Consider the following 144,179-nt stretch of genomic DNA (forward strand, 5'->3'; position numbering starts at 1 on the left):
TTATTTATACATTGCATTTTAAATGAGCTGCATAAACACAATACCCCAAACAAGCATACAAATATACATACAGTGTAACAAAAATAACTTTAAATTTGTATCAATATACCAAAATCCATGCCAAAGCAAAATACCTGAGATTAATAGTTGTCTTTTTATCCTATATTCCTGTATTCCCCTAAATGATAACAAACATCAGTAACCCATCAAATAACCAAAGACCACCCACCCCACTTCTTAGGATGTAAGTGTCTTGTTCTCTATTTTGCTTCCTGTTGTCTGTGGGTGAAGACATCTTTAGGTGTCCCTGAGAAAAAAATGAGGTAATGGCCAAGTCCTGGGAAGACCAGCTGTAACCTTTGTTGATATATATCGCCTGTCAAGATTCAGGAGGTCTCCCTTGATCAAACCTGATCCATATTAACCTGGAATGAATCCACAGCCTCTTGTTTCCTGTGGAAACAAAAGCAAAACCACTTCTCCTCCCATATCTCTTAGCAGATGTTGTTTGCTTATCAGTATTCAAAAAAATTCAAAATCAACCCAGAACTATATTGGATACAGACTCCCTGTGTGTTTCCCATATTATGTAGATTTTTTTTTATATTATTTTTACTCTTTCTTTAAATACTTCACTATTATTTCTTAAATGTTTCCTTCTATGACTGTCTATACCCATATTCTTTCTTTCTTAAGCCTATTCACATTGTAGAACCCACTGGAACCTGTTTAGAGGTTTTTGCATTTGGACTTCTTTTACTGCATATCTTTTAGACTTTTTTGACTGCACGAGCAAACTTTAGACTGTTAAGCTACACCTGGATCCTGGCTCAACTGGCTCTGCCTGCTTCTTGGTTCACGAGAGCCAAGCCTAAAGCTAGCAGCCCGGTTGGAGGTGCATGACCTGGAGTTACTTTTGATCTTCCTAATTGTACAAAACCTGGACCTGCACTGCCAGGAGCATTTTTTTTTTTTTTACTTAGCTTGCTGTTTCTATTTAGTGCTGCCAGCTGAACAGCAGTGCCTTTTAATAGAGCTGTGTCTTTTTTTTTTGTCTTTTCTTCTTCTTCTTCTATTTTTTTTTAATTTTCCTTATTTTATTTTTTATTTTATGTGTATTGGTGTTTTGCCTGCATATATATCTGTGTGAAGGTGTCAGATCTTGGAGTTACAAACAGTTGTGGACAGTTGTGAGCTGCCATATGGGTTCTGGGAATTGAACTCAGGACTTCTGGAAGAGCAGTCAATGCTCTTAACTACTGGGCCATCTTTCCAGCCCCTTCTATTTTTTTTTTAATCCAGCTTTCTCGGGCCCTAGGGATATTTGAGCCCCATATTGGGCAGCAAAATGTAGTTTTTGTTTTTCATTTTTTGTTTTTTTTTTTACTCTTTACTCTTTAACTCTTTGTTCTTTGCTCTTTTGGGAGGCCCACCACCCTGCTCCCAAATAAACACATATGGAAGCTTATTCTTCCTTATGAATGCCCAGCCTTAGCTTGGCTTGTTTCTAGCCAGCTTTTCTTAAATTATTCCATCTGAACTTTTACCTTTCTCTGCTTCTGTATATGTTTTCTTTACTTCTTGCTCTGTGGCTTGCTGTGTAGCTGGATGGCTGGTCCCTGGAGTCCTCTTCCTTCCCTTACTCCTTGATCTCTTTCTCTCCCCTGATTTCTCCTCCTATTCATTCCCTCTGCCCACCAGCCTGCCTATCCTTTCTCCTGTCTTGCTATTGGCCATTTAGCTCTTTATTAGACCAATCAAGTGCTTTAGACAGGCAAAGTAACACAGCTTTACAGAGTTAAACAAATGCAACATAAAAGAATGCAACACATCTTTGCATCATTAAACAAATGTTTCACAGCATAAACACATGTGACACGTGTTAAAACATCTACAACAATGTGGGTCACTATACTTCCTTTTCTTGCCCCTTTATGCCTTTTCCCCTTCCCACTTCTTTCCTTAAGTTGATTGAGAAGGCTTAAGTCATTTGGAGTATGTGGCAGACAGTGGGATGCTTATTTTATGTCCATTTTTATCTTCATTCTACTTAATGTATTTTTTTATTTATTCAATTTATTCAAGGTCCAATGCTCCCACCTTAAAATATGCACTTCTCATCTTTTGTATACATAGAAATGTCTGCACAACAGACCAAGGAGGTATAGGCAAAGGATATAGGATGCATTTCCTTGTATGTTTTTGGTTTTTATTTTTATCTTCATTTATTTATTTATTTATTTTTAAGTAGAGTCTCTCTATGTACCCTTTTGCTGTTCTAGAACTGACTATATAGACCAGGCTGGTCTCAAACTCACAGAGATCCATCTGCCTCTGCCTTCCAAGTGCTGGAATTAAAGGTGTGTGCTACCATACCCAGCTGGCTATTTCTATTAATGGAGAGCTTATACGAGTTCATCTGTTCCCTGCCTTCCTGGTTGTTTTTGCTCGGAATAGACACATGACAGCCATAATCATAATGGTCATCTTGTAACCTTGAAGCTGGAACCCATGTATTAATACCAAATTTTCAGCCCTGAAAACACATACACATAAACAACACACACACACACACACACACACACACACACACACACACACGACATTTTTAAGGTGTTTGACCAGAACTACCTGCATGGGCAGACAATGCTGCTTCCGAAAAGCACAGGTTAATGAATGAAAATCTCATTGTCAAGTACTGGATACTTCCTTACAAGCTATTCATCAGGGAGGCCCCAGAGCACCCAAAGAAACATGAATGTCTTAGTTAGGGTTCTATCGCTGCAAGAAAACACAATAATAATAATAATAATAATAATAATAACAATAATAACAATAATAATAATAATAATAATAAAGCAACTTGGTGACGAAAGGGTTATTTCAGCTTGTAACTCTCAGGTCACATGACATTGCTGAGAAAAGTCAGTACAGAACTCAAGGCAGGATCTAATCCAGGGGCCATGGAGGGGTGCTGCTTACTGACTTGCTCCCCATGGCTTGCTCAGCCTGCTTTCTTATAGAATCCAGGACCACTAGCCCAGGGGTGGCTCCACCCACAGTGCCCCCCCACGTTGCCCCATCAATCACTAATTAAGGAATTGCACCACAAGTTTGCACACAGGCCAGTCTGGCCCAGGCATTTTTTTTTCAGGTAAAGTTCTGTAACATGAATTGCTAAATGGTCTTATTAATAAAACCTGGAGTGAGGTATTGGAGTGAAAGCTGAAAGATCAGAGAGCAAGCCAGCCATGTCTTCCGCAGCCCAAGAGAGAACTACTTCCTGTATACTCATGACTATATACCTTTCTGTGCCCTGCCATCTTATTTCCTCTCTCCACCCATACATCACTTTTCTCTTTCTGCCCAGTTCTATTTCTTCCTGTCTGTCTGTACAGACCTCCAGACCTCTGTGGTTAACTAGTGCTGGGATTAAAGATGTGTGCCACCATGCCTGGCTCTGTTTCCAGTGTGGCCTTAAACTCACCGAGATCTGGATGAATCTCTGCCTCCTGAATGCTAGGATTAAAGGAGTGTGCTACCCCTGCCTGACCTCTATGTTTAACATAGTGGCTGGCTTTTTCCTTTGATCCCCAGGCAAGCTTTATTTGTTAGAGCACAAATAAAATATCACTACAAAGTTCCCTCTTTTTAAATCACGATAGCTTGTATAAAGTTGACATAAAATTAGCCAGCACTAAAGGCTATTGTAGTGGGTAGCCATTCCAGCTTTGATCTGGAAGTTCCAACCCCCATTGAGACTTCTGGCAACTGTCGCGCCTACAAGGCGGGGCCAAGGGAGGCACCTGGAGACCCGAGATCTGGATGGGCCAGCGCTCACTCTCTGTTCCAGGACCCTGGATGGTGGAGGTGGGCCAAGCAGAGCTCCAGAGAACACCGCTGGACTGCGATACACCTTCCCTAGACCCCACGACCTACCTATCCCTTAATTTGTAAGTTACGCCATTAAATAAATCTCCTTTTAACTACGTGGAGTGGCCTTAATAATTTCACCAATATCTGGCTCCCAATGTGGGGCAAATTCCAAAGGCCTGGGTGGCTCCCACCCTCAGCCTAGCGGGTACCTAAACCCGCCTGCAAAGTTCCATATAAACAGGGAACGCCTACATGGTTCTTAGCCCCGAGACCAGCGAAAGAGCCACTCCCCCGCTTCCTGAGTGCCGGCTCCGGCTCCTGCCATCTCGACTCCAGCGAGCTGCAGTCAGCCAAGATCACCAGCAGGCCCCGCCTTGTAGGCGTGACAGTTGCCAGAAGTCTCAATGGGGGTTGGAACTTCGAGATCAAAGCTGGAATGGCTACCCACTATAGGCTATTGCCATTGTGTTTGGTTGCCCACCATGACTAGATGGTAAAGACTTACTATTAAAGTCTGTTGACTAAGTATTTGCATTTAAACCTGGTGGTGGTAGTGCATGCCTTTAATCCCAGCACTTGGGAGGCAGAGGTGAGGCCAGCCTGGTCTACAAAGCAAGTTCCAGGAAAGGCACAAAGCTACACAGAGAAACCCTGTCTCGAAAAACCAAAAAAAAAGTATTTGCATTTATATCTGTCTTTTTGTGTTGCTGTCACCTTTGGTCAGAGTAGCTCCTTCCAGTGAGTAGTGGTTAGTGCAGGATATCCTGATTTGTCAAAATGCCAGTGTAAGTGCTTAAGTGACTTCTGAAGCTGACGTGGCTGCTGCACACAGCAACTCACAGCAGCTGTAGTTACCTGCACAGCATCAAGCCAGCCCAAATGCATGAGGCCCCATACTTAATAGAGGAGCTATTGTTAGTTGGTGGCTGCAGAAGGGAGTCACCACCACATGCTCCTTTTCTCACCTTCTTCCCACACTGAAGAACGTTTGGATGGGTCAACTGCAGCAGTTCAGAGTCACAAGGCTTTGCCAGTGTGTGTGTGTGTGTGTGTGTGTGTGTGTGTGTGTGTGTGTGTGTGTGTAGGTAGTAGTCTCAGCTTTTTGCCTTCTCTCTATTCTCACTGTCATGCTCCATTTTAGGCCATTGTCAATCTACTCCTTGGAGCTTCACATATTCTATTTTGGGTCATTGAATCCAGGTTTCCACACTGGTATCATAAAAATAATTTGTTATATCCTCAGGACTGAAACAGCAACAACGATAGCTACCTAAATTAACTAAAGAGGAACCAAAATCTGTGAAGACACTGCAGTGGTTTGAACGAGAACGCCCCCTGTAGGCTCTTGTGTTTGAACACTCGGACCCCAGTTGGTGGTAGTGTTTGGGGAAAGTCAGGAGATGTGACTTTGCCTGGGGAAATTCGTCCCTGGGGGTGGATTTTGAGGTTCCAAAGGCTGGTGTCATTCCCAGTTCTCTTTCTCCTTCTCCACTCTCCTTTCCTCTTCCATCCCCCCACCTCTTCTCTATGTCTGTCTGTCTGTCTCTGTCTGTTTCTCCTTCCTTGTCTCTCTGTCTCTCTCTATTCTTGGTATTTGTCATTCAGGATGTGTGTTTCAGCATCCTGCTCCAGCTTCCATGCTTGCCTGCTACCTCTGTTCTGACATTATGGACACTCACCCTCTGGAAGAGTAAAGCAAAATCAACCCATTCTTCTAGGAGTTGTCTTCGTCAGGGAAAAGTAATTAATATAGCAGGCAACTCTTAAAGGAAAATAACAGTAACAGATGAGAAGTAAGGTTGTAAAGAAATGAGCTGTAGAGTCCAGGGTGTCGATGGGCATGAGACACAGGGCCTTTGCATGATAGGCAAGAACTTTATCAATACCATTGGCCCTTAAACGCATATTGCTCATGGAGAGAAACTAATATGAAGGGACTAATATTCTATAATTAGCACTATATGGCGTCTTGGAAAAGGCAAAGTTATGGAGTCAGTAAAAATGTTTAAATGAATGTGATTAATTTTACATGTAAGATTTAAATTTAAAATAACTTATTTATTATATGTTGTCCAGTATGTTTTTTGCTTGTAGCTGGAAGTATCTTTTTGTACACTTTGTAAAACTAGTAATTGAAGCATATATATGTATGAAAATATATATATGAAAATATATTGAAAGAAAGTATTTTTAAAACCACGTCTAAATAAAAATAAATAACATTAATATCTTTTTACATTGCAATAATTTTTATTTTAACCAACAGTATGATGTTTCTTGTTTACTACTGTACTTTTAGTGTATCAATAATAATGACATTCTAAATTCAGTAGCTTTTAAAGGAGGAAATTTTCTTTACTAACTTAACAAAAATGTGTGAGCTCCCTCTACTGGATCTGTAGTAGCATAACCAAATGTACATTTGTGTGTGTGTGAGTGTGAGTGTGTGTGTGTGTGTGTGTGCACGCACACATGTGTATACAAACAGGCACATGATTCACTTTGCTAATATAAAAGAACAATTTTAATTGTTTTTCATGATCTTATAAATGTTAAATTATTATATATGATATTGGAAACATTAACATTTCAATATAAATGTTGAAGTTTTATTTGAATTATGATTAAAGGATGTGATACTTCCCCCAAAGTAGTATCATATAGGTGTATTTTTCATAGGAAGTTTCTCTCCATGTATTCAATATGTACAAGAGGATTTTAGTTTTTTAATTTATTGTGGCTTTCAAATTTCAGGAAACAGAAAGCCTATATGTTGTATCCATATGTTGGCAGTTCATTGACAAAATACATCAATACATCTATGGAAGCAAAGAGGAATATAAAATATTTGTATAGTTAAACAATGGCTCCTATAACTCTGAGTGTTGTGAATGAAAGTTCATGGAGATATGTTACACCTTATTGAATCTTCCATAATGATGATTAACTGATTAGAACTTCAAGGATCATGGAGAGGTTGGAAATATGCAGGTTTAGAGCCCAATTGCAATTTATCTTGGGCTACCTTAGCCCCTTAGTAGGCATTCCTTCTCTACCTCTTTGTTTGTCCTAATATCATCATGGTGATCAGATGGAACCTTTTAGATTGTACTAACTTAGACTATGAGAGTCAACCAAACCAAAAGCTAAGAATATTATTATTATTATCAGATACCATCTGAGGCCTACAGTGGAGTTCCCTGCTTTACTGCAACTCATCTCACCAGAGATTGGGATTCCATGGTCATTGGTCATTCTCTTACAGCCAAGGTGACAGATAATAAAGATTAACCATCACAGAAAACAAGCAGTTGCCGGAGTTCAGGAAATACTCCCAAACGTGATACCTTTAGGAGGACTGTTGCAGTTCAAATGAAAATGGCCCTATAAACTCATAAGGACTGGCCCTATTGAGAGTGTGGCCTTGTTGGAGTAGGTATGGGCCTATTAAGTATGTCACTGGAGGCAGACTTTGAGGTCTTAGATGCTCAAGCCATGCCCAGTGCAGCATTCTGTTCCTGCTGCCTATAGATCCAGATGTAGAATTCTCAGCTCCTTCTCCAGCACCATGTCTGCCTGCATGCCACCATGCTTCTTGCCATTATGATAATGGACTAAACCCCTGAAACGGTAAGCCGGCCTCATTAAAATGTTTCCTTTGTAAGAGCTGTTGTGGTCATGGTGTCTCTTCACAGCAATAGAAAACCCTAACTGAAACAAAGACCTGCGAGGTCTTGAAAAGAATGCAGGCTATTGTCATTGCTCTTGATTACCAACCATAAGCACATGGTTAGGTCCTATTGCTAAAGACACTACACACTTTAGGTGCAGGACATGGAAAACCCCATTTAAAACCATTTTGGACCTCCTCCTTGCTGGCTAGTTTTCATAGTGTTTGAAAGTACTAGTCGAACTCCTAGGTGATAAAAGTTATCTAGTACAAGAGTTGAATCCTGTATGTTATTAATACCAACTTGTCTGGCAAGATGTGCCCACTTGTAGAATAGTGGCATGGCTGTTATGGGGTAGCAAATTGCTTTCTAACTGGATTTGCGGTCTGCCCCACAGGAAAGAATTCAGGAATGGTAATGTAAACCTGGTCAAAAGCCCCATGCTGAGAAATACATAAGTCCTAAGGTGGGATCAACTATTGTTATTTTGATAAACAGACATATTTTCAAATTATCTTATAAATACTTATGTTTATACCCTTAGACCTAGGCTGCTCTGAGATGCTTCTTTTTTGCAGTGGGCAGCAGTCAAGTGATTCAAGTATTGAGAATACGTGACTGTGAGTGCTCAATCTTTAATGGAATATCTTTATTAACTCCTATCACATCCCCCACTTTGGTCAAACCAAGGCTCAAGGAACTTTACAGAAGAGGAGGCAGAATGAATGTAAGAAGAGCTGAGGTGGACAGGGGTGCTTTGAAATGCCGTCTTCTGGAAATGACATGACTACTGCACTCATAAACTCCCAGCAGCTGTGGTGACCTGCATAAGATCTGCACAAGACCAAGCCAACTAAAGTTTTAGCATGGATGGGGGAGAAGCTCACGAAGCCTTATCTCAAACTGAGGAGCTATTAACAGTTGATAGCTGCTAGAGGAAAAAGAATCATTGTATTGGGGGGGGGGTGGCCACTGGATAGCTCCACATCATGAACATGTATATGGCCATCACTAATTGGACTTGGGTTGTTAAAAAAAAAAATAAGAACAAGCCATGAAGTTTGGAGGGGGTGCATTGGGTGGCATTCACAGGGGGCTAGAGAGAGACAATTAAGGGTGGACATTGTGATGGTTTAAATGAGAATGGTCCCCATAGGCTCATATGTTTGAATGCTTGGTCCCAGTTAGTGGAACTGTTTGGAAAGGACTAGTATGTGTGGCCTCATTGGAGGAGTTGAGTGACTGGGGGTGGGCTTTGAGGTTTCAAAGTCCACACCAGACCCAGTCTCTCAATTTCTGCCTGCAACTTGCTGATCAGATGTGAACTATCAAAAGTCCACACCAGACCCAGTCTCTCAATTTCTGCCTGCAACTTGCTGATCAGATGTGAGCTATCAGTGCCATGCTGGGTTGCCTGACATCTTCACTTCCTGCTGTGGTGTTCATGAACTAACCCTCTGAAACTGTAAGAAAGCCCTCGACTAAATGCTTTCTCTAATAAGAATTGTCTTGGTCATGGTGTCTTTTCACAGCAATAGAACAGCGACGAAGACAAACATGATCATATTTCGTTGTCTACATGCATAAAATTATCAAAGAATAAATTTAAAGCTGGCACTTGGAATTGAGAGTACTCTGGGAACAATAGATGCAGGCAGAAGTTATCTGTGAGCTTCCCTTATGTGCTTAAAAGTGGATCTTTTAAAAGGAACACAACTGTAGTGGATCCTTTCACCAGAGGAACCTGCTAGTGAAAATTAATTTGGGTCACAGAAGAGACTAGAGTTCCTCATGTTGTGGTGACTCTCAACACTAAAATTATTCTCTCTGCTACTGCATAACTGTAATTTTGCTATTGTTGTGAATCATAATGCATATATCTGGATATTGGCTATGCGACCCCTGTGAAAGGGTTGTTTGACCTCCAAAGGGGTCACAACCCACAGAACTGCTGGACTAGAGGTTGGTGCCCTGCAGGCACAGTCACTTATTCTTCTAAAGGTTGTTGAGCAAGAGTTTTTATTACCTGAGTGACCTTTTACTATCTAACAAGACACCTTTTATTCTCCATGATTTTCCTTTTTCATCCTTATGTAACGTGTGCTGCCGCCACCACCAGGATTTCCTCCTGTGATTCAGGATGCTGTGGAAGCTTTAGTCATCTGTAAGTCTGTGGGATGCCTATGCGTACGCACAAAAATCTTGTTTTCCTGCTAATTCATACTATGTTAACCAAAGGATTTTGGAGGTCACAATGTGTTTTAAAGTTAGTGCTTAGCATGGTTCACACTACTTTAACCACATTGTAAGTGCTAAGTGGCCATACATTGTTGGTGGCTATGACAGTAGACAGGGCAGCTTTCAATCCTTATGCTCTCATGAGAGCATTTAATTTGGCCAGTGTACGTTCTCTCACTGTTACTGCTTTCTTCTCTTCATGTTCTGGTCTTCAAAAATAATGGCCTTGAATACCAAAAGCCTTGATTTAGGTTCTACATCATTACCTTCGTAGCAGACAGTTCTGTCCCAAGGCATTACGGAAACCAAGAATAACATGCAGAGGTGGACGGACTTCAAAAGAATATTTAATCATTTCTCCCACTCAAATTAGAAAGGAAGGAAGTGGAACGAGAACACTGGGTAAAAGACACTTTAGTTTTTCAACTGTTTTTGGCTTAAAGCACGGAGGCACTGCACTGTATCTAGTTGTTGAAAAGAGGAAAGAAAGGATGCAATGGAGTTTCTAGAAGCAACTTTGTAGGGATCATGTGTGTGCCAGCCTGAGAATGGCTACTTGTCGTGGGATCCCAAGACAGAAGTTTGTGTTCGGCTTCCCTTGGGGAACAGAACAACTTTTCTTTTTGAGGGGTTCTTCCTCTCCCCCCCCCACCCCCTAAAAACAGGCTCACCATGTAGCTTGGAACTCCTTTTGCAATCAATGGTGACCTCATTTGAGATCCTGGCTATACTTCCCAAGGGCTGAGGTTACAGGCTCAAACCACCATGCAGGGTTGAAGTATTTAAGACATACAATAGGGCTGGGCGGTGGTGACGCACACCTTTAATCCCAGCGCTTGGGAGGCAGAGCCAGGCGGATCTCTGTGAATTCGAGGCCAGCCTGGGCTACCAAGTGAGTTCCAGGAAAGGCGCAAAGCTACACAGAGAAACCCTGTCTCGAAAAACCAAAAAATAAAAAATAAAAAAAATAAAAAAAAAGGCTCAGCAGTTAAGAGTGCCCCCTGCTTTCCAGAGACCCCCAGTTAGGATCCCAGTACCCAACTCAGGCAGCTCACAGCTGCCTGTTAACTTTAGCTCCAGGGAGATCCGATGTCTCTGGTCTCTGTAGGCCCTTGTACCCACATGCACATATCCACAACACATACATAATTTAAAAAATAAATTGGAAAAACATATAATGAGGGCTGGTGAGATGGCTCAGAGGGTAAAGGCACTTGCCTAGCAACGCTGATAATCTGAGTTTGATTTCAAAATCCCACAGTGGAAGGAGAGAACTAATTCTTGAAAGTTATCCTTTCACCTTTACATGTGTGTCACGGCATATGTGCCTACACTGTCACACACAATAATAGTTTAAACATATAGGTAATGGACTGTCAGATGTGATATGGTAGAGGGGTGGACCCCGGGATATGCTTCCTACTCCGAACGACCAGATTCTCTCACAAAGTCCAAGTTTTACTCTCTAGCATTCATTCACTTAGTACACAGTGAGAGCCTACTATGTGTTATGCAAATTTCCCAGCACTAAAGACACAGTAGTCCTCCAGAAGGCCAAGTCTCTGCTCTCAAGGACCTCTTACCCAAGCCTTCTTAGAAGTCTGCTTGTTTCTTGGGTCTCTCTTCCTTAACAAAACATGTAAAAGCCTTTCTTATTATGGAACCTTCAAACATATTTAAAATCTGAAAGAAATATAATCTTTCCTCATCATCCAGTTTCAACAATAATGGATTCATGACCACTCTTGTCTCACTGATATTCTGCTCTTTTTACTTACACTCTTTCAAATGATGTTGACAACACAGACATTGTATCACTTCATTAACCACTGTATTTTCTCCCTTGGTTACTAAGATTTATACTTCTCTGGCATCATTGTAAAAGTTTGTACACTAGACGATTGTGTAATGATTGTGAAATATACGTATGTATGCATCCATGCCCTTTTTACGTTATTGCTACCCACCATAAAGGATAGTAGCTCCATGACACTTCTAAATTAGAGAAGTAGTTATTTAAATGTTCTGTGGGCAGGAAGAGAATGTCCACTGAAGGGCTGATGGATGCCTCTCAATCCTCTTATACTGGAAGCACCATAATCCTGTGAGGGGAAATGACAGCCTGCCTTTTGATTCCAGTTTACATCATCAGCAGGTTGTGAAGCCCTTTCTTTTACATCACTTATGCTTGCCACAGAAAATATTATTTTTCTTTGCTGGCTAGCAGCAGTTAGTCTGGTTAAGAAAATATATTCCCATATGTATATACATATACATATACATGGACATGCACATATACATACACATATATGTGTGCAATGACAGTGAAAAAGAGGCCATGAATTTGAAGGAGAACAGGGAGGAATATATGGGAGGGTGTGTAGGGAAGAAAGGGAAGGGAGAAATATTTCAATTAAATTATAATCTAAAAAATAAAAAAGTGAGAAGGAAAAGAAAAAATACATTCCGTTTAGAAATATGATATTGACATTATTTCTGGGTAAACAAAAACTCTGGTATTATTATACTAAAGAACAGTTTGCCTGTTCTCAGATTGCAGCACTGAGAAGCAGGTGCATGTCTTGACTTTAATTTGCCCTGCGATGTTGAACACTCTTCAATAGTTTCTCACCATAGCCTAGTCCACAGAAATCTTATTTCCCTTTCCAACCTCAAAATGACCCATAGCCATTCTCCTCCTCCACCCAACTTCATATTTTCCTACTTCTTACACCTTTTCAAAGATTTTGGCTCTAGAGCCAGGCAGTGGTGGTGCACATCTTTAATCCCAGCACTTGGGAGGCAGAGGCAGGTGGATCTCTGTGAGTTCAAGACCAGCCTAGTCTAAAGAGCAAGTTCCAGGACAGCCAGGGCTGTTACATAGGGAAACCTTATCTCAAAAAACAAAACAGAAGAAAAAAAAACAAACAAAAAAACCCTCCAAACAAACAAAAAGATCTTGGCTTTTATTTGTATCAGGAACATTCTACACGCTATTATATAAACCTGAAATGTTCTGGTATGAACTTTGTTTCACATGGCTACTTTCTTTTACTAGTTATCTTTCTTAATCATTAAAATTTTCCTATCCTTAAAGAAGCTAGGCATGATCCTTCCTCATCTGTATTGCTATAATGATATACATTTTCTTTTCATGCCTGATGTCTAAATATTTGGAAGATTAAAGATTAAAGATTATTTAGCCAGGTTTAATCTGAAAAAGAAGCACAGAGCAGAGGTATTAGCACAATAGAAATCAAACAACACAGTACTGGTATAGTCACAACAAATAGACCAAAAGAATTGGAAGCCATAACCTCAGTCATGTGTAAATGAGAATATAATGTATGATAAGTAACATTTCCCATCGATGTGGAAATAATAGTCTACTGAGGGGCACAGTAGAGAAAAACTAGTTCAGCTCTAGAGCAAAAAAGAATGCTGACAGCAATTCTCTAGAGAGAATGAAGAGCTGTAAGACAAAATTGAAGAAAATACAGAATATCTTTTGGATCTTGAAATGCAGACCGGGTTTTTTTTTTCTTTTTGTGTGTGTGTGTGTTTGTTTGTTTGTTTGTTTGTTTTCATTTTTTTTCCAAGACAGGGTTTCTTCATGTAACAGTTCTGGTTGTCCTGGAACTCACTCTGTAGACCAGGCTGGCCTCAAACTCAGAGATCTGTCTGTTTGTGCCTCCTGAGTGCTGGGATTAAAGGTGTGTGCCACCACTGCCCATGGAAGACTGAATTTTTTTTTTTTTTTGGTTTTTCGAGACAGGGTTTCTCTGTGTAGCTTTGCGCCTTTCCTGGAATGCACTTGGTAGCCCAGGCTGGCCTCAAACTCACCTGGCTCTGCCTCCCGAGTGCTGAGATTAAAGGAGTGTGCCACCACCGCCCTGCGGAAGACTGAATTTTTAAACAAGGCTCTAAAAGCACCATTGAGAGTGATAAGAAGTGATAAGACTGTATTCACCAACTATGTGAGAAAACTGAAAGAATTAAGAAGTTAAGTCTGCTAACTCCTGGGGAGGGGGTTGGGGAAATGGAAAGACAACACATGACAAAAGAGCATAGAAGGATACAAACCTGTAGAAAAATGTATCATTATTACAACTAGCTGAAACAGTTTCTTACTTCTGTTTCTTTCCTACTTAAAGTGGAGCAAATGTCCTTTAACAATTTTTTTTGTTGTTTCAGATATTATGCTAAGTCAAGAAGCATAAAAGGGAATTAATTTGATGCTCAGCATATTTGAAGACGAGAATGATTAGAAAACTAAATAACAAAATTTAACTTTTATTCTACATCTAGGAACCAAAAGGCTATTAAAAACCATTATCTAGGCTGTCAGCGAGGAAATGGAATGTGAGCAATGAGGAATATTATTCTGTGCAAAAGGAACAACATTAACAGTGACGGGGTCTTGAAAGACCAATATATGTTGGAAAATGTGAAGTCACAAATGCTGGGTTCTAAAATGTCCACGCTGGTGGTTAGTGTTCTCTGAGTAGTACTGGTTACTGCACTAGCCGAACTTCTATCTTTGAAAAGAGGTCTAAAGAAAATGAAGCAATGAAGTGATACAGACTGAAGGAAGGAGAGCATTGAGCAGCGGTGGCTAGCTGCAGGGTGGGACTCCAGTGTACCATGGCAGGGAAGGAACTGCTGTCACTCTCAGTGGGGAAGGAAAGTTTCTGGAAGTATAGGGCTTCATTTTGTTATTCAGAAACACAGCTGATCCTTGTTACACACAGATTCTATTTTCATGAGTTTTCCTCCTCTTTAGAATTTATTTGTAACCCCCAGACCAATCACTGGTGGTGGTTTTGCAGTGGACATTCGTGGCCAAAGGCTGAGTGGTTAAAAATTCAGGTTCAATGATGTGTATGTTCTCAGTGAGGTTGGACAAAGAGACATTGTTAATATTCTGATCTGCCCCTTGAAGTCCCACCCCTTGGCGCCCTGCGTCCTCACATAAAAGCCTCAAAGGAAAAACTCCTCCCCTTCCTCTCTCTCTCTTCCGATCTTCCTCCCATGAGGTGCACACCTTCCAACTCTCTCTCTCTCTTCTTCTTCTTCTTCTTCTTTCTCCTCCTCCTTTTCTCCCCTCCTCTGTCTCTCTCTTTCCTATCTTTCCTTTAATCTCTCGGTTATAATAAATTCTCCATGTGTGTCTGGGTTGTGAATTTCTGGCTGCCGTCGCCTCCGCCATGCCCACATGTTGTGCATCTGCCCAGCATGTTTCCCTGCACACCAGCCCCCCACGCAATAATTCATAACTGACATCCTGCCTCCTTTTTACAGTTCACACAATGGAAACAAAGACCTATTTTGTGATCTATTTGGTGCCATGTTTTATTTTCTTCATTTATGAGCTTTTTGCTGATGATTCCACTGTTTAAAATGCCCCTATACTCCATAAGCAATAATGAGCTACTCTCCATGGTCCCTAAAAAGAAGCCTTTAGGTGGTGTTGCAGCCCTGCGGTGGTGCCACAAGCCTTTAATCTTTAATCTCAGCACTTGGGAGGCAGAGGCAGGCAGTTCTCGGTGAGTTCGAGGCCAGCCTGGTCCATATAGTGAGTTCCAGGACAGCTAGGGCTGTTACACATAGAAACCCTGTCTCGAGAAAACCAAAACAAACAAACAAACAAACAAACAAAAAGGATGTGATGTATTTTACACAGAAAAGTACATGAATTTTATGAGCTTTATTTAAATATGTGTTACAGTGCCAGTGAACAGGAGTTCAATATTGATTAATCAACAATATATAGTGACTTTAAACAGAAACATGATTCTCAGCACTATATTTATAAATTTTATATGTAACCCAAAGTTTACCATTTTAATAATTGTATGTGTACAACTTTATGGCATTAGATATAGTCAAACTGTTCAGCCATCAACACCATCCATCCCGGCACTCTATTATCACTTCAAACCGAAACTCTGTATCACTAAGATGTATTTCCCAAGTTCCCTTTCCTTTGCCTCCCATTCCACCTTTCACTCCTGGCGACCATTCTACATTCTCCCTCCCTTGCTCCTCTAACAACCTCTATAAAGACATATTTATCTTTTCATACCTGGCTTATTTTACTTAGTTAAATCACTTTAATCAATACCTTGGTTATCCATTAGTTTGATTATAATTAAGATACTTTATTTTAGAGCAAACGTCTAGCTTTGTATTGTATAATCTCAGTTAATTCTTTTTTTTTTTTTTTTTGTTTTTCGAGACAGGGTTTCTCTGTGTAGTTTTGTGCCTTTCCTGGAACTCACTTTGTAGACCAGGCTGGCCTCGAACTCACAGAGATCCACCTGGCTCTGCCTCCCGAGTGCTGGGATTAAAGGCGTGCGCCACCACCGCCCGGCTCTCAGTTAATTCTTAAAGGACACTCCACTCCAGCAAATTATAAATTGTTTCATCAAGAATTTTTTAATGGTTCGCCGTGTGTTTAGATCGTGAACTATTTTCATTCCACTTGTAGTCTATGGACTTTAGAGTCTTTGCTAGTTAGTCTCTTATATAATATATATATTATGTATAATATATATTATATAATAGAATCAAACTTGTTGGACCACCCATGATATATAGGATGCTGATTTGCAAGCTCTGCTTTTAGTACATTGTAATTTCTTGGAGAAAGTGTTGAGTCTTTTCTAAATGAAGAGAATTTAAAACGTAACAAAACTGTCTTTAGCTAGGTTGGAAATCATGAAGGTAAACTCCTGTTTGGGGGGCATCCATAGGCCTCTAGACCTTTGTCAAAAGGTCATGCACTTTTGGATAAGGACACTAATCCTCTGGAGGTCTCAGTATTTATCCGTCGTGTGCACAGGACAGCACACACAGAATACTGTACTGGGGAGGTGCTGAGATAGCTAACTAAGGCAGGGTGCACAGCGCAGGACAGCTGCACACTGCCGGGGACAGCTGCACACTGCGGGCCGCCTCCTCAAGGAGCCCTTCCATCTTGCCCGTTCATTCCTGCCGACACGAGCACACAATCCTCCCCGAGGAAAATGTCTGGGAGTCAGTGGCCTTTCCATCCTTGTGAAACCAGACGGCGGCGCTTGCGGTTATTCATTCCGAGGACCGAGGGGTAAAAAGGAGCTGAGGCCTCAGCCCACGCAAACACAAGACACACTCCTGCCTTCGCTCGGCGCACACTCCGCCGAATTTGCGTCTCTTCCCGGCATGCTCCGGGACCCGCCGCGAGACTCCAGTGCACTCTCGCGAGGTTTACCGGCAGCCATCTTCTTGGGGGTGCTGGAAGCCGGGAAGACCCCCCGAACCGTTCCCATTGAGCCGCCCTTCGTTTTCGCTCCCGTCACCTCCGCTCCGCCGCGTTGCCAACAAGCACCTCGTCCCAGGGCTGAGAGGAAGGCCTGGGTCTACGCGCGTTCGGCTGTCCTTCGGGAAGACTCCGCGGGGAGCAGGGCAAGGGGGAGGGCCCGCGTAAACCGTTGCCGCCTCAGCCCGGGGCCGGGGTCCGCAGAGGGGCAGCTCCCGGCAGCAGGGGGGCGCGTGGCCTGCGGCGGCGGCGGCGGCGGCGGCGGCCCCGCCGAGCTGCTCGCCCAGCGCGGCTCGCGGGAACCTGCCACCGGCACCTCCCACCGCGGCCCACGCGGACGGCGCGCGGAGGAGGGGGCGGCGGCGGCGGCGGCGGCGGCGGCGGCGACCTGGGCCAGCGCAGGCGTGTGACCGGCCTCCTCGGGGCCGCGGTGGATGGTCTCTAAGATGATCATTGAAAACTTCGAGGCACTCAAGTCCTGGCTCAGCAAGACCCTCGAGCCCATGTGAGTACCCCGGGGAGCTGTCCTTGCAGGGATGCGGCTGGGGGAGCGGCGGACGCGCCGATCGGTGCAGTTTCCTCCAAGTGCCTGTGGTGGAGGCCCAGAGCGAAAAGCAGGGGTCCTGGGGCTCTTGTTTTCATCCCCTCCCTCCACCTTCGCGTCCAGATGCGACATAGCAAAAGCTGGAACTGTGCTTTATTTTTAATCGTTGAACTGATCTTTGAACCGGTGTCTACTGCTTTTGTTTTCCCGTTACATGTAGAGTGATACCAAACTTCCCCATACACCTGTGTTTGCTGAGGGCCTTCAAATGGGTTTCTTTGCTTTTCGTGAATGCTCGCAATAATATCATCCTGGCCATAGATGATTTTACATTGTTTCTTTAAACGAAATGAATGACTTTTATTAGGGATTAGGGCAGTTCGAGTTTAAACTTCAGGTTTCACTTACAGTCCCTTAAAGAAAGGCCACGTCTTCCATGTGGTGTCTGGTTCATACGCACCTCTCTTAACTGATTGAAGATGTAACAGGTGCTAATGTGCCCAGTGAACCCCCTCTTTTGCACTCACACCCTACTCACTTGGAGAAGGAAAAAAAATCAAGTTTCTCTATATATGGGATATTTAGCAGTTTAAGGAGGAATTCAGTAGTTCGTGCAACCGTTGAAATGTCTTAGGCTGAAAATTTTTAGGAATTTTTTATGGATTTATTCAATGCAAAACATCATAGGTAAATTTCTTTTCGGTATGGTTGATTTACAATAACAAGATGCAGCGGCAGATAATTCACCTATTTAATACATGTATTAAGATTTTACAGTGTGCTGAGGGAAGCTTTGGGACTAGAACTTTAAAATTCCCAGGTTAACAAGATGCAATAAGAATCTATTTCAGCCATGACCAGTTATGGCCATTGAAATAGTAGAGGATCGTGTAAAGGTGGTTAGGGTGGGGGCTGCTGGAGTACTTGTTGGAAGCTGTCTGAGCAGGTAATACTTAACAAAATTAAAGAGGAGAAGGACTCTTCTTTGTGATAGTCTGAGGAAAGAAATGTTTGCAGAATGAAGAGTAGATGGAAAGGCTTGGTAGAAGACATGATCCTTGATTTGTGTAGAGAAGAGAGGAAGACAATGAAGTTAACAAGTAGGCAGGGCCCAAATCCTATGGGAGCTTCAGGTCACGGTGAGGAATTAAGATTTTATTTAACATACACTAGAAAGATGGCTTATTTAAAGCAGACCAGGACTGACTGGACTATCAATATGCCTGTGTTGTGGAGACAGACGAGGAGGAAGAGTGAAATGAAGGGAGGCTGTTTTGAAGGTATTGTAGAAAGAGACTGTATTGGATGATAGTGGAGACAGAACCAAATGCACTTCACAAATAGATCTGATAAAACTTGCTGATAGAGCAGGTGTGGAAGAAAGGGGAAGAAAAATCAAGTATGATGGCCCAAAGTTTGTTTTAACAGCTGGATGGATGATGTAGGAGGCTGGAGTGGGGGTTATAAGGTGACCAGCCCTTGGTCTTAGCAGTTTAGTTGACTGGAATGGGATAGAGAGAAGTTCTATTTCAGAGAGCTGGAGGGGATAGCCTAGTGGTGACATATGCAGTGTGCAGAGCCATAGATGAAATCTTCAGTACCCTCCACCTCCAAATAAACAAAAAAGACCTTTGCTTTCAGTGGATTGGAGAGTAACATGTATAGCAGATGAGAGGGAGGACCCCAGAGCCTGAGGACTAGCGTTGAACTGTGCCACTGCCACTCACCTATAAGTTGTGTAGTATTGGATAAGTTGCTTAACTCAATGTGTGTTTCCATCTTGGAAGAGGGAAAAATAGTGAATATATAATAAAGAAAGTCTTAGAATACTGCCCAGTTTGTAATTAGCACATTTCAGATCAACTTTATTGCATCTCATGGTTTTTCACTAACCTACAACATATATATATATATATATATATATATATATATATATATATATACTTAGTGTGTATGCTTCTAATTTTTTTTTAATTAAAACAACAGCATGCTTATTGTAGCAGCTACTCAGATGTCTGTTACTTTCCATGATTACAATAAACAGTTTCTGCTAGTAGAGTCTACACAGTGGCCCTTTCTAATGTACATTGTTGTACAGTAATTTAGCTCGTATTCTTGTTCTTTTAATTTCCATGTGTTCTCTTTTCTAGGTGATGATCTATGAAAGCTTAATTATTTACCGTCGTGGTTTCTAATGTTTCTTTCTTTCTTTCTTTTTTTAAGATAAGGTTTATCTGTGTAATTTGCTTTGTAGACCAGGCTGGCCATGAACTCAAAGAGATCTGCCTGCCTCTTTCTCCTGAGTGCTGGGATCAAAGGTGTGCACCACCACTGCTGGGCAAATGTCTGTTTGTTTGTTGTTTATTTTGTTTTTTTATGTAAAGAGTTTTTTTGCTTAATGTTGACGTAATTATAAAATACATATTGTTTGAGGAAGTAATATATGAAGGAACATTATGTAGTTTTTAGCTATTCATGACACTTTTTTTTTTTGGTTTTTTGAGACAGGGTTTCTCTGTGTAGCTTTGGAGCCTGTCCTGGAACTCACTCTGTAGCCCAGGCCTACCTCTGCCTCCCGAGTGCTGGGATTAAGGGCTTGCACCACCACCGCCCTGCGACACTTTTTTTTTTTTTTTTTTGACAAATCTGAATTTTGAATGTATTAGTAAATTTTTGAGTACTTACTCTGTACTAATCAGAGTGCAAAATAGTATGTGGCAAGGTATGAAATAGCTGTTTTCATTTGTTAGGGAAGACAGATGCTGAACAAGTAATTATAATACTGTGTGTGGTAAAGAAGTCCAAAGTGTTTTGGAAATACATTAGGTAGATGTCAAGAAAGGCTTCTTTGAAATGGTAACATTAGCTCTCAGCTTGATGAAGAGCAGCTTTCTAGGTTTTGGAGAACAGACTGTATTGAATGTCCTAAAAATGAGTTGGGGGAAAATTGTTTGGAGGAAATGAAGGAAATTGAAAGAGCAGAGGGAGAATAGAAATGGTTAGGGACAGGAGAGGAGCCAGATCACACGGGACTTTGTTGAATCACGTTAATCATTTTGTGGTTATTAAAGCTTTTTTAGGAAGCCTGGGTTAGGGTAGGTGAGTTTGGAGAGTGATGGAGAGTGAGGTATGCTGGGAAGCTTGGCTGCATTTCCAGCCTGAATGACAGATGTGTGCATCTGTTTATTCCATTATAAGTTCTATAGTAGCAGAGTTCTGTTCTTTTTTTCACAAGTCATTGAGAATTTAGATATTAAAATTTCCTCTTGAAGTATTTAGAATTGATGTCTTTTGATTTCAGCCATCTGCTTAGTCAGTTCTCCCTCCACTATTAATGTCTTTTTGGTAATGTGAAATCCTAACCCCCTTCCCCCCAAAATATGATCCTTGTCATGGTGATTGGACCTTAAAGTTATCATATAAAGTAATGGGCTTTATTATGGCGTGTGTGTGTGTGTGTGTGTGTGTGTGTGTGTGTGTGTGTGTTTGTCTTTTTTCTTTGTGTTTATTACTCCCCTCTAACTGGCCTTGACCCCACTCTCTCCATGTTGCATTCTCCTTTTCTCCTCTCAGATAGTCTTCCGGTCAGTGTACATATCATGTGTTCCTTTACCCTCTGTTCTTACCCTCTCCCTGCCTAAGATCTCTCTCACATGCTCACTTGGCCTCTGTCTCTTATACGCACATACACACTTAACACTTAGAGTCTGATGATGAGAGAAAATGAGTAGTCTTTTTCATTCTGAGTCTGGCCTGGTTCACCAAATATAGTGATCATGATTTTATACTTTATGGATGAAAAAAATTCCTCTCTGTAAATGTACCACATTTCTTTATCCATTCATCTGTTGGCTATTTCGCTGGTTCTGTTTCTTAGGTATTCCTAATAGTGAAACAATAAATCTGGATGTACAAATGTCTCTGTGTTATGTTGAGTTAAAGTCCTTCTGGTGTATACCTAAGTGTGGTATAGCTGGGTCATAACCATTAAGCTTTTGAGGCACTTCACACTTTCTTCCATAGGGGCTTTACCAGTTTACATTCCCACCACCACTGTAAATGACTTGTTACCTTACATGGTCACCAGCATTTGTTGCCATTTGTTTTCTTTCTTTCTTATGTATTATATGTATATGGGTGCTCCATTTGCTGTTTGCCTGTATGATAGAAGAGGGGATCAGACAGAAGAAGGCATCATATCCCATTATAGAGGTTGTGAGCCACCACGTGGTTGCGGGAATTGAACTCAACCTCTAGAAGAGCAGCCAGAGCTCTAAACCACGGAACCACCTCTCCAGCCTGCCTCCTTTCCTTTTTTCTTTCCTTTCCCTTTTCCTTTCCTTTCCTTTCTTTTCTTTTCCTTCCCTCCTTTCCCTTTATCCTTTTTTCCTTTCTTTTTTTTCCTTCTCTCTCTCTCTCTCTGTCTGGCGTCCTAGGATTCACATTGTAGACTATGCTGACCTCGAACTGCTGCCTTCTGAGCATTGGGATTAAAGGCATTCACCACCACTGCCTGCCTGTCCTTTGTTTTCTTGATCCTGGCCATTCTGCTTGGGGTGAGCCAGAATCTTGAAGCCAGTAGTCCTTATCAAGTATTTTTCCTACTGCTGTACACTTTGTATTTTGAGACAAAGTCTCTCATTAACTTGGAGCTCCTTGATTTGGCTAGGGTTAGCTAACCAGTGAGCTCTAGGGTCTACCTGTTTACCACCCCAAACCCAAACTCTAATTTTTTTGTTTGTTTGTTTATTGTTTTTTGAGATAGTTTCTCTGTAGTTTTGTTGCCTGTCTCTGTAGACCAGGCTGGCCTTGTGGACCTCATAGATCAGTGTTCTCATGTCTGCCATTCAGTTAGCTTAGGGATCTAGTCAAGTGAGCCTCCCTTTTCTTTACTGATAGAATTGGGGAGAATTGTTTCCTTGTACAGTTAGAAGAGAATGAGACACATCTAAGAGTCTGCTGTCTTCCCTCCTTCCGTCAATACTGCTTGATGAACACACATAGCTTACAGGACTCCTACTGCTCCCACTAACGTTTGCATGCATTGCTGGTGTCTTATTCCCTTTGTTTGAGAGTGTTCTCTCTGTTTTGCAGGTGATGAGACAGTGAGGCACTGAAGTTGAAGTTAAGATACTAGCTCACAGTCAGTTAAATCCAAGCCTTATTTATACTCTAGAGCAGCAGTTTTCAACCTGTGGATCTTGACCCTTTTGGGGGTCGAATGACTCTTTGACAGGTGTCGTTTAAAACTATTGGAAAACAGATATTTACATTATAATTCATAACAGTAGCAAAATTGCAGCTATGAAGTAGCAGTGAAAATAATTTAATGGTTGGGGTCATCACAAATTGAGGAACTGTATTAAAGGGTCATAGCCTTAGGAAGATTGAGAACTGCTTGATTGAGCAGAACATGCACAGCTCCAAAGCCGTGCATGTAGTATGCTACTGCTGCGTGGTAGTGGGGATGATATTTTCTTTCCATTATGGTATACTTTTCTTCTTCTTCTCCTCCTCCTCCTCCTCCTCCGTCTTTTTTCCCCCCTTTTTCCTGAGACAGGGTTTCTCTGTGTAACAGCCCTGGCTGTCCTGGAACTTGATTTGTAGACCAGGTTGGCCTCGAATTCACAGAGATCCACCTGCCTCTGCCTCCTGAGTGCTGGGATTAAAGGCATGTGCCACCACACCTGGCATTACTTTTCTTTTTAAACTATTAGACTATCATTCACCCCTTTGTAACCCCTTTGAAAAGGAACAAGGTTCTGAAAGCATTACATACAGTTTGAGAGATACTCCCTTGGAGTTTTTGTAGTACTTTTTTCTTTGCGTATGTTTGCTATTAATAAGTACTTTTTAAAAAAAACCTCATTAAAATTTATTTTTTTATCTTGAATTATGGAAAAATTGTTATTTTGTGTTTGCACAGTGATCTTTTTAGCCTAAACCTTGATTAGATTTTCTTCTTAGTTTTTCCCCTATTGCTGAGTAGCTTCTTTGGCATAGTAAGTTAGTTTGCACATTAAGGAAGAAAGACTAAGCAAAAATAGCAAAAAAATAGAAAAGTATACCCATACTTTTCTTACAATTGCATTCTTGCTAGTTTCCACTTACTTCCTGTTTTTATGAGCATCTAATTTCTGCAAAGCTAAACTTTCTTTGTGATTCTCTATCACATTGCTTATATTCGCCCCTTTTCTCCAATTTTTAAATAGTAAAAATTCATTGACAGTTTATTCTATGCTGATCATTTTGCCTTTATTGAATGTGAACTGGGTTCTGTTAAAGATGACAAAGTGAATTCTTAGGACTATTTAGTAGTACACCTTACTGGCTGTGAATATACTTTCCTATCTCCTTTTGATAAATGGCTCTCAAGGTCATATTCTATTGCTGCAGTCTGTTGCTTGAAATCTATGTGGTCTTTCGATAAAAATCCCAGAGCCACATATTGGGGTAAATGCTGAGAGATCAGAGGAACAAAGGAACAAGCCACTGCCACGTCCCACCTTGCCAACTCCATGAGTCCTCTGACTGAAATCCTCTGACCTGAAAGGGGCCCAGCCAAAAAGGTATCTCCAGCTGAAAAGAGGCTCTCGGCCAAAAAGCTTTTCAGCTGGAAAGGCCTTTAGCCAAAAGGGCTTTAGTTCCTGCCTCACACCTTATATACCTTTCCTCGCCCAGCTAGATTACTTTCTTCCTAGTGCTGGGATTAAAGGCATGTGCAGCTACTGTCTGGCCTCTGTGTTTAATCTAGTCCTCTGGTCTTCAGGCAAATTTTATTAGGGTATACAATATATCACCACAGCGGTGCTATGTGAATATAGCCATTAAATGATGGTGCCATTTTGATTCTGAAGCTTTGTATGGTGGTGCTTCTTGACTTGAGATCTTTTATATGTATGTGTTGTATGTCAGTACTATAATAGAGATCTGATGTGATCTGTTTTTCCCTTAAACTTATCTGGGATCTATCTAGTTGGGGATTGACTCTTTCCAACATAACTCTTTAATCACTCTTGTATAACTTATGCCATGCATCACATGCTACATACATGTTTAGTAGTTAACTGTTACTTGTTTTAGCATCATTGTTGGAATCTGGCAGGTGAAAACCACCTTTGCCTCTCACAGTTTGTCTTCTTGTTCTAGGTAGCACCTAGAACAATGTGTGTGACATAAACTTCAGTATTAAATGTATTAATTTAAATTTCTTTGTTGACTGAAAATCTGAATGACAAGCTCGTTTGTATAAAATTAAACACCGTGTTACCTTTTAGAGTAGCTGACATGAGCAGCATTAAAAATACATTCTTTGGGTCTATTTCTCTTTTTATTTCAATATTTTAAACATCTATTTGCTTACTTGTGTGTGTGATCAGGCACCGGCACATGGTGGCCGTTAGAAGACAGCCTGTAGCAGTGGATTCTTTACTTCCTTGTGGATTCTGGGGATTGAACTCAGGTCATCCAGCTGGGTGGCAAGCACCTTTAGCTGCCTAGCAATCTTACCAGAACCCTCTTTATTTCATAGTACCTTCAGAATTAGGATTTTTTTTTTCCATTTTGTTTTTTCCTAGCAGGCTGGTCTTATTCTTACCCAAATCTGGAATTTGCCACTATGCTAGGCTAAGATTAGAAGTTTAAAGCTTAAAGTTAGTTAAAATAGTTTAGTAATTTTTTTTTTGGACATAGAGCACTGACGAGTTCAGTTTTACTGAAGAAAATGTTGAGTGTTTCTGTACAAGGCAGCTCTGTTCATGGAGCTACACAAAAGTAATAATTCTAATTATATATTAATTTTGATTAGTGGAAGAGTTAATACTGTGTAATTAATTATTGGCCATGATACTCATGTCCATTACTTATTTTATTTCCTTACCTTGATAAATGCCTCTCAAGACCATATTTTATTCCTGAATCCTATTTGAATTTTCCATTTGAATTTTGAGTTTACTAAATTTAGTGGTTTTTTTTTTTTTGTGTGTGTGTGTGTTTTAGCACTTTGACTGCCTTATGGTACTTCTCAAATAAAATTACTTAACATCCATAAACCACAAGATAGGGAAAGTATTGGGAGCAAAATGGATATATTACCTTATTTGGTGTATACATGTCGAAAATGGCTAAGTCAAGCTTGAACAAATTTCCCAGCTTTCCTTCCTCCTTTCTTTCCAAAGAGAATGAATGAGATGAAGTGGGTGATGATAAACCTTTCTTACCAAATTTATTACCCTCTTACTACCTTATTTTTGTGAGAAAAAAATATTTTTCGTGTATGCCTTAGTGAGGGTTACAGTTGCTGTGATGACACTTTATGATGCAGCACAGCTTGAGAGGAAAGGGTTATCTGGCTTGCACATCCTGTATTACAGTCACAGTTGGGAAGCCAAGGCAGGCACTCCAGCCAGGGGGTCCTGGAGGCAGGAGCTGATGCAGAGGCCGGGGAGGAGTGCTGCTTACTGGATAGCTCCACCTGCTTTCTTGTAGAACCCAGGGCCTCCAGCCCAGGGAAGTCCCCACCTACAAGGGGTTGGGTCCTCCCTCATTAATCACTAATTAAGAAAATACGCTAAGGCTGGCCTGCTTTCACCCAGTTTTGCAGTTGAGGTTCCTTCCTTCAGATGACTAGCTTGTGTCAAGTTAACATAAGACTAGCCAGGACGATGTTCAAATAATCACTTGTATCAAGAAAAAACTTACTCTTAATTTGATTTCTGTTTGTAAACTGTATAGTAAGTTTGAGATTTCCTAGTGCACCTTTCTGAATTATTTTACTCACATATAAGCAATATTTTATAGTTTTCACTGGTGAGGTTTTACCAAAAAAAGGATTTTTTCCATGTCTTATAATTAGCATTTAAAGATTTCATTTTGCATCTGTTATTAGTATTTAGAACTATAATTGATATCTATACATTATTAACCCGTTTTTCTGAAACATTTGGCTTCAGATTTGCTAAGATTGCTTTTTAGTGGGAGGTCTTCAGGCCACTACAGATGTGAACTCAAAGGGGATAGTGGGAACTCAACTCCTTTTCTTCTTTCTTGTTCACTTCTCAGCTGTGAGTAAGCGAGCACTTTGTTTGCCATGTAGTCTCACCTTGATGTGCTAGCCTGCCATAGGACAAAAAGCTGCTTTTGCAGTTGTGTGGGTCCCATCTTAAGATACTCACCTAATCCTAATTACTTCTCAAAGGCCTACCTGGTTCCACCTCATAATACCTCACAGTGAGGATTAATTTCCACTTTAAGTAGAGACACCTAAGCCATAGCAGGTGAATAATATTTAAGAAAAATTAGACAGTTCCTTAAATTTTTTAAGTTAATCACTGTACAGTAAGAATGAGAACTTTCTTGAGTTCTTTAGAATGAAAAGCAAAGTGCTTTTCACATTTTGTCCTTGCACATTCAGTACCTACATAGTTTTTCTACTTTTTAAAATGACCAAAATCCAGTTTACTATCCCATGGTTTATGTCACCATTTTGTTCTTATCTTTAGGTTGTTTTCTATATTTTGTTTATATAAATAATTCTGCAATGGAAATTTTCTCCTATATAGTTTCCATGTGGGTACATATTTTATTAGGAATTGACTAATACTGCTTTTGAAAACTTTATTAAGAAGTAGATACTTGAGCAGGGTGTGGTGGCACATGCCTTTAAAATCCCAGCACTTGGGAGGCAGAGGCAGGTGCATCTCTGAGTTTGAGGCCAGCCTGGTCTACAAATCAAATTCCAGGGCAGCTAGAGCTGTTACACAGAGAAACCCTTTCTTGAAAAACCAAAAAATGAAGATGCTTGAAAGCTGGGCCAGGTACTTTGTTGGCTCTTAAGTATAGCAGTTCAGGTAAACTTATTTTATAATGTTATGCATTTTATCATGGTCAGCAAGTTCTCCTGTCTTCTTATAGCAGTCCGTTTTTGTAAGAAGTGAAAGGTGATAATGTATCAGTATAAATTATATAGCCTGGTTTGAGTTTTTAAAAATTTCTGCATCCTGCCATTCCTGCACTCCCCCTGCTGTTTTCAAGTTAGTTTCTTCAAATATTGCTATGAAAAGTTACTAAATTTTAAGTGGAGTCATTCATTACAAATGAAAAAAAATGGGTGATTAAAAATCTAACAAGCATAAATATGCATTTCAGTAGATAAATTTATGTTCCTTATAACAACTCTTCTAAATGTCATAGCATACATCTTGAGATTTGCTGTGTGTGATTTTTAAAGATTGTAAGTGTGCTGGCCTTGGTGGCTCACATTTTTAATCATAGCAGTCTTGGGGGTGGGTTGTGGTACAGAGGCTTGGCCTGATCAACAGTGAGTTCCAAAATTTGACGTCATGGGGAGTGGCAAGGAGGAGGAAGGGGAGGGAATAGGTGAGGAAGAGACAGGCACAGGCATACACTGCCTGACTGACTGCTATAGTTTGGATCTGGAATGTCTCTGAAGGCTCATGTGAAGGCTTGATTCCGAGAGAAGGAAGATGCTGACCCAGGAGTACATTACTAGTAAATAAAGTAGAAATAACCCCAGACAAGGACCTTAACATCCCAGTTATTTTGGAGTTTATTCTTCTTCTGCTGCTGCTGCTTTGGTTCCTTCTCTTCCTCTTCCTCTTCTTTCTCCTCCCCTCCACTACCACTAGACTGCTTCAAGGAAAGACCAACAATAGAGTTAGTACTGAGTGGGCTAGAATGGATAGAGTATTTAAAAGACAACAAACAGATTTTTTAATCATAACTCGCTTATTCTCTGGCAATTTCTAAATTATTATTATTGTCACTATTATTATTATTATTATTATTTTGGTTTTTTTGAAACAGGGTTTCTTGGTGTAGCCCTGGCCGTCATGGAACTAGTTCTGTAGAGTAGGCTGGCCCCGAAAGCCTTCCCTTGCCTCCAGAGTGCTGGGATTAAAGACATGCACTGCCGCGCTGATAATCCTAAATATTTTTTACTGTACTTGACAATCAAATGCCTTCTTGTAATTTGACTTGTAATTCCAATTTGGCAGGACATCTGTTTTCTTAGAAGAATCTAAAGATTAATATCCTTGAGATTTTTTATTTGAGCTGAAAAATACCTAGAGTTTTTAAGTTAAATTAAAAAACATTACTTTACATATACAGATGCTTTGCCTGCATTTATGTCTTTGCACCATGTGTGTGCATCGGCATTGGAGGTCAGAAGAGGGACCTGGAGTTATAGATTCCTGTGATAGGATGTGGTTACTATGAATCGAACCCTCATCTTCTGGAAGAACAGCAAGTGCTCCTAACTGCTGAGTTATTTCTCTAGCCCTCAAAACAAAACTTTTAATACATCTGTGTGTGTGTGTGTGTGTGTGTGTGTGTGTGTGTGTGTGTGTTTGTGAAAAAAGGACATTATAAAACACAATTATATAGAGCAATTTTAGATACATATAAAAAAATCTGTTTATTTGATTTATAGTGGGTTTGTCTATACATTTGTAATGAACAAATGAAGAAATCACCAGCTGATGGATGAGTGGCAAAGGAATTGTCTTCTAGTGACATTGCTCATTTTCTATTTTACAGTAGTTTTGTAGATTTACATATTATTATATTTTGTTCTTTTTTTTTTAAATAACGTAATTCTTTATTGATTCTTCGGGAATTTCCCATCATGTACCGAAATCCCACTTACCTCCCAGTTCTTCCATATTTGCCCTGACACTAGGCTTCTTGAATGCTAGGCAAACACGCTGCATTCTGAGCTTTACCTCCAGCCCTTGCCTTTATATTTTGGTCTACGGAACCATTTCCCTTGGGATAGTTTTGCCTTTTCTTCTTGACATGACAGGATGCTCCTAGCCTTTTCTCTCTCCTTTTAGTTCCTGAAAAAAATGGATTACCTTAGTTTCTTTTGTAGTGAAGTAGAATGTAAGGAAACTGGTGGTCAATGGGAAACTCTTCTTCATTTGTGAATCTGGATTAAAAACTAATATGCACCTAGATGTTGAGTTTTGCTTTGGGCTTTGTAGTGGTCTAAAGGATTAGGAGGTGTGGCCTTGTTGGAAGGCGTGCATTAATGAGGGTAGGCTTTATATGCTTATTATATGCTTGTTATAGTTACAAGAATTATGATTACAAGAACTGTGATAAGCTTTGGCAGTGGGTGGATTTAGTGAAAACTGTAAAACACTAAATGTAAGTTGAGAAAGACAATAGAAGATAAAAAGTACTTGTGTTTACAGATGAACCATATTATTGCAAAAATAGTACATTACCAAAAGTAATCTACAGATTTAGTCCAATAGCCATCAAAATTCCATTGACATTTCTTGCAGAACTAAAAGAAAAATCCCACAAAATCATTTGGAAGCAAAAAAGATAATGAAAAGTCAGAGCAACCTGAGATAAAGGGGGAAATGGAGGTATAACAATAACTGATTTATAATTATACTCAGAGCCACAGTCAACCAATAGTATTGTACCTACAGAGGTTAGCCTACACAGCTATGGCCATCTTATTCCTAACAAAGGTGTTAAAAAAATTTTTTTTTGGTTAAAAAAATGACACCTTTTCAATGTATGGAAAACTGATTAGCCACATGAATAAACTAGATTCCCCTTTATTATGTGGTATAAAAAATAAGTGAAAAACAAAAAGACCCAATATAAGAGCTGAGACTTAGAAATACTAGAGGAAAACAGGGAAAATATTTCAAGATCTAGTCGTAGGCAACAATTTTCTGAGGACAAGCTCAGAATAACAAGAATTGACGAATTGGGTGACATGAAATCAAAAACCTTCTGTATAGCAAAGGGAACAATAGAGTGAAAAAACAGCCCAGAGGAGGAAAAATTGCTGCCATTTGTATATCTGGTGGGATTAATATACCTAATATATAAAGAACTCAGACCACCAAACACCAGGAGAATAATGTAACACGAATTCTAAAATGGTCTTTTAATAAAAAAGCCCCAGAGCCAGATATTGGGGTAAATGCTGAGAGATCAGAGAGACAAAGGGACAAGTCACTGCTACATCTTACCTCTAGGACTCCTCAGCCTGAAAAGCTCTCTAGCCGAAAGAAACCTCTAATTCCTGTCTCCTCACTCACGCCTTATATACCTTTCTCCATCCTGCTATATTACTTCCGTCTTAGTACTGGGATTAAAGTCCTCTGTGCTTCCCAAGCAAAGGCATGAGATCTCAAGTGCTGGGATTAAAGATGTGTGATTCTGGGGCTGGAGAGATGGCTCAGAGGTTAGGAGCACTGGCTGGCTGCTCTTCCAGAGGTCCTGAGTTCCATTCCCAGCAACCACATGCTGGCTTACAACCATCTGTAATAAGAGCCGGTTCCCTCTTCTGGCTTGCAGGGATACCCACAGGCAGAACACTGTATACATAATAAATAAAAAAAAAAAGTTAATTTTTAGGCTGGGCGGTGGTGGTGTGGGCCTTTAATCCCAGTACTTGGGAGGCAGAGCCAGGTGGGTCTCTGTGAGTTCGAGGCCAACCTGGGCTACAGAGTGAGTTCCAGGAAAGGCGCAAAGCTACACAGAGAAACCCTGTCTCGAAAAACCAAAAAAAAAAAAAAAAAAAAAAAAGAAGAAGAAGAAGAGACGTGTGATTCCCCAGTACTAGGAGTAAAGATATGTGTCACCACTGTCTGGCCTCTATATTTAATCTAGTGGCTTGTTCTGTCCTCTGATCTTCAGGCAAATTTTATTAGGGTGCACAACGTATCACCACAGAATAAGTAATCCAGCCAGTAAATGAGCAAGTGAATTGAATAGTTCATAAAAGAAGTTCAGACTTCCTGATCTACTGAGATCTTAGCAAGCAGCTGCTGCCTGCTTTTGCTGCCACAATGTTGTCTACCACCATACCTTCCCCACCATGGGAGACTGTGTCCAGGAGTCAGAATTAGCATCTGCTTTAAATTGCTTCTTTTCAGAAATTTAGTCACAGGATCAAGGAAATAACTAATGTAGAAAAATCAGTTTCAAGACGTGGGACTGTTGCTGCAAAAAACCTGATCATGTGCTTTGTAAGCCTTATGTACTGGTTTGTTGAAAGAATGCAGAAAAGTTTGGAACTGCAGGCTAGTGAAGCTGCAGAATGCTGTAAGCAGTGCTTGATGGGCCTTTCTGGTTGGGTTCAGATGTTCAGAATGCCAAGAGAAGTGGGCAGTGAAAACTAGGGGGAATTAGGCTAGGGATTTATTGCAGCCTTAAGAGAACCAGCTCTAGGGCCACACACAGGGCTTGCAAAGAATCCACAGCGTCGTGAAGCTAAGACTTTTTATCCGAGGGGTTTTTAGAGAATAGGGAAAAAACTCATATGCATTTTGAAGGTTACTTTCTCTCATGTTGAATTCTCTTTCTTTGTTCTACACAGCTATAATATCTATCAGAAACTTCCATGTTGATATAGGCATTACATTTAAGGTCATATTTTATTTGATAAGAAACGGAGTCATCCTGACAACATACATGTAATAAATCTTAGCTTCCTAATTGGTGGGCTCTAATCTCACAGCTGCAGCTTCAAAGAAAGAACCAGTCATAGTTATCTATTTAGAGAGATGGCTCTGTAAAACTAAACTACTGAGGAGACTAAGAAAAATAAGGAGTTTGTTCATGTATCCTATGTTTCTAAGTATAGTAATAACATTTTAAAATAACATTTTGTGATTAGCAGAAATGCTAGACTTTCTCGGACTCTGTCATAAATGCTTTAGTTGGAGCTCAGGTTTACCTTAAATCTCCTAATATAAGCCTCCTTGGCATTTTCCAAGGCACAATGACATTAAAAGCGTTTTAAATCTTAAAATATTTTTTTCTGTCCTGCGTGTAACTTCTAATTATCTAAAAACATCTAGCCGGGCGGTGGTGGCGCACGCCTTTAATCCCAGCACTCGGGAGGCAGAGCCAGGTGGATCTCTGTGAGTTCGAGGCCAGCCTGGACTACCAAGTGAGTTCCAGGAAAGGCGCAAAGCTACACAGAGAAACCCTGTCTCAAAAAAAAACTGGAAAAAAAAAAAAAAAGCAAGCCTGTGAAAGTATCTGGTAAAAGGAAGGAGACTAGAAAGTATATCGAGGGAGGGAAATGCAGTGAATATGATCAGATTATATATACATTATGCATATGTGAAAATGTCACTGAAATCTACAATTAATATATCTAAAAATGGATTTTGATGGTTATGTAAAGAGTCTGTATAAATGTTTTATAGTCTTATTTTGCAATGCAGGTGCTTCATAATTTTTAATAGCCTTTATTGTAAGTGAATTAATTATATGCAAATATTTCTGCTTTATTTATTAGAATGAAGCAGTATAATAATGAAGAAATAATAATTAAATTTCATATTCCATGTATTATGTCTTTTGCAATGAAATTTGTTTTTTCTTTGTTTGGTTGCTTTTTTTTTTTTTTTTTTTTTTTGGAGACAAGAGTTTCTTGGCTGTCCTGGAACTTGCTCTGTAGACCAGGCTGGCCTCAGACTCACAGAGAGTGTTGGGATTAAGGCGTGGGTCAACCACCCAGTTTAAAATTGCAGTTTTTGAAGGAGTAATCCTAAGTATACAATATAGAATTATGACTTGGATGCAAATTAGGTATTTTCATGAACATAAAAATAAAAAATTGCTGGCCAGTGGTGGCACACGCCTTTAATCCCAGCACTCGGGAGGCAGAGGCAGCAGGCCTTTGTGAGTTTGAGGCCAGCCTGGGCTACAGAGTGAGTTCCAGGAAAGTCGCAAAGCTACACAGAGAAACCCTGTCTTGATAAACCCCCCCCCCCAAAAAAAAATTGGTCAGAACAGATGTGGGTTTATATCTGTGTTCTAAAGCTATTGAGATAATATATTTAAATTTTAATTCCTACCCCAGGTAACCTCCAGCTCCTCTCTGAAGATTATTGAAAATGGAAGCTTGGATTAAATTCCATCAGTTATCTTCCACTGAAATTTTAAAAAGTTCGGAATAATTGAACAGGACAAATATCTGTAACTGGAGTATTCCTGTGTCCACCTAGCTCCTGTAGCTGCTCAGGCCCAACCAAACATACAGAGACTTACATTATTTACAAATAATGTAAATAACTAATGTTACAAACTGTATGACCTAATGGCTCAGGATTCTTGCTAGCTGTTCTTATATCTTTTTTTCGAGACAGGGTTTCTCTGTGTAGCTTTGCGCCTTTCCTGGAACTCACTTGGTAGTCCAGGCTGGCCTCGAACTCACAGAGATCCGCCTGGCTCTTCCTCCCGAGTGCTGGGATTAAAGGCGTGCGCCACCACCGCCCGGCTTGTTCTTATATCTTAAGTTAACCCATTTCTATTAATCTGTAAGTTGCCACGTGGCTTGTGGCTTACTGCTTGCTATCTTTACATCTTGCTTCTCATCACGTCTCTCTGCCTCAGCCTTCCACCTCCCAGAATTCTCCTCTCTCCTTGTCCCGCCTACACTATCCTTCCTGCCTGGCTACTGGCCATCAGCGTTTTATTTATCAATCAATCATAGCAACATATATTCACAGCATACAGGACATCCCGCAGCAAATATCTTTTTTAAAAATACTGTAGTGGAAGCTGGGTGATGGTGGCGCATGCCTTTCATCCAACAGCTCTCTGAGTTTGAGGCCAGCCTGGTCTACAGCGTGAGTTCCAGGACAGCCAGGGAGAAACTATAGTGGAATGCCAGTGTTTTCTGTACTGTCATTACAATTTTGACATTAAGTTAAAATACAAATATGATAAGCATGCTAGACAATTGCTTGCAGCTTTTTTTTTAGGCTCAGTCTGATTCTAGTTTAAATTATTATTAAGTCAGAAGTGATGAATTGATCAGATAGACGAGGCCGGGTCTGTCCCGGCCGCTGATTGCTGAGGCGAGAAAAGAAAAAAAAAATTATTATTAAGTCAGTTTAATTATTTTCAAGAATTTTATTGACTTTCTCCATTTCTTTTAATTTTGTCATTTAATTTGTACAATTTCCTCCTTATCTAGAAGAGACTAATGCTCTTAATAGCTACTCCTATGATTTCTTTTTACATTATTCAAAATGTTTCTCTTGTGTGTGTATGTACATGGGCATGTTTGCCTTTGTGTGCATGTGGCAGTCAGAAGACCACTTGTTGGATTACCTTTATGCACTGAACCCTCTCACTGCCCCATTCCTGTGCTCCCAGGGGTAGGAAGCTGGACCTTTACAACTCCACAAGGTTTAAAACTAAAAATGTATTCTTACTAGTTGTATTAAGGTTTATTAGGATATTTGTGAAGTTTTAGTCTTAGGCTTTTAAGTAATTTTGTGAATGACTATTAATCTGGATAATTTGTCAAAAGTCACTGAAGCTGTTAATCTGGTGGGAAATTCAGATGTTTTATGTTCATTTTGCTCCTTTTTGCTGGAATCTTTCTTTGGTGTCAACTCTTCTCCCACCTTGGGTTCTTTGTGTTGAGTTCTGCTTGCCTGGGCTGCCCTTTTTCCAGTCATGAAGTGCGTGCGCTTGCAGTCACTGCTGATCCTTGTAAGAATTCAGCCACCGAGTAGGTGATAGGAAGCCATCTTGTTACCTCTGGAAGAATGTCCAGTGCTCTTAACCACTGAGTCATTTCTGTAGTCCAAAGTACATTTTGAAAAGAAATTTTCATGAAATTTCTAATGTACCATTAAAATCCCCCCCCCATTTTGATTATAACTAACTTCAAGTGTTGGTTAAAAATGGAAGTAGAATTATGAGAAAAATTGATTTCTAGTTACTGAGTAACAAGTTACCCGGGCACTTAGCAACAAAGCAGGCATTTATGATCTTGAAGCTTTTATATGGCGGGTCAGTTGATATTTCTATTTCTCGTGGGATTGTGGTCAGATTGTTGGAAACAAAATTTGGGTTCTCTTTGGACTTCAGAATCTGCTTCAAGGCTTATTTACATGTACTGTTTGCAAGACTCGGCAGTTCCCTGCTAGCCATTGCCTTGCATCCTCATTTCATTGTCCTGGCATAGTCTCCATGATACTGCTTGAGTGCTCTTGGACGTTGAATATGATTAAAAAGGTGACAGAGACAAAGCAAGGGAGATGCCACAATACCATTTTCACCCCAGCCCAGAAGAAAGACCTGCCATAACGCCTGCCATACTCAGTTCATCAGCAGGCCTTCACACTGATGTATTACTCAAGTGGGGAGAGAATTCGGTGGTAACTCTTTGAAGGGAGGAATGAAGAACTGGTGGATGTTATTTTAAAATTACCACAATGGTATAGACTGAGAAGTCTTACATTCCTTATAGTACAGGTAATAAATGTTTTTGTTCTTATATGAGTGTGTACACATTGCATGTGGAGGCTGTAGGTCTATGTTGATGGTCTCACTCCACCTTACTTTTTATTTTATTTTATTTTTATTTTTTGAGACAGGATCTCTCCCTAAACCTGGAGCTCATTGATTTAGTTAGTTAGGTTGGCTAGCTGGCCACAGCTACAGGAGTCTGCCTGTGCCTGTGCCTACAGTGCTGGAGTTCTAAATATGCCACAGCAACATTTTGTTTTGTTTTTATTTATGTATTTTTATGTGAGTGCTAGATATCTGAACTCGGGTCTTCATGTTTGTGCAGCAGGCACTTTGTGGACTGAGCCATCTCCCTAACGTTTGTGTTTTTATTTTGTTCTGTTTTGAGATAGGGGTCTCTCTATGCAGTCTTGTCTGTCCTGGAACTTGCTATGTAGTCTAGGCTGACCTTGAATGCAGAGATCCACCTGCCTTTGCCTCCTGAGCGCTGTGATCAAAGGTACGCAATGCCATCTTTTGTTACTTTGATCCCTTACTATCATATATATTTAAAAGTTACTGTTAAATTTCTGTATCATCAGTATCTTTAAGGAAAATCTTTTTTATTTACATTGTTGGTATGAATTAAGTAGTTGTTTTTGTGCTAAGCCTTCACTTTAAATTTAAGCTAGGTATCTGTTTCTGAGTTAGGATTTCATTGAATGGATATTAGAAGGATCCTGAAAGCAAAGGCATGGGTGTGGGAATTTGGGGAATTTAGAGGCTTTGTGAAATAGTGGTATTTGAAAAATAAACTGGGAAGGGTAGAGTGCAGAATGTGAACTGAACTGGGTTGCAACTAAGGCTGTTGAGAGGTTAAAAAAAAGCTGTGGTGGAGTTTTACAGAAAACAATATGGAAAGTGGATAGAAGTTTGTGGTTGTAACACTAGGCATTTAGAGAAATGACGAGTTGATTATCTGGTTTCTGGGCATTTCATTGTAAAGGGGGAGTCCTCTACAGTGGTTAGAAGTGTGAACTTTAGAGTAGACTATTTTAGTTTTAAATAATGGCTCATTTACTTACTTGTTTACCAGTCTTAGGAAACCTGCTCAGCTCCCCCCACCCCCAGGTTTTTCAGTAAAGTGAGAGCCTTCCATGTATGTAATAGTAGAGCTAGCCTAGTTTATGGAACAGAATGAATTCAGTAAAGGTAGCTATTGCTATTATTTTGTTGTTTAATTTGTAACGTGATTCTTAGTTAAATAACACATTTTATTTAGTTTAAGAATTCCTTGCTTTTTTGAATTGGATAAATATGATTCAGGCATCAGAAAATTCCTTTCTGACCTGGTCTCTCCTTTACTTGGAACCTGCTAAGGCTTCCCTCACACAAGTAACCATAATTATTAGTTTATACTTATGCATATATATTATTTATCTGTAACAATCCATGTATATAACCTCTTTCTTTGTGAATGGTAGCATATTGTTTACACTTTTCTTTCTTCCTCTTTTTTTTTTTTTTTTGTTTTGTTTTTTGAGACAAGGTTTCTCTGTGTAGTTTTTGGTGCCTGTCCTGGAACTTGCTCTGTAGACCAGGTTAGCCCCCAACTCACAAGAGATCCGCCTGCCTCTGCCTCCCAAGTGCTGGGATTAAAGGTGCGCCACCACAGCCCAACTGTTTACACTTTTCTATACCTTACTTTTAATATTTAAAACGTTGCTTTTTCTAAGTCTATTCTTTTTGGTATTTTGTTGCTTGTCATTTCCATATGTGAATTGAAGTAATTAATGTTTCCAGTTCTTTTTAAATGGCCATTCCTTCCCAACCTCCTGCCTCTGTTACATAGTTGGTCTTAATTATGGAAACTTAGTGCTAGAGGAACTTATCTTTTTGCTTTAACTCTTCAGTTCTCAACTTGTGGGTCATGATCCCTCTGGAGGTTGAAGGTTGGAAAACACAAATATTTACATTACGATTTATAACAGTGGCAAAGTTACAGTTGTGAAGTAGCAACAAAATAATTTTATGGTTGGGGAACAACATGAGGAACTGCATTAAAGGGTTACGACATTAGGAAGATTGAGAACCACTGTTTTAATTATTGAACTTTTAGTCCTATTTTTCTTGACTCTTCATTCTGAAGATTGTGTTTTTATACAGTGGTATTACTCTTTCCTAACAAGAATTTTGTGTTGTAACACGACTCAGGTTTTTTTTTCTAATGCTAGTAATTGTCTGTAGTGGGTTCATGTTTTTAGTTTCATATTTAATGTGATATTTTTTTAATCTAACTTACTTAAAAAAAGATTTATTTATTTATCACGTGTACAGTGTTCTGCCTGCATGTGTGACTGCAGGCCAGAAGAGGGCACCAGATGTCATTATAGATGGCTGTGAGCCTCCATGTGGTTGCTGGGAACCAAACTCAGGACGTCTGGAAGAACAGCCAGTGCTCTTACCTCTGAGCCATCTCTCTAGCTCCCCCCTCCCCCAACTTAGTTTTTAAAGATAGTTACCAAATGGAATACCACTGGTGCATAAATTCCTTTCCTTGTTTACTTGAATGCTATTTTTATAAAAGTCTAAATTCCTAATGCATTTGATTCAATTTCTAGACTTCCTTTTTTGTAGTTTTACATATTGTCAGGGGTGATTTATTTATTTGTGTGTGTGTGTGTTTTATGTGCAGAGTGTTTTGTCTACATTTGTGTATATGTGTGTGTACCACACCTTGGAGATCAGAAGAGGGTATTCGATCCTCTTGAGTGGAGTTATAGATGGTTTTGAGCCTCCGTGTGAATTCTGGGAACTGAACTGGGGATTGCAAGAGCAAGTTCTCTTAACCACTAATCCATCTCTCCAGCTCCAATGACATGCTTTTAAGAAATTATGTTTTTAAGGCTGGGCGCACACCTTTAATCCCAGCACTCGGGAGGCAGAGCCAGGCGGAACTCTGTGAGTTTGAGGCCAGCCTGGTCTACAGAGTGAGATCCAGGACAGGCACCAAAACTACATGGAGAAACCCTGTTTTGAAAAACAAAAAAAAAACCAAAACAAAACAAAAAAAAGTTATGTTTTCAAGAAGTGATGCAGCATATAAAATATATTAACATAAGGAAAATATTCATTCAGGGCCTTTCATGAGCCTAGTGTTTTTACATATATTAACTCAACTATATGTCATATTTTGTGAGTTTTAACTTAGTTATAGACGTGAAGTCATTTATGGCTAAGTTTCTTTCAGCATTATTATTATTATTTTTTTTCTTTAGCTGTGATGCCGATCCATCAGCCCTAGCAAAATATGTTTTAGCTCTGGTAAAGAAAGACAAAAGTGAGAAGGAATTAAAGGCATTATGCATTGATCAGCTCGATGTATTTCTTCAGAAAGGTAATACCTTTGGTTTTAAAATACTATTTGAGTAAGTTATTTAAAATAATATTATGTACATAATAGTAAAGGAATTTAGCCCCTGATTGTGTTAGCTGTAACAGTGTTGAATACACATAAGACTGTTTTTATATTTATGGTTTCTTTCCTCAATATCTTTTATACTTACTTTGTTACATAGATTAACATATTAAGAAAACAACTTCCTATTTTAGACAATACTAAAGAAACTTCTTGAAATATTTAGAGCATGTTTTTCTACTTTGTTGTACTTTTCCCAAATCTAGATAATGGCTAGTTTTGGGGTCTATGTATTGGATGTGCTACATGTCAAAGAATAGTCATGGATGGGAGCAGCTGGCCAAGAGGCTTTTGTCATTCTAGTCTTGAAACTTGAATGAATCATTGTCAGGGAACTTGTACCGATATACACTGCTTAGAAAGCTATTGGTCAGGATGTTAAGAAACTTGATGTGTAGAACTGGGGAATTAAAGTCTTAATAAATATCTTTTGTTCTGTGAATTTTTTGGTTTTATTTCTAGAGACACAAATATTTGTGGAAAAACTTTTTGATGCTGTGAACACAAAGAGTTATCTACCTCCTCCAGAGCAGCCATCGTCAGGAAGCCTGAAGGTAGACTTTCTTCAGCACCAAGAAAAAGATATAAAAAAAGAAGAGGTGAGAATTCATTGTATTGTGTTGGTTCCTTAAGTTCACAGAAGGAATAATCAGTTGAGTTTTCTTTTCTGCATTTTTGTATTGAGTGTCCTAAATACCTGTTCCTAAGTTCAGGGACTTCTCCAGGAGTATTTAGTGAACTTAGAATTTAGTTGTAATCATGGCTGTCGTTTAGTTAATGCAAAAGAATTAAAAGTTAGCAAAGAAAAACAGTTTGAGAGGAAGTTGGTGGAAAACAAGTGTGAGCATCTGCACTCTGGGGTCACATGGAATGTGCTTAATTCCCCTAGACACGAGTTGTAGCAGCAGCATGTATTGTAAGGAAGAAGTCAGAGACTTACTGCTCACTCTTTTGAATTAAAAAAAATTATTCTGTTTATGGGTATTTTGCCTGGGTGTTTGTGTACCCTGTGTGTTCCTAGTGAGTATAAACCAAAAGAGGGTCTCAGAGTGCCTAGAACTGGAGGTGTAGATGGTTGTGAGCCACCATGTAGGTGCTGGAAGTTGAACCCAAGTCCTCTGGAAGAACAGCAATGCTCAGTTTTTATTTGGATTATTCACCTTCTACCTAAAACATATAACAGAATTCCAGACTGCCAAGAGAAAAGCAAGTGTTGATGTAAACTATTGTATTTTCACAAACAAGTACAGTGAGCCATTTTTAAAAGGAAATGATGGAGACACTGTAGATCCCAAAGTTTTCAGAAGGTAGCTGAAGACCAGTCTTCTGAGTAGGCCCTTTTAAAGCTTAGCATTTTGAGTCTGCTCTGCACTCTTCTGTACCATTTGTGGTCATGGAGTCTTAGAGTTTGTGTTCTTGAATCTCATTAGGATGACTGGAAATTTATTTGTGTCTGCCCTTCACATGTTTGTTTAGTCAGAGAATATTTTCAAGGTAGTCGAACAGGAACTTTTACAAAGCAATAGAGATGACTTCACACTTAAATTTTTGGAAGTTTTAAATTGCATTTTATAATTTGAATTTACATTTGTTTAATAACCTGAATAATTTAGATTTTTTTCAGTTTGATAAAAATTAACATGACCTAGGGCGGTTGTGCCAGAGAAAACAATAGCTGGCCTTCTTCATACTATGATGTTTTTTGTATTCAGCTGGTTTTAGTTGAAATGAGTGTTGGTTTTGGTTTTCTTGGGACAGGGCCTATGTATTCCTAGCTTGACTGAGAATTGAAGTGTATACTAAGATGATCTCCAGTTCATTGACAATTCCCTTGGCTCTGCCTTCTCCTGTCACCACACTTGACCCAGCCTTTAAACATTTTATTTTTAATGATATTCATGCTTTTGTGTCTGTGTGTAGGTATTGGCACGTGAGTGCCCACAATCGGATCTCCTGAAGTTGTAGGTGGCTCTGAGTTGTCTGGCATGGGTGTTGGGAACCAGCCTAAGGTCCTCTACAAGTGCAGTATAGCTCCTACATACCAATTTTACTAAAATTTTGGCTCTCTGTATATGCACTCCATGATGTTGAAAACGTTCATTTCCTGAATTTAGTTTTATTTAGCTGTGAAATAGAGGTGTTACAGGGTTACAGTGAGGGACAAGTAAAATAGTTTCTATACAGCAGTTGGTATACTGCTTGGCACATGGCAAGTTCTTAGTAAATGCTAGTGCCGTTACTGTTGGGAGATTCTTCTGGTCTTTTTCCTTCCTCCTAATCTGTTCTCAGATTATATAAGTAATAGAGTTTATTGTATAATGATAGATACATGTTAATGTGTAATAATTCTCAAAATTATTTTTAATTTCTGTACCTGAGTATATATATATGTATACACATGCACACACATGGTCCAATTAGTTTTAGCTGCAGGAGAGGATCGTAACGTACTTCTATAACTATCTTGTAATACCTGACAGCATAGTGGATGCAATGTAAGCAGGACACTATTGTACTGATCATTACTTCTCCCATATGGAGACATAAAATTATGAAACTTGCCCGCTGGCAGAAGTTTGGGTTGCTTGCAGTTGTGTGTGTGTGTGTGTGTGTGTGTGTGTGTGTGTGTACTCAAATGGCCACAATTACATACACATATAACATATGGGAAGGGAGAGTGTGTGTGAGGGTAAGATCAAGCAGCACCTGACACCGGTGACATTTTGTGTCAGCTTCTGAAATATCTGGAAATACAGGTGCATGTTACTGTATCTAGCTTTAAATTCTATTTGAATTCTCAAGAACTCTTGAGTTAACTCTGGGTCCTTGTCCCAGTGCATGATGATAACAAAGGCTTAGTATCCTATCTGTTGCTAAAGTTGTTATTTTTAATATTTTTCTTGACCAATTGTGGAAGGTTTTTGCAGATGAGCTTTCAGAATTACTAAAATGACACATGGTGTGGAAACACCAAAATTTTCTGGTTGGGCATGTATTATAGGATATTGCTCTGTGTGTGCGTGTGCAAAATATGTTGCTGTGTATGTTTGTAGGATGGAGTGTTAACTTGTTTTGCTTGAAAACAAATAGAAGGCAGAAGTGCACCAGGTGATCTGGATATCCTTGGGCTTATAATACCCACACTTGAGGCTGAGACGGAAGGTTTTTTAAGTTTCAGGCCAGCCTTGGGTACACAGTGCATACAAGTTTTAAATAAAACTGCATCAGATAGATTTTGTTAATGTTTGGTTTTTGTATAAATTGGCGAGAGAATTTGAAGTGGGTAGGAAGAGAAAAACAATTGATGGGGGTGCAAATTGTTGAAAGTGCATTTCTCTAAGTTAGGTTTTTTTTTTTTTTTTAAAGATTTATTTATTTATTATGTATACAGAATTCTGCCTACATGCATCCTTGCAGGCCAGAAGAGGGCACCAGATCTCATTACAGATGGTTGTGAGCCACCATGTGGTTGCTGGGAGTTGAACTCAGGACCTCTGGAAGAACAACCAGTGCTCTTATTAACTGCTGAGCCATCTCTCCAGCCCCCCAAGTTAGGTTTTTTGATAGGTTTCTATTTAATTAATTCGTGTGGCAAACATTCCATACTAGTGGGCTTTTTTTTTTTTTTCTTTAAGTATAACCTAGAGGGATGCTGGGAAGGCTGACATAAGCTTGGATATATGTACTCATAGATTGTCTGCATCAGAATTTCTTTATGTCCTTACTTAAAATACACAATCTTCAAAGCCCTGGAATATTTACAGAATCTATTATTAATATTCTGAATTTGTCTAACTTCTAAATTTTTTCTAATCACGTACTAGTGTCCTATGGAATCAGTGTTGTGAGAAGTACAATTTGGATAGTGTAGTAATGACTAAAGGCATATTCCTTTCTAGTAGCTATAAAATTGAGGCTTCCTGTAGGAAACAGTAATATATAGCTGACATGATGTTCTAAAATGATTGTTTCATTTTGTATTATTATTTGTATATCTTACTAAAAACTTTAATTTTGTATATTATTTTCTTGTGTACTTTTTTTATGACTTGTTTAGTACTAATGTGTTCTCTATTCTATGATGTGAAACCAAATAGAAGCATGAATGTATGTTAGACTTTTGATATAAGGAACAAATTGGCTTTCATATGTTAAAATGAAGACGTTTGCTTAAAATATTTTTTGCCACTGTTATCTAAAGTAAGAGTCTATGACTTTATTATTCAGTTTATCTTTTGGCAGACAGTTACAAGTTACAGGTTAAGGGTTGTATTTGATAAAGTAATTTTCCTTGAATATTTGTAAAAATTTTGTTTCTGTTACATAAATTAAGCTTAATATTAAGTCATTGGAATAGTAACATGGCAAAGAATTTCTGTTGATAAAGTTGTCCAATTTTTTTTTTATTAGCTCACAAAGGAGGAAGAGCGAGAGAAGAAGTTTTCTAGAAGGCTGAATCATAGTCCTCCCCAGTCAAGCTCCCGATACAGAGACAATAGGTGATTTGTTGAGACATTCTTAATGTTTAGATTTTATTTTTTATTATTTAGACTGGTTATATTTTACACAGGGACAAGTAGCATTTACATTTTCTGTGTTCTTTTGGAATTTTCTTGTTTTGAGATAGGACCTTGCCAATTAGGTGGGTATGACGCAGCAGTCTTACCTCTGCCTCCTGAGTGCTGGGGTTATACTGCAGGCATGTGCCGCCATCACCCAGCACTGCTGCTCTTTCAGTGGTTCAGCAAAGTAAAACTAGGTCCTTTTCTACCAAGAACGTCTAGGTCCACTGTGTGTGCAGGGAGTGAGATTTAGTTGTTATGGATATTGCTCTACCTAACTTCAGATCCAGTGACTCTTAATGAGGGATTTTACTTGGGGCTTATTTTTTTTTTAGATGTGGGGTGGGGTGGGGGTTGAAGATTCCCTTTAGTGTGATTAAATTATTTTGCCTGTCGTGGCTTCAAAAGCATTAAGACTGATACAAGTGATACTTGCAAATGTGATTGTATGTATATAAGATGCATGTAGATGTCTGTCTGTAGATACATAATTGAATAGATATTGTACAAAAGACTAAGAATTAAGGGATGAGTTGATTTTCTTTTAAAAAGCTTTTAGAGTAAGTAATCTGAGTTTTCAGTTTTTGAAGTTGCCTTGGTTTGTATCATGATAATGACACAAGTTACATATTTGGAGGTTTTTTCCCCCTGTACATTTACTTCAGCATTATTCACAACGATACATTTTTTAGAAGCCGTGATGAGAGGAAAAAAGACGATCGTTCTCGAAAAAGAGATTATGATCGAAACCCTCCTCGAAGAGATTCATACAGAGATCGGTATAACAGAAGGCGAGGGAGAAGTCGCAGTTACAGCAGGAGTCGGAGTCGAAGTTGGAGTAAAGAGAGGCTTCGTGACAGGGATAGAGATAGAAGCAGGACGAGGAGCAGAAGCAGGACACGAAGCCGGGGTTAGTAATCCATGTTTTTGTGATTTGGTTGTAGTTCTTTACTGCAAGAATCCTCCTGCGCTGCCCAGTGTATTGTCTTTTATCTTTCCTATCTGCCTGCTCTGCCTCCCACTGCTGGGATTAAAGGAATGCACCACTGCCTAGCTTCCTATTATGATTTTTAGAATGCCTCTTTCTTTCTTTCTCTTTTTCTTTCTTTCTTTCTTTTTTTTTTTTGTTTTTTCGAGACAGGGTTTCTCCATGTAGTTTTGGTGCCTGTCCTTGATCTCGCTCTGTAGACTTCAAGGGTTTGCCTTATCATATCCAGAAGACATTATTTTATACCAGTTTTCCAGCTCTTAACAACCTCTACAATCTTCCTGGCTCCTTCTCAGATATTTGGGAAAGGCTGTGACATAGCCGTCCCATGTAGGATTGAGCACTCCAGTCACCTATTTTCTGTACTTTGACCAGTGAGTTATTAAGTAACTTTTAAAAGGAGAACATTCGTGCAAAGTTTGAACTGTTTTATATATTTAGCAAAAACTATCACTGTGGTTTTAGGATCTGGGATTTTTTTTAATGTAATTTTACAAGTTATTTATTATATCTTATTTCAGAAAGGGATCTGGTGAAACCTAAATATGACCTGGACAGAACAGATCCACTAGAAAATAATTATACACCAGTCTCTTCAGTATCTAATATTTCATCTGGCCACTATCCTGTACCGACTTTGAGCAGCACCATTACTGTAATCGCTCCTACTCATCATGGTAATAACACTACCGAAAGTTGGTCTGAATTTCATGAAGACCAGGTAGATCACAACTCTTACGTAAGGCCACCAATGCCAAAGAAGCGGTGTAGAGATTATGATGGTGAGTCACTCAGCTGTTTTATGATGGAGTTGTTTGTATTTTTGCCTAATTTCTTTTGTGTATTTTGTAGGCAGAAATTTGTATTTCTGTCTAAATTATTTGTTTAGATTGTATAATAATTCAAAGGGAGTTATCTATGATATAAATAGGACAGATTAGCTTTTATCAGTTTATGAATTCCGTATCATCTTCCATTAGTTCACTGTTATTAACAATTTCGATTGTTAATATTGTTGGAATTTACCAAAAAAGAGTAAATACATTTGAGTTACTTTTCAAGAAATCTGCTCACTTGAACATTTTTGGTCAAGTCATTCTTTAGAAATCAATGATTATTGGAATATGTAGGACATAAAGTAAACACATCCCATGAAAGATTTTTTTCAAAGCGATTCAAAGACTTATAAGAATTTAAGATTATGTTTAGTATTGAAAGCATAGTTACAATATGGTTTTAGTGTAAAATGAGAAATTTAAGTAATAGATGTATTAACTAATGATAAATGTTTGCCAGAAGTTACATGTAAGTTTATATTGTTTTACTTAGTATGCTTATTTAAATTTTATTTTTTTATTTTGTATGTTAGGCATATTATTAGTTGATAATTGCTTATATTATTAGCAATGAAGAGAGCTCTTTTGAAAGTGTAAATTATCATTTTGCTCAATACTAAAAATACTCATACGCTGTGTGTTAGCTAGAGATAATTTGTATTTCCAGAGCTTTTCACATTTATTTCTAATAATCCTTTAATTACAGAAAAGGGGTTTTGTATGAGAGGAGACATGTGTCCTTTTGATCACGGAAGTGACCCAGTGGTGGTAGAGGATGTGAACCTGCCTGGGATGTTGCCTTTCCCAGCACAGCCACCTGTTGTGGAAGGACCGCCTCCTCCTGGACTTCCTCCACCTCCTCCAATTCTTACACCCCCACCTGTGAATCTTAGACCCCCAGTGCCACCTCCAGGTCCATTACCACCTAGTCTGCCACCTGTCACAGGTCAGTAGATTAATGTATTTCCTAGTATTTATAGTTGCTCACTTAATCGTCTTTTATGAAATTAATAATTTCATGTTCGTTTTGTTAACAATTTCTAGAGTAAGCCCATACACACCTGGTAGAAACCAAGCATACTCTCATTTGGAATATCATGGACAGTTCAGCCTTTAATAAACTAGTCACTACTGTGATTTGTAAAAGCCTATGACTTACATACATTATAATACTGCCTCTGCTTTATAATCCTTAATAGTTTATAGCAAACCTATTTTAGAATAGATTAAAAAGAATATTTACCATTAAAAAGCTAACTTACTTGTAAGAGCTTATTCTTTATAGAAAACATTTCGGTTGACAAAAGAGAATATTAGGTTTGAATGTATAATAATTTATTTCATTTGTTTGCTTTCAGATGATATTTCTTATTCTTTGGTTTTGACAGGACCACCTCCTCCACTTCCTCCTTTACAGCCATCTGGCATGGATGCACCACCCAACTCTGCAACCAGCTCTGTTCCCACTGTAGTAACAACTGGCATTCATCACCAGCCTCCTCCTGCTCCACCCTCTCTTTTTACTGCAGGTGCAGTTTTGGTCCCTTCTAAATTCATAATGTAATACAGTTTTAAAGCAGAGCATTAAAAATACCTAGTGAGTTTAAAATACGGGACAGAATTTCTCACTAAAATTACACAGTGCAAGGTGGACTTGAATTAATCTTAAATTACTCAATTAAGATCTTTTAGAAGACTTCTATTGGTAACATTTTTTGTTTTTATAGAACTATCATATTTAAAACACATTAGTTTTATGTTGTTTATTAATGATAAATTATGTTTAAAAGTTACCAAATTTTTTTTTTTTATAATTGTTGTTTAATTACAGTTTTTGTGTTACCAGATACATATGACACCGATGGCTACAATCCTGAAGCACCAAGCATAACAAACACTTCCAGACCGATGTATAGACACAGAGTGCATGCGCAAAGGCCTAACTTGATAGGACTAACATCAGGGGATATGGATTTACCACCTAGAGGTATTATGATCAGTCTTTCTTATTTCACAGTGTTAATAGTGGGAAAGCAGGATGGGGTGCACCTTAGTAGCAGGATGCTTGGTTATCATGCCCAGGGCCCTGCTTGCTCTCTAGCCAAACAAGCAAATGACAGAGAAAGGTGGAAAACATAAGAAGGGATGGAGATGGTTTGCTCACTTGGGTCTCTGGTCTGTCATGAGTTCCATATTTATGAAATTCCCCCAAAGTACACATTTCTCAGGTAACTTGTTTCTTACAATTTGTTTCATTTGTAGTCTTTCTGGTTTACTTAAACCAGAGAGCCTCAACCTGTGGGTTGCGACCCCTTTGACAAACCTCTGTCTCCAAAAGTATTTACATTATAATTCATAACAGTAGCAAAATCATAGCTATGAAGTAGAAATGAAAATAATTTTATGGTTAGGGGTCACCACAACAAGAATCACAGCATTAGGAAGGTTGAGAACCACTGATTAGAGTAAGATAGAATACTTAAGTCTGTCCTGTAGCATGAATCTTAAAGGGTCTTATTAATAAAAAACTCGGAGTCAGGTATTGGGGTGAATGCTGAAAGATCAGAGAAGCAGAACAAGCCACAGCTAACCTCATCTGGCCAACTTCTCAGCTGATCTTATTTCCTCAAACTGGAAGCCTCTGAGTCCTCATCTGAATGGATCTCAGCTGGACTGCTGCTAAAAGCCTAAAAGCTTAACAAAGCTCTAGTTCCTGGTCCTCATGCCTTGTATACCTTTCTGCTTCCTGCCATCACTTCCTGGGATTAAAGGTGTGTGTCACCATGCCTGGCTGTTTCCAATGTGGCTTTGAATTCACAGAGATCCGAATGGATCTCTGCCTCCAGAATGCTAAGATTAAAGATGTGTGTGCCACCATTTTCTGGCCTCTATGTTTATCTAGTGGCTGTTCTGTTCTCTGACCCCAGATAAGTTTATTAGGGTGCACAATATATTGGGGAACACAATATCACCACACTGTCCTAGTTTAGATAATGAAATTATCTAAAACTTGTGCTCCATATGCAGTTTTTTGTACACTTGACATGTTAAAATTTGACACATTTTTTAGCAAAAGGAAATATGGAGTAGCAGTTAACTCATCTTTTAAATTCTGAGACAGATCTTTAAGCTAAATTATTAAAAACTAGAGTTTAGACTGAGCCAGGCCAGCAAAAGTTCTTTACTAGTTTCAAACTGTGGCAATGGTTCAGTTTGAAACAGTGTAGCAGTTAGAGATAACATGATAAAGGAGATGAAAGATTGTTAGACAAAATATTATGAAGGCAGGAATAGGTCTTTTTTCTTTTGATGGCATTTGAAAATTACATTCCAATTTCTTTCTTGCTTTCTTAAGTAGAATAAAAATATCAAAACTTCCCAGTTGCATATAAATGTTCAACTTAAATAACAGTACCTATGTGGAGTAGAAAATTTAGGATTACTTATAATTTGAGGTTTTGTTATATATTGGAATCTGTCAGATTCTGAATATCTTCCTTCTATATTGGGAAAGCCTGTTGTGGCAGGATATGAGGAACATTTTAATTCACATTTATATTCCCTGAGGTATCACAGAATCTGTCCATGTGTTTGCCCTCTTTGAGAGCCTTAATGTGCATGTTTCTCTTAAATACCCTGTTAAATTCTTCCTAACGTAATCAATGGTAGCAGGAAAAAAGTTTTCTTTTTTAGTTGCTTCTGTATGTGAGACATACACATATAATGGAAAAGTAACCCCTTAAGATTATTGTTGTTTGTAATGTTTAGTCATCCTGTGAATTTCTCTCCCACTCTGTGGTTAGTTTACAGAAATTTTCTTTCTTTCTTTAGGTCAGCTTAGCACTTAAAAAGAAAAAAATATTTATTTTTAATTATTGTGTATGGGTGTGTATGTGAATGGAGGTGCCCAAATAGTCCAGCAGAAGATGTTTCCTCTGGTGCTAGAGTTGCAGGTAGTTGTGAGCTGCCCAACATGGGTGCTAGGTGCTGAACTCAGGTCATCTGCAAGAATAATTAATATTCCCTTTTAACTGCTGAGCTCTCTTTCCAGCCTTATATTTTCATTAAAAGTCATACCAACATTCCCTGCTTTTACTGGTAACTCCTACTTCACTCATGTTTTGCTTCTTTGGATTGGCATAAATGTATGCTGCTACTGTGTAATAATATTTCCAAACCCTGGTTAGTGCCAAATTAATTTCTAGTTTTTATTGAGAGAAGGAAGAAAGATCCAATCCTTTACATGTAAATTTTACCACATAGCCATTAGTATTATGGTAATTTCAACTCTTTGTGACTAATGTTGCAAGATACATAAGGTGCTCTTTTTGAGAGATAAATATACTTAGGAATTTGAATGCTTTTTTTTATAGAATTATAATTGTGTAATGATTATTTTAATACTACTTGTGTTCATATTTTTTTTTTTTTTTTTTTTTTTTTTAGGTTTTTCGAGACAGGGTTTTTCTGTGTAGCTTTGCACCTTTCCTGGAACTCACTTGGTAGACCAGGCTGGCCTCAAACTCACAGAGATCCGCCTGGCTCTGCCTCCCATATGTATTTTTATGCAATAGTTTAAAAATGCATTTTGTATACTAACTTTGCTTTTAATTTGTCAACTGATTTAGTAACCCATTTAAATTGAGAGTTTGTATGAATGCTCTTTCTTTTTTTTAGTCATTTCTTTTTATCTCAATTTATGTTCTTATCAATCTCCTTTTTAGGTTTCAGATTTCTTGGTCTGGATTGTGACAGTTTCATAAAAAGCTTGTAGTAATAGTGTTTAATTATGCATTTCTGGTAGCCTGAACTATGGCATTAGTTTGTCATGGGATATTGTTTGATAATTAGACTTAGGTTTCATACTTTCAATCTTGGTATGGGGTAATCATTAAATAAAACATTTTGGGCCCTTTTGATGCTATGGAATTCTAATATAAGAATGACTTATTTGCCCTCAAAATTCTGCTTATATTTCTAAGGACGAGAACTGGATAGATGTTCCACAGGTGGATATAGGCAGGAAGAAGAGTTTAATAGATTAAGGCAACTATCCAGTGCTGTCAGTTTTAACCAGAAAAACAATATGGAACTGATAAAATAGGTGGGAAATGGTATGTGTAGATTATTAGATACATTGCTAATTGCGTACTATGAGGCACTTCTTTGTTTTTAATACTTACTTTGAAGTAAATCTTAGTGAAAGTGAATCTGAAAGAGAAAATAGGTGTAGCAAACACATCAGTTCCTGGATGAAAAACACTTCATTGTGTTTCTTAGCTTTCAGATAACAGAAGTATGTTAAAGTGGAAAAGGATATCGGATAGCTTAGAGATTCTCTAAAAGAGCCAGTGAGCTAAGTGTGGGATTCCGGACTAAGTCCTGTTGGAGAGAGAGCTGGTCATGTGAGTGCACTAATACACACAGAAACCACAGCTGGCACTTGGATCACCACTAATGCCGACACCATCTTTTCCCACTGAGATCAATATGGCATGGCATTCGTACAAACAATTCATACTGATAAGTCACTCAGCCAGAGAAGGTGACAGTTAAAGTATACCTAACTTATACTTCTCAAAAAGGAAGGAGGAGGGGTGGAAGTTCACAGGACAGTGAAGACATTGGAAGAATTTTAGAACAGGTGACAGCTGCTCCAGGGTAGCAACAGTGGGAACTGAGAAGATTTATATTTAATAGAGAAAATTGACAACATGATTTACTAAATGTGGCGCTTTAGAAGAGTAATGTAAAGGCTGAAATTAAATACCAGTTTCTGTGTTGGTAATTAGCAAAGTGATAATGCCATTTATTACAAAAAGCATATTGGTAGAAAAATAAATTTAATTTTGTTAGTGTTTAGTTGTTATGCCTGTAAGTCATCTGATTAGAAATACCCAAATTTAAAGTCTGAGTTCCGTGAACACTGCTGATTAGAAATTACTTATTTTGGCCGGGCGGTGGTGGCGCACGCCTTTAATCCCAGCACTTGGGAGGCAGAGGCAGGCGGATCTCTGTGAGTTCGAGGCCAGCCTGGACTACCAAGTGAGTTCCAGGAAAGGCGCAAAGCTACACAGAGAAACCCTGTCTCGAAAAACCAAAAAAAAAAAAGAAAGAAATTACTTATTTTGGAATCATAAATATAGAGGTAAAGAATGATAGAATGATCCGCACTGAGTCCTACATGGTTGACTCACATAGGAACAAACAGCCTTTTTTTGTTTATTTTCAAGTCCTCCCCCATATCCCCCGAATTCCTGAGAAACACTGGGAAGGAAAGATGAAAGAGTAGATAAAGAAGGACATAGGGAAATAGATAATGGAGTGAGATGAGGGAGCCAAGCTTCCATGGGGAACTGAAAATAATGAAGCCAAAGACCAAACAAAAGGGATTCCTGAAAATCCAGAACTGGTGATATCTAAGAGGGGAAGTAGTCAACAACAGCAAATGTCTCTTGGAGGTCAGTTAAAAACTGAGAAGTAGGACTGGACAGCTGATTAAGATGTTCAAAGCACTTGCTGCTCTTGCAGAAGACCAGGGTTTGATTTTAGTAGCTCACATCTGGTGCCTCCTTCTCTGCAGGCACCAGGCATATCCATGGTGTACATACATGCAGGCAAAGTACACTTACATAAATAAATACTGAAAGAACCCCTGACTATTCATAATCTTTAAGTATCAAATAGTGACTTCAGTTATTTACTTTTCTTCCATGAACAAGTTTAAGTGTAGAAATGCGAGCAGCTGCCAATTTTCAGAGGACCTGTGAATGACTGAGTGTGGTAAGGAAGAAGAGATAGTCGAATGTAGAAATCTCTTAGGGACTAGCTGTAGGATATGTAGAGAGAAACTAGAGTAGTGAAAGGAGAAACTTTCCCAGATTTCCTTTGTAAATATGGTGTAATGTGAATGTGGGAGAATGTGAGCTGTAATAGCCAGTGTTGATGGGATCTTCCAGTATCATAGGAGAACTAGAAAATGGAAGAAAGCAGCGGGGCTTTGGGACATAGATTGGAGCCTTTGTCTTTATATTTAAATAGTTGACCAGAGAAATCTGGAAGTAGAGGCCAGTTAAGACAACAGGCTACATAAAAAGTAAGACAAGCTTATATTGTCTAAAGTAAGATTGCTTTAGTAGAATGTTTGTAAAATATTGGTTAATAGATGTTTATAATTTTCTAGCACTACATTCAGTTTTGAATATTTCTTTTAAAATATATTTTCAATTATGTTAATATGTTGCAGTTTAAGCAGTATAATTACAATTTGCTAATTTGCAAAGGTAGTTTGATTGTTATGTTTGAGTTTATAATGTGCCTTTGATTTTAAGACTATGAACTTAAAGTCTCAAGGTGACTTATTTATATTCTTACGTTTTGGTTTGTGATGAGAGTGAGGAGTGGCATGAATTTTGCCTTTAAAGAAGTAGCCTACAGAATCACATTTGGCATGTGAACTTTATTGAGTCTTAGAGCTAGTGTGAAATAAAAACATCTGAAATAGACTACAGTTCCCTTGGACTACTGTATTTGAATGTGTATTTACCCTTTTGCTTATAAAATATATTCTTTTGGATAGAAAGCCTAAACACTTTCATAGGAGAAGTAGCTGAGATAAACAAAAAACTATTAAGGTCTACTTTCTTTTGTTTTGACACAGAAAAGCCTCCTAATAAAAGCAGCATGAGGATAGTAGTGGATTCAGAATCAAGGAAAAGAACCATTGGGTCTGGGGAACCCGGAGTTTCTACAAAGAAGACATGGTTTGACAAGTAAGCTGACAGAATATTGAAAATTTTGGTTGTACATTATTATTATGACCATGTAATATTTTCTCTTAAAAAAATTAAGTTATACTGATTCATAGGCTGTCCTCAGCTACAATTTTGGTTGTTTTCTAGAAGTTTATGAGTTTGGTTTGGGACTAAAAAGCTATTTTCTTAGAAAAGTGGTGTGATAATGTAGGACACATTTTTTACTGTTTCCTCTTTCACCTAAAAAAAGAAATAACCCCTTATACATGTTAGATGTATTATTGAGTAGAAGCTGTGCACAGGATAGTTATGAGCCCAGCATCATAGGAGAAAGGATGTAGAAGATCTGGGTGGAGACTTCAGCATGTAGGCATTTTTAAGATCTGCAAAGGGCTTTTGGGGGGTGGAGAGTCTGACGAGGCACTGAGTAGATCAGGAAAGAACTTAGAAGAGAGTTAGAAAGCCAGAATATTGGAGGATGTGACATTACATTTATACATTTTCATTCATGAAGGGAGATTAGGGCCACACTTAATAGTTCAGAAGGAGTAGTTTTTAGATCTGGTTTTGTGATTAAATCTGTGATTTAAGGTAAAAGGGAAAGGGTAGTTTCATTGGATCACAGACACTATTTTTTCATATGGCAAAAGTGTCATGTATATTTCCAATAATTTTATTTTTTCTTAAACTGGAAACAGGTCGAGGTGTCATCTTTATATCAAAAATTAAAATTAAAGAAGTCTTAAAATGACATACCTTTCAGTAAGCTAATTTGCAGAGTAGAAAAAGATTTGTATAAATATTTTGACTAATGTAGGTAGTAGTATCTTTTTTGGTAAAAATAATTTAACAAAATTAAAAGGGGTATGGTGAACCTTCTCAGATGACTTCCATAAAAGATACCAACACCACTAATTTGGAAACTGTTGCTTAAAAGAAAACTTAAAATTTCCTTATCAACTAGTACTTCCTGTTTTGGAGAAAAATTGATTGAGAACATCTATTTTACTTGTAAAAATTTATTCCTTTCTAGTAGTTGGGAGTCAGCATTTATAAACATTGATCCACTTGATTTTTGCTTACAGACCAAATTTTAATAGGACAAACAGCCCCGGTTTCCAGAAGAAGGTTCAGTTTGGAAACGAAAATACTAAACTTGAACTTAGGAAAGTTCCTCCAGAATTAAATAATATCAGCAAACTTAATGAACATTTTAGTCGATTTGGAACGTTGGTTAACTTACAGGTAAGAGATGTTGAGTTATATTATTGTCAGTAATTATTTAAAGAATTTAAGAAAATTTTTATAGAGAAATTTAGAAAATTGGTTCAAATGATCTTATCTGTCACTATAATAAAATACCTGAAGAGGGCTAACTTAATAAAGAAAGGAGATATTATTGTAAGATGAAGTGATGCTGTTGGTTTGGTCTCTGATGAGGCATAGATAGAGGTGGGTCAGAGGGATTCAGTGCTCAGACTCACTCCTACACAGCTTTCCCTTGTGAGAGCTCAAGGATCCCTGAGAGCTTGTGTCTTTGTTAAGATTACTGTTGCCGTGATGAAACACCATGACCAAAGCATCTTGGGGAGGAAACAGTTTATTCAGCTTATGCTTCCACATCACCCTTTGTCATCAAAGGAGGTCAGGATGAGAACTCAAGCAGGGCAGGAACTTGTAAGCAGCAGCTTGTTGCAGAGGCCATAGAGGAATGTCTCTTACTGGCTGGCTCAGCCTGCTTTCATATAGAACTCGGACCACCAGCCCACGGAGGGCCCCACCCACAGTGACCTGGGCCCTCCCCCACCAGTCACTGGTTTAAGAAAATGCCCTACAGGCTTGCGCACAGCCTATGGAGGCATTTCTTAATTTCTTAATTCCTTCCTCTGAGATGATTTTAGCATGTGTCAAAGTTGACATCAAACTATGCAGCACAGCTTGTAAGGGCAGCTCCTCTGTATGATCTGATGACATACCACTGTCCTCACTTCTTCAAAGATTCACACCATTTACCAGAACTGTTGGCACTAATAACTTGCTTTGACCTGTCTTTGTTCTTTAAAACTAAAAAAATCTATGAAACTGTTTCCATATTGACATCTAAATCTGTCTTTCCAGGTCATGGTTACTCAGATCTGGCCCCAAAATAAGCTTTTCTCTTGCTCCCTTAAATAAACAAGTAAATAAACAAATAAAAACAAAGAACTTTCTCGTGCTCTTTGGAATAACTGTGAGAGTGACAAAGTTGGTGTGCTGTATAGATAGCATAGGTGTACGGAGCTGTGATGATAAGCTCTTACTTGGACGGTCCCACATTTCACATCTTGAGACATTGACTGTCTAAAGCCATATATTCCTTTAGAAGTAAATTGTCCTCATTATGTTAAATCTTAGGTTGCCTATAATGGTGATCCTGAAGGTGCACTTATCCAATTTGCAACATATGAAGAAGCAAAGAAAGCAATCTCAAGTACAGAAGCAGTATTAAATAACCGCTTTATTAAGGTTTACTGGCACAGAGAAGGAACTACTCAGCAGTTACAGACCACTTCACCAAAGGTAAGAGAGAAATTTGTGTGAAGGCTACTGTTTTCTTGGGTCTTAACAGTGCCTAAGCAGAGGCTTTTGACTCATGTGACACTTGGCTTTACTACTTCAGAGACTTGAGAAAGTTAACTTCTCCAAACTATTCTTTCGTTAGAGAAGTAGAAGATGGTGTGTGTAAAGCATCTAGAAGAGTTCCTGGGAAGTAATCACTCCTTAAGTGATGGCTATATATTTTATAAGTCTAAACTACACAGTCATCTTTGGAATTCTTTTTCTTTCTCTTCCTTCCACTCCCCCGCCCCCCCCAGATATTATAGAATAGTCTGGATGATTTAATTATTTTTGTGTACTTTTATATTCATTTCTTATGAAGAAAATTAATACACATTGAGAAGAATTGAAAGATAGTTGAATTTGATTATAAGCTACATTTTAAACTTTCTTTATATGGGTGCATGAGTACAAAATCACCCTGCTTGGATTTTCTCTTCCTTTACTAACTGGCTTGTTTGACTTGTTCCTCTTGTTCTGAGGTACTACAGCCGTTAGTCCAGCAGCCTATTTTACCTGTTGTGAAACAGTCCGTCAAAGAGCGGTTGGGTCCTGTACCTTCAAGTACTGTTGAACCGGCAGAAGCCCAGAGTGCTACTTCCGAGCTTCCCCAGGTAAATAGAAGGTTTTATCAACAGGTCTGCCAAGTAGGTGCTTAGTCTATTAATTTTCCTTGGTGACTAGAATTGGAGTAAACGATGTATGTATGTTCTACACAGAAATAGGTATTTATAAGTTTTACCATAACATTTTCACTATCTTCTGCTAGAGAGTTTAATCTTAAATTCTTTTTTCTAGTTAATACTTAAGAGAAAGGCCTCTTTTTCACTTTGTGGAGATGTATTTAAACAAATTTTCCTGAGAGTGAATTTCAGTATACTAAATCTTACTTTTTCTATTATCTTTTTACTTAGAGTTCTATCTCCTGATAATTATGCAGTAGAGTGAACAGAAAACATTTGAGAAGGGAAGACTTAAGCCATCAGGTTACATGTATTTGATGATATATTGTTTTAAGAACTTACTTGCTCTGCTTAGAACTTTGCATCACTTACTGCTGACTGGAATTCTCTTCTCCATGTTGTTTCTTTCCCAATTCCATATTTGAGTGGCAGTTTCTTGTTTCTCCACTCTCAGTCTCAGAAATTTACTTTCCTTTTTCTCCAGCTGTTTCAAGATGTGCCATACCAAATTGGGTTCAGATGTAGTGTCCTACTAACTAATAGGTGCCATAGAGTAAGATAATGAGATTCTATATGAAGGTTCACAATGCAGATTGATGAACTGTTACTTTTAAATTATATCTAAGTAATCACTAAACATAGTGTGTTTAATTATAAACATTTTAGGAATGAATGACACTTATTTTTAAGCTTATGAAGCAGGCTTATACTTTAAATGTTCAAATCTATTTTAAAATTTGCAGACTTTATGCATGTTAATGTACACTTCCAGGAAGGGACTTTAGGAGCTAACTACTTGAGGACAGACTATACATTGTAATTTTTTATGGTTAATATTAAAGACTGTTTTTGGTTATCAACACATACTTCCTCCTTGTCCTTTCTTTTCCTTTCCCCTTTCTCTAATTTCTCCTTGTTTCTCTCTCCCATTTTTTTAAGGCCCAAGTTTCTGTGGCTAGTATTGTTATGCACAAACTCAGTATATATTAGTAGAATCAGGATGTTCAAAATCCCAACAGACTTAATATATGTTTGGGGAAACACTGAATATGTCCGTTTTAATCTTTTTAGAATGTAACTAAGTTATCTGTGAAGGACAGGTTGGGTTTTGTATCAAAGCCATCTGTTTCAGCAACTGAAAAGGTAAGAATAGCATGATGTGTTTGTCTTGGCTTCATAAATGTTTGCCAGATGGCATCTTCATTTGTAATTTTTTTTCATAGCTCCAAACTCCTGCTTCTTAATAGTATTGGTAGCTCTTATTCTTACTTGCTGGAAAAAAAATTACCCTAGCTACCTCCTTTTTTTACATCACATTTTAATACTCGCTTCTCTTACTTCTGTGTGCTCCATTCTTTGTTTTCTTTTATGTTTATTTTCTAAAGAGACATTGTGCATTTTAGTTTGAAAACTCTGGTAGTGTAATAGAAAAGGTCATGAGCTAGGAATGTTATCAGAATTTGATCCCCAGCTCTTTGTTTACTAACTGCATGATAATTGGCAGTGCATTTAACGTTTCTGAATCTTTACTTATTGGTAGGCTGGTGATGGTAATATGTGTCTTGCCTTACTTACTATTTATTAAGTAGTCTGTAAGTGGGAAGGATGACAATTATTTTATTTTTGGCAGTTTAAAGTTATTGCTGACAGTTATTTATATAAGGCTTTACAGTACACTTTTTCTCCTCCCCCCCTTTTTTTAAATAAGAGGGTAAATACAGATTGTTAAGGCTGTTTATGGATCTTTCTTCTGAATGTTGTTTTCATGTATATTGTTTTCATGTTGCGGGATTAGGGACTGCCCTGATAACATTGTTTTGTTTGAAATATATGAAACTATAGGATATTAGAATTGAATGATATAAGACTACGTATAGCAAAGTCCCACAAAATGTGTGTTTCTCTGATTTATAGTCCATGTTCTTTCTAGTCTGGAGATTACAGAGGAAGTTCATGGTAAAATGAATCAAGCATCTAGCTGACCTGCCATCCGTTTGTTCTTAGAATACTGTTTTGTTTATTTATTTTGGTAAACTTTGGCATTTCTAGAAGTTTGAAAATCAGTCTGCATCAGACTTTCCTCTTGGGCATGTCAGTGCCAAAAGTGAATTATTTTCCATATAGAAGTTCATTTTAATTTCTAGTCCTTACTTCTAGAAATGGTTGTCTAAGTAGTATAGTCTTAAAGCCTTAAGGGCACAGTACGTGTATTTATAGTCTACTACTTTTTCTCTACTGCCTTCAGTTTTCTGGCTTTGGGTGCCTTTTCTTAGCTGGTGTCTTGCCCTTCTCCTCTTTAAATTTTACTTTGTTGCCATTCTGTCAGTACTATTCCAATGTTTATTTATTATAGAAAATTTGAATGTATTGGCTACAATTACTTTGTTTAGTTCGCAGTTCATAGCCCACCCCACCCCCAAGTCTCCCTAGTAGTGTTCTTTCTTATTTTTGCTGTGCAGTATATGTTATCTGCCATGCGGGAACTTTCTGTGTGTTGTCTTGTGTCCTCCAGCCCAAGGTTTCTGTCTTGTTCTCATCCAGTTTCTTTTCTAGCTCACCCTTTTTCTCTTTGTTAATGTTGCTCTGCCTCAGTCTACTTCTAGCTTCTTTGTGGTTCTTCTCCTGGAGTGCATTTACCCTGCCATTCAAATGTCCTGGTATCTATATACCAGCTTTAGATACTAAATTCGTCATAGGATGTTTATTTTCAAATTTTATTTTAAATTTTTTTATTTTGGGTATTTTCGAGACAGGGTTTCTCTGTGTAGTCCTGGATGTCCTGGAACTCATTCTGTAGACCATGCTGGCCTCAAACTCAGAGATCCACCTGCCTTTGTCTCCCGAGTGCTTGGATTAAAGGCGTGTACCACCACCACCTGGCTTAATGTATTTTTTAAATCTGAGATATATATTATCCTGTTTTCATAATGAAAGTTAACATTTGTATTTGGAATTTTTTTAAATGGGAAGTTGTGTGATATAATTGAGCTACATTTCATATAGACACTTCAGTTTTTCATTTAGCCATTGGAAATGACGTTAAACAAGTTCTCTTGACTATAAAATAGAGATGCTCATAGCCTTTTGATTTTAAATTTTGATTTGATGTACAGTTTTGCTAATATAAATCCAAAGATTGGTAGAATACAGGAAGCTTTTCTCATTATTTGTTATCTTAATTTTTTAGTACATTGTCCTCTGTGAAGACTTTCTTGGGTTATTTATTACAGGAAAATTTGACTTATTTAAAAGATTGGCTGTACTTACTGGGATCTAGAGTTTTTAGCAAAATTGATTATGGATTGTAAATAGTTTTTCTTTTAGCAAAATTGATTATGGATTGTAAATAGTTTTTCTTTGATGTTTGTTTAAAATGTTTCTCTGTAAGATCATTAATTCCTTTATCATATATGGAAGATTAAAATTCGAACTCGTGGAGCAGAGTAAATGATGGTTACTAGGGCTCCAGGGCAAGGAAGTTAGGAAGATAATGGCTAATGGTTGTAAAATGATTTCAGAACATAGTACAACAAGGTGACCTCAGTTAATAACCATGGCTTTAAGTGTTCTTTCAACCAAAATATGAGGCAGTGCAAGTATTAGTTCAGTTGAACCATTTTACAAGAGATACACACATACACACAATGTATTATGCATGGCAGACAAAATTTGTTACTATTGGTTAAGGCAAGTTCTTAAGAAGTACCTAATATTGTTGAGAAGAATCTTCAAAATACTTTATAAATGAAACTTTAAATCTTGTTCTTCTCACCAGCATTCTTCACTTGGCCAGTGTTGTAGAATGCATTATCTATGTGCTGTTAAATAGTATTGTAAATAAACATTCTGTTTTACTGACTAGATATATACTTAATCAAAAACATTGAGCATATTAATCTTCCTCAGTGCCCCAGATACTTTTAAAATTAAGCTGTTTCTCTTTTCTGCTTTAAAAATATAATACCTGCTAGAGCTACTTTAACATATCTGCATCCTTTTCTGTTAAATTTCAGTTTGAGCATTAGTTATTTTAAAAATGAAGCTTAGATGACTTAAATAATCCTAAATAGTAAATAATTTTTTTTTTTACAGAATAGTCTTTTCCTCCCATCCTTAGCAAGAAAATGTTTGGTTTTTACACTTACTAATACTAGGTATGGATGGGAATGTTATACATAAGAAATAGAGATGTGAGAACTAGAGAAATGTCTCAGCCATTGAGAGTACTTGTTGCTCTTGTAGAGGTCCCAGGTTCGTTTCTCAGAACCCACATGGTAGTTTACAACCATCCTAACTTCAAAAGGTCCAGGGGATCCAGTTCCCTCTTCTGATCTTCTTGGACACCAGACATGCACATGGTGCATATATGTAACATACAGGCAAAGCACTAATACATATAAAATAAATCTAAATGAAAAAGAAAGAAAAATGTATCATTGGAGTATAACCTCTTAACAGTTTGGAGAATTAATTTTTTTCTTGGTCAGGAGATATTAATAAAAGCATAGCAAATTATAGACCTTTTAACTCATCTTCTGGGTTTATATTTGCTACCAAAACCTGGCGAAGTATATTATAAGAAAGGAAAATTACAGGCTAACATAGGCATAAATAGTCCAAATAAAATATTAGTAATTTCCAGTGTATGTAAAGTACATACTATGTCATGGTCAGGAAAGATTTAGTCAAGAAACTCAAGATGATTTAACATCAGGAAATGTGTTTAATTGACCATATTAGCATTGTAAGGGAAAAATGAAAACCTTGCATGACTTCTTGGGAGAAGAACATTTGGTGAAATATTTAACACTCTTGCAAAGTAGGAATAGACAGAGACTTCCTACCTTGATGAAGAATGTTTGCACCCCACCCACCAGAACTAACATTAAACTTAATGGCGAAACATATTGACTGTCCCCCATCTGTCAAGTTCAGGAATGAGACAAAGATGTCCACTCTAATCACTTTCAGTTTTTTCTGTAGGGTTTAACCAATATAGTAAAGTTATAAAATGAAATAAACCATTGTAAGGATTTGAAAGGAGGAAATAAAACTGTTTATATATAGGTGACATAATTATTATTTGTGTAGAAAATCCAAAATAAACTTTCAAGCAGTTGAGACGGGTGATTACATTGTAGTAAGATCATCACTAGTTAAGCTAGTATTATGTCACCATATAAAATTACAATACATGAAAAAAAATTGGAAAATAAACATATTGTGTTTACTTGTAAAGGCCGTGGTTTGTATTCTTAGGAATTGTAACTTAGTCTTGTCTGTTGGATTTGTCGGCTTTCTTCACTGTTCGCATTTTAGATGTATTTATTAATTTCTTTATTGATAGTGCTAGAGGTCGAACCCAGGGCTTTGAGCATGGTAGTACTGTACTGGAAGCCTTCAATTTCATATGTAGTTCTAAGGCTGGCTTTTATTGTGCTTCCAGCTCCCAAGTGCTGGATTTACAAGCATTTGCCACCAGGTCTGGATACATTTATCTTGAAAAATGTGGATATTCTTTACTATTCTAGTACCTGAACTCTAGAACTAAATAGATTCAAATAAAAAGCAATATTTGTAGTCCTACAGTTCATTATATCCAAGGCATTTTAATCTTACGTCTTGGCACCTTTGGACCATGTTTCACCATTGTTGAAAATAAAGTTATAAATGTAAGCTCTTTGCTGTTTTTTTTTATTGTTTAATTTTAAATAGGAGTCCTTGAGATTGCGGTTTTGTGGAACAGTTTATCATATATCCTATTTTTGCAGAAGGAAATCGCTGGATAGGAATATGGATGTGGTTATAAGACAGCTTGTAGAAACAAAGAAGTGGTCTATTCTCATCAGATACAAACTTTGAGCCAGCACACCTAAGTCTGATATGAAATACTAAGATGGTTTTAAAAGCTATGTTCCTTACCCTTGTAGTGAGAAAAATGCTAATGGTTAAACAGATTATTTTATTATTTATATATATATATATATATATATATATATATATGTGTGTGTGTGTGTGTGTGTGTGTGTGTGTGTGTGTGTGTGCGTGTGCATGTGCGTGTGTGTGTGTGTGTGTGTGTATGATACTAGAAAATATAGTTGTGATACTCACATTTCCAAGTTATTTGAGTGTGGAAAATTTTTTCTACTCATAGCTGTTTAACTTGTTAGGGAATTCATATGAAGAAACATTATATTTAAAGTACTTAAAATATATACTTAAAACAGTGAGACTGTTTTATGTTTCTCATAAGTTTTCTCTCCTTTGTATAATCATTTAGTTTGGCATTTGTTACATGGTAAACTAGCATCAAAGAAATTCTCCAGAATTACTCACAATAGTCACTAAAGTTAGACTATAAACTAAATCTGTATTTTGTATTCTAATGAATGCAGGTACTTCATAGTTACTGCTTCATGTTTATTAGTGGTATGTGACAGTCTTTAATCTTGAAGAAAGTTACACATGAAATTTTGATATATGTATTTATTTTCTTTTACCTTTTAAACATCAGGTGTGCTCTCTGTAGGTAGAATAGTGACAGTTTTTATTTCATTTAGATTTTGAGACATTCATAGGTGCTTGGAAGAGTAATGAGTTGCCCATGTTTTTTTCCTCTAATTTCATGATGGAAGATTAGAAAGTGGTCTCCAGATTGCTGTATTTATGCTATACTGGATGTTAACATAGTTAAAAATTAGGGTAATATTTCTCATTTATACTTTCGCATCTTTTGTATCATGTTCTAGCCCAGGAACGCTTAAGGCAATAGAAGCAATAACATTTTCTCTGGAAAACCATGGTGTTTGGTTACTAGTTTAGATTTTATAGAATATGTTGATACTATCTTTTCTAAGAACCCATCACCTCATGGAACTTAGTGAAGGAAATAAGTTGCCTGTCAGAACTGCCCTCCCCTTTTTAAAAAAAATTAAACCTTGTGTTTTAAAGGGTATTCAATCTATACTCATTTGTTTAATTTGGTGTGAAAAGATTTATTATTATTATTATTATTATTATTATTATTATTATTATTTATTATGTGTGATTGTACTGTTTTAGATACTAACAGTATAGTGATAAACCAAGTGAAGAAATACTGTTTGCTTGAGTTTGTATTTTAGATACTATCAAGATGAACCTCCCAGTTTTATAGATGAGCACACTGAGATTACCCCACCTCTCAAGTTTACTTTAACCAAAGTCACATAATTCTGTGTTAATAAGACTTATATTCAAGAATCGCAAAGAAGAGAAAGACTAGGTTTTTGTTTCAAGGGCCTTGCAGTGTAGATAGGAAGGAAGACATCACTATCAGGTTTTGTTTGTTTTTATTAAATAGTTGATGTTACCTAACAATATTTAATAGTATTTTTATATCATGGCTTAAGGAATAAAAATCTGTAAGTATTGGACAGAAAAGAAAAATGATTAGTGCTTTGGCTTGTACTGCATCTGAACTTGGCTTAAGAGATTAAGATCACTCCAAGCAGGAAGAATGTGGCCTACAGGGAATGGGGAATGATTGCTGCATTTATTTTGGAACAATAAGTTATAGTGATCATACTAAAGTGTTTGTAGGATGACATTCAGTTTTTCTCTTGTGCTTTTGTTTTTTTTCTGGGGTTTTTTTGCTTCATTATATTCACAAGTATTTTCTGAGAAATACAGTAATAGCAGTCTTTTTTTCCTCTTTGATTTCATGGTTTACATGTTCGACTTTGCTTTTTTGTTATAGATATTAAGTCACCAGGAATTTTTTGTTTGTTTTAGTGCTTATTATCAGTCATATCATTCAAGTCATAAAATGTGATTTAGTTATTGTAACTATATAATACAATTAGTTCAACATGCTAGTTTTAGGCAGAAATGCTTTAAAGTTTGAATTTCTGAGAAAGCAAGACTTAAGAAATTATGAATGATGACACTTTTTCTTAAGAAATTGAATTTGTGTTGGTAGGTGTTGTCTACATCTACTGGCCTTACAAAAACGGTGTATAATCCAGCTGCTTTGAAGGCTGCACAAAAAACCTTACTAGTTTCTACCCCTGCAGTTGATAATAATGAAGCACAGAAAAAGAAACAGGTAAGCAGAGGTGGTATAGCATATAAAATCTGCACACAAGAAGACCCTTACAATCAGGGTGTGTGTGTGTGTGTGTGTGTGTGTGTGTGTGTGTGTGTGTGTGTGTGTGTGTGTGTTAAGGCACTTACCCCAAGGTAAGACTAGATGGATTGATCTGTGTGTAGCGATAAATACTCTCCCCCACCCCCTTTTTCTGTGAAGGGAAGTTTCTTGTGTTTGGTTGTTCACAGCATACATATTCTAAGCTTTACAGATAGAAACTTAGTGTATTGCTTTTGTTGCCATACTTCTTCATTTAAAACTTTCGTTCTTCTCTTGTATTGCTTTATCTATTTTTAGATATCTTTAGATATCACTCAAATGATATTTTGATTCTTTTAGGAGGCACTGAAACTTCAGCAGGATGTAAGAAAAAGGAAGCAGGAAATTTTAGAAAAGCATATTGAAACACAGAAGGTAAAACAGTAAAGTATTTGGCAAAATTACCAATGTTCTTATTTTTACTAATTTAACCTATTTAATTCATAGTGAAAAGCAGATTTACTGTACTTGGTAGTGGTAAAAGTGAAAAACTTAGTGTGTCATTGTTATATATTAATTTATTAGCATTGAGGTTAAAGAAACTTATGAAGTGTGGATGTAGTTTATATGGAACTGGTTATCAACATGAATTGAAAAATAAGTTCATTTGGCTCTATTACTATATAATAGTTTGGTCAGCGAATAATGAAATGAAATCTTTTTCTCATTGTTGATAAGTTCTTCACTAGTTTGGGATCCTCTACTCCTGTGTTATACAATAGAATAGTCAAAAGCTACATCTTACTGATAGAATTTGTCTAGTTTAAATTGAGGTGAAAATGATAATTACATACCAAATTTCAAAGATGTAATGTTGTAGTTAGAAGTTTCTCCAGTCCTGGCTGGGCCCTGCAGTCCTGTGGCCTGCTTATTAACACAGATTTAATATTATTTTTAACTGTTTGGACATTAGCTCAGGCTAACTACTGACTAGCTCTTACACTTAAACTCAGCCCATTTCTGTTAATCTATATATCGCCACGTGTTCCGTGGCTTTACCTGTGTGCCATTACATGCTGCTCCCTGGACAGCGGGCTGGCATCTCCTCACTCAGCCTTCCTTTTCCCAGAATTCTCCTTGTCTGCTTATCCCGCTTATACTTCCTGCCTGGCTAATGGCCAATCAGCGTTTTATTAAACCAGTGTACAAAGCATTATCCCACAGCATATTATGAAGGGAAAAAAAAAAAAATCTCAGAATTTTTTTTTGTTGTTGAAATGTGAATTTTGATACACTAGGCTAAATTAATGAATTAATTTGACTTTTTCCCTTTTTATCTTTTTTTTTTAAAGATTTATTTATTTATTATGTATACAGTGTTCTGTCTGCACAGATCCCTGCAGGCCAGAAGAGGGCACCAGATCTCATTACAGATGGCTGTGAGCCACCATGTGGTTGCTGGGAATTGAACTCAGGACCTTTGGAAGAGCAGTCAGTGCTCTTAACCTCTGAGCCATCTCTCCAGCCCCCCCTTTTTATCTTTTTAATGTGATTGATAAAACAATCAAATTATATGTGGACATGGAGAGATGGCTCAGTGGTTAAGAGTATTTACTACTACTATTCCAGAGGACCAAGTTTGGGTTCCTACACCAGTATCAGGTGGCTCATAATTGCATGTAACTCTAGCTGCAAGATACCACACCCTCTTTTCTGGCCTTCATGGGCATCTGCACGCATATGGCACAGGCACACACATCAATTATAAAGTAAATCTTTAAAACTTACTTAATGTGCTGGGCGGTGGTGGCACACGCCTTTAATCCCAGCACTCAGGAGGCAGAGCCAGGTGGATCTCTGTGAGTTCGAGGCCAGCCTGGGCTACCAAGTGAGTTCCAGGAAAAGGCGCAAAGCTACACAGAGAAACCCTGTCTCGAAAAACAAAAAACAAAACAACAACAAAAACAAACTTACTTAATGTGGCTGGTATTTCTTGGATGACATTTTTGGGGGCAGATTGCTCTAATTCATGATATTTAATTAGAAATTAGTTCTTGATGTGTTCTGTAATGAATGTTAGTAGTAGAAAAATGTAAAATTACAGAAACAATGTTTTGTTGGTGCACAGTGGTGCATTACTGTAAACTTGGCCCCTGGAGAGGCTGAGGTTATCAAATTGCTTAGTTTGAGGCCAGCGTAGGCTACAAATTAAGACTGTCTGAAAAACTTACATTAAGATTAGAAATACAACCTTTTCTTATTTTGGATATACTTCATTGAAGTGAATCACAATGCTTTATATAGAAAACTGAAGCCATCTTAACTCAGAGAACATAATTCCATGTGATCTCCCACCTCCCTTATCTTGTTCAAATCTTGTGTTCTAAGAGAGCCAACTAATAGTAAAGTTCTTTGCAAAGTAAACTGGTTGTAATTACGCTACTGTTTGCAACCAAGTCTGCTCTTCTATCTTTATACACTTAGACTGTCAGCTTTGTCATGAACAGTCAACTAAAAATAGTATTTGTTTTAACTGTTTTGCTCTATTTGTTTGGTTACAAGTAGTAGGAGTAAGTCTCTTACACTTCTGTTTTAAAATTTGCCAGATGCTTATTTCAAAACTGGAGAAAAACAAAACAATGAAGTCTGAAGATAAAGCAGAAATAATGAAAACATTAGAGGTTTTGACAAAAAATATTACCAAGTTGAAAGATGAGGTCAAAGCTACATCTCCTGGACGCTGCCTTCCAAAAAGTATAAAAACGAAGACTCAGGTATTCTGTTTTGTTATCCATATGACTACTTATTAAGACTGTCAAGCATGGGTCTGGAGAGATGGCGTAGTGGTTAAGTGTACTTGTTTCTCTCCTGGAGGACCCACATTCAACTCACTCACTTGGCAGCTAACAGTTGTCTGTAACTCCAGTTCCAGAGGATCTCACGCCTTCTTTTGGGCCACAAGTGCACTGAATGCACATAGTGCACAGATACATGGTGCAAGCAAAACATCCCTACCTAATAAATACAAATAGTCTTTAGAAAAAGAGAGCTTTAAAATAAAAAGATCAAACACTATTTTTAAGGGTTTTTTTTTTTTTTTTTTTGGCTATATACTTTGTTCAGAATCTGACTATTCATAACTCTCCTACTTCTAACACTTGTGAAATCTGCTATTAGAAAATAATTGTGGATAATTTTGGAAGGGTTGTTTGGGACAAAGTGCTATGGGTACTTGATTGTATGGTTAAGAAGTTTGAGCTATGTATTGTAACTAGTTAGTGATATAAAGGTTAATGACAGGAAGTAACCTAGTATCACTGTCTGGAGAATTTGCAAAGGGAAAAAATGAGGTATACTATTCTGAATGATCCAAACAAATGAGCAAGATGTTTTTCAATGATAACAAATGATAAAATACAGGTGGTACAGTATTTATACTTCGTGTATGTGTGCGTGTGTAACCACATCGATAGTTCTAATTTTCATCTAAAATCACATGCTTATTCTTTTTTAAAATTCATATTCTACTGCCAATTTCGATAATGACAACTTGGTCTCATAACATCAGTTTATTCATTCAAATAGACCTACAATCCATTCAGAATAGTTCCAAAATTGCTTCAGTACTGATTTCAACAATTAAGTTGGATTCATATTTTATTTGTATTCTTTACAAACTAATTGCCATTAAAGATTAGGTCAGACTGTGATGTTGGTTTTCTTTTAGTTCTTTTTGTAAATGCTGCTAATTAGATAGTTAGGTCGATTTCTGTTACTTTTCAGTTTTTCTGGTTTTTACTGGTTTAAGTTTTTTTTTTTAAAGTAACTATTATCAACATGGTACAGAAGTACATAAAAAGATACACATAAGAGACTTCTCTCCCACCTCACCCCTGATACACTATGCACCACTCCTTGTTTGTAACCTTCATTATTAGTTTGTATTTTATCCTCAAATCTAAGATATGTGTTTACTTCATAAAGACCTATTAACACTACATATTGCTTGTTAGCCCTTTTTTTCCCTAGAACTTACTACATTATTAGTTCGTAGAAATCATACCTTGGCTGTGGTATAGACAAGAATTTTAGGGAAATCAATGAGAATAAGAATTAGGATACTTTTACTATAGTAGTATATCACATACTAGATAAGAAATGTTGGTTCACATGGTGACACATACCTTTAGCCCTGACATTTGTGAGGCCAACACAGGAGAATCTTGACTGTGTAACTAGCCCCTGCCAAAAACAACAGAAAAAAAAATGATGTAAGTGAATATGAGAAAAATATCTTATAAAAATTTTATAGAAGTTCAGAATAGTAGTAGTTATTTGAAACATTAATGACTTTTTCAGATGCAGAAAGAATTGCTTGACACGGAATTGGATTTATATAAGAAGATGCAGGCTGGAGAAGAAGTCACTGAACTTAGGAGAAAGTATACAGAATTACAGCTGGAGGTAGGTTTTATTACAGCTACACAGTTCACTTGAAAGGAGCAGATACAATCATGGTTAACATGAAAATGGTTTTTTGGGTCTTGTTAACAATTACTATCATGTGTGGTTTTGTGTGTGTGAGTATGTTGGGATAGGTGCGAGGAAAGAGACTAATTGATTTTACAAAACTACTAGAGAAAATTTAAAAAAAAAACAATTTTACATTTGCTTGTTAGTTATTCATTTGCATATGGATGTCAGAGGACATTTGTAGGTTGTGTAACGGCCTTGAACTCAGTGCTTTGACCCTCTGAGACATCTTGCTGTCCTGAAAAGCCTACTGCTTCTCCCTCTACACCCTGGTGTCTCCATTTCTAGTAAATTTTAGTTCTTTTTTGTTTTTGTTCTCTTTTGCTTCTTAAGATTAAATACAGTTAAAGGCTTTTTAGATATTTTTATGGAAATAGTCTTTATATGTGTGAAGTCATACAGGCATATTGTGTTGAATTGCTAAAGAACAGACTTAGAGTTCTAAATGTTTAAGTGCATGCTTTTTAAAGTTTTGCCTATAGATGGTGCTGTGGGTGTTTTAAAAGAGAAAATAAACTACCTTATAATTTAGTTACATGGTTGTATGAGAAGCTCCTAGTGAAATTGATCTCTATTATAAAACATGGATGCTTAATAGTTACTAAAAATGTTTAAAAATTATCATTATATCACAAAATACGGAACTATATTAATGTCTATATTCACCATTGCTTGACACAATGTAAGGTGTTTTTGTTTTTTAACATTTTAGATTATTTTGATTAATTTGAGTATACTTTCTTAAAAGTTTGTTGACGCTGATTTTTTTTCTCGCCTTATAATGCAGTAGAACTCTTTAGTGCTTTGCAAGTATTAAAGACTTAAGTTTTGGCATCTACTAGACATGTCCTAGGCTATGTCTTACCCAAGAGTTAGAAAAAGCTATGAAATGTCCTAAACATGTATATACTTGCATTCCCTTGAAACATGATCTGGTTTGCCTATATGTTCTATCCTAAACAATAGATTTCTTATATTAATTTTAAATTTTTTTTATGTGAATATTTCATGCCATTAGTGATGTATAAAGCAAAATATCATTGTGAATTTCTGACATGATTTTAATAAATAAATAGGACAAAAATTTACTGTTCCATGTTTTGCTTGTTGTAATTTAGCCAAAGGTTAAATGATGTTTTCTGGTCTTTTATGATGACTCAGCTTTGTTTTTTTCAGTAATGTTCATATATGCAGTACTATAGTAGATGCCAGAATGTGCTCATCATAGTAATTCTGTTATTGTTAATAGAGACTTGTGAGCAAAGATTGGAGATCAAATACATTTTGAAAAGGTCATATTGGATATGCTGTTTCACTATAGGATTTCTTGGAGTCTTTTAGTTTGAATCTCCAAATTATAAGCTTGCTGAAGCTTAGTTTTCAGGGAGTATCTGTGTGTCATTAAATACTCTGCAAGGCATACTTTTGATAATGTTTAATCTTAATAACCTTTCCTCTTTAATGTTTATTGTTTATTTTAATATTTTTTTCATTGACTAGTTAAGAATTGTATATGGTATATAACATGATGTTTCAATATATGTATGCATGGAATGAGTTATCAAAGTAATCTATTCATCACCTCACATATTCAAATTCTTATGAAAATATATCTAAAATTTTCTTCCCTAGCTCTTTTCAAGTGTATCATCTGCTATCATCAATTGTACTTACCATCCTTTACAATAGATGGTAGAATTTATCCCATTGTACATTTTGACCAACATTTCCCCATTCTCCATACCAGGACAGTCCTTGGTAATAGCCATTCTTCTGTTTCTATGAGATTGCTGTTGTAGATTCTGTGTGTAAATGAAATCTTACAGTAGTTGTCTTTCTGTGCCTGGTTTATTTCATTTGGCATTATTATTTGATTTTACATGTTTACTTTTTGGTACTCAGAATTTGATGTTTTTAGTTGGATGTCAAATATCCTTATCAGCATGTTCATCATTGTGCTTGTCCTGCTTCTAAAGTATGTATTTATAGTTACTCAAATTAGAAATATGGAAGGAGTCTTTTTACCCCTTGTTCAACCTCTGTATTCACTTAATTACCTTATTTTAGATTAGTTGTTCCCAAATTTTATTTTACTTTATTTTTGAATGAGTGTTTGCCTACATATATGTGTGTATGTGTGTCACATGCGTGGATAGTGCCTACGGAGGCCAGAAGAGGATGTTGTATCTCCTGGAACTGTCAAGCACCATGTAGGTGCTTGAAACTGAACCTAAATCCTGTTTAAGAACCTATCTCAGTAATTTACCTGTCTAGAAATTGAGCTTGTGTATGTGGTTTCTATGTATTTGTTTACGTTGCATGTGTGCACAGGTGCTAATGAATGTACAGAGGCTAGAAGCCAAAAGTTAATGTTGGGTGTCTTCCCCAAGCTCCACTGTCCTTTTTTTTTGTTGTTGTTGTTTATTTTTATTTATTTATTTATTTTTTTTGTTTTTTGAGACAAGAATTCACTGGGCCTGGAGTTCACTGATTAGGCCCACCAAGAAAGCCCAGGTTTCTGCCTGTCTGTGTCTCCCTGATGCTGAGATTACATATGTACACTATGATGTTAGGGTTCTGTGAAGAGACACCATAACCACAGCAACTCTTAGAAAGGAAATCATTTAACTGGGACTGGCTCCCAGTTCAGAGATTTAGTTCATTGTCATTGTGGAGGGAAGCATAGTGACATGCAGGCAGACATGGTGCTGCAGAGGTAGCTGAGAGTTCTACATCAGGATCAGCAGACAGCAGGAAGACACAGTGACACACTGGGCCTGGCTTGAGCATCTTGGACCTCAAAGCTCATCCCTAATGACACATTTCCTCCAACAATCCCACACCTACTCCCAACAAGGCCACAGCTCCTCATAGTGCCACTCCCTATGAGCCTATGAGAGTCATTTTCTTTCGAACCACTACAGATGGCCTTGTTACGTAGGGTGCTGGGGGTTGGACTTAGATTCTCATGCTTACATGGTAAGTACTTTAATGACTGTGACAGCTGTACAACCTGTAATTGCACTTGAGGTTAAGGACTGCCGACGTAGGAGTTGATGAAATATTTGTGTAATGAAGTAATAGTGATCCACGTGAAAGAAATGGTTTGGTATAATGTTAATAGTCTGTATTCTACGGTGTGATCAAAATAATGCATTTGAGGAAACATACTAAACCAGTGGAGTCAGCAGACAATGAAATAGGAGCATTTATTTGAAAATTATATAAAGCTTGAAAGGTTAGAGTATATGGTCAGGGTAAAAATGTGTTTATTATTGATGGAGGTCATGCTGCAGTCTGTGTTAACTAGACTTTTCAAGGAACTAAGAGAGCCAGAGTTACCAGTCTTCTTGTCTTGTTCTTGTTAGCTTACAGCATGAACTTAGTTGGGCGAAAGAAGGGTGACTTAATACAGGTGTATTTCTAATTTGCTCAACAAATAAAGCCAATGGAAATATTTCAAAATCTGAAACTCTACACTCAGAAACACAGAGTTAAGCATTTCAAATTAGAGGCCTAAATGCCTAATTACCACATGTGTAACCTCTGCATCTTTTTTTTTTTCTAGGCTGCTAAAAGAGGAATTCTTTCATCTGGCCGAGGTAGAGGGATTCATACAAGAGGTCGAGGTGCATCTCATGGCCGGGGCAGGGGTAGAGGTCGAGGACGAGGTGTGCCTGGACATGCTGTGGTAGATCACCGACCCAGAGCATTGGAGATTTCTGCATTTACAGAGAGTGATAGAGAAGATCTTCTTCCTCATTTTGCGGTACTTTCTTCATCACCTAGCAAAATAATACTAATAATTGTTACTCAGGTTAATAGATAAAGTTATGAAATTGATACAGATAAAGCTATGAAATTGATACGTAGGGCTTCCTTAATATGTAGTAGTCTTTTATTATTAGTTATAAAATAGAAACAGGGTCTTTTTGTTTGTTTGGGAGAAATTTTATTATTCTTTTTATTGTTTTCCTCCAGACAGGGTTTTACTGTGTAGCTCTGGCTATCCTGGAACTCTCTCTGTAGACCAGCCTGGTCTCAGACTCAGAGATCCTCCTGCCTCTGCCTCTCAAGTGCTGGGATTCAAGGTGTGAGGTTACCACCAACCAGCTGAAATCTTCTAATTCTTAAACTAGATATGCCTTTAAATACTATAAGGTTAGTGATTTAAGCCTGTTTCAGAGAGAGACCTTATAAGTAGGTTTATGTTGATAATTTAAAGAAAAATTGGCATTTTATATAGACCATTTAGATTTTTAAATATGAAAGTAAATATTAATCTCTTGATAGTGCTGACTAGAACTGAAGCAAGATACATTTTTGATGTATGATTTAAAAGTTGCCTTATTCAGATCAATGGTGTAAGTTAAGAGAGTTTATCTAATGATAGAATGGCTTAAAAGAGAAGGAGATTCTAGCCTCTGTTCATCCATTGTTTATTTGGACTTCCTGGGATTCATTAGGCTATTATGCAGAATGGAGATTATACCCACCTTACTCTTTCATCTTAACTATTTCAGTTTTTAGTGTTATCCAGAACTGAAGTTACTAAACATCAGTATTACCCTGAATAGTCTGGTAATGACATCAGAGAGAGGAAGAATTGTCAGCTCTTTACTCACAGAGCTTTTGGATACATTGGTTTGACAGAGATCAGTTGAAATAAACTACAGCTTATTAAACACTTACACACCTCAGTGATTTGGAGGGACATGTTTGACCCTGGCGTGTGATGAAAAGATCAGTGGAGGAAAGTTTGACTGAAGCTGAGAACTAAAGTTTCTGTTAGGAATTTATATCTCTGTGTTTGCACTCATATTCCGAGCTTACCGTTCTGAATGTAAGGAAGTTTGAAAAGAAACACTTGGTGTCTATGAAATAACTAAAGTGATGCATATTCAAAGCTTAGGAGTCTGGAGCGTACTGTGCTAATGGATTCAGAGGCTTAAAGAAAGAGAACTAGGGGCTTTAGCTCAGTGGTAGAGCTCTTGCCTAGCAAGCGCAAGGCCCTGGGTTCAGTCCTCAGCTCCGGGAAAAGAAAAAGAAAAAAAGAAAAAGAGAAGTAGAAAGGTGCTTTGGAGATACAGCTCAGCTCTTCCCTGCTTTGTGTCCCACTTCCACAGAGGAAAGGAGATCCAGATCATTTAAGTGTCTTGTGTATAGTTACTGAGCTAATTAGGGACTAGCAATCAATATGCTGAAATAATCCAGTTTGTAATAATTGTATTTTGCTGAGACTAAGACGTTGAGAAATAAATATTCAGACACTTAGAGTGGAAATTGTTTCATAAACTTAGAGATTTTGAGCAAGTTAGTAGTAATTTACACATGAAAAACACTATTGTTAGGCAAGAGTAGACATTTCAAAGTTTAGCTTTTTTATCTCTGAGCATAAGAGAGGGAGAGAGAGAAAAGATCATTGACAATTAGAACAGTTGTGGTTAGCAAATGCTTTTTAAATTTATCTAGTTAAACCAGTAATAATAGTAATAAAAATAGCTGAAACTTAAAGGGAATTTTAGGAATTCTTTGAATCCCTACTGATTTAGTTAGTGTTCTCTAGAGGAACAGAACTTATAGAATGACTCTTAGATTATTAGAATGGCTTACAGGTTGTGGTCCAGCTAGTCTGAGACTGGTTGTCTGTACCAACGGAAGGTCTAGGAATCCAGTAGTTGATGAGTTCACAAGGCTGCATGTCTGAGCTGATCACCAAAAGTAAATCATTAATGCCAGAGAAGGAATGGACTTGCTAGTCAGAGTGATAACAAGTAGGCAGAGAGCCAGCTTCCGTCTTCCTTATTTTTTATGTAGGCTGCCAGCAGAAAATGTGGTCCAGATTTAAGGTTTATTTTCCTACGTCAAAATACCTGGGTTAAAGGTGTATTTTCCCACCTCAAAGATCTGTATTAGAAGTTGGTTGTCCCACTACAAATGATTTAATTAAAAGCAAAAATTGAGAACAAAAAAACCTTACAGGTGTGCCTCATCCTTCAGTTTTAGTTAATTCCAGATGTAGTCAAGTTGACACCAAGATAATGTCCGGGGGGGTGGGGGGCGAGAATGAAACCTGGAGAGATTGAGTAACTTGTTCAAGTTTAAATAAAGTTCACAAAAAGTTGTATTTAAGGAGTTTGTCCGTAGTTTTATTTGGGGTAGGAGGAATATGTAAATATACAGCAAACTAATCTTTGTGTGGTAAAATTGCTGAAATTGCTGTTTAGAAAAAAATCTTCCTTTATGTGGGAAAATGCAACAAACTCCAGTCAGTGATAGTATAATATGCTTAATATTTAAGTATTCTAAATGGTGTAGCCATAATGGAATGCATAGTAAGTGAACCCATGCTCAGTTAATGTTAAACTTGCAGTCAAAAGGCCTGGACCTTCATCTTGATAATTTGCTTGACTGCTTGGAAAAATTGCTTAAATTCTCTGAATTTTTCCTCCCTTTTATTGGAAATGATACCGGAATTTCATAGTTCTGGTGATTCAGTATGCTATTTAAGAATAAATTTACCTTGTCCTGAGGTTGGAGTAATAAAGAAGGTTGGTAAGCAAGCTCAGGCTTTGACCATTGTTTATTCATTATTTCTCAAGTAGAGCATAATGTCACTGATTCTGGGAAGTATAGGATTAGAGCTGAGATCGAGGATAGGACTAAATGAAGTAAATTATTTGTCTCTTAATCTGTATGAATGATTATGTATTCTGGGTTATGCTTATTACTTCTAATGCTATTGGGGGTTTTAGATGTTTCAAAACACTTGTTTTGAGGAAATTTGTTAATTTACAGCAATATGGGGAAATTGAGGATTGTCAGATTGACGACTCTTCACTTCATGCGATAATTACATTCAAGACAAGAGCAGAAGCAGAAGCTGTAAGTGTTAAAATAATTAAAACTTCAGATTTAAATGATTATTTTTTCCTTAAGATTTTATATAAATTATTTTTCAGGTTTACTGAGTTACGACTTTGACAGAAGGTAGAATATTTGAAGTGCAAGTTTGTGTTCACAAAAAGTCTTTATTTTCTTAGGAAATCTGTATGTAATATAATATAGTATAGTATAATAAATATAATATAGTGTGTATAAATTAGACACCAAGTTGAATTTAAAATTGTGTTTACTTGAAGATGTCATAAGTCTTTTTACAGTTAGGGCCACCACTCTTCCCACAGTTTACTGTTTGGTCTGGTCCAGAACAAAGTCGATATTGGTAGAATGAATGGTAAGAGTTATCTAAGGTAGATGCAGAGAAAGTATAATTCTGTTGCCCACCCTTTTTGTTTAGCCTTTACCTACTAGTTCCAGGTCCCGGCAGGATGAGTTCTAGAGAAACATCTCTAGTTCAGCATGCGCCTGAATAGACTGCTGCTGTTTGTCCAAGAGATGATGTGTGACTCTAGCTTTTAGAGTCCTTGTAATATAGTTACCTTAATCTATGTGCTTTGAATTGTCTTTGTTGTTGTTGTTGTTTTATTTTTTTTGAAATGGAATCTTTATGGCTGTGTAGCTCTGGCCATCCTAGAATGCACTATGTTGTTCAGGCTGGCCTTGAACTCACAGAGATTAACCTGCCTCTGCCTCCCAAGTGCTGGGATTAAAGGCTTGCACCCCGCCATGCCCCTGTCCTGCTCCTTTTGTCTTCAAAAGACAATCCAGAAGTAACTTCAATTTATGTCTGTGTGTGCATGTTTACATTGTGTGATCACACATTTGCAGGTGTACCTGCATGTGTGTTCATGGGCTTGTAGAGACAGAGATCGATGTCTGATGTCTCTAAAACAAGACAACAAACTGTCTTGTTTTAAGACAGTTCATCAAACTGGTCTTGAGCTCCCTGTGTAACTAAGGATGATCTGTAGTCTTTGGTCCTCCTCCATCTCCCGAGTGCTGGGATTCCCACAGTGTACCACTGTGTCTGGCTTATGTTGTGCTGGAGACCAAACCCTAGGCCTGGCTTGTAGGGTAGGCAGTCTAGGAACTGAGCTAGCCATGATTTTAAAAATTAAAATTGGTTCTAAATGGAGGATTTCTCCCACATATTAATAATGCTTCTTTTTATAAAACATAATTAGAAATTTCCATGTTTTTTATACTTTGAAATAATTTGAGTACTTTTTCTTTTTTTTCTTTTTCTTTTCTTTTTTTTTATTTTTTTTATTTTTTTTATTTTTTTTTTTTTAAAAATAGATTTATTTATTTATTATGTATACAGTGTCAGAACATTTATTCCTGCAGGTCAGAAGAGGGAGCCAGATCTCATTACAGATGGTTGTGAGCCACCATGTGGGTACTGGGAATCGAACTCAGGACCTCTGGAAGAACAGCCAGTGTTCTTAACCTCTGAGCCATCTCTCCAGCCCCTTCTTTTCTTTTTTTTTAAGCAGAGCTGAGGACTGAACCCAGGGCCTTGCGCTTGCTAGGCAAGCGCTCTACCACTGAGCTAAATCCCCAACCCCAAGTAATTTTTCTTTTAACTATGAATTATTTTAAAAAAATGTTTTCTCCCTGAAGGCTGGGCTTGGTAGCACATACTTCTAATCTCACTATTCAGGGGCATCATAGTTAATTTGAAACTAGCTAGAGCTATATAACAGAACTGTCTCAAAGCAACAACAATAACAAAAGCCAAACCAAACAAAAACAGTTTTTCTGGATGAATCTTGATAATTTGAAGATTTTGAAAACATAGTGGATTTTTACCTGTGTTTGCACTTAGATGGGGTTATTCTTGTTTTGTGCTTTTTTTAATATTTAGTCCTACTCCTATTAGCATTACTACACTACTTTCCTTGAGTATCTTATAAAAAAAGTATATGTAAAAATACTTGTACAATACTTGTTAACATTTTAAAAATGTCTGTGAAGTTCCTTCTAAAATATAAATTTCTGTGAGTGCTTGCAGACCTCTTGCGGCTCTTAGTACACTGTATGAAAACGGTGCTAAAGCTCACAGTTTATCATTAACTGACACCTGTTAAAGATTATGGGGTACTGCATTTGGCCATAGGTTTCTAAAGGTCACAAGTAAGAATAACATCAGTTAATGACAGTTATTGTATAAATTAGTCAAGAATGGATTTAATTCATTATAAATTATAAATTAGAATAGATGTAAGAAATAGAACAAAGTGGAATTCAGAAATAGGTATGTGTATGTGTGTGCATTGTGCAAATTTATGGATTTTAAAGGATCGTAAAAGAGCTGTTTAAAAGCAGAAAATAAAACATTGAGTAAATGAAGTATTACCTTAATACAGCGAGGGCTTTTTAAGTAATGGCATGATATTTACAAAGGAAAAGGCTGATAAGTTCTGATAATAAAAATTTAAGGCTTTCTGTTCAAATCAAAGAATAACTACTTTCTAGAAATATAATAAAAAAAATCAAACTCTCTGGGAAAAATATGTTCCCATGATTATGATACAATTGTATTGTGTTAGAAAAATCCAAGCAGGCTACATTGTTTAAAATGTTAAAGAGGGGCTGGAGAGGTAGGTGGCTTAGTGGTTAAAAATTAATATTGCTCTTGCAGAGGACCCCAATTGAGTGTCCAGCACTCAGACAGCTCACAACACCTGTAACTCTAGCTCCCAGGGATCCCGTATCCTCCTCTGACTTCCACCAGCACTGTCCTCTGTCCCAGATTATTTGTATAGTGGTGGCTGTCTCTTAGTCTTAGGATAATGATATCATGAGTAATAATTTTTTATACTATGTGGCTTAAAATTTGAATATTTTAAAAAATATAAAATGAAGCTGGGTGTGGTGGTACACGCCTTTAGTGCCAGAACTAGATGGGTAGAGGCAGGCAGATGTGAATTTGCGGCCAGCTTCATCTGCAGAGCAAGTTCAAGGACAGCCAGGGTTACACAGAGAAACCCTGCCTTGAAAAAACTAACTAAACAAATAAGTAAACAAACAAACAGAAACCTAGTCTTGAAAAACCAAGATAGATAGATAGATAGATAGATAGATAGATAGATAGATAGATAGACAGATAAAATGGATGAGTTACAGAAAGAATTGTTCATGTTTTAAATTATCTGAAATACTTAAAGGTTTTACTACAATGGAAATAATTGAAACTTAATGTTTCTTATAAGAAAAGCCTAGGTTTCTTGAATTCAATTTTCATCTTCAGGGAACAAAAAATTCAGAGTTATTTCACAGATTTATATAGCCTGAATTGTTAAAAGTTTCTAACAAAATTCATTAAGATTAAAAATTAAAAACATCTAGTTTTTAAAAACCTCCAGTAACCAAGAGCAGTGGTAATAGTGGTGTTTTGGAGACCACTGAGTTCTCCATCTGGCTAAAAAAAAATTAAAACTATGTAAAGTTAAAAGTTAACCTGACAAATTTGAAATGCATGTTGAATATAGAGATGGATAAAATGAAGGTAGTTAGAAATATTTGTCTCCGGGCGGTGGTGACTGGTGCACGCCTTTAATCCCAGCACTTAGGAGGCAGAAGCAGGCAGATCTCTGTGAGTTCAAGGCCAGCCTGGGCTACAGAGTGAGTTCCAGGACAGGCTCCAAAGCTACACAGAGAAACCCTCTGTCTCGAAAAACCAAAAAAGAAAAAAAAATGAAAAAAGAAATATTTGTCAGTAACTTATTGTACAAGGTGTAGTGTTACAAACTATATTGATTCCTGAGTAGGAGGCTGAGCAGGAGGATTGTGAGTTCAAGACTAAGTAGACTTTTTTCTGAAGCAAAAGCAATTCCATACCCAGAATTTACTGTAAATATGGCCGATCATAATTTTCTGCTTTTCTTACTTCCGTTTTTTGGCTAAATAGAAAAAAAATGTTTTATAGGTATTTTGCGTGTGGCATTTGTCATTCCTAATAGTAATCTGATATACTTTATGTAATGATTTCAGCTTCAATTTTCAGTTTTTTCGGAACTAAAAAATTCATATGTATCTATTTAAAATTTGAATGGGGGGACATACAACACATATTCAGATACCTTGAATATGTAATTGTTGCTACACTTCATATTATTCTATACTTTGAGTCTGTGCTATAAATCTTTGTGACCATGTGTTACTTTACAATGTTGCTAACACTGATTTATGGTCATTCTTGTTACTTTAAATGTGGTGTTTCCATACCAGCTACTGACATAGCAGGAGTGTAGACCTGAACGTTGAGGTGCAGCTGTCATCCCCAGCAGTTACAAAGTGTTTTCTAGGAAATGCTGTGCTTTTCTGTAGATGAGTTGAGAGCTGGGATGTTCAGTTCTGAAGGTGTTTCTGGTTTGCCTTAGTTAGACATCATTTTACAGATATTTTGATCAGTTTTGTTAAAGGTTTCTAGTTAATAGTTACTCTTTATATATCAGTTACAAATTAACATTAACTTTAGCAGTGATGTAAAATTCATTTAGTCTGTTGATTTTAAAATAGACATTGATTTAGAAGCTAGAACCAAAATCTTGATGTGTATTGGGATTGTTGTCTAGATAGTAGTTATCATTGTACTGTAAACTGGCAGACATTGTTTTCTACTCAGATTTTGGCCAGGAGTGAAATAGTGCTTGCTTATGAGAAAGTGTTGTTTGCTTTAAAAATATTTTCCATCACTAGTATGATTTTTATAATAGTAAGTTGAAGGATAAGTGACCAAACAGCAAATGAATAAGCAGCTGAGTTTAGCTCTTTAGATATGAGATGTTAAAAAAATTTTGTTCTTCAGAAATGGTTAATGTTCTTCACTCCATATTCTTCATTGTTTTAGGCTGCAATTCATGGAGCTCGTTTCAAAGGGCAGGATTTAAAACTGGCATGGAATAAACCAATAACTAATATTTCAGCTGTGGAAACGGAAGAAGTTGAACCTGATGAAGAGGAAGTATGTTATTTTTTTTCACTTGTTTTCCCATCATTATTCATAATTCATTTATAAAAGGTGATTTTTTTTTTATGGCTGTGATTTTAACATAATACTTTTATTTCTAAGCCATATTCCAGCCAGGGGAGATCAGATAAATGCAGACAACTATATATTTTATGGATTAATGAGAATTGTTGATTGCTAACCCAAAAAGAATATGTGATATGTCAGTTTTCAATTCCTCAGGAAGATAATTATTCATTAGATTTGTATCCACAGGAAATCTTGTAATAATGTTACATTTTAGGGTATTTATTTTACTCAATTGCTGTATCAACATTTCAGCCTTCTTTTTAAATTCATATTGCTTTAGTACATTAGAGTGACTACCTGCTATGTGGTAGATTTTGTGATAGGCACAAAAATGAATAAGACACGGTCCCTATCATCAAGGAGCTTATAATCTGGAAAGAGGGTGGTGGCAGAAATGGAAGAAACTAATTACAATAACAGGCATAGTGATGTGCCGAATGAAGATCTGAACAACATGCTATCGGAACCCTCAGGAAAGAATGATTGTGTCTGTCCAGAATAATCTTAAAGGTCTATTGCCAATAGAGCTGAGCCCTGAATGATAAAATAGTGTTCCGTAACTATGTGCTAGGGCTGGGAATGTAGCTGAGAGAGGCATTTTCAGCAGAACTCTAGCTTCAGGATAAGTATGGGAGATTGTATTTTTCTCAGCTATTCAGTGGGCTAAAAGATATGGCAGGTAGGACAGTGATTTTATAAAGTCCTTGAAACAAAAAGATTTAAAGTAAGCAATTCTGTTTTGCTTAATCATGAAAAAAGTTATAGGAAAAAATTGAAGAGGTTAAAAATAAAGGCAAGGTAAGGAAACAAAAAGATTCTGTTTTACATTTGTTAGATTTCCATAATGGTGCTTCATTTTGTTTGAAGAGCATTTCAAGTCTGTTATGCATATCCATAGTCAAATGCAAGAATAAATGTGTATTTGAAACTCATGTACATGATTTGTCATTTTATATTTTAGATTATACCTTTGTCCTTCCCTGAGTTTGAATTGAATGGGGAGAAAAGCAGGAGAGCTCCTGGTATTAGGTATTTTGAAGTTTGGGAAGCAGTCTGAAAAGCTTTTATGAAGGGAATGGGGAAAGAAAGAGGTGGTGTTTTCCTTCAAAAAAATTATATATAGCAAAAAAGTTGAAATTATGATAGAATTTTTCTAAGTTATTGGTGGTTTGAGTGTTGAGAGTTAGGGTAAGTCAGTGAAAATGGATGTATTCCTTTTTGAAAGAAGCACTGAGCAGTATTTTGAAGTACAGCAGATGGCATGATTTGTTAGAGTAGGAGAAGTGGCATGTCCAAAATCTTAATTTGATATTTATTGCTTACTTCATGTAAGCAATAAGACATACTGTAGAGCTTGAATGGATAAGGACTGCTTTACTTTGTTTTCTGAAATGTATTAGTCATAGAGATAACCATTTGTATTCAACTCTTGAGAGAGAAAGTGTTTAAAAGTGTTACTTTTTTTTCTTTTTTTTCTTTCTTTTTTCCTTTTTGTTTTTTCTTCTTTCTTTTTCTTTCTTTTTTTTCTTTTTTTCTTTTTTTTTTTTTTTTTGGGTAAATTCCTAAATACATCTTAACCTAAAGTTTCAGGAAGAGTCTTTGGTGGATGACTCATTACTTCAAGATGATGATGAAGAAGAAGAGGACAATGAATCTCGTTCTTGGAGAAGATGATTTGACTGATCATTGATCTGCATATGCTAGAACTCTACCTGTGTTTCATTAGTATTATCTAATGTACTTTTACATATTTGTAAAAACAATTTTTGGTAAAATATGATGAAGATGGATTTCACAAATAGATAAAAGAGAAGAAAACTACCTTCTGATCTTGTATTTTGAAAGATTGATGTTTGCATTTTATTTCAGTAAACAATTGCTAAAGACATCACAATAGAACATATGCAATGTTTTTATTACATACTTCTATTGAACATTACAGACTTCTTTGGGTTATTTGTAAATTAATGAATAGATTTGAATACTTATGACCCAATACTTGTTATAACATAGAAGATTTTGTTTTACTCCAAATAAGGAATGAATTTGCATTTAAAATCTTAATGAATGTTTTCAAAAATGAATAGATGACATAGTACCCTAAAGTCTCCAAGTTATGTATTCATAATATTACATAGTAGTATGCTTAGGCTTTACTATGTATTAGCCATTTGTTGGATTTGTGTATGTATTTTATCACATGGGTGTTAATGATAATGGTGTATGACTGCTTTACGTGAGTTCTTATGCATCTGGATGCTAAAAATAAAGTGGAATGGTCTCTTAAAAGAAAAAAAAAGAAAAAAAAAAGCAATGAAAAAAAATCCATGACAATGTTCCTTGATTTAAAAAAAAAGAAAAAAGAAAAAGAAAAAGAAAAGAAAAAAGAAAAAAAAAAGAAAAAAGAGAAAATGAAACAGACCATTCCAGATGGTGATCTACCTTCCCCCTAACTATCAAAAGGAGCTATAATCACTAAATAATAATGGTTACTGGTACCTTTATAATGATGTACAATCCAATGTTTAAAATTTATACCACTTCAGTTTGGTTTGATCATATAAATTTTCAACAGATGTCTTAAAATTTAAAAGCAGGCTGATTAGTTTGGAACCAGACTTCAAGTAGCGCTAACATTTGGTGAATAAGACAACTTCATATTACATTTTGGATGTATGAAAAGAAAACTTGACCATTTGAAGATGTATGAATAAAGAAATGTACTATAGATACTACTTTAGGAAAACACTGTTTGGTAAGTGTTCCAGTCTGATATTTTAAGTGTGCGTTTATTATACTTATATAAAAATCTTTCACATTTGCAACAATATTGTGATTTTTTTTTTAAGTGGAATTCTCTGGCACATGAATATAATTAATTGAAAGTTAACCAAACCTTTTTCAGGAAATAAATATATTCTTTATAGAATGAGGGTAGGAGATTACTATATTTATCTTTTTAAAATCTTTATATTCATTTCAAATATTTCTGCTTCTCAAGATTATAGTGAATTTTTTTTTAAACACATTTTAACAAAACTACTTTCTTCTATTTTGGGGCCAACACAATCAAAACCTAGTCCCAGCAGTACCAGTCTTCTGCCGTACTAGAACTTGGATGGTGTTTTTGTGTTTTTTCCCCTTACACTGGGGTTATAGTTGTTATGTTTTTATGGCAGTACAATTTTATAGGAATGTTTTCCCTTGCAGTTAGTATACATTTATATATAAAATTTCAAACTCAAGATTCCATTTGCTAAATAATGACTCTAAATTTTACTTAGACTGTTGTATATTTTTATGTAGTCTCTTGTGTGTTTACTATGTGCTATTCTGATTCATTAGGTAAGTTTGTTTTCTTTTCTTTTTAGTAGTCGTGAAAGATGCCAAATTGGCAGAGGCTCACGTTTCTTCTCTTTACACCAAACAGGTATTATAAAGAAAGTAAATCTTTCCAAGGCCAGTTAAATCTCCATTCTATTTTTGGCTTTATGATTAGATTATAGCTTCAATTTTTATTGTAAATTTCCCTAGAAAGGTAACTGAAATTACCAGTTCTTAACTTCAGTTAAGCTTATAAATAGCTCATCAACTTCCCCAGCCTGAAATTGCCTAATAACTTAAGAATTTAAAATATTTTGAGGCTTGGTGCTTTGAATGAATCAGAAGACCAACTATGACTTGATATGGTCCACTCGCATGAGGATTACATATTCCCAGTATTCATTAGATTCACAGTTGTACTTTTTAAGAATTAATCTGGCTTTAATTATTAATGTTATTTAGTGATGCGTTGCTATTGGGTTTTTAATTCATGAGTATGTTTATAAATACTAGTAGTCTACTCCACGTTTTATTTTTCATTTAAAACCCAAGACACCTCTTTTAATTAGATGGTAGTTCTTATTTTACTAATAAGAAAACAAGCTGCTAGAAGTGGAGTGGCTTACCTAAAGTCCTAAGTGAGTGAGTGAGTAGAAGTACTACATATAGGCATTGTGATTTCAGTACCAACTTTACAACAAAAGAAAATTACAGAACTCTGCTGCTGTCTCCTTTTTTCTGATCAACCATGAGATTGTATTTATAGTAACCATGATAGTCTTTACCTCAAAATACTGCACGAATTAGTAGACGTCTTGATCATTAGACAGTTCATATGTTTACCCTTTTAAGAAGCACTTTGTTCATATCTCTGTTGAAATATTAAATGTTGTAATATAATTTATCTGGTTTATATGTTTGTCTTCCCCACTAGTGATTGCAAGCTCCTCTAGGAAGGGGACCATGTCTTATTCATCTTTTTATCTCTAGTGCTTACAGAAAAACCTGGCTCATGTGAGCACTTAGATGTTTGTTGGATGAAATAATGAATGGATGCATATTTAAATTTATAGTAATGAGATTGACAATTACCTCCCTTGTTAATTCTTATCAATTTTTTAAAAATCTCTGGACAGTCTCCTCAGTCACTGGGGCCATTTTATTAAATGATAGGGTTATGTGTCTCATCATAGGGGTTACAAGTGATGGAGGTAGATACCTCTAATCAGTCCTGGTATTTCCCCAGTTAAGGCATCTAGATTGTGTAATATTAAATACTGTAGTCATTTCTAGGGGTTAATTTTTCTTTGGGATTTTTATTAGCATGCATGGTTAGAAATGCTAAGAACCACCAAACTAGACCATCTTACTAAATTTTATTTGGTCCATAGGTGACCTAGTTTAGAGAACTGGACAAGGATTAAGAGATTCATCTTTTGTTCTTAGCTCTGTCATAGCTAACTCTGTGGACAGGTCTCTTGCCTTACCCAGAGTTTGTTCCTTATATATAAAATGAAAAGAGTTGGACTGAATGATCTCTAATGTCTCTTTTATCCCTCTACTGTCCCTGATAATACATTCGTGTTTGACTCCAAAACAATTTTTTATCTGTAAACTATTTATTCCTACCTGATGTTCTTTTTCTCATCAATGGAAACCACTTTGCTTTGATTATAATAATTTATATAATACTTCTTGCATTTACCAACACAAGTTGAATTTAGCCTATAAAGTGCAAGTAAACTTCTGTATTTACAAGTTCTTCCCATTCCCATTTATAACTTTCCTTTTTGCTTCTAAACTTGGTTTAAAATAAAAGTATTTGTTATACCATTTTCAACAAATTCAGATTTATACCCTCTTTTCCATCTCCATTTCTTCTTCTACAGTATGTCACTAGAAGTAGAAACCTTGTTAATTCTACAGCTCTCCTGATCAGTTTGTTGCTTTGTTGTACACATCTGGTTATCTGGTTGTGCAGTAGAATTGGGAGTGGGAAAAAGATTAAAGGCAAGGCAGGCAACTACAGGGAAAATTATATATTTCTGGTTAAAAGATTGATTAGGATTACTTCAAGGGATGGTTGTCACTTTGCATATTTTTAATCTATAAACAATGTTTTAAATGTTATTGGATAATTGTAACTTTTTTTTAACAAATAAGTAACTGATGCCCAGACACTTATTGAAAACATATTGCAAGGAGTGGAAGACTATTCCATAGGTTCTGTTTTATTGTAATATTGTCAAATGTAACAAACCAATAGTTTACTATGAAGATAAGACTTCAGTGTTTTAGCTGATTACTTGTAGCAAGTATGGCTAAGTCTCATTGAAGAAGGTATCTTGTCATCAGAACTGTTTTTCTGGGGAGTGGGAAGAGGGGCTGTATTCCAATTTTACTTGCAACACTAACCATTGGGTATAATGGCTCAAAAAAAAATCAAAGGTTTACTTATTTGGTTTGTTGAAACATCAGTGGCTGTCTCAAAGTACTATGTAGATCTTACCAAAATATATCCCTCCCCCACAATGAATATAGGCTAATTACAGAAAAGTAGTTTTAGTTCTGGCGTTTATATAAATATCTATAGCCCTATCCCCCTTAAAAAGTTAGTGAGCCTTGAAAACACAGTTGTCCTAAAGGAAGTTTTGGATTACTCACTCTGGGTTTTTCTCCCAGAGTACTTGTTCTTCTAAAATTCTGTGAACTAAAAATGGACACTTAATAACATAGATTTTAAACCACCAGTATAAAATATTTATAAGTCAAAAAGAAAAACCCTTCTCTTAGAAATAAGGAACTTAACTTTTTTCAGTTCCCTGAACACAAAGAGCTTGCTCTACAGTATGCATGTGATCCTGTAGAAAAGAGTGGTATTATTTTTTGTCTCTTACCCCACAGAATCGTAATCTTCTAAATAGCTACCCAATTTTCCTAGGAAAGGAAAAAAATTGCTGGCCATGATTACCATTATCAGTAATTTCTAATGAAAGCAGATATGCTTAGTAAAAAAACTTGATATAGTTTGTTAGTATTTTGTGTTCATTACTTAAGTGAAAACATTTTTAAATTTTACTTATTTGTATCAACTTTTTATATTTGATCTTTTCTAAATCTCCCCTCTATTTCTTTATTTCATCCACTCATCTTACCCACCTAAAGTTAGTCTTTCTTGGTATGCCAGGCACTGTCTCATTATGTGTTCCTTTTGAACAGTTTGGTTGTTGCACTTGCTGCTTGGTTTAGGGTTTTGTGTCATGTAGGATGATTAAAGGAAGAAATGATCATTATATGGAGTTTAAAGAAATAAGGTATCCTAATTATTTTGAAAATCTTTGGGAAACTTTAAGAAATTTGTTTTTGCTTTTGGTTTATTACGGTGACTTGAGGCTTGTACATGATTTTTAATTTTTTTTTCCTACTCACAGCTCTATGTAAAAATACCACCTGAGCAGTCAGATTTTGTAACGCCCCTCCGCCCCCAATGACAGCTATTTTGTAGTGCTGTGATCTTGACACCTAATGTTTTTAGAAAGTATGGTGCAGAGAGGTTTTGTTAAAAATCATTTTAGTCCAAAGGTAATTTTTGATACAATTTGTAACTTTATAATTTCGATTCTTCTCAAGTAGGCCTTTTAAAATGTTTTAATAAGTTAGAGTTAGTTCATACTGTAATTCAGTTTTTGGGTTTTTCTGTTATTTATGTATTTTTTAATAAATGTTCTCTTTTTCCAGCAGAGAGAGAACATCACTGCCTGAATTTAGCTTTGTGACCACATGAGCAAGCCCTGTCCTGTCCTGTTGTCGGAGACGACTGTTAATATCACCATCCTGTCATTTGGTTTGCCCTTTTCCAATCTGAACAGATGTTTACATGTACTGTGATGACCATTTTATCTTTCCAGTCTGTACGAGTACATCTCGGCCCAGAGGTGTTATCAAATGTGTGAAGTTTCTGACCTTACTCATAAATGTTTTCTTTCCTTATTTTATAGCAATTTAATTTGTAAAACACCCTAAGAAGGAACAAGGACTTTTAGTTTCCTAATGAGATATATTACATGGCAGCCAAACTGAGAATTGTGTCTGGGAAATCTATAAAGCCACGAGAGCATTAATTGAACAGTTTAGAATGAAGAAAATGAATTAAAAAGTTAAACATAAGTTTGGCTTTAGTTTTTCTTATTTTTAGGATGTATTTATTGAATTAGGATAGCCACTAAAAATAATTTTGAGAAGACTATAAAGTACTTTTCACATATTGTAATGAATTTGTCTGTTTTTGTGAGTGTATTAATTAATTCATGTGATTGCCAGGGCGACTTACTCCAGTGAACTTTTTGTTGTTGCTCTTAACTCTTCAAAAACAAGGAAAATAATTTTATTTCTTTTCAAGTAATAAATGATGACCTATGGGTTCTAAAATTGAACATCTACTAAATTTGTCTAATTTACACAGTTTTCATCACTTGTAATCAAGACATCAAAGACAATCTTACAAGCAAGGGGAAATAGTGTTACGTGTTTTTTTAAAGACTAGTTTTTAGCTGCTTTAAAGTGTATGTGCTAATAATAAGCAATATAGCTTAAACTTAGAAAGTGGACAATTAACATTCTCATTCTAAATATTAACAAAATCCTTTTTATAGCACACCAGAATTATTTTTTCACTGTTATTTTGAGAATTCATTCATAGATTCTTAGAGGTATTTGAGAAATCTAACAGCCATTCTTAGAAAAATCCAAATTATATTGATTCTGCCTTTTTTTCCTTTCTTTTTTTTTTAAGTTCTACTCAGTCATACTTTCTTATACAAAGCTGTTACCCTACAAACACTTTTTCCCTCTTGAATATGCATTGTGGTTGTCTTCATGAATAATAAAATGTAACAAACTCATTAGTCATGTTATAAATTAATCTGTCTTGATCCACATTGATTATACATGCATGGTTAAAGGAAAAAGCATGTATTTTAAGTAATTATTACCTAATAGCCTACAAGGCATTTTGTTTACCCCCCTCCCCCCCACACACTTTTTTTTTGTTGTTGTTGTTGTTTTAACAAATTTTCAGATAGCCATGAGGAATTCATACCAGAATAGTTTATATTTTTTATTTTCAAAGAAGTCTTTACAGTGGTAATGTTGTAGCTGCTTAAGTTAGAGCCAAAGAACATTGTCCGAAGAGACCATACGTGCAAGTAACTCTTTTGATGGGTTAATTGGTGAATGCTACATGCTGTCACCTTAAAGTTATTTTGCTATTACTTTTTCCTTTTGCTATTGAATCAAAAACAAAGCAAAACAAAATGGAATATGCCCTTGGGAATCAGAAGTCAAGTTGATGTCTCCTTAAGATCAGTGCATTTTTTGAAAATTGTTGGGAAAATCAGTTGGTCAATTACATTTAAGTCCTTATACGTTGGTTACAAAGATTCTCTTTTAAAATTTGTTCCTGAATAAACTCGTCGTGGAGTGATGTGTACATAACTGTACAGAATCATTTTTGTGTAATTGAATGGAGCAGTTTACCTCTGCATGACTGCATTAAGGAAGCCTTTTATATATCTTTATATTTTTCAATATACTTAGATTTTACACTTGGTCGCTCTAGTCATGCTATATTTGTTGTTTTTTTTAAATAGAATTTATAAATATTTATGCTCAAAATACAGATCAATTAAATATTTTTGGTCTTGTTTACAAGATAATACTTTAAAGTGATACAGTCCCCTCAAGTGTCTTAGGAAACAGTCATTGGTGCTATAAAACCTTTCAGTGTCATTGGATCTGTTGTCTAGTCTTTGCTAGGCTTTAATCTATTCTCGCTTATAGTAATCCACTAGCCGCAGAATTATAAAGTGGTATGTGTTGAATCGGGGTAAAAGCCCAGCCCCATTAGAGAATACCTGATAATTTAAGGAAATGATGCAGAATGACTGAATCCTTATTTGTGCCCAGCTTCTCCCAAAAGAAATAGTTTATTTTGATAAGAGGAAGGCTATTAATTTGATTAGAATTTTAAAATGATATATTCAAGCATGGTTTTTTCCTCATATTTGAAATGGAAAACTTTTCTAGTCCTAAAATAATTATGTAATTTTACTCTGCTTTAAATTCTCATCTGTCCTTTACTCAACTGAAGGCAGAGTATTTCTTACAGATATTTACAGAATATTTGATGAGTTATAAAGAAATGAGTTATTATTCCCTTGATGTATAATTTTCATTTTTGACCCCAAGATTTTATTCTAGCACCTTAGTGAATGTTCTTAAGATACAGTTAAGTATCAGCAAAGCATTCATACATGTTTACTTTTGATTCTCGGAATCCTAAACCTGTGATAATACTTCAGAACATACTGTCTGGCACAAGATTTTCTTTAATAAGTGGTTTATTTTAACTCAGTTTCTATGGACTGTTGTTGAATCTGAAAACACCAAAGGAGTCTTTTCTTGTTTGAAGACTGGGTTGTTCCAGTGGTTAGTACCTGTGCCCATAATTATCCCATTTCATGAATGCGTGTTGGCATGGGGGAAATTCCCTGCTCTTTGAGTGGAGCGAAAGGAACTGGTTAAGCTGTAGCAGCTTTCTTGTTTATTTTTAAAAGTGACGATAAAACTTGAACTGAAAAGGTAAAACTTGAACTAGAAAATTACTCTTGTATGCACAGAATGTTTATAGTAACTGTGTTTATGTGGGTTGTCAACACTTCTATTATTTATAGTTGAATTATGTTGTTTTGTTTATTAAATATCCATGTTTATTATTTTTATATTTTGGAAATTTTAAAAATAAAATAGTCTTAATAAAAACAGTTGTTAATGTTTTAAAATTATCCTACATCTTACAACAGTTATATTTATATAAATAAGATTTGTATCCACCATGCATACACAGTTGAGATTTCTGAAACTGTTAGTGAAGAAATAGCCACATGTTTCTGCTTTCACTCTTTACTCTCTGTTCTCACATGAAGTTGTTTAAGGTCAGCCATGATTCCAGTGTGTTAGCCCCAGTGCCTCTTCCCGTTCATGCATAAACCTTAATTACCACTTGTCCTCTGTACTGCTGAATTTTCTCTTTGTTCCATTTGGTGGCCAAAAAGTTCTTCCTATGTTGAATAAATACAAAATATTGCAGTGATGACTAAGAATGGCTGCTATGGAGTCTGAAGATAAAATTATATATAAAATGCTTACATTGTGATTCACAAAATCATAAAAATGTTTTCAGAAGTTGCCCTTGTAACCTGATGGTGATAGAGACCCCCTTTCCCCACCTGGTCTATGGGCCCTTTTCTCACATTCAGCATGTTCCTTTCATAGTTAATTCTGTTACATTACAAGTATTACATATTCTTTTTTGGTTTTTTGTAGCTGGTCATCTATCACGTATAAAAAGCTTGATGGTAACCTGTCTTGTTAATTGTGACAGAGTTTGGGGATTAAAAATACATCTTTATCTTAAAGGGTATAAATCTTGATATCTATATAAAACTTTAGTTTTTAAACAGTAATATTTCTTAATAAAAATGGTGCTTGATGAAATTGTTAAAATTTGTAGCTACATACATGTAAACACACACACATACACATGTACACAAATATATAGCCAGTCCTGTGGGTATTTTTCAGATTATGTTGTCGGTTTCTACTTTACCCAAAAGTATTTCTTCAAAAGAATGATTTTTTTTTCTGTTTTAGTCTTTTTAAAAAATTACATGTAATGATGTAGGGAAGCTAGAATTTTTTTCTTTTTCTTTTTTCTTTTTTTTTTCTTTTTTTTTTTTTCTTTTTTTGAGACAGGGTTTTTTTGTGTAGCTTTGCGCCTTTCCTGGAACTCACTCTGTAGCTCAGGCTGGCCTCTGCCTCCTGAGTGCTGGGATTAAAGGCGTGTGCCTCCACAGCCCGGCTTTTTTCTTTTTTCTTTATTCTACTCCCATACAATACATCTCAACTGCAGTTTCCCTTCCCTCCAGCCCCCTCCCCGCCCCAATCCACTGCTCCTTCGTTTCCCTTCAAAAAAGAGCAGGACTCTCAGTGATACCAACCAACCATAGCATAACAAGATATAATAAGACTAGGCACAGACCCTCATATCAAGACGGGATGAGGGAACCCAGTAGTAGGAAAAGGGTTCTGAGAGAGCAGGCAAAGGGGTCAGAGACACCCTGACTCCCACTGTTAGTTCCACAGAAACCCCAAGCTGAACAACCACAGTATGTATTCAGAGGCCCTGGTGCAGAATATCTTTACCATTCTGGTTCTTTATGACATTCTCAACTACTAATGTTTACCAGTTTTTACCCTGGAGATACAATTTCTTTTACAAAGTATAGGCACACCTAGGAGTCAGAAGTACAATCTCGCTATTAGTGATTTTTTTTATTTTTACAACATAGTTGCCAGAGTTTCTTTTTCTTGGAACTGACATTTTTAATAATTTTTATGATGTTATTAAATATTTTAGTATAAGATATGGTAAATGCTCATTTTTATTCAAACAACTGATAAAATCCAGGATGGAATTTCTATCTCTAAACCGTATTCAAGAATACACAAAGACCTGCCAAATAGAAATTTGTTAATACATTTTTAAATATTTTAAGTCTTCTAACCTGCTTTGCTCTAGAATAAAAAGCGTATTTTTATTGAAGTCCATGCTGATATACACAAAGCATTAATTAGATGGTGAAAGAAGAAAATAAGCTAATAAATAGTTGTACTTCTGTCTGGTTCTCTTTTTTTCTAATGTTATCAAAAGAAAAGGCTGTTTTGGTGTTTCTAGAGATGAAATCCAGGGCATGCTCGTCAAGTGTTCTACTCCTGAGCTCCATGTCCAACCCTAGAAAAAGCAGTTAAAAATAGATAAGTAATCTGTTTTGTTTGGAAGAAAATTCCTTGCAAATATGAATATTTTCCGGGTTATCTACCTGATGGCAATATTTTTATTTAACTAGGAAAACTTGGTATAAAAAAGTATGACTGGTTTAAGTAATTGAAGATTTGCATTGTAGAGTTTTACATTCTCAGTTACTGATCACTGTATGCTTAAAATGTGCATTATTGGAGTTAATGTAATACATATTTTATTCAGTGCTTTGAATATCATGATTCTTAGCAATTTTGGGTACTTTGGAGGCATAATCACCTGTGCTCCAGGCTGATCTTGAACTTGCTGTGTTATCTCTGGGAGACAAGATGCTGACATACAGCTCAGTGCCTGTACCTGTGGGAAGGGGCACTACCAACTGAGCTGCGTCCTAGTCGTTCTTGCTTGGGGGAGTTAGAATATGAGGTTAATGAAGTTGCTTAGTGAGCAGAAAGTACAAGTCACATTTTTTTTCAAAGTAAGCTTATAAAAGTCCTTGATATTTTTGAAGTCATCTAATGTTCAAATATTTTTATCCCAAAGATCTCATTTAAAGAAGCATTAAACAGGAAAATTTAGAAATTATACATAAAATTGCTGTGGTAGAGTGGTAGGGCTGTAGTAATTTCAATAAAAAAGGTCGTTGAAAAGTTATTTGGTGACTGAGCTTACTAATTGTGACAAACTTCACACGTCGCTTGTAATACTAAATGGGGCAAAAACTACATCTATTAAGCATTTTATAGAAACCTACTTTTGTAGCATTCTTTGTTTTGGCCACCAACCACCTACCAAATCATGACACAGAAACTTATTATTAGTTATAAATGATGGGGCCTTATCTTAGGCTTGCCCCACCAGCTCTTATAACTCATTTTTAACCTGTTCTCTTCATCTACATTTTGCCTTGGGGCTTTTTACCTTTTTTTCCCTTCTGTATGTCCTCCTCTGTGGCTGGCTGGCTGGCCCTGGGCATGTCCCTCTCCACCTTGTTCTCTCCTTTCTTTCTCATTCTCCCTGTCTTCCTCCTACTTATTCTCTCTTCCCGCCAGCGCTGCCTATCTCTCTACTGCCTGGCTAATGGCCGTTCCGCTTTTTATTAGACTAACCAGGTGCCTTAGGCAGGCAAGGTGAAACGGCAACACATCTCTGATAATTAAATGCAGCATAAACAAATGCAGCACATCTTTATACCATTAAACAAATGCCGCATAAAGAAATGCAACACATCTTTGCCTAGTTAATGGACTATTCCATAACATGCTTTATTTTTTTAGTAACAGGAATAGTTTTTTTGTTGAGGTGCAGCCCCCAATTTGATGGTGCTTATGGAAGAGTAGAGCCTTGGAAGATGTCCAGGGTGAGAAGAGATAAGAGTTCTGTAATGTGCATTGTGAAAGCTGTTTTAGATTGCAAGCCGCCTGGAAACAGGCGGTACAGTTTGATTTTCCCACCTGGTAAGCTTTACTGATGGTTAATGAATATTAGGACTCCATGAGAAGGAATGCATTGGAGAAGCACTTCTGTAGAGGACCACTTTCCTCCTGGACACAATCAAGGTAGAGTGTACACTTGCAATCTGAGTGGTTCCAAAGTCACCATTTGGTTTTTGTTGCTTTTGTTTATTTTGAGACTAGCCTCACTGTTCCTCAGGCTGGACTTGAACTCATGGTCTGGAGTCATCATCTTGCCTTAGCCTCCTGAGTAGCTGGGACCACCAGTATATACTTTGGCACTTGGCACTTTTAACCTTCTCTGCTGATACAAGGACTTGAGTCCTTGTTGTTACATTAAAGCGTAATGCCAACCATTGATACATACTCAACCTAGATGAATTTCTAGAGATAGTGCTAAGTGAAGAAAGGCAATTTCAAAAGATTATTGTGAAATTCCATTTATATGTAATTCTTGAAATGTGAAAGTGGTGAGTGGATTGATCTTTGCTATAAGTGTTTGAGGTGGTATAATGGGAGGGTAGTAGATGTGACTAAAAGGGCTACAGGAACCCCCTCTTAATGATGGAACTCTTGTCATTGTCAGCATCCTGCTTGTGGCTTTGTATTACAGCTTTAAGATCTAATAGATTGGGAAATTTTTAGTTTAAAAGAATTGTGAAATCTGTATTTTTTTGTTTCAAGATAGGGTCTCTCTAGCCAGGTCTCGTGTGCCTCATGCTACGTAAACCAAGCTGTATTCAAACCCAGAAATCCATCTGCCTCTGCCTCCTGAGTGCTGGGATTAAATGTATACACCACCTTGCTTGCCCTATGTGTATATGTGTGTTGTTGTTATTTAGATTTATGTCTTATGTGTGTGCCTGGGTGCTTACAGTGCCCATGCAGGCCAGAAGAAGGCACTGGGTCCCCTGGAGCTGGAGTTAACAGGCTGTGAGGTTATGTATTGGTGAAATTATTAAGGCCACTCCACGTAGTTAAAAGGAGATTTATTTAATGGTGTAACTTACAAATTAAGGGATACGTAGGTCGCGGGGTCTGGGGAAGGTGTATCGCAGTCCAGCGGTGTTCTCTGGAGCTCTGCTTGGTCCACCTCCACCGTCCAGGGTCTCAGACCAGAGAGAGCGCTGGCCCATCCAGATCTCGGGTCTCCAGGCGCCTCCCTTGGCCCCGCCTTGTAGGCGTGACAGTTGCTGAAGTCTCAATGGGGGTTGGAACTTCCAGATCAAAGCTGGAATGGCTACCCACTACAGTTATGTGGCTTCTTGTAAATGAATCTCGGTCCTCTAGAAGAACATCAAGTGCTCTTAACCCCTGAGCCACCTCTCTTCCCCCAGATTCCTGTTACTTTATGTCTGCATATAAATTTTAAATTAGGTTTGATTTAGAAAAGTACTCAAAGAGCAACATTTTCACTACTTTTTGAAATTGTAGAATCTGGAGAAATACCCTGGGATGAAATGTTCCACCTGTAAAGGATGAATACTTGCAAGAACTTGAGCTATACCCTCCTGGAAGAGGGAGCAGAAAGATCTTGAGTCAGAAATAGTAGATAGCATCAAGGAAAGCTGTTCTCCAGACACAACAGGACAGTTTCACATATGAACTCAAGAGATAGTGACAATTTGCACAAGATGTACAAAATCCCGGTGTATAAGGGGGTAGGATGGGGGAAGATTGGTACAAAATTCCACTGTTAGCTGAGAAGCTGTTGACAATTGTTAGCTCCTAGGTGAGGAAGAATCAGTTTTTGTTGTTTTAATTGTGTGACCCCTCGTAGGTCTACCATAAGCCAGGGCAGGTTCTACTAAGATTAACTGGGCAACACAAACTGCACTCAGTAGGAAAGGGGGAAAAAGTCTGATGGAAGAGTGGAAAGGATGGTTATGGGAGGACTTGGGTGGTATGTGAATATATTCAAAATTGTATGAAATACTCAATAAAATTAGACTTTAAAAAGTTCTTCACTCTGGAGGCAGAGGCAGGGGAATCTTGAGTTTGAGGCCAGCCTGGTCTACAGAGCAAGTTCCAGGACAGCCAAACTTCTAGCCTTTCTCGAAAAATCAAAAAAGTTATTTTTTAAAAGAGAAATTAGAGGTAGAGAAAAGTGACAAATGGAGTTTGTTCCCGGAGATATTGAAAACTCATTTCTCCTATTTACAGTGTCTAAATGGAGTGACTCCAATTGTATGCTGTTGTTTATTTTTCCATTCCTTTTGTTGCTTATAGCTGTTAGACTGAGAAATGGGTGATACCCGAGGAAGTGGGTGATACTTAAACTAATGAATGTTTGCTTTACCTTACCAGTCCTTACTTGAGCTATGGAAAGTTGAGCCCATCCAAAGGTGGTAGGAGAGAGAGAGAGAAGCAAATGTATCTTTGCAACTTACCAGCTGGAAGGAACGAAACATGGTCCTGGGGAGGTGTAAAGCCTCAGGGAGTAAACTCGGGCAGTGTAAATAGGCTTCCTGAAGGAAGTTCAGTTAATATCTGAGAATAGCAATAGTTCAGTAGAGGAAAGCAGTCTGGTTGGAGAGGTAGGACCACCGCAGGAGGAAGGGTAAGGTTTTAGCTCTCAGCTCTGACCTCTTGGCTTTCTTCTTTGCATTGGTTCTGTGTTTCTTATTTAATAAGAAGGTTGGTAATATCTACATTTGGCGCCCAACGTGACATTAAAAACTGCTTGGTTTGGCTTGGCGGCAGGTCCGGCAGCTTTTTATTAGACTATGGTAATACATAATTAGTCTCACTTGTATTTATACATGTATGTGGTATAGTTTGATTATGTTCATGCCCATTACTTTCTTTTGTTCCCTCCCACTGACCCTATTCCTCCTCACCAGCTCTCCCTTTCTATTTTCATGTCTCGTGTGTGTGTGTGTGTGTGTGTGTGTGTGTGTGTGTGTGTGTAAAATCATTCTCCGAAGAGTTTAATTAGGGTTGCTAACAGGAGTATGGCTAGCTATGCCACTGAAAAATATCTCTCTCTAGCAACCATTAAACAGCCTGTAGTTACTCAGAGAGGTGAAGCCTCATGAGCCCTTCCCCATAGATGGTGGTTGGAATGTTGCCTGACTCAGTCCTTTGCAGGTAATCACTACTGCTGAAAGTTCAAAGCTTAGGTGGCCATGAGATACCTAAAAGACACCATCCTACTCCTTTCTCACTTCTTACCTCTTCTGCTGTATTCCCTGAGCCTTGTGTGTATGTGTGTGTGTGGGGTGAAATACCGGTCCCTTTTAGGCCTGAACACTGAACAGTCACAATCTCAGCAGTTTTGACTAGTTTGGAATTGCTGTAGTAATGGAGTCCCACTGTAAAAGAAGCCTCTCTAACTGAAGCTGACAGCAGCACTAACCTATTAGCAATTCTATGTACACAATATTCCATTTAGCAAATAACAGTCACTTCTGCACTATATACCATGACCACCCCAGGTGTGGGCTTTTGACCACATTTACAATGCCAGACATTGAATTCCCTCCTGTAGAGCAGTCCTCAAATCCATAAGGTTTGGTTGGCTACCTCTGTAACTCATGCCACTGTTGCACTGGTGTGTGCCTAGCGGTCAGTAGTGAAGCATGCAACATCCACAGCTGAGTAAAACTTGCTGGTAATTCCTACTAGCAGTCTTCATAGCACCTTTCAATACCAATAAAGCTAGCTAGTAGAGAGCAAGCCTCTAGTTCAGTTTCAACTTTATCTAAGTCCTATAACAACAGAAATGTGTCTGCTGCAATAAGATTTTAACAGTCTTGTTCTGGTGGGCAACCAACAGCAGTTTAGGGGGACTTGGGCTTCTCTGACCAAAACTTCATATGTAGAGAGCCTACCCTTGGCATTGGGGGATTTTGATTTAATCAGTGGTTTCTGGGAGAAGCTTTAGCCACTCACAGAAAATACATTATTGGTTGGTAAAAAAATGGCTAGGGGGAGCAAATACAGTGCACTTGAAACACTGAAAAAAAAGCCACTATGACTGTAGTGTAAAGATGTAAACCAAATTTCAGATGAGAATCTTAATTTAACCAATAAGGATGAGAGTCTGGAGGTTAAGGGTAGAAGGAACGCTCCATTTAATCTAGGTAGGATAGGATATGCCATGAATTCAAAGAGGCTGCCAAAGAGGGAGAAAGGTATTGTGTTTAAAGTGAAAGAAAATGTTTTGGGAATGAGATACATCTTTAAAGGTCTATTTGTAAAATTGTTTTGTGTAAGTTTATATGAACTACAGGCATCAAGAAGCCCATGGGAGCCAAAAGAAGGCATCAGATACATTGGAATTGGTGGTTGTGAGCCATCATGTAGGTGCAAGGAACTGAACCTGTGTCTTGTGCCAGAGCAGTAAGTGCTTTTAACTGCTGAGCCATCCCTCCAGCCCCTCCCCCCATTATAGATGTGAAAGCCAAAGAATGTTAAGGATATGCAGACGGAAAATATATATTTAAAGTTTTTTTTTTTTTTTAAATGTCTTGCTGTGTTGCCTCGGCTGTCTTTAAACTCTTGAGACTCAAATAGTTCTTGTACTTGGGCCTTCAACATAGCTAAGACTACAGGTGTCTGCTGTTGAAAATGGCTTTCTTTGGGGTTTTTAAGTGTAGCAGAAAGATATGAAAGCAATTTGCAAAGCATGAGAAACAAAGGGAAGTCAGAAACTTAAAGTAGCACAAAAATTGAAGGAAGTAACCAACTACTCTGTAATTGAAATTAAGGCCCACTCTGTAAGATGGAATCCATATGGGTCTGACACTGCTCAGGTGGCCAAGAAGCTAAGACTAGATAGGTCATCAGCGTAGGGGAAAATTAAATACTGTTCTGCTAAAGAAACAGCAATCAAATGACTCCTAATGGTGTTCTGCTATACTCATAGAGCAGTGCTATGCTCAGTCATCAAGAGAACCATCTTGAAGTAAGTGAGAACACAGAACCAAAACTAAACAATGTACAGAAAGTGAGAGACTTTGGAACATTGTCCTAAATGGTATGACTTCATCAAACCCCTCTCCTCAGGGCTCAGGGAGCTATGTGCAAGAGGAAGTTAAAAGAGTCAGAGGGGATGGATTACTCCAAGGAAATAAGTGTCCTTCAGACTCCAAGGACTGATGCACATATGAACTCAGAGACTGGCAATGTCTTAAGGTTTCTATTGCTGTGACGAGACACCATGACCATGTCAACCCTTATAAAGGAAACATTTCATTGGGGTCACTCACTTGCATTTCAGACGTTCAGTCCATTGTCATCATGGTGCAACATGGCATGCAGGCAGACATGTTGCTGGAGAGAGAGCTGAGAGTCCTACATCTTGCAAGCAACAGGAAGTAGTCACCAGGTGTGGCTTGAGCATGTATGAGACCTCAAAGCCTGTCTCCACAGTGACATACTTCCTCCAACGAGGCTATACCCACTCACTCCAACCAAGTCACACCTATTAATGCCACTCCCTTTGGGGTCTATTTTCTTCCAAACCATCACAGGCAGCATACACAGTGGCAGCACAGGTACAAACCAGACGGTGCCAGCAATGAGAAGGGGACATAGACAGGAGATTCTACCCTTGACCAAGAAGCTATATGCAGTTGACACTTGCCATGCTAGATATGGCAACTTGACAAATAAGCTGGAGTCATTTGAGGAGGGAGCCTCAATTAAGAAAATGCCTCCATAAGATGGGGTTGTATTCAAGCCTGTATGGCATTTTCTTATTTACTGATGAGCGAGGGCTCAGCCTGTTGAGGCTGGTGCTATCCCTGAGCTGATGGTCCTGGGTTCTATAAGAAGCAGGCTGAGCAAGCCAGTAAGCAGCAACACCCACCCACCCCCACTCCCACACTCCATGGTCTCTACATCAGCTCTTGTCTCCAGGTTCCTGCCCTGTTTGAGTTCCTATCCTGACTTCTTTCCATGATGAACAGCCATATAGAAGTGTAAACCAAATAAACAGTTTCCTCCTCAAACTTGCTATTTGGTCATTGTGTTTCATCATTGCAATAGTATTCCTAACTAAGACACCTGCTTGCAGAGGAAAATTTAGTTTTCTCCATTGGAGTCTCCTATTAACCACTCTTGAGGGTAGTACTCATGTCCAGTAGTAGATGGCCAACACAAAATGAATTAAATGTTGCTTTTTTAGACTTTCTGTCTCACCACTTTGGGCAGTTTTTTACTTACTAGTCTTTAGCTTGTATTATGATTTCTGATTTTGTGCTTCTATGGAATTGTGTTTTTGTGTGTGTGTTTCTGTTTGTTGGGCTTTATTGTTTGATTTCTGAAGTGAAAGAAGGAAAGGACATGGAGTTGAATGGCTGGGGAGGATCTGGAAGGGTTGGGGAGGGGAAATTTTTTAACAGAAAATTATGTTCTTTGAAAATTTCATGTATGTGTAACATGCATTATGGTTATTATAACCTCCTTCTCTAATCTTCCCACCTCTGTTGACCTCCTTTCTTCCCTAAAAGTCCTTTCTACATTCATGATTATTCTTTTTTTTTTTTTAGTAGAAATGTAGTTTGCTGCCTAGTCCCCACTTCTATGATTTCTGGCACCCTTCATGCACACTTTTTACTGTCCTTCCTAGTTATACTTGGGGTTAAGAATGCTCAGTCTCTTGTCTCATGTTGTTTTGTTTGGGCATTTTTCTGTCTCACTGATCTTTTGCTTCTATATTATGGTTTCCAATTTTGCCTTTTAAAGTTCTCTTTATGTGTCTCTCTCTCTCTGTGCATTTCTTGTGTTTTTCCTTTTTTTTTTAAGTTGTTTTGTTTGTCAATTTGTTTTCTAAAGAGAGAAAGGGTGTTAAGGAGATGAGGTGGATCCGCGAAGACTTGTAGGAGGAAAAGCCATGATCAGAATATATTGTATGAAAAAAATTCAATTAAAAAAAAGTCCAGCTTCAATTACACCCCTCTTCTATGAATCTTCTATGAAACTCAATGAGAGGCTCATCAAGATCTCTCATTGAGTCTTTCCTGCCAACCACAAAGCTGCATTGTAATCTGAGGAAGTCAGGGATCCATTCCTAACTCAACTGTCAATGTGTTCCTGTGGCCCAGTGCACACCATCTTTCAGAGCCAGTCTTGAACACTTCTCCTATTTCCTATCTGAACTCTTCAAACTAGAGGATAGGCAACCATTTTCTTATCCTTCCCATGATGTGATCCTTTTCCACTCCCCATTTTTTTTCCGCCCTAATCTCTTATTTAAGGAAAAGACTTCTCATGAATATTCATGCAAATACGTACTCAAAGGAGTGGCAAGAAACATGAAATGACTAAAATGTGAAGGGTTTTAAGTAACACAAAGCAAGCAACCAGTGGGCCAGGGAGTGGGGAGAGAGGAGGAGAAGAGAAACAGAAGCTTTGAAAAAAGTTCTAGTGTGTGGTAAGAACTTTGAATGTCATCCTGAGGTATTGGGGAGCCACTGGAACTCTTCAAAACTTAGGAAAGAATGGAAGGGGGACCTGAAGAGTCATTCCATTTCCATTTTTAAAAATATCATGCAGGGGTGAGACGGAGGCAGCAGAAGCAGCATAGGTTGCTTAGGAAAGTCTGGATGTCTGGGTTGAGCACAGAGTTGGTGGCTGAAATCTATCATTGGGCTGGGAGCCAACTTGTAATCCAAAAGGATGAGTTGACTTAGTTTCTGATATATTGCTCTTTGTGATCTTGTGGGATTTCAAAGTGGAACTATCTAGTGGATATGTCTAGGACAATCTAGGCTGAAGACAAAGACCTGGTAGCCATATCTATGAGTGAAATTCTGTAGGGTGCACATGTAGCAGACTAAGGATAGAAGCCTGGGAATTCCACAAGGGCTGCAAGACAAGAACGTATATGTGGCATAGATGTAAGAGTTTCTAGCAGAAACTAAGTGCAGTGGTGTGGAAAAAGCTGAGGAGGAGGGAACTTTGTAAGTGGTAGCTGGCTAAGGGGCCAGCCCTCACTCAGTAGGTCAGAAACTGAAGAGGAAGGGTAGAGGCAGTGCAACTGCACACACACACACACACACACACACACACACACACACACACACACACGAGACTTTTCTGAGGGTCAAAACTTAATTCTTCATTTATTTTTCTCTTTCTGCTGTTCCTACTCTGTTCTGTTCTTTTACCCTGATGTTTTCCTTCTCTCTCTTTTTTTCTACTTCTCTTATTTTTCTCTTAGCCCTTTTATACCTTGTAAGACAAAAATTTCTACACAAGAAAAGATTACCTTACAACCATAAGTTACATAGTTTTCAAAACAAGTTAAAATCTTTACACAGGAAGAAATCCCATTATGATCACAAGTTTACATTGTTTTTCTTAGAAGCCTACAAGTAGTTAAATGTTTTTCTTTGTATTAATTTCCCCACCACAACATCTTCACCCCAAAGGAATATTCCTTTGTAAGTTAACAAGGCTTTAAGCAAGTCAAGTCTATTTCAGCCAGTTCTTTGTGTACTGGCTGACAGCTGTTTGCAGTTACAAAGGATCAATCATTTTATTATTTAATCTCAAAAAGTAATCTTATAAAAAATCTTAAAAGAATTATAAATCAAAGCTTTTATATATAAAAACCAGTCATTTCTACATTGAGTCCTTAGAGTACACATCTACTCAGCAACAATTTTTTATGAAATTATACCAGGAAGCTGAGGGCAAAAATGGGTACATGAAATTAATCATCACCTTTGGTTGCCAACCTATCTTTAGCAATAAAGGCATGTCCCCTAGTAATAACCAAGCTGCCTTTGTTCTTGTTCTTTGACCTCAATGATTCCCCCACTCAATTAACAAAACTGTGCCTTTCTCAACTTTAAATTGTTCCCCAAGACTTTCTACACAAAAAACACTAAAAAAAAAAAAAAAAAAAAATCTTAACCTAACTTTACTAACAATCTACATCTCTAAATTCTATGGCTGATGGTTGAATCATTAATCTGCTCCAGCAGCAATGCTTGGGAGTCAATCATTTTATTTTAAGTACCAGTGATACTGCCCAGTGAGGGGCTAGAAAAAACCCCTTAGAGTTTTCATACATCTCATAGATTATGAGAGACGTGATCTTGAGGGCAATAAGCAGGTCAATGACAACATGAGGCCCTCAGGAAACTTAGTCATCGAGGTTCTACTCCAAGGCATACCCATTGTGTGTATGCTAACCACTGAGCCATTTTTCATGAGTTCCAAAGCTGTTTCCTGTTTCTCTTACATGGTCCGCAACAGTGGCTTGTTTAAGTAAGATGTCAAATCTGATCAAGATGGCCAGAGCCTACAGATCTGGAAATGTGTAAACTCCACAGAAAACAGTGGTGTAAAATGAAGAGTAACTGGGAGGTGAGACTAAAACAATGATGTGCACAATGAATCAAAGGTAACATTTAAGGTCGTGGCTCAATGATTGTAGGTAAAAGAAGAGTAGCTTTTAGGATGATGGATACAGTTGGATAGACATTTGTGAGCATATTTTACAGAGTGAAGGGAAAGGGATGGAAGGAGGGATGATGATTGTGAATGCTTTTGTTTATAATTGGTGAACCATTCATGTTGCACTGTATAAAGGGATGTCTGATAAGGGCTATAAAAACAGCTATAAATAAATGATGGCCAAAGCCACATCTTTTAAGATATATTCAGACATGATTGAATGATTTCTAATTGCTAGTGTAAAGAAAATTTCCAGGTCAAGAATTCATTTATGATAATGCCCCCAAATAGTTGAATTTTCACATGAACAAGTGCGCAGTCTTTGAATTAGGCTATTTAGATGCATGTAACCATGACTTACCACAGTTCCTTTAAATAGTACAAGCCCCTCCTCCATCACATTATTTCTTGTTTTAAAGTTTGTCAGTTATTGATCACTAGCCCTATTTTATTCAATTTATACACACACACACACACACACACACACACACACGAGAGAGAGAGAGAGAGAGAGAGAGAGAGAGAGAGAGAGAGAGAGAACAAAACATGTGGTTATGTTGCTTTCCTGTGTTCCAAAGATCAACTCCTGAAATATTTTATCAAAGGAGATAATTAAAAGGAAGTGATTTGGCAGCTTAGAAATGAAGGATGACAGTTGCTGCTGTTGGGGACTGATGGAGATGCTGATCTGGGAAGAGGAACAACTGAAACACTTGATACTCGGACTTCAAGGGGATCGCACAGGGCTGGTTGTGAGAGTGATAAAACATGCTGAAGGAGGGCACCTAAGAGCTGGAAGTGGGAGAACCTGTCTCCTTTCCTGCTTGGCCTCCACTTTAGAGTCTACCATAGTCCTTTCAACTGGAAATCAGTTGTCAAAGCAGTCTGAGAGTTGTCAGACACCAAGTCCTGTTTATTACAGAAGAAAAGCTAGGAAGATTTACCTACTGAAAGACAGTCGGTAAATACCTGCCACAGTTGCTATCTGCATTTCTCCCTGTGATTGTCAGCAACTAGGACCACTAATACCTTAATTTGGAAGCCCATCCTTAACCCCATGCCTGAAAGGCACATCTCCAAGTTGTCATAAGACAACTGCACATGTAAGACACAGTGATGCAGATGGACACATGGAACCCAAGTATTGACCAAACATCAGGGACAACTATTTCTTTCACAAAAATCAGCTTTCTTTCTAAAGCTATCATTGCTATTTTCTAATAGTTTATTTCATTTCTTTTCCTCAGGTGACAAACCTCTGTGTACTTCTGTATCCAAGATCTTTCTCTTGTCCTTTTTTTGTCTATTTGCAGGCAGTGGGATTGCTTTTCTTTACCTTTAGTTTCATTTGCCTTTTTCTGGGAATGAGTATTCTGGGTGTTATTCTTGGAGAATATTTTTCTGTTTCTCTTCTCCAAACAAAGGAGGTTAAAGAATATAATATATTTTATTTCAACCCCCTGTGTTTTTTTCTCACCCCCCCTGTTGACTGACTTGGAAGAAACAAGTCTATTCCTCTGGAGAATTTGCAGCTTATGCTGAAGCAGAAAAGAGTAGCTTATGATTACTTTTCAGTAATCTTGTTTTCTTTGGCATGCATTCTTTGACATGTGCACATTTGTGCATGGTAAGATAGGAATCTATAGGAATTGAACAGATTGAAATACCACTAAAGCTGTTCTGAGCCCCAGTTCCTCTTTGTACTAGGGATCAATGTTTGCTCAGTGAAAAGTAAAAATTAATAAAATACTGCCTCCATAGCGATGGAAAAAAAACACTTTATGAGAGTTACTTATTATTTCAATTTTATACCTGTTTTTCTCAGCTGTGTCTTAGACATGCTAAAAGCTATGAGAAAGATGCAAATGGTTATACTAATCAGATTTTATTTGATTTGTCTTCTATTTTTTTAAAGATTTCTTTTTGTTTTATGCATATGAATGTTTCATCTGAATGTATGCATGTACACCAAATCTATGCCTGGTGCCTATGGAGGTCAAAGGGGTTTTGGATCCTTCAGAATGTACAGGCTGTTGTGAACCTCTATGTCTGCACTAGGAACTGAATATGTGTCCTCTGTAAGAACAGCAAGAACCCTTAACCACTGAGCTATCTCTGCAGTCCATATTTTACTATTTTTAATGCTATGCTTTCAGAAAGTACTTTACTTTTGGTTAAAAAATAGAATATATAAAACAGTACACAGATATACTATATAATAGCATACACACATATATCTAAATCTGTTATCTGGTTAAAAAGGGCAAATAGTAGTTGAAAATGTTACTTTTGTAGTATATGTACATTTATATGTATGCATATATAGATGCACATTATTGAGCAGCTATTGAATTAAAGTATATTCTAATAAGTGTAGTGTAAAAAGGGACATAGGCTAGTTGAATTCTGGTTCAGGCTCTGAATACTAACCAGCTCTGTGATTGAAACAGTGATTTAGTTTCCCAGAGACTTGCTTGGCTTTCTGCAGCAAGAGAAAAGGAACTAGATCAATGTTGCATAGGAGTCATCTTGAGAACCAACTCCTAAAAGTGCTGAGTGCTAACCAGTAAATTCTAAGGCGGAGTTAAGACTTAGTGAGAAAGAGCACCATGACCGATTAACGCTATCTGCTTTGGGTTCAGGAGGTGAAGAACAGGCCATATGTTCCATATATTAGCTGTCTCCCTAGACTACATTGCCTTCAAGGCTGCTTGTAGTCTGCTATATAAATCAATTTATTTGTCTTCTACATTTAAATTTATAAACATAAAACAAACTGGAAGAACAAATTTTGGGGTTCCTTGATCTGAGTATGAATTTTGAAAAAACACTTTTTCTTAGAAGTAGGAATAAAAAGTAGTTTCTGCCAAAACTTTTTGGGAAGTATTTTAAGATAATGTAAATGTATCTTCCTTCACCCTTTCATTCTTCATGAAATATTTATTAAGTGCTAACTTTGAAATTGACACAGTGCTGGGTATTGAATATTTGCCGAACTGAATTGAAATGGGGATTGAAAGGTGAATAAGATGCAGTTCTTGCTCTTGTGGAGTTCATGGCCCAGTGGGGAAGGCAGACATCCTGGGAGATAATTATCACACAGCTATTAAATGCTGTAATAGTCTTGTGAAGCTCAGACAATGAAGTGACTAACTTATCTCAAGGAATGTGCCACAGATTCCTCAGAGGTACTGTCATCTGAGCTCAAAATGAGTAACAATGTGTCCCTTCAGAGCATGTCTTATGTGTTTTGACATTAATGAAAATAACATTTCTCCTGACAAATATTTGTATTTTGGAGGGTTATTTTGGTAGAGATGGAGTCTAGAAAATTGAATTCTTATTCATTAGTAATTATTTTGCTAATTGTTGAAGAAGCTATGGCCAGATGATGTGGGCCTGGAAATGTGATTTGACTACCTGGGAGATAAAGGGATGAGGGATTTCAGATGAACACTTATATGTCCCTGGATGAAGACTTTGGGAGAGCATTCACAAAAGAGGTGACAGAGGTATAAACCAAAACTGGAGGCTCAGGGGGAAGGGAGGAACATGGGCTGGCTGAGAAGGGAAATGGTAGCCAAAGCAAAAGGCTTCTCGGAACCCTGAGCTCCTCCAGGGATATGAAGATAGAAACACGTCACATGATGACATTAAAGCTAAATATGAGTGACACCAGCAGGAGTCTGTCTTCAGAGGAGTGGCCATGTGGTCACCATGGAGTGACCAGTCTATTGTGTACCAGCAGCTGGAAACATCAAAAGTTAATACATGTGAAAAAGATGACATAAAGAGAAAGGAATAAAGATTGTGTTGTGATCTCCAGAGAAGTGGGAAAATTCTCAGACCAGCTACCTTTTTAGAGGTCCCTCCATAATTGCCTTCTCCCTGTGAGCTAAAGGAAGCTACAGAAACCAGAAGAAACCACTGTTCTGATCATCACCATGTGCCAAATTTGTCTGCTCTAGACTGTCATATGATTAGACTTATATGACTAAAAAATATCCAGTTATGAATGGCTAACTATATCAAGTAGACAATCACCAATATGGAGATGTTTTCATGGCATGAGTCTTAATTTTTATTAAGAAGTTGTAGTTCATTAAGAAATACATGCCAGGCAGTGGTGGTGCATGCCTTTAATCCCAGCATTTGGGAGGCAGAGCCAAGTGGATCTCTGTGAGTTCGAGGCCAGCCTGGTCTACAGAGTGAGATGCAGGACAGGCACCAAAACTACACAGAGAAACCCTGTCTCGAAAAACCAAAAAAAAAAAAAAAACCAACCAAACAAACAAACAAAACCATACATACATTGTCCCTCACTGAGACTCTGAGTTGTGAGTGTGTATTAGCATGCCTGTAGACGACACTTAGCAGCTGGATTTGCTTTGTACATGGCCTGTGCCCATTTTGGCAACAGATGAGCCTGCATGGGGCTGTGTGATGACTTTTTGTAGCTGCCTGATTCCTCTCTTGTCTGAGCAGCCAGTTTATTTAGCCCAGTTGTGAAAGCACTGAAAATACAGCCTTTTTTTTTTTTTTTTTTTTCTTTCTGAAAAGGTAAAACCAGCTGTGTTAAAGGAGTGACACATACCTCGGATTCTAGATGGCATCGCATGGGCGCTGTGTCTGCCACATGAGGCTTGTGGGTATATAATCTGCTTTTAAGCTGAGCACACTGTGGAAGCTGCCCAGTGAGTTATCATTTTCTGATACACTTCATGAACTTGTCTGTAGATTGCGTCGGAGCTGATAGCCAAATCATGTGAATCATGTACAATCAGGCAGGGTTGGATGCAGTTAAATTAAGCTTTTAATTCAGACACATTCTTTTCACTTAGAGAGTGTGTGTGTGTGTGTGTGTATGTGTGTGTGTGTGTGTGTATGTGATGTGTGTTTAATTTTGGCTATTTTTTCTTGCCTTTTTTGTTTCATAATCTAAAAGAAAAATCTACAGAGCATAGAGTGAGTTTTCTTTACTATATAAAGAATGCTTTATTTCACTCCAAAGGTTAGAAACTACTGAAGCTATAAATTCACATTATAAAATATGTGTAAGTCCAAAGACTCAGCAATCCAAGTCCTAGGTATATAAAACTCCACAAAAGTAAAATATATACTTACCCAAGTAGTGTACAAGCAGAGTACATACCAGAGCAAATGTGTAAGTAGAATAGTAGCTCAAACCAGAAAAATTTATGCTCATTAATGGTAGAATATTCTAGATATATAATAAACTGTCATATAATGAAAAAGAATAAGCTACCATTTACACAACAATATGAATAATAAATAAAATAAAGCAAATAAAATATTCAGCAAAAATATCATTTTTCACCCCCAAAAAGGACCCCAGACCACAATGTGCAGATTTTATATGACTGAATTTATATAAAGTTGAAAACAGGCCCTGTCAAAGTGTGTACATGGAATGCTGAAGAATGCTTCTGCTGGAGGGCTTAGGTGGACAGACCTGCTCAGGGCTTCTGTGGTCACACTTCCTTCTTGATGTGGGTGGTGGGCACATGCTGTCTTTGTTTTCTATGCTTCACATATAAAATGATAATTGTGCAGTTTGTAAATGTTCGTACTTTTTTCTTATCTCTTCATGGTCATGGAGATTTAATCTGAGGCCTCATACATGCTGGGTAAGTATTCTACTACTCACCCACATTCCCTGCCCTATTTTTAAAAAAAATTTAAATAAATGTTTTTACAAGGGCTTAGTAGCAAATATATTATTCTAGCCCTGTAAAAATGAGTTTAATAATTCTTTTTTTTTGTTTTTGTTTTTGTTTTTGTTTTTCGAGACAGGGTTTCTCTGCGTAGCTTTGCGCCTTTCCTGGAACTCACTTGGTAGCCCAGGCTGGCCTCGAACTCACAGAGATCCGCCTGGCTCTGCCTCCTGAGTGCTGGGATTAAAGGCGTGCGCCACCACCGCCCGGCTAATTCTTATTTTTTTGAGAGGGGACTCAGTCTGTAGACCAGGCTGGCCTTGAACTCACAGAGATCCACCTGTCTCTGCCTCTCTAGTGGTACACCACCACTGCCCAGAGAGTTTAATAATTATTGTCATAAGCTCATAGATTACAGACGTTTGCAGAAGGGGCTGGCATTTGCACCCCCTCCACCTTTTGTGCTTTTTTTGAAATGGAATCTCACCATGTAGCCCAGACTGTCCTCTGTTTCACTCTATAGCCCAGTCCAGCCTCAAACTCAATATTCTCCTGCCTAAACCTCTGGAGTGATGGACTGCAAGTGTGTGCTACCAAGCAACAATAATACATTTTGTTGTTGGACTATGCTAATAAATTATGTCCAGGTTTCTTACATAATGAGAAAATTGGTATTAACTGGTAGAATTTTGCATAGGAAAATATAACATTCATGTCTTTATTATGTTCAATGTAGATATCCCACAACTCATTTGAACACAGTTTGCCTTTGTCCTATCTCTGCTGTCCGCTTATCTTCATGTTGTATTAGATGTTTGTTATCCTTTTTTTCTGAAAGAATTTAAGCTCATGCTCTCTCTTGTTGAATAGAGTCATAAAATACATAAATGTGGGTGTTTCTATTTTTGACTGATACCATTGAGGCGTTCTCAGAAAGTCATGTGTGTATGGTGATAAAGGAATGAAGTCAGTCTGGCTCAGTGGTCAGAGCACTTACTGCAGAAGCATGAAGACTTGAGTTCAATTAACAAAAACCACACAAAAAGCTGAGTGTGCCTGAGTCTCACACACACACACACACACGCACACACACACACACACACAGACGTATGCATAGCACACATACACCATTCATGGGAGAGAGACAGACAGAGAGGGAGGAAGGGAGGGAGCAAGGGAGGGAGAGGGGGGAGATTGTAAAGTTGTGTTAGAAAGAACTGAGAACAGTGGTTCAGGTAACTGGTTTGGATAGAGCTGACTCAGCAAGAAACTGAGCATTGCAAACCATTCTACTAAGAACTCACAGGAACAGCACAACCACATGATATAGGGGAAGCAAACAAGAACAGGTTCTGACGTGTGTCAGTCATTGGTAGTCATTGAACATTAGAGCTCGGTGATACTGGAGATGAACACCTGAAAACTCAGGGAAATGGTCCTTCAAGTTCCCCAGGTACTGGTCGCCATGTGCCAAGGCCCTATGAAGAAAGGAACTTTCTTCTCTTCACTCTTTGTAGTCTCTGTACAATGGAGGAGGATGCACTTAAAGATAACTGGCTGTTCCAGCTTCACAGAGCGACCCTGTCTTGCTGGAGATTTAAGATGCCTTGAATTCCTTTCTATTGTACTTCACTTCCAAATTCCCAGCTTTCCTCCATTCCTAAGGCTGGTGGTCCTCAGGGCTCAGCCTTGCAATCTTAGTTACCTTCCAGTGCAGGATAAACATAATGGGTTTAGCTAAATTATGAATTCTGATAATATAAATTTGGTACAATTTATATATTTCTTTTATCTTTTCGACAGTTTAGGCTGGGGCATAAAGCATAATTATATTCTTAGCATCCTCCCTTAGAAGTTTTAAATCAGTTCATGAGGCTTTCAGCATGGCTTCTGCCATTTATCCATCAGCATCCAGTCCATTTAATCCCGGACTCTCAGCCCAGCAGCCCTAGCCCCTGTTGTGAGTGATTGGCCTGCTCCAGTGCTCCCAGCTTCTCCTGTCACATCGCATTTGCATAAAAGAGGACAGATAACCAAATTTGAGCACACAAATGAAAATGCTAAGCGCTAAACCTGTCACAGTTGTTGTTCAACTAATTGTGAAAAATTTGATTTGCTTGCCTTTCACTGTTTGTCATGTGGACCCCCTTCTCAAATGCACCTAGGCTCCAGCCTCTGCCTGTGTAGCTTTGAAACTCTTGAGTGCAAGCAACCCACCCTTGGGGTTACTTACCTCTCCTACTAGCTTTTAATGTTGGCTCATCTTCTGGACTAAATTAGGCCACCATGGCAAACAAACACATAATTAAAAAAGGAGGAAAGACAACTGCACTCACACTTCTTAAATAGATCTCCATAATGTTAGTGAATGCCTCTGTGAGCCTCCATTCCAAAACGTTATTTCTTTATATAACCTTCTGGTAGGAGAAATTAGATGGGTGTTGTCGCAAGCTTTATGTGATTTTAAAACTTATGTGCTATTTTGTTTCTTATTTTGTGCTCCTTAAATAACAAAAAGTATATAATGGGTCCTAAAAAGCATATTCCTATTCCTTAATACCTGACCTGACATAATGGTATACATTTTTAATCAAGGTTTAAAATGATTCCATTTGAAATAGTATTAGAAACAATGGATAAAATTCCTTTGCTGCCAACACTCAATCACAGGAGCTGTGTTTAAATGGTACGTAATGTGAGTGCTTTGAAAATTTGTACTTGTAATATGCACAGTCTGTTTCAGTATTTGTTATAAAGATGCCCAAGCTATTTTCTTTTTACAAGCATTAGATTGGTAATTTCTTGATGCCCATTAAAATAATACATGTGGTGTGTCTATAGTCAGTACTTATTTTCCAGAATCACACTGGAAAATGTCCCTATTGTTTAAAACACCACCTCTCCTTGGTTTCTGTGTTCTTTCCTATTGTCCCAGATGTGTGAGTTCAACATCAAGATAGCATTAACTACCGTTGAAATGTTTTAGGGTTGAATATGCCTTAAGTTGCCTTTGAGGATTGGAGGACGATCAGCTTGAGACTGGGTTAAAATGAAATATGACATTATAGTGACAGTTGGCATGCAAAACTTGAAGGTGGCATCAGTTATTGCACCATTCCTTTGGGAATTTATTTTTCAGTAGGCCATGAGAAGTAGATTAATGGGTTTTGTGTGTGTGTGTGTGTGTGTGTGTGTGTGTGTGTGTGTATAATGGTATATATATATATATATATATATATAATCTAGTACAAAACTACTTTAATAACCCAAAGAAAGCAACATGCTGAACTTTTTGCCAGAACTCTGTGAATGCTGAACATTTGGATATCCACAATCTTCTGAAAATGTTTCATCTCAGCTTAGATCAAAGGAGCTTGAGTGTGGTATGGGATCTTACTACCTTAAAACATGAATGGCAAACTTAGGACTTGAGTTTTTATTCTTTTTTGACAGAGTTAAGGGAATGATTTTGCTCCATCACTTTTTGTCATTATAGCTTCTGATTATGAATTAAAATCTCATTGAGTTTCTACATACAAATTCAAGTGGCTATAAAGGATCAGCAATGGTAAAAGTTACTTCATTGGATTGTCTTTTGGTTTCTCTAACCCAAGTATCTGGGAAAAACTCTCAAAAATAATCTGCTGTGCAAAAGAAGGTCGAATAAAACCTTTTATCAGAGAAGTCACTTATGAAAAAACTACACAGCCTTAGACAAGGGATTAAACTTAAGACTATTCTATTTTTATTTTAGCTTAAGTTGTGTTATTTCTCTGCTATAAGACTTTGTGTTCCTCATTCGTGATTTGATTTTGCCTTGTTTTAATTATGAATTATGTAAAACTTAGGAGGCAGCATCCATACTGTGGGTAATAGTTTGAATCTTGTGTCATGTTTACAGCAGCTATGTGGCCTTTGTCATTCCTGCGACCTTCCTTACTTAATGGAGGGGATGGCGCCATCTGCATAGAATACCATTACTTTTATTTTTGTAAAGATTTATTTTATTTCAGAGAGAGAGAAAGGGAAAGAGAGAGAGAGTGTAGAGTGAGAGAGAGAGAGAGAGAGAGAGAGAGAGAGAGAGAGAGAGAGAAAGAGAGAGAAGAGAGAGAGGTAGTGTCCACAGTGCCAGAGGCATTGGATCCCCTGGAGTTGGAGTTACAGGCAGTTGTGAGCTGTTGTGGAATATTAGTTTAAGATGTGTTACATTCGTTTATGCTGTGGAATATTTGTTTAATGATGCAAAGATGTGTTGTCTTCTTTTATGTTGTATTTGTTAACTCTGTAAAGTTGTGTTACTTTGTCTGCCTAAAACACCTGATTGTTCTAATCAAGAGCTGAATGGCCAATAGCTAGGCAAGAGAGAGAAATAGGCAGGGCTGCCAGCGAAAGAATAAATAGGAGTGGAAATCTAGGCTAGAGAGGGAAGAGTGAGGAGAGAGAAAAGGATGAGAGGAGAAAGCTAGGAGCCAGCTAGGAGCCAGCTAGGAGCCAGCTAGGAGCCAGCTAGGAGCCAGCTAGGAGCCAGCTAGGAGCCAGCTAGGAGCCAGCCACACAGCCAGCCATGAAGTGAGAAGGAAAGAAAGACAGTTAGCATAAAGAAAGGTAAAAGCCCAGAGGCAAAGCGTAGAAGAAGAGAAACAGGATAATTTAAGTTAGAAAAGCTGGCTAGAAACAAGCCAAGCTAAGGATGGGCATTCATAAATAAGACTAAGTCTCTGTATATTTAGGGAACTGGGTGGCAGACCCCCAAAGAGTGTAAATAAATAAATAAATAAATAAATAAATAAATAAATAAATAAATAGACCAACTGCAGTGAGCCTCTGGAAACAGTGATTTAAACCAAACTCAGATCCTCTGGAAGAGCAATACTGGTTCTTAATCAATAAGCCATCTCTCTAACATGGTATTTTAGATTAGAATTTGCTTAAAAAAGAGTAGTTACAGTGAATAAGGGGCTAGTACAGTACTTTGAAATTTTACTTTTCTGAATTTTATTTTTAATTCATACATCAAATTGCATATATTTGTATACTATGTGATGTTTCAGTACATTCATACTATGATGGCGAATCTTGGTTGGATCATCAAACATGATTTCTTTGAGAAGATTAGGTTAGTAAAACTTACCTGTAGGTATATCTATGAAAACATTTCCAAAGCAGATTAACTAACAAGGGAAGACCCTCTTTGAATGAGGATGGCATCATCTATTTGGATGTGGCACTAGACTGAATAAAAGGAGAAGTAGGAAGAAGGTTGTTAGCACAGGCATACCCCATCTTTGCTTACTGATTACCAAGAGCTGAAATGCCATGCTCTGCCATGTCCCGTCTGCTATGATGGATTGAAATCTCAAACTGTGAGCTAAACTAAATCCTTGTTCCTTAAGTTGTTTTGCTTAAGCATTTTGTCCCAGCAATGAAAGTGACTGGCACCTATATATTGCTCAGTGTTCACAGCACATAAGGCATACCTGTTTCTTCAAACAGTTACCTCAAAATGCATTACTTTTGCTTCAAACAATCTAAAGTTTCTAAGCAGCCACATTTAGCATTTTATCATATTAGATGATGTTCCATAGTTTACCTAATAATTCCCCAACTATTCATATTATTAGTAGTTTTCCAAGTTTGTGTGTGTGTGTGTGTGTGTGTGTGTGTGTGTGAGAGAGAGAGAGAGAGAGAGAGAGAGAGAGAGAGAGAGAGAGAGAGAGAGAGAGAGAGAGAGAGAAGCTGGGGACCAAACCCAGAGCCTCAAACATGTTGCGAGTTTTCTCCCACTGAGCTGGATTCCCCACTCCTTCTCTACGTCAATGAACCCATCTGTACCTTTTCTTTTAGGCTCCTTCCCTCTCAGCCCCACCTTTTGTAGTTCTCAAAGTTCTCAGAGGTGATATTCAGGACACATATGATAAAGACTTTATTTTTATGCACATTTCCTTTATAATTTTGATTACATTTATTTATTGTGTGTTTGTCTGTCTTTGTGGGGGCACACACCTGCTACAGTGCATGTGTGCAAGTCAGAGGAGAACCTCTGAGAATCCGTTTTCTTCCACCATGTGGGTCCTGGGGGTTGAATTCACGTTGTCAGACTTGGCAGCAAGTTGCTTTACCCACTTAATTATCTTGCCAGTCCATCTGTTACCTTTTTAAACTTAGTTTATAAAATTAGCACAAAGTAAAGGGTTTTCTGACAGCACTGTGTCTATCAGTGCCTTTATACTTTGTCCTAATTCAGCACCCCCCCCCCCGCCCACCCCATGCACTCTTGCTCTAAGCTAAGGGTTCTGTTTCTTATCCCAGATAGTCCCGCCGCCATTTTGCGTTCATGCCACGTGTGCTTACTCCGTTCCTATAGTAAGTGATGTTGCAAAATGATTGTCCCCAAATACAAAGCCAGGATCCACTGTGATGACCTCAGCCCACTCAGCGTTGTCTTTCCAGCGCTTCCTGCCTGTGTCTTCATCACCTTTAGTGAGCGTCCAGTGTGAATTCTCTGAACTACTGCTGTGGTCTTACAGTTCCATGCCCAACAACTCCTTTCTTGCATATTTCACAGTTGGGTGGTTCTTCTCTTGACTTTATCTTATGGCACCATTAGAATTATTCTTCTATGACTTACTTATTTTTTTGTAAATAAAGTTACAAATTTTTATAATTTAAAGGATTATAGCAATTGTCATCTACCAAGTTGTACTGTTTTTCTGTTACTCTCCTAGGACAAGGTATGGCCTGGTCCCAGGAAAGGAGGCTTTCCACTCAGAAAGGTCAAGGTCAAGTCCTGACACTGATACTTAACAAAGTTGTGTACCCTCAAATAGATCCTATCAACCTCAGTTCCTCATCTTTTGGATAAAAACAACTGTGCCACAGTCGCACGACTGCTGTGACAGAAGACACATATAGTGTTCTCTAATATCAAGCATTCAGTGAGTAATAGCTTACTTACTCCTTCAGTCTTTATGACATTCTTGCAAACTGGAATATATTATTTGCAAATACTCTTCCTCTACCATCTGTAAACCATTGTGAGTGACTGAGATTCCCCTGTCCATCCTCCACTCAATTTAATGTTTTATTCTTGGGAATAATTTTTGCATATTGATCCTACATGCTCAGCAACACCATCTTTCTTTGTGAGTTTATGATATTCCAGATTACTGTTTTTACATACATAGAATTTTTTAAAGTATCTAGCTTAAAAATGTGGTAAAATACTGAAGTAATCCATCAATTAATATGGAATATGAGTTCTTTGGAGAAGAGATGGGAAAAGAGAAAAGAAATTGTTTATGGGATCACTTCTCTTCCAAGAGAAAAACACAATTTCTGTACTTGAGTGGCTCTAAAATATATTCACAGTCTTTGTATGGACAGGAAATGTATGGCAAGAGAAACAGTTTCTACAGCTCTTTGGCTACTTAAGTTTACAAAATACTTTCTATTCCCCTTGCCCTGTCTAAAGTTTTCATTGTAGAAAACTTTTCTCTGATCTTAGGAAACTTACAGGTAGGTTAAGAAAAGCATTTGTAAAACATAATAAGCAATGATTGTGGATAATGCCTCTATAAAAATGTGTCCTAGACTAGGATGTTCAAACTAAAGTGGTAAGGGAAATATAGATTGTTCACGAAAGCATTAAGATGGGCCTGGTGATGTGTGCTTTGGATTCCAGTATTAGGGAGCAGAGTCTGATAGGTATCTGTGAGTTTGAGGCCAGCCTGGTCTGCATAGTGATTTTAGCTAGGTAGGGCTACAAAGTGAGAACCAATCTTAAAACACAGTAAAACATTAAAAATTTAGGTGAAACAACAGCAAAAACACCACTACAATGTTAACAATTATTAGAGCTATTCTTGTTTGTCAACCAACTTGACTATATCTAGAGTTAACTAAAACCCAGACAGCTGGGTACACCTGTGAAGGATATTTATCTTAATTAAATCATTTGAAATAAAAAGACCCACTTTTTTTTATTAACGTAATTCTTTTTATTGATTCTTTGGTATTGAAAAATTGCAAAGACACATAAAAGAAAGATTTCATCAAAAGAATTAATAGACCCACAGGACAGACACAAACTGGAACTAAGATAACTGAAAGCTTGAATATTCATTTATTTCAAACTGGAGCAAAATGCTAACTAAGATAAGAGACAACTAGTTTGGGAGAGAATTATGAGCATGCTTTTCTGTATGTGAGTTACGACAGTCAAGGAATATAGTATGCCTTGTTGAGGTGAGTGATGAGAGGTGTGGATTTGGAGATTGAATGTGAGTCGTACATAGAAGGGGAGTTAGAAATTGATGAACAAGAGTCAGGGGATAGACCTTTGTTTTAGCCGTTTGACAGTGAAAGGTAAAATAGGCTACTGAGGTAGCACAAGGAGGTGGAAGAGCATTGTTTTGTCAAGGAAAGAGGAGAGTCTAAAGAATCCAGTGGAGTAGAGACACCTTTTTTTTCTACGGGAAAGATGGTTTCTTGTTGCTTGTTCCCCCGACTAAAGCAAGTTTTATCAGTCAGCCTCATATATTGAGTTAGATTTGAGAATTGGGCAAAAATTGTGTTTTCCTCTATGGACGGAATTCCATTTCTTGAATCTGGGGTATTGGGGAGGAGCCATCATTGATGTTTTGCAGTGCCTTCTCTTAGGTTATTGATCATCCACTCTGGAATCTGCTTAAGACGATGACAGCTTCTTCTTGAGAAGTCGTAACTGCCAAGACCCAGTGACCTGAAGAATGATTACTATGGTCATTTGTAGCAGACACCCTATGCTCCCATGATAGCTGGTTCCCTCTTTTATGGAAGATGAGTGAGTTGTCCCCCCACCCCTCTGACATCCCCAAGGATGACTGCTAAGCAGTATGTACTGGCTAAGGTGATGAGTAGAGGTACTGCATGTTAGTAATGACTCAGTATTCTGGCCTGCTCTTCTTACCCATGACAACCAATCATGGACGATTCACTCTGCTAGTTGTTTCCTTTGCTGTACGGGAATTTTTGTTTTCATGTAGTTCCATCTTTTGATACTTGGAGTTAGTTCCTGTAGTATTGATGTTCTATTAGGAAAGTTCTTGCCTACCCCAATATTATGGATGATATCCCCTGTTTTCTTGTAGAAACATGCTTTTGGTTGTGAGAATGGAGTCCAGCCCCAGTGTTCTTTATACCTGCTAACATGTAACTACCTAACAGTAATTACTAACACTACATTCTCGCTGGCTGTCAGAGCCACCTAACCTTTGAGCAACCATGCATTAAGCTCTGTTCATTCACTCACAATCCCAGAGTGAACATTAAAGGACACTGCTTGTTACTGAGGTCCTATTATAGATGGGAAAACTAAGGATGAGAAAGATTTAGCAATTTGTCCATGGTAAATTCATGTTCAAAATCTTAACTGTTTGATATTAGATTCTCCATGCTTGAACACCCCAAAATGACTTTCTAATGTGTTCATGAAGTGTAAGCAGTAAGGAATATTCTTTATCATGGATCCTGAGATTTTTTTTCTAAATATGTATGTATGTCTGTTTATTGATTGATTGATTTAGTGTGTGTGAGAGTGTGTGTGCATGTATGATGTGTGTGTGTGTGTGTGTGTGTGTGTGTGTGTGTGTGTGTGTGTGTAGGTCAGAGAACAAATTTGTAGAGCCACCTTTCTGTGGGTTCTGGGGGTTGAACTGAGGTAGACAGGCTTGAACAGCAAGTAGCTTTGCCCACTGAACCACCATGTTGGCCCAGATCCTTTGATTTCCAGGAGTAAAGACTGGCTGTTTCTTCTGTTACATTTTACAACCACAATTACATCCACCAAACCTTCAGACTTGAGATATTTTTATCCAGTAGAATTAATGAATCTTCAAACAAGCCTTTATTATCATTATTATTAAAGGAAAGAACACAACAAAGTGAGGGATGTAACCCAGTGCTGCTGTGCAGCCTGAGGAACCCGAACCTCAGCTCATGTGTAGCTGGGCTCTTGACTTATGCTGCAGAGAAGGAATTCACAATGAGTTAGATGAAGCAAAATGAGGGTATATTAAGACAAGGGCTGCTAGTATACATTCAAAGACAGAGTATGGGCATAAGAAAAGAGATGGCTTACTTAGCAATAACTGTGTGTGTGATTTTGGGGGCTGTTGAAGTGACATTGTTTAAAGGACGTGACTCACAACTAGGTTCAAAGACTAAACAAGGTTTAAAAATTAAGTAAAAAATGTCTGAGGTTGTTTACTTCCTTCTTGTATCTTAGATGACCTCTTGTAAATGAAGTGGTCTGGTGGGTGATGACTGTCTAGGCTTTTGGAGGAGAGTGTTGACCAAGTTAAATGTCAGTGGTTACAGGTTTGACTTACAGTTTGTACACGTTCTTTATTAGCTGTTTTTGTGTTCTTGTTTGAGGCATATCCCAGTAAAGGGGGCATTGTCTCCCCACAGGCAGTCTTGACAGTGGTTTTGCCAGCTGTGCCAAAATTCCTGACTCTAGCTGTAACAATGGCTCAGTAAAGTGGGAGCTATCCAAGCCTGAGGACCCAAGTTCAGATCTTTAGTACCCACACGAAACATTTCCCAGCTGTGGGGAGGCAGAGGCAGCGGGATCCTTGGGGCTTGCTGGCAGCAGTCTTGCCATGATCTTCAGGCCCAGTGGGAGAACCTGTCTCCAGAAAGGGTGGGTATGTGCGCACAAAAGGGACTAATAAGATAATAAGAAGGATGAGGGATAAGAAGGAGGAGGGTAGGGAGAACAGGAGAATATGCCCATCATACTGCGTGTACTTACATGTACACGTGCTTGTGCAAGACACACCATGGGCAAGGAATATATGAAGTGGACATAAAGAGGAAGGGTCTGGGTTAGGTTTGGCTTTAAATATAGGAGAGTGATGGAGGAAGACCTCGGATACCCCCTGTGACCTACATACAAATACACACGTAATGTACCTCCCCCCAGCATGCACATATATATGTGCACATACACCCCTCCCTTGTACATGAAATTCTTGTAGGAAATGTAAACCAGACTTGGTGTTAGGCTGGGGAATCTTTTCCTTTCTTGTGTCCCTTAATTTCCTGTCTATCTTGCCTCAGTGGCAGTTTGTGAAGATGAGAATCCTCATTAGCCTCTGAGCAGAATGCAGAAGAAGCCTGGCCAGAGTGGGATTCCACTGGGACCCCGAGAACCGACTGACTGTTTACACGTGGCATGGAAACCACAGATAATGTGAGGAATCTTCCGTTTTGAAAAGTTTCAATGAGCATTGACTAGTACCTCTGTAGTGCAAAGGACAACAGTGGCATTACAAGGACTCCTGGATGAATGCATAGAACACCTTCACCTCACAACTAATGATGATGTCAGTCATAACATCTGGTATTTCTGAGCATTAAAATGTACCAGTACACCAAATCTATTTAACAATGTGTTAAATGCCAGGGCATTTCACATCCATTTCTCACCTTAAAGCTAGTCTTACATAATAGTTTTCTACTGTAAATAAATAGAGATGAATTTTCTGAGGCACAGAGAGGTCAGGTAACTTATCTAAAGATGCACAGTAGTGCAGATAGCTGAGATTCAAGCTGAATTATGTTGGACACTAAGACCTGTGCCTTTTTTTTTCTATACCAGCATTTCTAAAGATGCTTTCGATCTATACTTGTGGTATTTAGGGACTCAAATGTGATGCACTATAATCATCTAACATTGAGTTGTCTTTTTTTTGTTTGTTTGTTTGTTTGTGTTTTTTTTCAAGACAGGGTTTCTCTATGTAGACCAGACTGGCCTTGAACTCACAGAGATCCACCTGCCTCTGCCTCCCAAGCTGGGATTAAAGGTATGCACCACCACCACCCTACGAGTTGTCTTTCGTAGTTACTTTCTTCTTATGGAAAATGATGCTGGTTTTCTATCTGCAGTAGTGGTATATGGTTTTATTTAAAATATATGTATTCCATTTGGTAAAAGTCAACAGATAAAGTAGGAACATTGTGAGAAATGTGGATGCTCCAGCGTAAGAAGCACTGACTGCAGTAGCTCACACCCCATTATGACTGATGCAGGACTGAAGGAGGGCTGGACTATACTGCTATAAAAACAGCCCCAGAATCCAGCAGCCTAAGGATATATAACCAAAATTATATAACCAACATGCTCAGAGGGAGTGCCATGTGGGAGGATGTCTGTTTTATGTTAGTCACCCGAGAGCAAGGCAGCCTGAAGCTCTGCTACCTTGTCACTCAACCTGAGGTCGGAAGGTTGAGAGAAACCAGGCTCTGGAGAGGTTCAGGACCCAGGCCTTAGCCTGTTGTCTCTCATATATTACACCTGGACAGCAGTTTCACCCCTCTCCTTGCCTCCCAGCACCCCTCCCACCTCTCATCTCCTCCAGATCCGCTCCTCCTCCATCTCTCTTCAGAAAAGAGCAGGCCTTCCAGGGATTTCAATCAAACATGCATACAAGTTTTAGTAAGACTAGGCACAAACCCTTATATCAAGGCTGGACAAGGCAACCCAGTAGTAGGAAAAGGGTCCCAAGAGCAGGCAAAAGAGTCAGAGACAGCCCCTGCTCCCAGTGTTAGGAGTCCCAAAAGAATACCAAGCTATACAACCATAACATATATGCAGAGGACCTATCTCAGACCCGCACAGGCTCACCGTTGTTGCTCCAGTCTCTGTGAGCCCCTATCAGCCTGGTTGGTTGAGTCTGTGGGCTGTGTTCTTGTGATGTCCTTGACCCCTCTGGCTTCTACAATCCTTCCTGCCCCTCTTCGACAGGATCCACTGAACTCCACCTAATGTTTGGCTGTGGATCTCTGCATCTGCTCCTGTCACTTGCTGGATGACGCCTCTCTGCCGACAATTATGCTAGGCTCTGGTCTGTGAGTATAGCAGAATACCATTAGGAATCATAGGAATCATTTCATTAATTGTTTTTTTTTTTTTTTTTTTTTTTTTGCCAGTTGTGTTTGGTTCTATCCTAGGTCTCTGGGCTATCTTGCCTTTGTATCCTGGGCCTCCATGCAAGTGTCAGGCCCAGGCTCCCTCTCCTGGCATGGGTCTCAAGTTGGACCAGTCATTGGTTGGCCACTCCCGCAAGTTCTGCACCACCTTTGCTTCAGCACATCTTGCAAGCAGGACAAATGGTAGACTGAAGCTTTTGTGGCTGGGTTGGTGTCCTAGTGCTGCCCCTGGAAGCCTTGCCTGGTCACAGGAGATGGCTGGTTCAGGCTCCCTATCCCCCATTACCAGGAGTCTTCGCTAGGATCTCACTCATAGATTCCACAGAGTTTCCATCGCACCAGGTTTCTACTTTGCCCTAGAAATGCCCCCCAATTCCAGTTGTCTCTCCCAGGGATGGAGGGAGAGGGATTAGAACTTTTGATGCCTACCCCACCCATTCATAGGAGCACAGGCAGCCAGGACCTATGGAGACAATGCATATTGTCTGGGGACTCTTACTATGGGTTTGCTACCCAAATCTAATGTATGAAAATCCAGGCTTATGCAGCAACATTATTCCTACAACAAAAGGGTTGTTTTGCTAAACAAAGGACTCCTTACAAGGAGTTCTTCAAGAGTAAACATTGTTACTGTGGGGTGTGAGAAGCTCATTCCCAGCTTTGTAGAGACTGCTGTGATGAAGAGTTGTGCCTGTTTTACAAAGAAGACAACAATGTGACTATTTTAAAATGTAGGCATTGATCCCATAACATTAAGAGTAAATGGATGTTTTTTCTCCCTGAGAATACAATGAAAGCAAATTAACTTAAACTCTAGCATTTAACAGGTGTGACCCAGGGAGCCAAGAACATTTCTATAGCGATTATTTTAGTTCTCCAACTTTTTGTTGGCTACTATATTGGTACCTAACCTACCATGTTTATTTATCATCTACTGGAAGAGATGTCTTCCCTAGTAATTCTTAAAGGACAAAGGCTGTTATCTTTGTCTTTCTATTATCTGACAGGACCTGGCTCATAATAAGTACTGAGATCGATGTTTGCTGAAAACTAACTAAACACCTTCTTGAATCTTTCAAACCAAATTTCCAATGCAAAAGGCTTTCCTAGTGAGTTTTACCTCTGCCACTCACGACTTTCTTTTCAATTTATCACTCTTTCTCTTCAGCTGCACCTTCACTAGGCTGAACACTTAATCCTAGGTAAATAAGAAACTTCCAGAGAGCCAAGACATCCTTAAATTGTGGATTCTGTGACTGAGTGAGAAAAATGAGTGTATCCATACAGTTAATAAATTCTAGGCAACCTTCACATAGTTGCCTAGTTTGAAAGCACTAAGGACAATTCATCAGCCATTACACTTTTGTTAAGTACTAATCAGGTTTATTTTTCTCCTCCACGTGAAGCAAGTGAGAAGAACTGTAATTGTAGGGGAATGCCAAAGCCCCCATTAGATTGCCTTGAAGTGCTTGTGACTTTAATGTCAACGAAGAATGTATGCTTACTATGTTTAAATGTCAGTTTCATAAAAGCCATGTAACTTAAGCAAGATTGCCAAGTAGTGGGATGTGGATTTGCAAAGAGTTGATTTCTGGCTTCATGTTCCCACTTTCTGGGCATTTGTTTCTTCAAGTAAATTTCTCTTACATTTCATTTCATCCTGAAGGGATGTACTGATGCACATAGAAAATTCTGTATCACGTGTGCTATTGGGAGCCCTGGATCCCCAGTGACCCTTGTCCCCTTGATGTAAGCTTATGCATCATTTCACATCCTTGAAATTCATGTGACAAGACACAAGTGTGGCCATGTTTGCATTTGCCTGGGAGAGTACAAAACTCAGAAAGCAATAGGAAGCAGATGCATTTGGTTTACTCGGATTAGCACTTGAGCTGAAGTAATAAAGGGCCTGCCAGTAATTAACTACCTCAGAATAATGAAATGATGGCACAGAGCACCGAGAGAGGCCCAGCATAGCTGAGGAGGCAGGAGCTGGGCTTTGAAGTACCTTTTCCCTTCCAGATGTTTGCTTTTGGTACTTGTGAACAATGTTGTTCTTCAAAAGTGCCTGGATCAGGCATTTTTGTTTAGATAAAATACAGGACTGGAGTACAGTATAGTTATACTTCCAGTATGTTTTGGAACATTTAGTTCAGGAGCCTTTTTTTTGACATTCCGTGTCAAGCGGAGAGGATCCATGCAAATCGAATTTCCTGTGAGTAAAGGTGTGTGTGGGACCAGCCATTGTCTAGCACACAGGCCTGCAGATCTTCTTCCCTAGCTCATCTTATTGTAGTCCGTTTCAAACAACACTTAAAGCCATTCAGATGGAGGGGAGTGAAAAGGGATGAAGAGACCAATTAACCAATTTTTCTTGGCCTTTCCTCACACACAGACACATTCTGTACAACACCCCAGTTTTGATGTATTATTTTAATTAATCCTAGTCTTTTGATTCCTGCAAAAAGAAGGTTAGCAAATGTAACAGTGCTCGGGAGTTTCTTTATCGTAAAAGACACATAATTTCAAGCATTTAATAAGGTAGATTTATTCTGGGTAGTTTAGCTTGCACATTCACTCAAACAGCCCTCCCCAAAGACAACATTAAAAATGTGATTAGTTAGCTGCCATCAATAACACAAAATAGGAAAATGCTCTCTGAAGGGACAGCTTTGTGGAGGGCACTGCACAGTGTGTAGTAAAAATATATGGCCTAATAAGTTTACATTTGCAGGCTCATTTGTTAAAACTCTTGAATTTCTAATTTGTGTCGGAAAGATAAATGGATGGAGCCACGGTAAAGTGTGAGATTAATACTGATGGATGGGGACTCAGTTTTTTGCTGGCCTCTTAGTTCCACACAACCCAGTAGGCAGTTTATAGGAAAACCAAATGTAAATACAAAGGAGGGCGTTATTTACTCTGGTGGAGACCAATTACTAGCTATTTTGTTCTGTTCAGCCCCATAGTTAAGGAAATTCTATATAATTTAATTACTGTATGTCAGCAATCAAAGCCTGCAATTTAAAATTTGATGTTTCTAGTGTTGGACCCCAGAAGCTTCCTTCTGTAAGGAGTAGTTAGTCTCCTCTATCTCTTTGGATTTCACAGAACATTTCCTTAAATATTTTTGGATGAAGCATGGGAAGAAGGTGGAGGTTCCAAGGGATCACATAAAGAGAATGAATTTTTGTATAACCAAGGAGGCAGGATAACAAAGTGAGAGGTCACAAAGGGGGGCATTTAGTGCCTCTTGCCATTGTATCCCATGTACCCACTGCCAACCGGGGCACAGGGGCACAGCCCACAGAGTCTCATGCAGCCCCCTTGGATGGAGTTTTCTAAATGTCTCCTCAACTTCCTGCAGCCACATCTCTGATGGGCCTCAAAGCAGGGACGGCAACAAGGCTCCGAGACCGAGAAGGAGAGAAACCAATGCTAAGACAGTACAAGCCAGATGTGGTGGTGCAAGTCTTTAATCCCCGCACTCGGGAGGCAGAGGCAGGTGGATCTCTGTGAGTTCGAGGCTGGCTTGGTCTATAGAGTGAGTTCCAAGACAGCCAGGGCTACATAGAAGGACCCTGTCTCAAAAAACCCCAAAGATACTTAGTACACATATAAATTGTAGCTTCTTTATCTAAAGCCAGGCATATTATGTATTTTTTTGTTAGAAAGCATGGTGAAATATTTTTGTGCAGATAATTTTTTTTCGTTTTTCTTTATTAAGAAATTTTCTACTCACTCCTCATGCTATCCACAGAGCCTCCTCCTCACTCCTCCCACCCCCCAGCCCTCTTTCCCAAGCCACCCCACATCCCCACATCCTCCAAATCGAGGTCTCCCATGGGGAGTCAGCAGAGCCCAGCACACTGAGCCTAGGCAGGTCCAAGAACTTTCCCACTGCACCAAGGCTGTGCAAGGTGTCACACACAGACATTGGGTTCCAGGAGCCTGCCCATAGACGAGGGACAGATCCCGATCCCCCTGCCTGGGTGCCCCCCAAACAGTTTGAGCCAAACAACTGTCTTCCTTGTCCAGAGGGCCTAGCCCAGTCCCATGAGGGCTCCACAGCCACCAGTCCACAGTTCATGGGCTTCCACTAGTGTGGCCGGTCATCTCTGCACGTCCTCCCATCATGATCTCGACGTCCCTCACCTGCAGTATCTCTCCTCTCTCTCATCAATTGGATTCCCGGAACTCAGCCTGGTGCCTGGCCGTAGATCTCTGCATCTGCCTCCATCTGTCACTGGACAAAGGCTCTATGATGACAGCTAGGTTATTGTGCAAATAATTTTTGCTTGAAGAGCAAATTCCCCTTCTTTCCCTTCTTTCCTTTCTTTTTTTTTTTACCCCCCATGCTGCTATCATCTCTTTCTTCTTCCTCCTTCCTTCTCTCCATATACATGTACACACATGGTATGTGTGTGAGTGTGTGTGTGTGTGTGTGTATGTGTGTGGTGTGTGGGGAGTATGTGGGGTATATGTGTGTGGTGTGTGTGAGACACAGACACAGATACACACCACACACACACACACCATACTATACCACACACACACACACACACACACACACCACACACACATACACACATCATACCAAACGCACACACCACACACATATACACACACACCATACCACATACCACACACACATACACATACACACACTGTACCACACACACATTTCACACATATTACAAAATCCAGAAAATAGTCTCTAGGAGGAAATGTCCAGGCATTTCTGAATTCTCAGGAGTTATCTCAGCAGATCTCAAAAGGTAGTATAGTACAGAGGAATTAACTAACCAGAGCAGAAGAAAATCTAGGAGTTGGCTCTGGTCTCATGTTTAAAAGCTGTGTGATAATAATCTGAGTCTCATTTTCCTCATCTCCAGAATGGGAGACATATTTTCACAAGGGTTCTGTGAAGAGGAATTGGGATAAATAGAAAAGTGGCTATGGTAGTTTGAATGTAATTGGCCCCCATAAGTTCACAGGGAGTGGCATTATTAGGAGATATGGTTCTGTAGGAGTAGGTGTGTCCTTGATGGAGGAAGTGTGTCACTGTGTGGGTAGGCTTTGAGGTCTCAAGCTTCACTCAGTGTGACACTCAGACCACTTCCTGTGGCCTGTGGGTCACTCTCAGCTCCTTCTCCAGCACCATGTCTGCCTGCAGGCTGCCTTGCTTCCCACCGTGATGATAATGGACTAAATCTCTGAACTGTAAGTGACCCACTTTAATTAAATGTTTTCTTGTATAAGAGTTGCTGTGGTCATAGTGTCTTTTCACAGCAATAGAAACCCTAAATAAGACAGTGGATTAGAAGGTATTCGTCTCCCTATTGAGCATTAACTAAACTGAAAAGTAGTCTTAAAAAAATAAAATGCAAACAAACAAAATCAAAACAAACAAACCCCACAAAAGCTTACAGGGCTGATGGGATGGCTCAATGGGTAAAGATGTTTTCAACCAAGTCTGACAAAATTTTTTTTTTCCAATATAGTATTTTTAGTGATTATCTGGGGATTTCACATAATGCATCCTGGTCATACTCACTTCCCAGTCCTCTCAGCTCCACCTGACCCCACTATTGTGACCTCCTCCCAGAAAAAAAAAAAAAAAAAAAAGAAAGAAAAAAGAAAAAAACTCTAGCTCCAGTTTGTGTTGCCCGTATACTCACTGGAGCGTGATCAAATTCCCAGTGGCCAGCCCCCTGAAGAAAACTGAGTTCTTCTCTACCCCACCCCCACCCCCACCAGAAGCCATCAGCTGTGAAGAGCTACACTTCAGCATCCCTGTCACCATTTTTACAAGTTCTCTTCAGTAGCTTCCTGACTAGATTGTTTTGGGGTGTGGGTTGGGGGTAGGGAGAGGTTGTCCCAGAAGCCTTCAATGTCTCTCATTCTCAACTGTGAGTCTGTAGTCATCAACACCACTGCAAACGAAGCTCTCTTGCCCTTTACAGTCAGCAGCAGCACCGATGGTGGACTTCCACATGGTTTCTTGTGACAGCATGGACCACAGACTTCATCCAGTGGCTTACAGACCATGGACATCGACAGCTAGACCACAGACATCGTCATGGTCCTTGAGGGCAGCACAGGCCACGGACATTAACATGGCCTCCACACCTGGCACATTTTGATTGCCTGAAGCACGTAAAGGTGGAAGAAGAACTGATTTCCACAAGTTGTCCTTTGACCTACACATACAACACAAAGTGAAAGGAAATGAAATGGAACAACCTTAATAACACTAACAGGGAAATTCAGAATCAATCACTGTAAAATTATGGTGTAGTCTTGTGAGTTGGTCCTGATGTTAGCCCTAGCATCTCCTCTGATGCATCACTCAGTTGTTCACACTTGTTGGCTGATTCAGAGGGGCTGCAGGATGGAAGCTATGTTTCTGGTCAGCTGTTTATCCATGTGTAAAAAGTTCAGGTTGTTACTCTGCAATGCACTAGCTTTAGGCCTTCAGGCCTGTGCTGTTTCTCTCCTGAGCCCCAGTAGCAATTTTACTTATATTTATTTTGTTTTTTGAGACAGGGTCTCCCTTTGTCCTGGCCAGCTCTGGGTGTCTTGTAACTTGCTATGTCAACCAGGATATCTTTGAACTCCTGGAGATCTACCTGCCTCAACTTTCCAAATGCTAGGATTAAAGGTGTGTTCCACCATGCCTAGACCAAGTAGTAATTATTAGTCTGCTCTGTCCATGGAGGTTTTTGAGTAAGTGACATCTGTCTACTGAGTCCAGCATGGCTTGGTTTTGGAAACCTGACTGGTGTGATGAGCGAATAGAGAAGCAATAGACACTGAAGAAATGACATACATATATACAGAAAAGCTGGGATCAGTAGGTCATGTTCTCTATGGTGGAGGGTACCTACTGTGCAACTCCAAAACTCAGTCCATTTATTATGTACAGGGCAAAGGGGAGTTAGCTTGTCTCAGTAGGAGGTCTCTCAGTAGATCAGTTTCAGGTTGTAGTCTTCTGGGCAGAGGAAGCTGTGGCTGCTGGTTTATGTACACTGTGGTCAATCATTCATAGTACTTGGATTTAGAGGAAATAATGTTTCTTTAATCGCATCACTTGGGAAATAGAGGCAAGTAGATCTCTGGAAGTTCGAGACCATCCTGATCTACATAGTCAAGTTCTAGTGCCATGCTTCTGAGCCTCACCTGAAGAAAGCTTTGCCATTTCCATGTGACTGTGGTGTTGAGGTCCTTGATATGGCCATGCCCATATTCATCTGCTCTGCACATCTGTCCAAATGGCCCTGCATAGCAAAGCTCTTCCAAGAATTGTCTGCTACTGCAGTACAGCTCAGGCTACCTTTAATGGCCTTGAGTTCTCTGGTTAGGTCAGCCCTGGAGACTTGTTCCTCTAATCTGCTGAGATATTAGGAGGTACTCCCAGCAACCCATATACATTTATTGAATACTTTATATGTTTCTTTTAAAATATCTGAATCAATATTATATACACACACACACACACACACACACACACACACACACACACACATATACGTCAGAGGACAACTTCAGGGAGTTAGTTTTCTTCTTCCACTTACAGGGCGAGGGACTGAACTCAAGTCATTGGTCTTGGCAGTAAGTGTCTTTATTCACTGAGCCATCTCTCTAGCCTGTATTATAATTCCTAAAAGGAGCTCTTCTTTGAAATATAATGAAGAGAATATTGTGTTCACCCATACTTAATGTGTGACTCAGCGTCAAACATGAGCAGAAGCAGTGTGAAATGGGTGTCGTAGCAGCTGCTCAGCCACAGGGAAGACAAGTGTCTTAGTTAGGGTTTCTATTGCTGTGACAAAACACCATGACCATAAAGCAAGTTGGGAAGGAAAGGATTTATTAGGCTTACACTTCAGCATCGCTGTTTATCACTGAAGGAAGTCAGGATAGGAACTCAAATAGGGCGGGATTCTGGACACAAGAGCTGATGCAGAGGCCATGGAGGGGTGCTGCTAACTAGCTTGCTTCCCATGGCTTGCTCAGCTCACCTTATAAAACCCAGAACCAACAGCCCAGAGATGGCACCACTCACTATTGGCTGGCCCCTCCACTATTGATCACTAAATGAGAAAATGCCTTACAGCTGGATCTCATTGAGACATTTCTGTGGTGATATATTGTGTACCCTAATAAAATTTGCCTGAAGATCAGAGAACAGAACAAGCCACTAGATTAAACATAGAGGCCAGGCAGTGGTGGCACACACCTTAATCCCAGTATTTGGGAATCACACACCTTTAATCCTAGCACTTGAGATCTCATGCCTTTGCTTGAGAAGCACACACGCTTTTAATCCCAGGAAGTGATAGCTGGGCGGAGAAACGTATATAATGTGTGAGGCAGGCAAATTTTACTAGGGTATACAATATATCATCACACATTTCCTCAACTGAGGCTCCTTCCTCTAATTACTGTAGCTTGTGTCAAGCTGACACACCAAACCAGACAGTACAACAAGTGATGCAAATGTATTGGAAGTTTCTATTTAGAAATATCTCTCCAAAACTAGAGCAATATGTAAAACACAGCTGGAAGGCTTCTGGCCAGTTCTTTCTGCAAACACTATTTGTAGAGAAGTTGAAGCTGCAGACTTCCATAGGAAGTCTAAGGGTAGATTTAGCATGCACATAAGAGGCCTTCCTTAGGATCAAGAGAAGTGTGATGGGGATGGCATATAAACCAGAAGGATTCTCTCATTCATGGTTCTCTGGTTGTTGTCAGACAAAATTTCCTGGGGAAAACAAATACACTTGTCTACTCACTCCAGATAAGGAACCCATGACAGACCAAAGTATGGATATCACCAAAGTTCAACTTGGTGAACCAGTGAATTTTGGGAGATTACTTATAGGAATATGTATGAGTGGTTACCTACAAGGACAGAAATGTCTCAAAGACAACTGCATCACTAAGGTTTACCCCAGTATGGGTGACAGCTCACAAAAGCTGGCAAATCTGGAGCATGCTGCACAGCCTATAGGCAGCTCAATGGATTAGAGAGTGTCCTTTCCAGGTGCCTCGGTTGAGCTAACCCTCTTCCAAGCAGCTCAGCTGGCTTCTGCTTCTTCCAAGAGGCAGCTGGTCTGTTCTCAGTCTTCTTTGTGGCTCAGCTTTTCTGAGAGTCTTCTATACAGTTGGGCTCTGCTTACTCTGGCAGAGAGGGGTGTAGTGAATCTACTCAGTTTCTGGGAGTTCTTGAAGCTTTTTTTGTTGTCATTTACTTCTCTGTTTAAGAAGCTTCCCTGCAGGATGGAATGTTTTAATCTTGGAGGAGACTGTTATACAACACTGATCTGGGGTTGGTTGATAAATCCTCCTAAAAACTCTAGAGGCAAGAGCTTCTCCAAAGACTCCGGTGAGCAGATGATAGGAAAAGAAACAGATTAATTTCTAAACTTAAAAAAAATCATTCATTTTATTTCATGTGTTTGAGTGTTTTGCCCACATGTATATGTGTGCACCATGTGCTTGACTGGTGTCCAAGGAGGTCAGAAGTGGGCACTGAATCCTCCAGAACTAGAAATGATGACAGTTGTGAGCTGCCATGTGGGTACTGGAAATCAAATCAGGTCCTCTGGAAGAGCAGCTTATGTTCTTAACCACTGAGCCATCTCCAACCCCCTGGCCCCAATTCCAAAACTTCCAAGCCTACTTTCTTATTTAAACATTTTAGAGGCTAGGAACATAGCTCAATGGTAGAATGTATGAACAGCAGGCACAGAGCCCTGGGTTCAATTCCAAGCTGTTCCCACCCCACTTCCAAATTTAATGCTTTTGTAAATTACAAAAGAAACCTGCAAACTCCTTAGCTTAGTATAGGGGCCCTTTCTAATTTGTTCCTAAATTTGTCTTTGTATCCTTAATTCCCTAATAAGGCACCCCAGCTTCACTGACATGAAGCTCACCTACAAGGTACTCTTCCCCAGACTGGAATGGGCTCTTGGCTTCTGTTGACTGTTTCCCTGGAGAAGGATGGTTGGGAGCTCACTTGTGTGCTGGCTCAATACACACAGTGGCCATGGCTGGAGCAGGCTGTAGGAGAGTCAGTACTGGCTAAGCCAGAAAACAAAGACAAGCTCAAGTCCCCAAGATGAGTGACTGGCATTAGCTCTGGAATACCATTTCCCCATCATGATTCCTTCCTTGCTTCTTTCCTTCTATTTTCTTTCCTTCCACCCTACTTCCTTTCTTTCTTCCTTCTTCCCTTTTCTTTTTAAGGTGTGTTTTTTTTAAATCATGTTTTAAAATTTTTATTAGACTGGCCATAAACCCAACTTATAGCACAGGTCATCTTTGAACTGACAATAGTCTTCCTTTCTTAGCTTCCTGGTACCAAGACTATAGGTATGTGCCACCATGCCTGGCTCATTTTGTGTTTTATTTTTCTTTTTTTTGAAGATTACCTCAAATTTGTAGCAATCTTTCTGCTTCTACCTCCTACCTTCTGAGACTATAGGCATGCATCACCACGCTGTCTTTTAGATCCATTAACAATCATGTTTGTTTGACGCAGGGTCTCTATGCTTCCCAGGCTTGCCTAGAACTCTTCTTCCTCCTGTCTCATCTTCCCTGGTGCTGAAATTGCAAGTGTGTGCCACTGCACGCAGGTATCCTTTGGCTCTTTAATGAAAAATCAGGAACACATACTTAGGTGATGGTTCTCATCTCTCTTCAGATCAGAAGTGAGTGCACAGTGTTAATCTGAATAAACAGAATCCCAGTGAGTATACTGTATCTGGAAGCCACAAGCTGCAGCCAGGAGTTCCTTTGGTCAGACATTCAGAAGCTCAAGTTCTTGTGTCAATAATCAATAACCTCAATCCGCCAGAACCAGGCAGCTTGTCAGTCCCTTGCTTAATCAGAATTTTAGGAAGGATGGAGTATATAATGAATCCTTATGAATTTGCCTTCAATCCTCTCCTGGCTGATGACAGCCTTGCATATGTAGATCTGCATTTGCTGCTCAGTGGGAGAGCGTCTTTGACATTTCAAAGACTACAAAATATGATCTGGAAAATAAACACTGCTGTAGTAATTTTGATGGTTGATCATCTGTTTAATGTAATGTCAGTTAACTTGGAGACTGTAAACTAGGCTGGCTTGATTTGTTATCAATTTTCAGTGCTGTTTAGCATCCTGAACAAAAAAGCAAAACAAAACAACCCCCCTCCCCAGAAGATCCAAGGAGGATGAAGCATCAGGATGGAGTTTTATCTTTATGAGACGAACTGTCAGGTGTTTTCCAGACTCTAAATGTAGGTTGCTTTGATTAATTCTAAGACACAAAAAAGCACTTTATGTTTTCAAATGTAAGGGAATGATATTCCAGACAAAGAGCCTACTGATTCCTTCATCTTTGTTCTAGTGTTAGTGAGCTCCAACCCAAGGGCAGTTGTTTAGGTTGAATTGACTCACATCAATTCATGGTGTTCTGTTTGATAACTTTTGTGCTTATATTATTGCTTTTGTTGAAATGCTGACATTTTTCTTTAACTGATAGCTTTAATGACATACAAGCTTGGCTGAGGACTGAAGTTTTTATGTCAGTTCTTGAAGATATGGGCATGTTACTTAGAATATGGAAACTTCCGTGTTCTAAATTCCATCTTGTGAAAGTCAAGGTACAAATTTCAGAATGTTCTGTGTGACCCAAATTTAAGAAGTATAGACATAACCAGTTCAACTGAACTAGTATATACTGCAGAAGGGAAGCCGGCCACTATCCTGCTCTTTCTCCTCACCCCTGCTTCCCGCAGACATCTTTTACACTCACATCATTTGTTTCTTGTGGTATTTACCTGTGTGCTTCTAGATAATATGCTTCTATGACTGTTTATTTGAATTGATAGAATCAATTTTAAGTGTATCGGTTTCAGAAACCCCCACTGGCTTACCACTGTGGTAGGTAAGGCTATTGCTCCTGTCAACCGTCCTGCCCAAATCAATGCAGTTACATCACTGTTTCTTAGGACGGTTACCTCATGATTTTTTACAATCACATTGAACTTACATAAAGGCAAAAGATAGAGCTCATTCAGAGGAAGACAGTGAAGGCTAGTATTAGAGATTCAGAGACATGTAGACTGTCAAATGGCATGCTTGGTCAGCCACCAAGATTGGCGCAGTGAAGGAAAGCACATGGCAGAATTCCCAGCATAGTCATTTTCATATCATGTCTTGAAAATTAAAATTTGGTACGTACATTATCCTTGTCATTCATATATTTTTCCTTTTGAAAAAAGTGCTCTTTAGTTTTTGAGACAGGTCCTTACTAAGGTGTAGATGTAACCAACCGTCTTATTAAATAAGAAACACAGAGCCGATTCAGAGAAGAAAGCCAAGAGGTCAGAACTAAGAGCCTTACCCTTCTTGCTTCAGCTATCCTGCTTCAGCCAAGAGAGCTCTCCAAAAAAGGGGCCTACTTCCTGTGTGTATGTCTTTTTATAGTCTAGCTGTTCTGCCTTCTCATTGGTTGTAAACCTAAACACGTGACTGCCTTGTCATTGCCTGTATGTACCGCCTTCCGGGTCCTTAAAGGCATGTGCCACCACCGCCACACACTTGCTATGGCTCTAAAACTCTGACCCCCAGGCAACTTTATTTATTAACATACAATTAAAATCACATTTCAGTACAAGTAAAATACCACCACATTTCCCCTTTTCTATTTTAATAAAAAGGAAAAAAAAAGAAAAAGTTTATAACTAACAAAAGAAAAACTATATACAAAAGTACAATAACTATATACAATATATACAAATAATAAATGTCTAAACAATGTCTAGTCCATTTTTATTTGACAAATTCAGAGATAATAATTTCATTATCCTATTTTGTTAAGTCCAAAATGTCTAATTCACTTTCTATCCTAATTAATCTTCAACTATAACTAACTAACCTTCAACTATAACTAACTAATCTTCAACTCCCTCAGAGACCCAAGAAGGAAATAATATTAGCTAACAAAAATAAAAACAGAAAGTGCATGCAAGCAACTTCCAAAAAATTTGTGAGTTGACAGAAACAGCCAGCTGCCTGGACAGTCACCTGAGGTTTCTCCGCAGTGTTGGGGTGTCATCTTCAGCCTATAGGCTTAGCATATCTGACAGACTCATTTGTGAAGTAGGATGTACACAAGGTCAACAGTTCAACCTCACATTGGGTGAGAGCAGTCCATGTACCAGAAACACCTGAATTCCACTAGTGTCATGTCATGATTCAGGATTTTAAATTCTGGAAATTATTGATGTTTTTTTAATTCAGCTATCCATTCTTCTTGGCTGTGTATATATGGCTTCATCTCAGCATCCCATTCTTCTCCACATCCCTCTATCAAATGCCAGTCTACTATTGAGAGGCGTGAGCTTAGTTACTCTTCAAGAATAACTGTTTCAGCTGCTGTTCCATAGCACATCAGAAGCCATTGGCCCACTGCCTGTTCAGCTGCCTTCGAAGAAAAGGGCACTGTACCTTTTCCAGATTGTGAAGGCCACGTCAGGGATGGTGCCATATTGTCCTGGCCTCAGAAGATGCCTTTTGATAAAGCCATAACCACACTTGTTTAGGCAAGAATCAGTAGTCCTTTGTTTCATGTCCTGTCTGTCCATTTTGTCAGCAGTTGATTCGAGGATACTTTGTTGTCCAGTGGCTAACTTTTGCCACAATGAAAGCTAACTCCATATGCAGTTTCTTCAATGCCCATATTTTCTCTGAAGTAGATTGGTACTGCCAGGAGCCGACATGTTTCATAGTCATAACAAAAAAGAAAAATTTTCTAAGTTATTAAAACATTTTAAATGCCATATTCTGTAGATATCTGAAGGGTTTGAAGATGACCTGTCTAAAATATATCTGCTCAATTTTTAAAACATATCTAATATGACTACAAGTTCTGTTGTAATGTCTAACTACTAACTTTCATTTCTTTATATCCTAATAGTTGGTAATAATAACATTCAAGGATCAGAAAATTGCATTGTTAAATGAACGATATAAGTACAATTAGAAATATACATATAGCATTTTCTAACAATATCAATTTCAATATATATAATTTGTGTACAATATAAAACAATCCAATCCAATGTAAAGTATTTAAAACCAGTAATTGTCTTTTTCTTCTTCTTTGCACTATTTAAGAGAGAGAGAGAGAGAGAGAGAGAGAGAGAGAGCAAGCATAGCCACAAGTTCTGCCTAAGAGCTTGAATCCAGCCACGTGTTTCCACTTGAGCCTAGTCAAGCCTTGGCTCTGGCTACCTTAAGCTCCAACCACGTGCGTTGGCTTTACAGGCAGGGGCCCTGTTCGGCAGGGCAGGCCTGAGTTGTCTGTAGCACTGGCTTTAAGCAAGTAGCTCAAGGTTGGTCCGGCCTGAGGCCAAGCCAACCTGGGCCCGGGCTAGGGAGCCGGCCGCCCTGGTGGGAAACCGGACCTGCTGCCAAGCCAAGTTAAGCGGTTTTTAATGGATTCTTGTCACATTGGGCGCCAAATGTAGATGTAACCAACCTTCTTACTAAATAAGAAACACAGAGCCGATTCAGAGAAGAAAGCCAAGAGGTCAGAACTAAGAGCCTTACCCTTCCTGCTTCAGCTATCCTGCTTCAGCCAAGAGAGCTCTCCGAAAAAGGGGCCTACTTCCTGTGTGTATGTCTTTTTATAGTCTAGCTGTTCTGCCTTCTCATTGGTTGTAAACCTAAACACGTGACTGCCTTGTCATTGCCTGTATGTACCGCCCTCCAGGTCCTTAAAGGCGTGTGCCACCACCGCCACACACTTGCTATGGCTCTAAAACTCTGACCCCCAGGCAACTTTATTTATTAACATACAATTAAAATCACATTTCAGTACAAGTAAAATACTACCACACTAAGGTCTTACTAAGTTGTTGAAGCTGGCCTGGAACTCACTGTGTAGCTCAGGCAAACTTGAGTTTGGAATATAGTCTTCCTGGTAGTTGAGGTTACAGCCACTAGGCCTAGCTATATTTGGAATTTCAATTCTTGTTTTTTTTTTTCCTGGATGAGTATATGCCTATCATATTGATTTACATATTTATAAATATACCATTGTATTGTATATTATTCTAATATAATGACATACATTTATAATTTATAGTATTAATATTACATTAATATTTTTCTTTTCTTGGTCTCTTATGTTAGCTACTTTTGTGTCACCAGCAGGAGTGAAGCTTGGAGGACAACTTTGCAGGTGTCATTTCTCTCCTTCCACTGTGTGGAGTCCAGGGATTGAACTCACCTTGTCATGCTTGGTGACAGTTACCTTTACCTGCTGAGTTGTCTTGTTGGCCCTCGGTTATACAAATCAATATTAATATACAAAACATAGTAATGTATCATGACACATTACTTATCTATTCTGTGTATTATACTACTTATTATAAATAATACATTATATAAATTTATATATAATATATAATATATTATAGATATATTACATTTTATGCATTAATATTATAATACTTCATTTATGCAATGGTTTATCTTTCGCCATATATATGTTTATCATTCAGGGGACTGAATCCAGGGCCTTGTGTATGCTAGACAATTGGTCTACCACTGAGCTCCACCTCTAAACACCACATACACACACTTTTTTGAATATCTCACTGTGTAGCTCAGGCTATCTTCAAACTTGAGATTTTTCTGTCTCTGTCTCCAGAACGCTGGCATTTTAGGTGTGTGCTACCATGCCTAGCTCACAGCTCACATAATATTTCTTTCTAAGCCTTCAAATCATTCTTGATGTCTTTGATACTCCATTAAAAATTTTTGTTTTCTTTATCTTCAAAAAAATGCAATTTCTAGCCCCTTCTTAGCACTTTGATTAACACTGTAGTTCAAGCTGTTCTTATTTCTTGTTTATGTAAGATAATAGAGTCCCAACTGCTTCTGCTTCCAAAGCTGTTTCCTGTAGCTCATTCTCCTGTAGCTAAATGGTATATGAAGAATGCAAAGCAGGTTACTTTACACCCTGCTCAGGTGTCCCATTGCCCTGCCTCTTTTCTTCATAGTCCTTATCACTGCTGGGTGTTCTGCAACTATTTGTCAGTTTACTTTCTTTACTTTTGGAATGTAAATTCCATCACTTCCATACCTCAAAGGTCAAGGGAGACCCTGATCCTCAGGAGACACTAGTAAGTAATCAAGGAGTGAGTGAGTGAATACATGCTCAGTGACATGACCTCCTCCTGGGATCATGTCCTTGTTTCTTCATGTGGCACCACCCCTCTCTCCTCTTGTTACATCCTAAACAGACACTCTCTCCAAAATCTCTTAAATGCATACAAATTTAATGTTGTACACTTTTTCTATTGTCCTATTCAATTTATTTAAAATTAGTCCAGGATGCTTAATAATAGAATAAAGTATATAATAAATTGATAATTAAATGATAAATGGCTGTTTATAAACTTTCCTATATATCAATCTTCCTTAAGGGGGAAAAAACTTTATTATGATAGCTTTAGTGAGAAACAAATTGGAGTTTAATTTTATCTTACAGTAAATTGTCTTTGAACACAACCGTGGTAAATATCTAAGTACCTATTTGGTGCCATACACTGTGTGTCCAGGTAGATGAGTATGTGTATGTTTGTATGCATGAATGTACTTTAAAACTGAGACAGGAACGTAGTAGTAAATACATAATCTCTACCCATGTAAGCTGCATGGTTTGGCTATATACCCCAAGGCTCTTGTGTTGATGACTTGGCTCCCAGACAGTATCCCTACTGGGAAGACATAGACCTTTTAGATGACGGTCCTCCACTCACTGCGGGTTTGTCCTTGAAGGGAAGATAGACCCCAGCCCCTTCTGGGGGGTTTTTTTTTTTTGTTTTTTCGAGACAGGGTTTCTCTTGTGTAGCTTTGCGCCTTTCCTGGAACTCGCTTTGGAGACCAGGCTGGCCTCGAACTCACAGAGATCCGCCTGGCTCTGCCTCCCGAGTGCTGGGATTAAAGGCGTGCGCCACCACCGCCCGGCTCGACCCCAGCCCCTTCTGGTTTCACTTTTCTTCTTGTCATCTCAGCCATGAAGAGAATGTTTTTTGTCATGTGCTGCCACTGTGATGTGGATGTGTTGTGTCACAAGCCCCAAAGCAACAGGGCCAGCCCATGATGGACTGAAACCTGTAAAGCCATGATCCAGAATAAGACTTCCTTTTTCTAAGCTGGTAACCTTCGGTGTTCATTACGGCAGTGGACAGCACACGGCCTGCATTTTCTTTGTCAATTAAAAATAAAAGATAAATGTTTCAGTACTGTGCTGCCTATTTTATGTCAACTTGACCCAGACTAAAGTCATTTGAGATATGAGATCCTCAATTGAGAAAATGCCTTCCTAAGATCAGGCTGTATGCAAGCCTGTAGGCCATTTTCTTGACTCATGATTGATGGGGGAGGGTCCAACCCACTGTGGGTGGGGCCACTCCTGGACTGGTAGTCCTGGATGCTATGAGAAAGGCCGAGCAAGCCATGGGCAGCAAGCCAGTAAGTAGCTTCCCTCCATGGTCTCTTCATCAGCTCCTGCCTCCAGGTTCCTGCCCTGTTTGCTTTGGTCATGGTGTTTCGTCATAACAATAGTAACCCCAACTAGAACAACTACCTAGTGTTGTTTACTCTAAACGGAACATACTAATTACTAGAACATAACCAGAACCAAGCATGCACAGAATTCATGACCCAGTTGAGTCACACACAAAGTTGTCTTGCTATGTCTATGTGTCACTTTTCTATAATTTTCTTGAACTATTTGTGCAGTGGGTTGTTATACACATTTTCAACAAAACAATGAGTTGTTTTTTTCCCAGACAGTATTCTATTGGTTTAACTTAAGAGCATATGGCAATTTACATATAAACTGTTTTATGTTTAGAATAATAAAAATGTCAGGACAAATAGGAAATGTTAAACATGGTGATATTTTTATACCATGTAAATTTATTGCTCCATTTAAAAATTAAAATTATGAAGGGATGTGATTGATACTGCACAGTGCAGTTACCACAGAGGGGAGGCAGCGCCACTGGAGCTGTTCCTTCATTTTCTGGCTGAGTGCTGTTTTATTTGGTAAATAATCTGACAGCTGCAATGCACTCTTTCATCTTGTAACCCCATATGAAGCCTACCTAGAAAGCTGAAGACTTTTCTCTATGTATCGACTTAGGTGTAAACACGTTTCTTAGGGATGGAGTGAAATACCACTTCTTCCTTCCACTGTGCTGCCCTTCCTGGAGTTTGCTCTGATGCCTCTCAGGTCTCCGAGGAGGCTTGTTTTCAGGTTCTTCCCCCAGGTTAAACAACAAGCGTACAAGGCCCTTGGAGTGTAGACGGAAGAGGCGGACTCTGACCTCTTCAGATGGAATAAAACAGACCAGACAAGGAGGGGGGTGGGGTGGGGAAAGGAGGCATGTCTGAACAAAGGATGAGTCGGACAGACGGGAGAGCTTGTATGATTTACTCAAGGCTCGTGTTTTTATTCCTTCTAAATTTTGAAAGAGGTGAAAGATATGTGAGAACACCTATGAGTATATATAAAAACAAATGTGTGCATAAAATCCTGTATCTAAACCATCTGAAATAACTCAGGCCTGTCAGCTGGATTCCCTAGGAAAAAGAATTGGTGGAGAGAAATTCTTTAAAGTAGTTATTGCCTCTTTTGGGATCAGAGAATGAATTTTCACTTGTGCTTAGAGACTACATTAATATGAGCAGTACAAAGATCCACATAACATATCCCTGTCATAAAAAAGAGATAAAACCAGAAAAATGGAAAATTTTGCATCAACCTCAGCCTCCAACAGGGGTCAACAGGGAATTGTTGAGCTGCACTTCTCAAGCACAGAGGTGCCTCCTGCTTTTCCTCGATGAAGGGGAGTGTGCGCGTTTCATGCCTTTGGAGCAAGCAGAAGACAAGTGTCTACTAGTGGCATTAATTTTAAGTAATGTCACCGTGGAGTGACTCAGTTCTTAAATCTTGGTGAGCATTCCCTCTCAGGAGTGTGTACTGTCTCAGCAGAACCCTGGAGGGTTGAGATTCTGCACCTCAGTTTCTTAGTCTTCTCCAGAGCCTGTCGGACAAGACAAGTAAAAGAAGTAGTGTGAGGAATGGGTCAACCCAAACCACAAATCCTTCTTGGTTGTGATTCAAGCACTTTCTAGAACTTTCTTGGGTGAAGTGCACAGAAAGATCTGAAAGAAATGTCTCAGGATTCAGTACTAGCTGTCCCCAGCAGCACGCTGTGTGGATGTGTGCAAAAGCGGGCAGGCTTCACAATATGCGTGCAAGGTTACTATTGTTGGTGATGTTGTTATCCTTAATATTTTCCTTTTGAAGGGGAAAACAGGCTGAGAGACATTAAACAATGGCGGTGTTACATAGTTTACAGCAGACCTGGAAATGAGCTAGGTTCAATATGGAAGCAAAGTGGAAAAGTCTGTCAGCAAATATCTGTGAAATAAACTGACAGATAAGTGGAATAATTTCAAGGCAAATCCATTGTTATTAGCATATAAATAATTTTGCCTTTTTTTCCAGATTAAAACCATTTTAAAATTATGGAAATCACTTATCACCAACATATTACCAATAATAAATAATGTATCTTCATAGTAAAGTGACACTTTAAATAAAAACTTAAAAATACAGATTTGTTTGTATTATGTATTTAATATTGACGAGGTAAATAAATATTATTTTCCCTGGCTTATAAGGCTATGTCAAAGTCTGCCCACTGGAAATGGTTTTTGAAAGGTAAGGATTCAGGATCTTTTAATTTAAACCTCTCTTCTACTTCTTTCTCTTCTCACTGTTGCAGGTAATTGGTTGCTTAGTCCAATATCAGGGATGTGGCTGACAAGCTATGGGAAATAGCTTCCATGTCTGTCTTCCAAAAAAGACAGATAGAAAGCTAACAAGTACTTACCCATAGATGCCTTTTCTCTGCTACAGTGTTATGGGTGGCATCCCAAGCTATGGCTTGCTCTGGGAAAGAAAGTGAGGAGTATGTTTCATAGGGTGAGGCAAGGTGCTGCCAGGTTACATCTGCACAAGTTTGGATGGAGTCCACATAGATATTACTATAGCAACCACAGAAATAAAGGACAGGTAGGGCAAGAGACTCTGAGTCATAGGTAGGATAGGTCCATACAGCAACAAATAAACAATAAAGCAAAGATGGGACAAATCCAAACAAAAAGATGCTAAAAACAGGCCCAGCTGTCAATTACTATCTTCTCACTCTTTAAAGGATGCTAGAATAGTTGATCAGAGAGAAGCAGAGAGTAGACAGAAGTCACTAGAGTATAAGAAGGGCATGGGGAGAAGAGTAGAAAGAGATGACTAATGGGTACTAATGCACCGAGGGGAGAGGTGAATCTATCAGTCTATAGCAATGTGTTAATTATTGGCTGCAATACCGATCACACATTTCAGAATAACTAGAGAAGAGGTTGGAAGTTCCTATCACACAGAGATGATAATATTTGAGGAGATAGGAGTGTTAAGTAATCTAATTTGACCACCACATATTGTAGGCATATGTAAAATTATAATGTGAAACCCTATAAATAAATACAAATACCTTACCTCCCACCAGAGTATTATGGGAACTTTGGAATCTCAACTGATTCTACCGTCAAAGATAACTAAAGTTCCTGCATTTTGAAAATCAAGAAAAATAGTTGTCAGTATTCAATGAATTAAATAAGGAAAGAACATTGATGTGATAAAATGCTTTGAATTGAATGATAACCATGGCACACTGCACCATGAAATTGGAAAATGCAGGACCATGAATAAATACCTAGAAAACAAAATAAAAGCTAAAAGTTCCAACTATAATAAGTCAGTGCTGAGAAGCAGATTGTTCTTGTTTGCTTTCTGCTGCTGTGATAAAATATCACAAGCAAAACCAAGTCAGAAGAAAAGGGTTTATTCCAGATTACAACTCCCAGGCTAGGCTAGGCTAGGTCAGGGTAGGAACTCAAAACAGGAACGCAGAGTCAGGAACTGAAGCAGAAACCATGGAGAAGTGCTGCTT

At 38.1% G+C, this 144,179-nt stretch overlaps 1 protein-coding gene across 9 annotated transcripts; it reads left to right on the forward strand.

Annotated features, from left to right (window-relative positions):
- The first annotated feature begins 17,456 nt into the window (after positions 1-17,456).
- Positions 17,457-91,470, forward strand: Rbm26 (RNA binding motif protein 26). 9 transcript variants are annotated; one of them, XM_059273226.1, is made up of 22 exons: positions 17,457-17,590; positions 39,160-39,278; positions 39,822-39,958; positions 43,770-43,858; positions 44,614-44,831; positions 45,431-45,691; positions 46,452-46,691; positions 47,104-47,274; positions 47,592-47,732; positions 53,406-53,517; positions 54,585-54,744; positions 55,894-56,058; positions 56,580-56,711; positions 57,852-57,923; positions 64,741-64,866; positions 65,248-65,322; positions 67,494-67,661; positions 69,247-69,351; positions 72,989-73,189; positions 76,219-76,305; positions 81,179-81,292; positions 88,430-91,470. In XM_059273226.1, exons 1-22 carry the CDS (start codon positions 17,520-17,522, stop codon positions 88,451-88,453), a joined length of 2,988 nt encoding a protein of 995 aa, XP_059129209.1. In that variant the 5' UTR covers positions 17,457-17,519; the 3' UTR covers positions 88,454-91,470. The 9 variants fall into 9 exon arrangements, with proteins under 9 accessions (XP_059129209.1, XP_059129210.1, XP_059129205.1 ...); XM_059273227.1 differs by having other exon boundaries at positions 88,433-91,470; XM_059273222.1 differs by lacking the exon at positions 88,430-91,470 and adding an exon at positions 82,952-84,102.
- The last annotated feature ends 52,709 nt before the right edge of the window (positions 91,471-144,179 follow it).

This window comes from Peromyscus eremicus, chromosome 9 (assembly GCF_949786415.1).
Source record: "Peromyscus eremicus chromosome 9, PerEre_H2_v1, whole genome shotgun sequence".
Classification (NCBI taxonomy): Eukaryota; Metazoa; Chordata; class Mammalia; order Rodentia; family Cricetidae; genus Peromyscus; species Peromyscus eremicus.

What these genes read in the sequence shown, in the direction of transcription:
- Rbm26 (XM_059273222.1), top strand. Translation starts at nt 17,520, where the DNA reads ATGGTCTCTAAGATGATCATTGAAAACTTCGAGGCACTCAAGTCCTGG. An exon ending in AAGCACAGAAAAAGAAACAG is followed by an intron (nt 64,867 to 65,247) that starts GTAAGCAGAGGT and finishes TGATTCTTTTAG; the next exon opens with GAGGCACTGAAACTTCAGCA. An exon ending in ATCTTCTTCCTCATTTTGCG is followed by an intron (nt 73,190 to 76,218) that starts GTACTTTCTTCA and finishes GTTAATTTACAG; the next exon opens with CAATATGGGGAAATTGAGGA.